This window comes from Trachurus trachurus (assembly GCF_905171665.1).
Source record: "Trachurus trachurus genome assembly, chromosome: 14".
In the NCBI taxonomy this organism is placed as follows: domain Eukaryota; kingdom Metazoa; phylum Chordata; class Actinopteri; order Carangiformes; family Carangidae; genus Trachurus; species Trachurus trachurus.
In genome coordinates, this window is record NC_139903.1 from 9191840 (window position 1) to 9336018 (window position 144179).

Consider the following 144179-nt stretch of genomic DNA (forward strand, 5'->3'; position numbering starts at 1 on the left):
CCTCTTACCAATAGCTAGATTCAGGTTTCCACCTGTTCTAAAGGTGAGGCAGGGGCGGCCAGGCAATAATCGATGTTTTTCACTGTTTATCCACGTGACCACCCCCATAAATACAGGGGAGGGGGAGCCGCCAGGTTTGCATGTCCTCTCCACCACCACAGGCCTCCACCTACGGATTCGTTTCCCCCCTCTGCTCCCTGAAGGCTCTCTCTCTCTCTCTGGCTCCTCCCCGCCCTGGTTAAATGTCCGCTCCGCGCTTCAGTCCGTCGCAGACGACGGCAGTCATGACCGAGGAGCTCTAGGTTGGACCTACATCATCATCCTGACAGCAAGAAAACATCAGAGTCTTTTTTTTCTTTTTCTCCTCCTCTTGCAACATCCACCACCAAGCCACGATGAAGACCATTCTTGCTGCCTACTCTGGCGTCCTGAAAGGTGAGGCACGGTGAGCCTCCTACCTGCACACAGAGAGAAACAGGTGGTTTAACAAACCGAGAGTAGCTCCTAGAAGAGCTCATAGTGGGACTGGAGACGCTCCACACGCTAGTTTGATTGTCACTGCAGGAATATGAGAATAAACCAGCGTGCTTCCAGATTTAGAGGGAAATTTAGACTTAAAAAAACGTGACAAACTTTTGTTTTTCATAAAAATTCTGCAACTTTTTTTTTTTTTTTTTTTTTTTTAAACTAAGTGAACATGAGAAAAGTATTGTATTTGTTGTAGAGGTATAACTAGATGCCACACTGTAGAGTGCTACAGTGTTTGACATCTGGTCTGCTAAGCCTGGCTCTACATGCAGGCAAGTCATAAACTGACATTTCACATTTAGAAAGTTTGCATTTTCATCTACTTTTAATGTTTCATATTTGGGCAAATTCAAGATTTATTTTGTCAATGAAAAATGAGAACAAGTGTTTTTTCTTTTGGGAAACTGTGGCTGTGTAATTGGAAAGACCGTTGTTGTATAATGTAGGTTTGATAGTTGACTCTGTGGGAAATTCTTATATTATATTTATTTCTATTTTTTCTCTCCTGCTGTGTGTGGTGAGACAGATACTTTTAATTTGAAAGTATAGTGACAGCTCAGGAAAGCTGTCACAATGATGTGTTCAAATGCTTTAAACATTTCTCTTGTCACGTGCTTATAGCTGAGCTCTTTTTAAGAACTTTAAACTTTATCTATTTCTTTTTTTTTTTTAATGTTTTGTCTTTATGTAAAGCACATTGAGTTGCCTTGGTATGAAATGAGCTATATAAATAAAGATGCCTTGCCTTGCCTTAATTCAGTACATACATGTCAGACCAACTTGTTCTTGGTTCTCCAGCTGTACATGAGTCTGGTCGTGCAGTTATAGAATCATTTTAAGTTGATTTCACATATTGACAAGCACATGGTTCACCTGATTGCTCCGTCAGCCAGAGCCAATAGTTGCTGTGCACCTCTTTGTTTGACTTGGCTCGGTTGCAGGACTCGGCACACTGGAAGTTGGCAGATTTGTCCTGACCAGCTCTGTCCGACGGTCACTGGCACGGATTCAAGCAGTGTGACAGCCCTAAGGAGCCGTGTAGCTTCATAGTTTACACGGGTATTACCCCCATCGGCTCGGTGCTGCTGGGTTATTTTCAGTGTGCACAGATGGGATTAGACAACGGTGTTTTCCTGGAGGTAGAGATCTTCTTCTTACTGGGCTCTCGGTGGTGTGAGCTTGACTAGCTTTAGTTGCCCTTAATGTGTCGGTTGCTTCATGCTCCCTTTTTGCAACACTGTCTCGGCTTCACTTTCATGGGCTGAAAAGAGCTGGTGAGTAGCGGAGGCTGGAGTGTGTGTGTGTGTGTGTGTGTGTATCGATGCAGGGCGGCTTGGTTGCACAGTTCTCTTGGAAATCATTAATCTCTGTGTTTAGTTTGATGTTCACCTCAAACTAGGAGCAGGAAAAGTTTGCTACAGCAGAGAGTGTTTTAGCTGCAATTGTTCAGTTTGATTTCTCATCCTCTGAAGCTCCTTTAACTGTTCAGCAATCCACTGACGAGCTTTGATCAAACTCCTTTCTTCTTGTCTCTTCTTCTCGTCTCTTCCTCCCCGTCTCGTCTCCAGGCACCGGCTCCACCATCCTCTCTGCCCTGCAGGACCTGCCTCTGGCCTGCAGATCCAAGATGGAGAAACATCTGCAGGTCATCTCTGTGCTGCAGTGGGTCATCAGCTTCTTAGCTCTGGGTAAATAATATTCTAATAATGTTGTTTGTGTTGGTGCCTCTGTGCATTTCACTTAATCTGTAAGAACGCAAAGAAACCTGTAGTTAGTCTCATTAGACTCATGATAAGGAGGTCAAGGCGCTAAGCCTCACACACACTTATTTAGGACTTCTCTGCCTTCATAAGCCTTTGACACAGTATTTTAGCTAGATAATTTAGATACTTTGAGTTGAATCGGGTTTCCTCTCCTCTCCCTCCTCAGGTGTGGCCTGCACTCTGCTGTTGATCTACATGTTCTGCACTGACTGCTGGCTAATCGCTGCCATCTACACTGCATGGCTCATCCTTGACTGGAACACCCCAAAGCAAGGTATTGCATTTTAAAGATGTCACTCAAAAGCTGATTCTCACCTGCAACCTATTAATTCAATATTGACCACATTACCAGAATAATTAGGAAATATTAGAAAAGAATGCAACAGTCCTGAATATTCTCCAGCATTTTGTTGAATGATGTGTCCATAAGTCTGAAAATATGGCCTGGGAATTAATGATTACATTGCAAATAACAGGATTGTATTATCTAAGCACTGGGTAACACATTTTGCAGTGACAAGCACTAACAATGACTGCATTATGTTTAGCAACATTTTAGGTAATTGACCTATGGTTTGAGGAATTCAGGCAAAAAGATAAACATTCACAAGTGAGGATTTGCTTCTTTTGTAGTGCAATTTGAAGACATCAACATGGATATTTTTTATTGTAAGCATGAGGCCAGTAAAGACAACCCAAACTTTAATCTGTTTTAGAGAGCCTGCTGTAAACATGTGGCGATGTGATGTGACAGTTAAATCAATGCAGACTGACATAAATGTGAATCTTTCCTTTAATCGCTGATGAAATTGCGGCTAATCTGTTACGTTCTCTTCAGGGGGGAGGAGGTCCTCTTGGGTGAGGAACTGGACCGTGTGGACGTATTTCAGAGACTACTTCCCAATCAGGGTAGGCTATTCCACCATTTTTACTCCAGTCTTTAAAAATCAAGACACTTTTGATGTGTTTCTGTCTGGTAGAAGAAAGTCAGGGCTCTGTGATGTAAGTTTGTTCAGGGATCTCACAGGTTCGATATGTAGATAACGCTATCGGGGGTGGATCTGTCTGCTCCATGCTGCTCCTCCTTGATGAAGGCATGACGCATGTTAAGACTTTCAGACTTTGTCCGGCCTGATATGCTGAGGAGCTGCGCTAAGCTTGTTTTCTCCTCAAGTATTCACACCCCTGAGCATCTTTTAGATGAGGCTGGATCATTAAAAAAAACAAAAAACACACACATGCACTGTATGCAGGAACAGTGGTGGTACATGATTAACTTCCCCTGCAGAGGCCAGATGTGTGTTTAAAGTGATGCATGATGCAGTCAGTCATAGGTTTGCATTGAATCTCCACTGTTGTACAGACTGGTGCATTAATCAAGTAGTCAATCAACCATAAAAATAGTCGGTTACAATTTTTGTGATAATTCACATTCACATTCTCTGTTTTCAGATTTTCCACTAAAAATAACTGTTTTATGCTTTATATTATTGTACATTCAAGGTTCCTCAAATATATAGCGTAACTTTATGGTATATCATAGAATCCAGACACAATATTTAATCAATCAAAAAAAAAAATCATGTAGGGGGAAAAAAAAGTATTTAGCATTTGGTCTAATCTAATTTGTATTCCTCTCTGTTCGTGGATTAGCTGCACTTTGTTTGTCTGTCCTCAGAATATTAATGAAATGCATCTTGTGTGATTCCATAATTTTTCCTGCGACCGTGTTTAAATGTATAAAAATCTGAATAAAAATCATAAATAAAATCTTGTGATCAGATAACTGGGCTCCTTGTGCTCAGATAGTGATGAGTTTATCTGTCCTGAGAAGTCTGCAGGCTAAATCCTGCTAATAACTAACTTCAGTTAGTTATTAGCAGCAACTAATAGAAGATGAGTTGTGTGGATGAAATTTAATCCGTGAGGCTTTTTTTTTTTTTACTGCCTCTCAAAATAATCAGAATATATCTATTGGGTCATCGGTTGTCTGTAGGGCAACTATTCTCTATCTACCACAAATGACTATTAATTATGTGAGTTGGAAGCCGACTGGTCAAAGTCTGATCCACCCTTAAGTGAGGACAGAGTGTGACTGTTACGTGAACGTGAAGTCTCTAGACACAAAGACTCTCCTGTGATATTAGAACAAACGTTGTCTGGCCTTCAGCTCTGTAGAAAAGCTGTCAAGTGCAACACCTTTCACTGGTTCCTCTGTAATCCTTCACATCTGCCCTGACAGTTGGTCAGGTGGTGTGACCTGTCAGTGGTACTATGGGGATCTTGAATGTGATCTCCTTTTGCTAATGTGGGTTATGCAACTGTTGTGTGTTTGTCTTGCTACCAAGGGAGCTTTATGTACACATTGTGATGGATCTAAGTCTACGCTGCAGAACGGAGCACAGTTAAAGCGAGACGTTTAAGTGTTGCTGAGTGGTTAAGATTGCGCTTACAGCTGCACATCACGCATACTGGGTCATGGTTTTATGACTGTACTTGAGCAGCTGGAGCAGTGTGTCAGGTGTGAGCTGATAAGGATGTTCTTCCACATCTAATAATTATGATACTGTAATCATTTATTATACAGCTCCTAAAACACATGTTATAAAGTGCATTTAAATAAACAATAGAAGCGTGGTTATCTACTCGAGCCTTTTTCAGCCTCTCTCCTGTCAGATGGACTGAATCTGTCTGTGTGCACTGTGTGTCCCCCTCATATTGAAATCGGCCCCTCACTGGTTGTCTTTGTGCTCTCGTCCCTTCCAGCTTATTAAAACCCACAACCTGCTGCCCAGCCGGAACTATATATTTGGCTACCACCCGCACGGCATCTTCTGTTTTGGTGCTTTCTGTAACTTTGGCACAGAGGCCACCGGCTTCTCCAAGAAATTCCCGGGCATCAGGCCCTCCTTGGCGACCCTGGCGGGAAATTTCCGCCTGCCTGTGCTGCGAGACTACCTGATGTCTGGAGGTGAGAGGATTTTTTTTTCTGACATCTCGTCTGTGCTCTTGAAATGCCAGAAAGCACACTGGTGTATCTATCAGAGACCAGACCTTTGCCCTGTTGCACAGCTGATAGAGCTTCTGTTTACATGGATGTACTGATTTTACTGATTTATAGAGCTGAAGCTGTTCTGTCCTGAGGGGCTGTTTACCATAGATGCGTACATACCCCCCCTGAGGTCACTGTAGGTTATTGTACCTGTTGTTTCAGTGGGTAGATAACCCTTATTAGTTTATCTCTGTAACCTTTTGGTGGTAATGAGTAATGCAGCAATCTTCTTAGAAAACCTTGTTGTTTGAAACAATGTTTTGAACATGGTTAGTTCTGTTTTTCTGCTTTTCTGCAGAAATGCCTTAGATACAATAAAGCTCAAAATACTATTGTTGTTATAATTATCATAACTTATAATTATTTGTATTAATGATCTAATTTCCTGCTATTCTAATGATCTTTGATTATTTTTACCCCCCTCGCAGGTATCTGCCCAGTGAACAAGAACTCTATCGACTACCTGCTGTCATGTAACGGGACAGGAAACGCTGTGGTCATTGTTGTCGGAGGAGCAGCCGAGTCTCTGCACTGTGCACCGGGCATGAACGCCGTCACCCTGAAGAATCGCAAAGGCTTCGTGAGGCTGGCGCTGAGGAAAGGGTGAGCTGGCTGTGCAGTGCAACACTCACAAAAAAACACAAGGACACGTGGTGCAGCCTCAACATGGCCTTGACTAAAATCTGTATTTAACATTTAAATGTCATCCTCAGGGCCGTAGTGACTCACTGGAGTTATTAAAACTCTGATTATTATTCTCAAAATGGTTGAAATTACCTCACAGAGCACATTACCAAACTTTTAATCAATGTTTGGAGCTCTTTGTAGCATGCAACACCCTTTTGGACACGTCTGTGTGTGAGCTGGCACTGGGCTGTGTATTAATCACTATAAAGGGAAGTGGACCCAAACAAGCCTGATACCCTCTTAGATATATAGCTGGGGGATTATCACTGGGTGCACCTTGTCCAAAGAAGCTTAGAGCCTGTTAGAAAAGAGATGTAGTTATGCAGAACTTTATTCATAACAGTGAGGTTTACATTCCAGCAGAAATAAGCTTGGTCTGTGAATGTAGGTCATTTTCTGGAACTTTCACAGCTTTGTTTTTAATGGTTATAAAATCAAGATGGATGTATAAACCAGTTATGTAACAAATTACACTAAAACTATTGTATAGGTATTATATAGGCTAGTACTGTACAGTAGTTTCTATGCTAAATAGGCCTACATGTCTTTTTACCTTGTCCCACACACAATGTACTGTACCTTTAAGTCACATTTATGCAAATATAGCTGTGAGGAAAAAATCTAAATCTTATTATAAAATCTTGATATTAAAAATCCAGACATGCAATTGTGAAAACATTTGATTGTTTAAAAAAAAAAACAGCTGTCTACCTCATGACTTCATGCGTGGGCCTCGGCCCCTCTACACTTAATGTACTGCATAAAAGCCTTGAGTCACACAACATCACTTCTATTGATTAAAAGTGAAATATTGGTCAAACTGAAACAAGCAAATAATTCAACAACATCAACCATATAATGATGATGACGACAGAGGACGTTTAAAAAGCCCTGTAGGGGAATTGCTTCAGATTTTGGTCAATAAGCGGCAAAATTGTGGAACTTCGTGATTAAGTTGCTTCATGATTAAGGCTATGTGAGGTCGCTGACAGCCTGAGAAAACATGCACCCAAATGAGCAACGTTGGTTTGCCCTTTTTTTATGGCATAGTGTGCAAAAACTGCTTTTCAAAAGGTGTGAAACCTTTGTGTTTCTTCAACAATTGTCACTTTTGGTCAATTTTGGCAGCACCAATGTAGGACAGTGACTTCAAACTCAACATCCCATGAAGGGGTTGCAAGATGAACAAAACCTTTTTTCTGCTTCTGGGCTGCTCACCATCTGTATTGCTGAATTTTGACCCACATATAAATGAGTAATGTCTGTACTATCCCACCAATAACTGGAACTACCATTGTCTGCCTACGTGACAAGTACAGTACCAAATGATTCATGATGATCAGCACGTTGCCGCATTTTTGAAACCATAACAAAACAATGGCATAACAAGTCTGAACAGTTTGTGTTTCAGCAAGAAGAATGAGTGGTGACTAGGCTTCCTCGAAAAAAAATACATGATGTTATCCTTACTGTAATTTCGGTCATCGTGTTTTTAGATGATGGCAGTAAGCAGTCATTGCTCTATGTTGAGGGGATGTTTGCTGACGCCTCCTGTTCCCCCTCAGGTCCGACCTGGTTCCAGTCTACTCCTTTGGAGAGAACGACGCCTACAAGCAGGTGATCTTTGAGGAGGGGACCTGGTGCAGAGCCATCCAAAAGAGATTACAGAAGATCCTAGGCTTTGCCCCATGCGTTTTCCATGGATGTGGTCTTTTCTTTGGCAACTCCTGGGGCATCGTGCCTTTCTGCAACCCCATCACCACCATAGGTATGTTTATACAATCAGAGTTTTAAAAAAAGGTACAGATTAGAGCTATTCTTATGACAACAATCCTCAAAGACTGTATTGATAAAGTTTATTTACACTGTTTAAAGGGATGGTTCACCCAAAATTGAAATTTCTCATTATCTACTCGCCCTCATGTCGACTAAGGGCTGGGAGTCCTCCGTGGCTTCTCTGAGTTACAGGGGGTCTCGGCGTAGCAGTGCATGTCCATATAAAGGTTGCAAATGGATACCACTTTTCTTCGTAACAAAAAGACACACCAAAAAACATCCAAATACGTCCAAATCTCTCGCTATTTGCGCCGGCATCAGTGCGATTACTGACGCTGGCGCAAATCTCGCGAGATTTGGATGGACCAGGAAGAGGAGCTTCGCTACAAACAAGCTTGAAATATAGACTTATTTAATTTTTTTTTGAACAATTTCGCATTTCGGGGCATCAATACAAGACGGACTTTACATACGAGCAGCATGGAGGCATTTGGATGTTTTTTGGTGTGTCTTTTTGTTACGAAGAAAAGTGGTATCCATTTGCAACCGTTATATGGACATGCACTGCTACGCCGAGAATTTTGGGTGATCTATCCCTTTAGCAAACTTAACAGAACAAAGTCAGTATTTGCTTATTCCAGCCTCAGGGGCATATTAATAGTAACACTTCTTCCTGACAAGACAGTTTGATTGGTTCTTTAATTTAATCCTCTGTTTTTCCTTACAGTTGGGGAGCCAATCACTGTGCCAAAAATCGAGGACCCAACAGATGATATAATAGATATGTATCATGCAATGTACGTCAAGTCTCTCCAGTGCCTTTTTGACAAGTACAAGACCCGCTTCGGCCTGAAAGAGAGCGACGTCCTGTACATCCAGTGAAAGAATGGAGCATGGACAGCCTTGTTGAAGCTCTGAACTGTGGTAGCGCCTTCAGCCCTCTCCACCCCCTTCCCCTCCTCCCTGTTCGATCTCGGTGCCCGGGTTGGATTATCTCTGGACTGCAAACTCCACACACTAGCACGTTCGCTACAGAAACCTTTGCTCACTGCGTTGCCTCTCTCACACACACACACACACATACTGTAAGCATACTCTCTCCTCGGGGAAATGGCAGGTTTGAAGTTTAGCAGTCCTTTCCTGCCGCTGCCACAGCCTTAAACAGTCTTGGTTGGACAAAGCTGTACAAAAAGTGTGCCTTTTTGAAGTTTCCATTTGCATTTTCTCAGTCAAGACCTCAAGTTTGCACCCGTTTATGTGGTGCCGGTAGTTGAAGGAGAAGGGTGGTTCCACTAGATGGAGCTGGAAGGTATCATGCAGGACTTACAATCACACTGAAGTGCCAATGTTTTCTTTCACTCGTGAATTCATGTAATTTTCCTTGAGTTCTTTAAGATCCTGTTCAATGCACAAACAATGCAAATGGAAGGTACCACTTTATTTTGGGATGATAAGCCCAAAGGTTAATTTAGCCAAAGAACTATATGTTTTCCCCACACATGCATGTATTTCTACTGTGCAAGCAAGTGCCTGTGATTGTATAATGCCATAAAGTATTAATTGTATTCTATAGAGTGGAGAAGACTATCTCAGGTGCTTATCCCTCAATGAATATTTCTGATGCACTTTTTTTTTTCTATTGCTGATTTACCTTCGGAGAAGTTTTGTCTCAAGAAAAATGCCTTTTGATATGAGATTCTGCCCAAGATGGTCATTGTGTTTGTTGGCTTGAAAACTACAGGAATGTCTTGCATGTTTAGCCAGACAGCTAAAGTTCTGCAACTGAAGAAGATTAAGTAGTTTTGTGGGTGAAGATGAGTACGAGTCCAGCGTTCAGTGCATCAATTTGTAACCTTTCCATTGGTGATAACTGAACAGGAAGAGATTCCCCAGGTGATCCCTTATTGCTGGGAATAAGTTATTTGAGGGTGTCAAGTACTTTTGTGAAATAAGAGTATGAGAATATATATGGAATCATCAGAATAAGTAAGCTTATGTCATGTTGATGAAGATTGCATGAAGATGGGCAGTAATTTATTGGATTGTCACTTGATGTTCTCATACAGGTGTGTAAAGAGCCGGGCGATCCCTGTGCAATTAATTTGCAAGCAATAAACAGTGAGACCCATCTATGTGTTGAATGGCATCATCTGTTGTCGATATTTAAATTAAACTTTTGTATATTTTCAGGACGTCTGTGTTGTGTCGTGTCTTTTGAGACTTTTCTAATATTATATCTTGTTCACACATTTACTTAGGAGAACATTATGTTATGTGATTGTCACAGTGCCAGTGCATTACAGTAGTTAAAGAAGAAGTAAGCGATCCGGTCGTTTTGGCTAATGCTGCGTTCCAGGCAGGCTTTTGAAACCGTAAATTACAGCTTCAAGTCACGACTTACGACTTTGTAGCGTTCCAGGCAACCCACTCGTGTTTTTCCGACCTGTTTTACCTGTGAAAGTCACTATAACGGCCACTCGTAACTTCCGACCCGTGAACTCGTACCAGATCGAACTGGTAAGACTTCACAGGTCGAAAAAACACGAGTTACGAGTTGCCTTGAACGCACCATAACTTCTTGTCAGCCGACGGAGTTGGCAGCCCCCGCCCTCGTCATGGATCTATTGGTCCTCGTCCCTACGTCACCACATTCACGCACATCTCTTGGCTGCACACACAGCCCTTCATGCCGTTCTCTCTCCTCATTGGATAAAACTTGTAGGATACAAGAAAAGTTTTCACCTCGGCTCAGAGCAGAGCAGAGTGACTGAGAGACCCGTGTTTCGGTCCAAACACTCTATGTAAGTGATTGCTGTCAGAAGATATAACTATTTAAGACTTATATTAACACAAAAATATTGTTTACTTCTGCTTTAAGATGAACACACAAAATAACAGATATTCAAACCGACGACTAGGCCTACATGGTTTAAAGGTCTACACCAATCCATCAAAAATAATTATTCCAGATGTTTCCAGATAATAAATTGCAACAATAAATATCAATATAATTGTGGTATTGTTTGGGTTTGAAAACTGTTTGGCTGCATAGCATGACTTTGTGCTGACTAACTGAGAGTCAGTTTTTTTTCAGTAAGATTTGATCATAAGAATATTAAACCTTGTTGTAGTAGAAGACAGAACCAGATTCTTTGATTAAAAATAAGCAGTGGGTTGAGCAGACGCTCCATATGTAGAGGCTATAGTCCTTGCTGCAGTTGGCCCCTGTTCGAATCCCGCATTGTCTCTCTCAACTACTGTCAAATAAAGGCATAAAAGCCCCCAAAATATGCTTAAAAATAATATCACAAAATAGAGATACAAGTAACTTTTGCTTTTAAATGTCATTCCAAAGTACAGTAGATGAATATTACCAATAAAATGTATTTTAAGTATTAAAAGTAATTGAATAAATTAGATTTTGGAGCAGACCCTCTTGATCTTCTTACACAAGCTTGCAGCAACAGTGTCACTGTGATTTCTTTCTTTCTTTCTTTCTTTCTTTCTTTCTTTCTTTCTTTCTTTCTTTCTTCAAACTGTTAGCATATCATGTTCACAGTGTGTGCACACAGTGTGGCTACTCTCAGTGTTATTTTCAGATTACTGTTAAAAATTCATGTTATAGTTTGTAGTTTTTAGTTGGAGCTTTTTGGTATTGGGTATTATCATCAAATTGAGAAGTCAGACAAGAAAACACCGCCCAATGACCCTGCAGAAACTGATCTCTATGTGGCTGATGCTGCCCCCCGATGGTCGCTTAATATTCTGCAGTCAGGGCAATGAAGACCTCGGTCATCCAGTAGAAGAGCAATTTTAGTGTCCTCCAGTGGCTGGTAGTAGTAGTGCAAGTGCATGTACTTACACATTGTAGCCTACTCATTTACAAATATTAGATTACTGGAGTATTTGCACATTATAGTTTTAAATAGTTTACTATAGTTTTCAAGCATTATAGTGTATAGACTTTTCTATACAAAACATGAGATCAGCATTCACAATGTGATAAAGATAGATTTAATAACCCAACAGAATGTTTTTGTGGTTATAGCCTCATGTCTATACTTTACCTTCGTTACAGTGCAGCTTATAAATTAATGCATCAATAATTAAAATTGATCAGAAAAATAATGTAGCATGGAATGGATATTTTGCATTGTCAGTAGCCTACATTTAACTTTCCCATCACAATCCTGGGTCCCAGAAACTTCCTGAAATCCGATTAAATAAATTCAGTGTTTCTGTGTCCAGCTCACAGACACAAAACTCAATGCAGAAATTATCGATCAGATGTCTCTACCGCCAGTGTAACCGAGGCCATCTCTTTTATTTGCTGTCGGTTCATGGTCTAATGTGTGATGTGTGTGTGTGTACTCAGAGGTCAAAAGGGCTGGCGCGAGCCAACTAAGTGCAATATGAGTTTGAATTAGTTGTCGTCACTTTTCGTACGGGCGGCACACTACTGGAGAGATTTACTTGACCGATAGGCTACAGTTTAACTGTCACCTGCATGTCACGCTGTTCTATGCAACTTCCTCATATTTTGCAGCTTTGACAGATTTCAACGGTCAGCCCCGCCCCCAGTTCCGCAAGACAAACAGACGAACCAACCAATAGCAGCACGGCATTTCAGTAGTAGGCCCCGCCCTTTACGTGATGGACGTTCGATTCAGCCAATCAGAAGCCTGGCTGTCGCGCCGCCCAGCAACCAACCAGGCAGAGACGGATTTCCGAACCAAGTGTAGCAAATACTAGCCTGTACTTTGTTTACGTCCTGTTGGTTGGTTAGCTGACAGCTGTTGTAGCGCTTTCTTCCTCAACACAAACTGCCGTTGTCTGTGGACTCTCCCGAGCTTCGTAAACTTTTAAAAACGACTGTCCCGGATGTCGAGGATGGGATGTTTTAGTTGTTGTTGTTGAATGAGGGAGACGCGTTAAATGCCGACAGGAGGATGAACTCCATCACCGGTCGGGTTCTCGCCATCCCCGCCGCCTCTGTCACCAACTCTGGAGCTTCATCCTCCCGAGCCTTACATGTGGAGCTCACGTCCCAGCAGGTAAAATGCAAAGCAAAGTCCCTGAGGAGTTCACTGCATTCAGGTGAACCAAGGGGAAAAACGGTCGCCTCTCTATGTGTTATGTAGTATTAGTTTGTTACAAGTGCTGCCTTGGTAAAACACGGCAGGCCTAGCTGTCAGGGCTAGCTGGCTAGTTAGCTAACAACTGCTAGCTTTGAGATGAATATCCAAGTCAACTGGACAGACAACACAGACACACTCAAGTCAGTATACAGCCGATGTTGGATATTTATGAACCCGACTTTTTTCTGTGTCTTACTCTAATTTCAGCGTAAATATCATCCTATACCTTCAAAAAATAGAGTTACAAGAAGAAGCTAAGTATGCTGCTGCTAAATGGTAACCACCTAACTTGGCATTATGTCAGTCAGCAGCCAGGTGACAGCCCAGCTCATGGGAAACGGTAGCATATGTCATTACAGTCATAGCTTTTTACCCCCTCGTCGAGCTATTTTATTGTGATTTGAAAAATGTCTACAGTGTGTACTTATGTCAAATATGCCAGGCTAAGTGAAAGGTTTCTTAGGGAACCTGAAGAATTAGTATTTCATTCATTCATTCGTTCATTCATTCATTCTTTTACACATGTAAAAAGTTGACAGTCCACTTGAGGAAACACTGTATCTACTGTACTGTATGTTGCTCCACCTTTATTGTGAAAATGTAGGAAGTAAGTTGACTTTAGCAAACAGTAGCCTAAAACTGTAACTTCAACTTCAACATGAATAAGATTAAACATATCGAAGAGCACAATACATTTTTATCAAGCTGCCCTACTGGTCTTTGCTACCACAACTGCTGAGTTTATCATGTGGGTGTCAGTAACACAGCATGGAAATCTAGTTATCCATATCTTTGGCCTTTTCTGCTTGGTCTGGTCTGGTCCATACGTCACACAAATGGATGGAGAGAAAATTCAAACTTATATTGGGACTGCAGTTTTATATTTCCTTGCATCAGTAAATCTTACTCTTTAAGATATGTACCTTGTTTGTGTGTATAATATTGGGACACTGACAGCTAAACCCAGGAGAGATTACCTATATTAGAAATTTTCTGTTTGGGATTTGTGAATGACTTATGAACTTTCTCAAACGTGGTAGGAAATTGCCTGGTACTTCATTTTCCAAATAAAATATATGTAATATCAGCAAGATGCACTATAAACTCCCACACCAATCACCAATCAAGTGTTTGCTCCGGGCTTGCTTTGATTCACTAGAAAGATATTTTTACTATCTCAAAGAAATTTTAGATTATGTATAGAATTATATTGAGCCACTTCTCTTTTTTTAATTTGAAATGGGGAACTTGAAACTTGCATGTTGGAATTAAGATAATGAAATACATTTACAGTAGAATTTACAGAAGTTTGTATAATATAAATTTGAAGGTAGATCCCTGTTATTTATGTCATTCCCAAGGTTAGTCTTATACAGCAATACATACATTGTGGATTTGAAATCATTTAATTAACTATTGTCACAGTTAGTCAGGAGAATAATAATTGTGAAACCTGGGGATTATCTTGTAATTTAAAGAGATACTTTGATGTGATATCTGCTTAATTCAAGAATAGGTTGAGGCCTTTTTCAACTGTTGCAGAGATTTGTCTGTGAAATAAAGCAATAAAAGTTGTATATAATGACAGTAATATCATACACTTTAAGTTCTTTATATAAGGCAGTAGGATTTATTGCGGGTGTCTTGTATTAGACTGCATTAGATTTACCTAGGTATTATACAACTAGGATAAAGTTAACCTTGGGCACTGCATTATGCACTTAGATTAATTCCTTTTCAAAGTGTAGTTTCATACCATTGTCTAGGTTTAGATTAGATAATCCCACCCATGTGAAATTCAGTGGCGTTTCACAAGCTATTTTAAATCTGAGTTAAGATTTAGTTCACCCTGAAGAGTTACTAAAGAAATGTGATGTGTGTATGTTTCTGAATTACAGACATTCAACAAAAGGCTTGTGACCAGCTCAGTCACAATAAGATGTTTTTAATAATTTGGTCAACTACCGGTAGTACAGACCCTAACTTTGATCTACTATGTCCGAGCTTGAGCTCACAAGCATTTTTCTCTGTCAGTGGTCCATATTAGCACACTCTCAGAAATGTACACTGACATTTTTAAGGGGGGGAGGAGGTTAAAAGTCCCTTGTGGAACAATCAGTGTTTTTGTTTCTGGGGCCCTTAATCTTAAAGGGAATCCCATGACTTAGATTTAGTCTCAGTATGGCTGCAGGAGAGAGTCCATGCCAGTTGGTCAAGAAAAAGAAAGTTGTGCTGCTGTGGTGACATGTTCGCCTGGAGCAGGAACTTGCCAGATGCCAACACATGTGTGTGTCCGCACACTGCTTTTCCAAGCATCATTTATTTCTACATGGTTTCCTTTTAACACTTATATCTCTAGGTCAAAGGTAGAGCCTTATGGTGGAAAGCCTTAATGCAGCGGATCGTCTGAACTGTGCATTACTGATGCTCTATCCTTACAGTAACTGATACACTGACCTCTGCTTTTTCTGTTGCTGTCTTATTGTGATTTGCAGAGTCTTGGAAAAAAATAACTTGAGAGCTGATGTTGATACATTTCTCATGTGACTATCATGACTGACCACGCCTGACAAGTTAACTGGCCCCCTTAGTTTTACCATGAAATTGTCAGGCATCTACAGTATTATGTGAAGGGCCGACTGACATTTAACAGGCTGTCACAGCTGAGATTGACTCTAACGTCTGAGAAATGATTGCTATTTCTGGATAGTTCAACATTAGATAGATGGACAATGTGATACTTCATTATTTCCCGGGAGGCATCTCTTTTCACTTCTGTGTCGTCAGAGCAGCGTTAATAGAATTTGCCCACAACCATCACATGATCAGAATGAAAACAAACTGCTCTGGTTTCTGTTGTTTTGTATTACTGTACAGTACATAGATATTTGCTAATATTTATTCTCCTTTTATCCCCCCCCCCCCCCCCCTCTCTCTCTCTCTCCATCCCTGTCCTTATCTTCACCTGCTAAACAGAGACGATTGCGTCATCTTCGGAGCATTGCAGCCAGAAACATTGTCAACAAGAATGGGTCGCCACTGCTGGACACATACTTCACCCTCCACCTTTGTATAGGAGACCGGATATCACGAGGTCAGTGTGAAGACCCATCCCACACACACCTCTCATCCTCTCACTCTCACACCTGGTCACATTGCTTAGTCATCTATGTTCTTCTCAGATTAATTATATGCTTTTACTATGCATTTAATAAACATTCTGCATGTTGTTCAACATTTTGGCAAATTGGCCCATTGCCATAATCCCTATAGTCATAGCAGTAGGTTCGTTACCTTTAATTGTCGGTGCAAGCTGTTTTTAGAACAGCGGAGCAGAGCTGCGAGCTGCTCAGAGCTACGCTACGGAGGCTAATGGGATTTCTTGGTTTCCCTCATCAAACTCATCAAATACTAGGGCTGCCCCCGACCAAAGATTTTGTTGGTCGACCAGTGGTCGTCACTTATGGCGATTAGTCGACTAATCGACCCCCCACCTTGAGGGGGAAAAAAAAATTAAAAATTAAAAAAAAAAAAAAAAAATTTTTTTTTTTTTTTTTTTGACCGCGGTCAGGTTGAGAATTAATTAATTAATGCTCGTGACTCCGGCCGTGTTGGGTCCGAGATTCAACAACAAGCCGGTCGGGTTTCACCGTTATTACCGGCAGAATGCCCGTTTATCACCAATAAACACAGTAGATGAGGAGGGTAAAAAGTTACTGAGCTCAGGCTGTGTGACGGGGGTGCGGGGGTGGGGGTCCGCGGCGTGGAGCGGTGCGGGCATAGACATATGTCTATGGGTGCGGGTCTCTGACTGCAGCGGGGACTATCATGGATCCGCTCCGTGACACTGACCGCCGGTGAGCGCTGTGGGACGGGACCGGGGCTCAGACAGCACCGCTAATGGTGACAGCGGTGATACGAGAGAGAGAGACTGCCGTGCCGTGTAAAAAAAAAAAAAAAAGAAAAAGTGTCACGTCACGACTTCCTGTATCTGGCCCTTCAAAATAAAAGCCCCATAACCTTTCATATACAGTTCAGTCATTGACGTTGGCTTAATTTTGACAAGACACGGCTCTAAATGTTTTTGTTTTTTTTCCTGCGACCAATCGACCAATGAAATTTTGGTCGGCTAATGATTTTTTGGTCGACCAGTGCTTGGTCGACTATTTGGGGGCAGCCCTATCAAATACAAAATCCAACAACTCTAAAACGCTCTGGTGGACAAGTTGTGACCTGCACATTCACCACACTATGAGATAATAACAGAACGTTACCAGAGTTGTTTTCGAGGCAAATGCAAAGACTGTTTGCCGAAAAACTGCCACCAATGGGAACGTGCATCAGCGGTTTTGCATGAATTTACCTCTAAAACAACTCAGTCTGGTAACGTTCCTTTATTATCTCATAGCGTGGTGAATGTGCAGGTCACAGCTTGTCAACCAGAGCGTTGTGGAGTTGTTGGATTGTGTATTTGATGAGTTTAATGAGGGAAACCAAGAAATCCCATGAGCCTCACCAGCTCTCACTGACAATTAAAGGTAATGAACATATTCCTAAAACTATAGGGATTACGGCAATGGGCCAATTTGCCCAAATGTTGAACTATGCCTTTAGGTATTTTCCACCTTTTATGAGCTACGATATGGCCAAAACAGTTAAGGTAGTCATGTGATTTGTGATGAGTGAGCTCGGCCAGTGTCTCAAGCAAAAGTGTGATCGTCTCCAGCAGGAAAACCACCCTGAAATAGAAATGATATACTACTGCCAATGTTTTGACACAACACAAAATCTGCCCCCTTAAGCTGAAAATGTTATCAGATGACACTTAATGAATTTGGGCCATGGACATAGAGCCAGTGAGTGACTCTGAGCTACGTGGGCGAATGTTATGTAGAGATAATCCATTGAGATACTTAATAAAAAAAAAAAAAAAGTGTGACTCCCCCAGCTGTGAATCAGAAAACACCCATAATCTAATTCAGTCACCATGGGTGCTGCAAAACATCCTTACTGTGTGTGGAATCTCTTTACGACTTCAGTTCAAATTGCATTATCACTCAAGTCTTGTGTATCTGTTTTCCTGCTGAGACTGGTTTCAGTTCACAAATTAAAGCGGTAACACTTTATAATAAGTTCACAGAAATACTGAATTCATTATTTATAACACATGAATACTCATTAGTATGTAGCTTATAAACACAGTTAAAACTGTTTTACTCTTCAATGATAAGCACTAACTGTATTTATAAACTACATACTAATGAGTATTCATGCATTAGAAATGAAGAATTCAGTATTAATGCTTAACTAATGCTTAATAGCGTGAACTGTAGTCAAGGACTACGGATGGAAATAAGCGTTCTTGCTAAATCTGGTGCAGCCATCCTTTTATTTCTTTGAATAATTAATGTCACTGCACGCTGTCCTGCTGTAAACTAAATAAACTAAATGAAACTAAACTAAACTACTTGGTGTTACCATACCATACCATACCAAAGCTTTTTAAAAATATATTTGAGGGGAGATTTACCCCAGTTGCTGGTGCACGTGTATGTTTCCTTCTGTTAACCAGGCGTCTTTCATGTTTTTTTTTTCTTAGGTTTTTACAAGAGTGAAGTCATACGAGACTCACTGGTGAGTAAAGTGACTTAAACCTTCAAACTCTTAATGTCTGGCTCCTGGGATTGGCTCGGGATGTTGTCATTACGTGCACTGCAGTCTGCTGTTGCAGTGTGTGTGTGTGTGTGCACTGGCCGCAGTGCCATAATAATAAAAAACAAGCTTCCTGTAATTTCCTGATGCCAAAGCTGGCATTTATACCTGCTGCCTGTTCGCCAGTCCCACATTTACCCTCTGTTGGACTTGTTGTTTGATTTGAACTTCATTTAAACTTTAAAACAGTAACACACAGTCACAGTGATGTGCTGTGAAACATGCTTTGTTGGATAAAATGTCAGACTTGGCGCTACATGAATTAAATATGACATTTGCTGTTCCCCTGTGCAACTTCCTGTCTGTAGTAGCCTATGTTGCTCCACATTCATGTAAGCACCACTCAGTTGCTGTAAATGCATAATTTACATGACATTGATAAGTCGCCCCGCTCTAGATTACCATGTGCGCTTCGGCCGTTTCCCACGTCTATTTACGTGGCAGATGCGGCTTCACAAGAAGCAGCCAGGGATAGCAAGCCATTAGTGTCAGGCCTGCTGCCTAGTCATGAGCTGACCTAAGCTGCTTTCCAGGCATATTACCGTTTAGTAACCTTGGCAAACAGACTGTAAAATGCACTTCTGTCATCTCTCATTCCAGCTTCCTCCTGTTGAATTTTACATCCTTGTTGCTGACATTCGTTCTCTAGCTTTCTGTCTCCTTCCTGTCATCGTTCATCCAGACAAGCATTTCTGGTCCGTCTTCCTGTTTTCATTGTAGCTGCCATGCACTGTGCTGCTTCCGCTACCGACTCTCACTAGTTCTGCAGCCCCTTGGCCTTTGTGAAATGAATTTCTGCTTTTGGCATTTCTTTTCCAGCCTGCCCTTGAAAGTGACCCAAAGAGCAAGAGATTTACTCTCTGATGGAGGGAAATCATACATAATTGAATGATGTGAATGGCTGCAGCGCTTTGTAGAAGTAGTACTCAGTGCTGCCAGTCTGGAAGTTCAAGGGCAGAGAAAATACTGTAGTAGGGATCAGACTTTAAGGTTAATTAAGAGCAGGATGATTCAATTACTCCATAATGGATAGAGGTCACATTATAGTATTGAATTTGTCAGAGGCACCATGCAGTTCTGCTTTCATACTTAGACCCAAACTCTTCAGAAGAGACATAAAAAAAAGAAGACTCCAGCTTTTATTGTCTTGACATAAAAAAAATCGCTCTTGTTTAAATGTATTTTCTTTGGAACAGGGCTGATTTTCAAAATCATCGTTGGCCAGTTATGAAAGTTTGGTCGTGACCTAAGTTCATAAACAAGCGATCTTGCTGATCAGCTATTATTATGTCAGATGTTAACATACTCTTACTGCTAATCCTCATGTGTGTATGTGTGTGTGTGCTTCAGAATCCAACTTGGCGGAGTTTGGACTTTGGCATGCTGCCAGACCTTCTGGACACCTCAGTGTCTTGCTTCGTGGTGAGGATCTGGGGAGGACAGGAGGAACAGTATCAGCTCCTCATAGAATGGAGGGTCAATCTGGACGGCCTCAGATACACAGGACAGCAGGTCAGCACCCGCACAATAAACTACAGTTTCAGAAGGATTCCCGTGTGTGTGTGCAGGACACGTAGGGAGCTACTGTTAAGGATGTGGAGAAAACAGTTTTATAGTTTTATACACATGGCTCAGTTTTCACTGCAGAGTTTACATTTTTGCAAAAGACTAAACTTGTATTTTACCAAATCTAATGATGCATCACACAATTGTTTATCCAAGCATCAGAACACTGTTTATGTTTATCACTGAATTTAAGAAATATTTCAAAATAAAAGATTTTTTAAGTCATTCGGTACAAGATTATACAAATGGGAATCAGAAAATCCTGCATAATAATTCAAATGTGGTTCTACTTAACTGCATCAGCTCACTTCTTCTGTTCTGAATTAACCACAAAGTTTCTTTTTATCGAAGACACCAAAGCTTGTTTATTTCCATTAGAGTGAGATGATATTCTGTACAACAACACACACAGAACATTTAGACTGTTATCAAAAGGAAGATATACCTTTATTTTCTTTGTCTTTCATATACCTTTTCCTATAAATTTCAAGTAAGTAAGTGATAAGTGATTAGTATGCATCTATACAGGTCCAGCATGTTTTGTTTAGAGGTACAAATATAGTTACTGGTACTGGCACTTAACAGTGTTGCACATTGGATCCCTGTTGTGAAGACTGAGCCAAAGCACTCATAAAATATAGTAAAAGAAGTCCGTGTTATTGCCATTCTTTCACAGTGAGAGTATTTTCAAAGCTCGTAAACAGATAGCACAGTCTCTCATTCACATCCAGATGCCTGCTATCCTTTGTTCTGCTCAAGTCAGTCTGCACAATGAGCCTCTCCCGCTTCGCTTTGTCCACAGATTCGATCCAGGAATCCCAATGAGATCATATTTGGATTGAATGATGGCTACTATGCAGCTGACTTTGATCATAAGGTACAGCCCATTTGACCGTCCTCCAGAGCTCCTGCATAATAATAATAATAATAATAATAATGGAATACCCAAATCCTAAACTCGTTATCTTTATCTTTATTTTGGCCCTCTGCACTCATCTGACAATATGTGGCTGTTGCAGGATCAGTCGGAGCGGAAGAAAAACAGTCTGCTTCAGGTGGACCAGAGTTCAGTCAGGAACTCCTACAGTGTTTTTTCTTTGCTCAGGTAAGGCTCACTCCATCATTTCAACAGTCCTCAGTTTACATCCTTCCCCTTTCATATTTTATCTCATGTGCAGTGGATTTCAATTATTTACAAAGGCAGTTTATTTCAAAGTCTTTCTTCAAATAGCTCTTTTATTTAATTCTTTGCATAATTGCTCATGTGATTCGACTTCCAATGAATTCGGCATTTTTTTTGCACTTGTTGCCCAGCAGATGGTGCCACAGGAAAGCCAACATTTAGACCCACAACCAGGGAAGCTCCGCTGGGCTTTGCTGGTCTTTATTTAAAAGCTGCCAAGCCTGTGATCTGCACTGTGTTTTCTGACACATAGTTTATATGTATATATGAATCATTTCATGGGGTTTGTTCATATTAAGATTCCTAATCAACAGTCTAGTGTCACAATTGGGACTGTCTGTGATTTTCATTCTAATAAAAGTACCTGATGATATTGAGTATGATGGTTGTAATATAGATTTACGCCACAAGAAGGAGACAGAGATGTTCTGAGTGAGTTGACTGTAGGTAGGAGAACGTCAATACAGTAATTAAGAACTTGAAATGACACAGAGCAGAGCTGGCATCTGTTGACAAACATACACTTGCTGTTGTATGTTTATATTTAGCTGTGGTAGAATGTAAACACCGGCTTGGGAGTCACTGCAGGGCTTCCCCCGAGGGAAACCCACTGTTAACCAAAGTCTGATCGCATATAGCAACATAATTACACCCAGTTTAGTCTAAATAAATGTAAATTTGGAAGGTTCAAGTTAGACACTGCCAAAATAAGATAAGGATCCTGTCATTAGGAGCATTATGGCGGCTTCAGCTCACATTTTCCTCTCATAAGAATGAAGTAGGGGGATATAAATGCGTCACAGGCCTTTGCTGCGTCAAGAAGAATGAGTTATATCAAAGGCAGCTGAACTGCCCCTTCGTCTACGTAGAAGTGGTCATGGTGTATGTTTAGAAGAGGAGACTATTACTGTACCTCTCCAGCAGTTTGAATCATAACTTTTATGACCCCTGCTCTTACTTCTTCTATTATTGCAGCCCTCTTCCACATCCTCCTCTTCTGTCCACACCCAGTGGGACTCCGTGGAGTTTAACACACTTACATTGATCCCCTTCTTCCCTCACGCTGCTCAGCCTGCAGCTCCTCACCCCTGTCAGAGTTTTTCCTTGGCTTAGGGAACTCATATGCACATGGTTTATGATAATGTCCTGTAGAATGGTTCATCAGATTGTACGCTCCGACAGAGAAGATCCCCTCACCCCTCATGAGATATATTATTATGGCATTTCTACCCCCAGGTGATAACAGTATGAGGCGCTGCTCATAAAAACCCGATACATGTGGAAATCTCTGCTTTTGTTTTTGTCTCACCTGCTTGGGTTGCACAAATAGGTTTATTTGTGTATGCCACTTGTGTTTGTTTTTTATTTGTTTATCTGTTAGCATGACAACGCAGAAGCACTGAACCGATTTGCACCAGAAGTGGTGGAGGGGTGGGGCATAGACAGGAAGGGGCATGGGAATTTAAGTGTAGACCTCCATGACTATTCTTTTTTTTAAATCCACCTCTAACAAAGTGATTTATGGCATTTCTTTGACATCTTTGTTCATTTCTACAGAAAAATGTCTTGATCTTGAGCTGAAGAAATCAGACATATTTATGATGTTGACCATTGACAGAAACAAACTGTGAGGAGAAATTGCAGAGTCTGCATTACACACAGAATTCTTCCTTTTTTATGAATAGTAAGTGCCAGTGCATGTGGCACCATCAGCATTTAGCAATGCTTACATTAGTATTTCACTATACATGCAACTTGCACAATAACAACAGCAGTTGCAACACAGCACCAAAGCGTGTTGTCCAGCTGTAGAGCTACATATGAAGTGATAATGCTGACGTCATCATTTCACACAACAGGTAATAAAAGTACACAGCTGTCTTGCATAAGGATTAAAGTCGATAAACAAATAAAGCTGTTCTTGAGGACCGGAGGCATGTAGGATTGTTTGGCCTGGGTGGAGGTGTATGTGCTCTGCTGAGTGAGTGCCATTCTGGTTCTTAGTGTGCCTTGTCCAGAGAGTTTAGAGGAAGTGTTTTTTTTTCGTTCCTCCCAGACCAGTAATGCATGTCCACAAGGGACACCCACAGTGTCTCTTCAAACTCGTGCCTCGGCCCGGCGCAAAGCGTCTTTCTCAGCACAGCGTTTTAACAGAAAAGGACGAGAGCTGCTCCACTAAGAACGCACTGATCTTGATTAATGACGGTAATTTGTCAACAGATTCACAGTCTGCTTTTCTGCCTGGCTCTGGGTTGACAACACCCCTCACTTGTGTGAGTAACATGGTGATGTGGGCTAGCAAACACAACATGTCTCAGATGGAGAGATGAAGAGGGAGCGTACAGATCATCAATCAACAAACTCGAGAGAGATAGAGGCTGAGCCACATCTTACAGTGATCTGGGCCCCTGCCTGGCCGGCCCGGGTAAAAGAAAGAGAAAGCCAAGACAGTGACGAAAATGATCCAGCTGTGCAACTGAGCTGCACTTTTAGCTCTTCTGCAGAGAAGATTCACAGGTTCAGAAGTGCATCAACCCCCCACATACAGTAGGCTCCTCTGTCTTACCTGAGAAAGGCTTTCTGTCTTTGCTTTAAGAGAAGAAGGAAGACCTCATAATGGTGGTAGAATTTACTTCCTGTCGTTGTATGAAAAGTAAGAGGCAGAAAGTGGGCCATTCTTCCACTTTATAATGGTTTTCTTCCAGTTTACAATGGTTTTCTTCCAGTTTATAATGGTTTTCTTCCAGTTTACAATGGTTTTCTTCCACTTTATAATGGTTTTCTTCCAGTTTATAATAGTTTTCTTCCATTTTATAATAGTTTTCTTCCAGTTTCTAATGGATTTTTATGGCCTATGTGTTTCTGAATTATCACATTGAATTGGTGGGTAAGTGGACCATCACTACTCTTAGCTTAGTGTTTATAACAATAGCCAAACTGTGGTTGGATGCTGAATGTTGAACTTGGGTCCCATGTGACACATATTAAACATCATTTTTGGGGAACAACTTTAACAGTTTAGCGGTGTGACATTGCAGGTTAAACCTGTCTCAAACTCGTGGAGCCTACAGGGGAAGCTTTCTTTTTCATGATCAGAGCCATATGTTGCCATGTTCCCTGGTTTGCTTGTATATGCGCCCTCTTGGAGCACTTTGTATGTACAGTATGTGTCAACAGAAGCAGTGTGCTGCGATGCTAAAGCTCTGTGGGGGGTCTCTCCTACCCTAGACGCTGTTGAGGTTGTTATGCCTTCCTTTAGGTAGCCCCAGAGGTCTACTTGCCTGCTGGCTGGACGCTGTGGACAGAGCTGTCAGCCGCAGGATGTTGTAGTCTTGTGCCAAACAGGCAGCTAGACCGAGGTACATGGTTGACCCTGGGGTCTCAACCGGCAGTAGCCAGGCTACAGAAATAAACTGACTGCTTAAGCTTTAAATCACCGTGGAGATACGGATGTGAATTTTTCATTTCACACCTCTGAAGTGGACTTATTGAGAATCAAAGTAACACCCATATATATCTAACTTAAGAGGTGGTCTCGGGTTGTTTTTTCGATTTAGGCAGCACTCTATCGAGTATTTGCCTCACAGTCTGGTATTTTTCTTTTTTGCACATTTTTTCAATCTGAGATTACATTCTCTCATGGTTGGGACCGTCGACATGTATTTTTCCAGCTTGTCTGCCTTCCATTCCCACTACCTGCCAGACAATTTCGTATTATCTTTATCCAGCATTGCAGCCTCTTTGCTACTTGCCTAGCTGGACCGTCTCATGTTATCTCAGCTTGTCAATGTTAGGTTAATTTTCTTCTTTCTCTGAAATTATACTTTGTCGTAAAACTAAGTTTTCCACCTCAGCGGCTCCTTGTATTTTATGACTTCTTCAACAAAACACAGTAGTGCTTTTACCAACACTAATATATAATAGGATTTTGTATATCAAACGCTATTTTGTAGATAAGCCATGCCACCGTTTATTGTTTGGCTTACGACCCAAAGCAGTTTAAGCAACTATGACTAACAGCGTTAGATTTTTAGTGTAAGGTGAGGACATCGGGAATCCAAACTGCTATAATTATCTTGAGAGTGTGTGACTCCTTTTTGACCCTTCAGAGACTGTAAAATATCTTTACTCCAAATCTCCCTGGCTTTTCCTGCATCTCTGTTGTAGTCGTCATGTAAACATGGCTTATAGTAACTCAGCAGGTCTTCACAAAAAAACATCTGCCTGGAGGAGCGCATATGCAGGCTCGCCAAAGAGTTCAGCCCAGTAATCTTATCTTCCATTCCATGTATATGGAGACAATGGTGAAGTGAAGTGAATAGCAAGTAGTCAAATGTGTTGACATTCTTTGGCAATGAGATGCAGGCAGAATTTACAAGTGTTGTTTGTGCTGCTTTTCCTGCTGTTGCTGTCTGCTTTGTCCCGTGCAGAGGTGTGATAGAGGCATTATCCTGAATTTGTCATCAGAAAACGTCTGGCCGCTTGTTTTGAATCGGGTAATTGGCCGCTCTGTTCGCCCTGTGTGCTTGTTTGAAAAATGGTTGCTGGAAATGAATTCAGCACAGTCATTAGTCCTTGGGCTTGTTTCCTCTGACCCAGGGTTGTTTGACAAGTGCACTAGGGCACACTTGCATGTGATGAACAGCTGGAAGAGCGGCCAGGTCACACTGTGTTTAAAACATTCAGAATGCTGCTTTGGAAAGACCTTTTGTATATCTGTGCTGAATTTGAACCAGCTGATCAATTTCCTGATTTGATCACTGATTTCTCGTGCGCCAGTCCTGTTTGGCTAAATCCTACATGTTGCCTTCATTTCATTCTTTCCTGTAAAACACACACACACAAAAAAAATGTATCTGAGTACTTGCCTGGGAAAAAATGCTTTTGAGCGAAACTGGATTGTCTGCAAACAAAAACAGAAAGGCTTTTTGTCACTTTCAACTTGTGTTGTGTAATCAACTATCTTGTCCTTCAAACCTGCCCTGTTCATGAGGCAGTGATACACAAGGTATTTAAATGACTTGATGTTTATCTCTTATTTTGTCTCAGAAGAAAAAACAATGTGCTCCCAGGTGTCTTCTTCCTCGGATCCTCGGGTCGTTCTCTTGCTTATCTCTGTAAGCCAGCTGACACATCTGCATTTGTTGGGTCCTTCACAGCGCTGATTGCAAAATTGCAGATGCTGGACCACAACACAACATGTACTGTAGACCTTGACAAATATTTATTCAAAGGTAAATGAACAGAAAACAGACGACCTGTCTGTGTTGGAGAGGCTTGCAAATCTATTGCTGTCCAACTACACTGCAAAAACTCAAAATCTTACCAAGAATATTTGTCTTATTTCTTGTCAAAATGTCTCATTTCTAGTCAAAACTAATCTTTTTCCACTTAAAAGAAGACTCATCACCAGTTTTTCGATAATTTGCACTTGTTTCAAACAAATTTTCACTTGAAATAAGTAGAATAATCTGCCAGTGCCACCTTATTTCAAGTGAAAATATGCATTGAAAGGAGTAAAAAGTGTCTAAAAACAAGTATAATGAGATGTTTTTTTGACTAGAAATGACATTTTGACTAAAAATAAGACAAATATTCTTGGTAAGATTTTGAGTTTTTGCAGTGTAAAAGGAGTTTTGAAAAGACTGGACATTCATTAATTTTTTTTCCCATTAAATTTAAAAAGATCTTGCCTTTCTTTGGATTATACTTTAGGTAAAAGCCCCTATTCAAGATTCTCTTCAAGATGCCTTTCTGTTTATCTAAATATCTTGAAATTTCAAAAGCACAAGTTTCATCCAACACCCCTGCAGGATCTTGTGCCACAGTCAAAGGAACAAATGTTATTGTTTTGCTGATGTTTATCGCCATCGGGGGGTTGAGTGCACAGCCTCAGTCATAACTTCCTGCAAATCCCTTCGTGGTGGAGTTGTTAAGTAGCACTCATGCATTGGAAAAAGGAAAGTTGTCATGGCTTGTGAGCGCTGGGCAATCTCTGTACAGTTGCCCAATGATTAAACTGTTGTCCCATTTGCACCCACCACCACCCCGCCCCACTCCACTGGTCCATAGGTTGTGACAGAGCCTGATGGGCAGGCGTTAGGCCAAGTCTCAAGGAATGATAAGGGGGCAGACATGCGTGAAAAGGGAAGAGGAGATAACTATTCTCACCTGGGGGAAAAGGCCATATCAGGTTCTCCCACTGCAATCACCTAAACAGATGAAGCTGTCAAAACAGATTTGCCCTGATGTTCCAAAAAACTATCTTCAGCTGCTATCACTGTCACCTCAGACAGATTAAAAACGAGGGCAAAAAACACAAAATGATCTTCCTGTCAGACTCCTCCCAAAAGATCTATTTACGTCGTCTTAGAAGTTTTTTTTTTTTTTTAGTTTTTTTTATATGGGTTGGCTGCCAGAGAGAGGCAATAATATCCAAAGATGACTGTGTGAGTTTCATAACAAAAAAGCCTCCCTAGGATTTGTAAAATGACCCCACCAAACTGGGAGAGTGTTTAAAAGAGCCTCTTACACTAAATCCACTCAGGAGGCAATTTCTTGAAGACTCAAAGCAGCACATATGTAAGGAAAACCCTATTCACATCACCCTCATGACCCAAACCACAATCTCCTCTCTCTCTTTCTGCTATAATCATGCTCTCCAATTTCACTCTTATGAACTCAAAGTGGTTCAGTTGTTGTATCACAGACTAGCGGGTCAGCATTTATAAACTGTTCTGCAGAAAGAAACAAAGCAACAGCTGTATCTCTTAACACTTGGTAAAACTGAACGTGAGCTTCCTGTGTCTGGTTTGCAAATAGCAGTGTCTCAGTTTAAATTAAAGAGAGACTGTCAACATGCAGTATCAGCATGTTTGGGGTTTGAAATATGTTTGTTCATCACTAGAGCAGGAAACCACTAATTTAACAGGTGTTGTTGTAACAACTTGTCAGAACTAAACACTCGTTAACCACATCTGATGGTTTTTGAAATTATCAGGCTGATGTGGTTCACCAATCCTGTGGTGGTATAATGCACATTTAAAAACTGTCAGAGGTACAAAAAACATAAACCAAGGGCCCAGACAGCTGAGCCATTCTGTACCTATTACTGTGCACAACGACTATCATGACATATGGATGCCATTGAGACATAAAAGGTGAATGATCTAACGCAGATCTGACAGTGTGAATGCTAATTCCCAGTTCCGCCTTTTTGTTCGTCCTCTGCAGTTCATTCCCACCGCCATACCATGTGGGATTGTTGTTTTGTTGACGAGTTGTTGGTGTCCCATGGGTTATATAGGAAGGGTTTTTGTCTCTCTGTGCGATGGAAATCGTGTGAGCTAATGGAAGAGTTATTGGGGGACCCAGATGTCTCAGGCTGAACCTTATTGGCCAAGGGGAATAGAGATGAGCAAATACTGTACAACTTTACACAAGTTGCCACCCAATTCTGAAGGATTTCTTCTTGGGGAAACCACCACATTTACTGTAAGTCGTTACTCCATATTTACGACATGTCAAAATGTTGATCCATATGTGAACATCGTGTGGACACCTTGAAAGAGTTGTTGCATGTGAAAACGTCGCCCTTTACCATGTGGCTGCAACAAATTAGACAGTAGATGGATGTCAAAGCCTTGTGAACACTATCTGGTGATGAAATTTTTACATCATGCGGAAAGTGTAGGATGAGTCCGACTGTTTGTCATAGCGATTAGTTGTTACACCGGAGCCTCTGTCTGTCCTATCTCTGTTGCTCTGCTTCATGACCTTGGTTGCTCTTGCAACTGCCAGTGGGGATCAGGCAGCTGCGTCTTAACAGTCACGCCAGAGATAAACTATGATCTCTTGCATATAGAGAGTGACCAGAGTATGACCTGTGTGGAAACGTGATCTAAATAATATAAGTACTTAAAGAAAGACACATTCCTTCACACTCTGCACTCTGAAACTCACTTAAAAGTTAATTGCTCTTGTGATTGATGGCGTGGATAATGCGCTGCCTTGTCCTTTGTGTACTCATGTAGCTGTTCCTTATTTCAGTAGACACAGAATTTGGGAATAGGCCCCCGTCTTTGTGGCTTCATTTAATTGATTGTAGGTCTGAGAGTTGTATTTGTCCCTTTGAGACGGCTTTTGATCTCATGTTGTGGTTAGATTATTAGAAAATAATCATGATTAAACTTTTAAACTTCAGTGGTGTTTGTTTGTGATGTGGTTTGTGGTTATTCATAACTCGATCTGTCTCTTCTAATTAACTGTAAGCTTTTTATTATTAGGAATGTTCTCAAAATTGTTTTTGTCATATTTTGTTTGATGTCAAAACTCCTCATTGAGTGTAACAGTTTTGAAGGCTCAGTTGTCAGGCGACAACAATAAAGATCAACCTCAGTAAATCAGAAAAAGAAACATGCGTGAGCAACACACTGCACAATGACTTCTCCTCCACATGAGGACAATCACAGTCCTTCCAAACAGTTTCTGTAAACATCCAAACAAAAAGAAATGAATTGCTGGTGTTGTCTTAACACTGACACTCGGTTTTCATTCAACAAGTGTCAGTTTAGTGACCCCACAGTGACACTGTATCAACATGGGATTGTTCTTGTGGTCCACCGTGTGGTTATACAGACAATAATGGCTTCGTTCTCTCTTCGTCCTCCTTGCAGGCTTCACACAGCGCAGAGAGCCATCAAGCAGACCCAAGTCACGGTGCAGAAGATCGGAAAGGAGATCGAGGAAAAGCTGAGGACGACAGCGACCTGCACGGAACGGGTGAGCGCCGAAAAAAACGCCAGTAACAGATTTGAAAGCGTCAGCAACTTACCTTTAAGTCATCGCCAATATTTAGGCAGCTTTGCTCTTAATTAGCAGCAGTGGTCGTCGGTGTTGTTTCACCAGCTTATGATATAGAGAAAATATGTACAGTAAAGTGCAGTGAATTTCATGTTTTTGAAAAATATACAAAGAGAAAGTGCAAATGATGTGATGTGATGTTTTCAAGGAACATTCATTAACACAAGAGAGCGGTAATTGCTGCGATCAGCGATAAGAGGCCTCGCACTTCAACTCCAATAATAAGCATCAGCAGACTTGTGTTGTGGCAAATACTTAACAGGATTTATAAACTTGTATCGCCCAAATCCCCAGGTGTAATTGTAATGTAAAGTTATGTGACATATGATTTCACCCTTGGAGCAGCCATTGTATCTTTTTTTGTTTTGATGGGCTCAACTGAAAAGTGAAGAAAGAGAAACATCCCACCTCCGATTTGATAACATTTGGAGCAAAACCCAGTGTTTATGTTTCCACCTCTTGTCATATCCTCGTCTGCGATACAAAGAAAAAAAGCAAAGGAAGCATATTTAACATTTTTGGAATTGGCAGCCACACAGCTGTGAAAACGGAGCCCTGATCCCAGGTTAGAAATTGTGTTTATTGTAAACATTCGCTTCAAAAGCATCCTCTCTCTTCTGCTGTTATACAGTAAAAGCCCCGAGGCGGTGACACTTTGGTGTTTTTATCCTCCAGGTAGACTTGTCTCAGTAAAAGCCATTTTTTCTTGTCACATGAGAACATACCTTCCATGGCCAAATTCATTTTGTGCTTGGTGGGATGATTTTGTGCTTTTTACTGTATGTGTTTTTGCACAGATACCAAATCTAAAGGTTTTGAGTGCCTCTTTAGACAGCTGTTACAGCTGTTGCTTTCCATCATGCTCTCAACCAGCTTTTCATATGGCTCATTTTTTTTCTGTTCCTTTCCCCAGACTTCACCCCACCTATTAAAGCAGCTCCTCTATAGCCTTCTTTAGCCTTCCCACAAAAACATTGAGGCTCCATTCTTTTGCCACAAAGGATCTCTTTCAAAAACTTGTCTCTGATATTTTCCCCTCAGTGAAACATTCATTAAAACCCCTTTCAGAGCTCACATCAGCTAATAAATCACATAATCCTCGTCCTCTACCTTTCTGTAAAAACCCAGCAAGTTGAAGTGAGTGGAGCATTGTGTGACTCTTCTAAGGGTTTCCCTCCTTGCCTTTGGAGAGCTCTGTACAATCCTTCTGTGCGCGTCATAGTGAGCGCGGATCAAAGGAGGACAGAGTGGAGGCCACCAGCCCCAGCGCCTGGCCTTTCACCCTCTCACCCACACTCTGCCATTAATGTGCTGGGTTATAACGCGCTCCCCCCTACGCCTGCTGCTTATTTACTCAGCTGACCCACCGCTGTTTGATGTTCAGTCGGAGTCAGACGGGCCCTGATGGTGGGTTAGAGTCTCTCCCTCTCTCTCTCACACAGACTCACAACATGGCTGTGACCCACTTGTCAACTATGCCGCTCAGCGAAAGTGTAGGAGGCTCGTGGTTCGTGCCAAAGCCGGTGGTGGTTTAACATGCAAGCATCAGGGTACGACACATTGCAGAGATGGAGGCTCTATCAGTCCTCGCTCTGCGACTGATACCCCTCTCTGTTTTCGCCACAAAACCCTCAGAAGTCTTCAAGAAGAAGCATATCTGTGTTTCCTCAGATCCCGGCCATGATCACTATCAAAGTGTATGCGTGTGAGAGATGCCACAGTCTCTGCAGGATGAATAACAAGGCTGAATCTCCCCCCCGCCCCCTCCATCTCTCCATTATACATGTCGTTTGCTATTGCATCGCTGTGTTTTACTCTCCCAACTGTTCAAACACACTCAAGTGTTTGTCATCATCCACACAGTTCTTAAATGTCAGCTCTTAAATCACTCTTTAGATGTTTTGGAGTCGCCCTATCTGTTCATCCTAACTTATCATTTTTCATTGTATGGTTCTGTTAACGTCCGATCTATCCCCTTCATCTACTGTATACCACATTCACGTCCATCAGTCTGTGAATCCCTTGTGCTGTTCCTCATTAGATGGTGGGCCAACTGCAGGCTCTCCCCCTCTCTCTACCAGATAGAGACATGAAGCCTGATGAAGGGACGCCCTGCAGAGAGAGGCAGGGATGTTGACTAATGACCTGCACTCTGATGCTGCTGCTGCTGGTCAGGGAGCATGTGGTGCGAGAGACGCCTGTTGAAAGTTGTGGATATATAGATGGATAAAAACAGATACTCATCTGGAGTTGATGGACTTTATTGTGGTCTCGCACCAGTGTTTGAGTTTGAGAGTGTGTGTGTGTCCACATGTCTGCATGTTGTTATAACCCCTTAAACTGGGGAGGGCCATTTGGAGCAAGCTCTCTTGTACGACTACATCCTGATTACAGAACATATAAAACGATAAAAACACACAATGTTAGCATATACTTAAGCAAATTATACAACAAACAGGTCAAGGACATCAACACAACGGACAACATCAATTAAAATGAAGCATACTTAGGCATTCACACTGCTCTTTGTGTGTCTAAAAGTAATGGAATTGATTAAAAGGGAATCGTTTCTCTAATTAGAATCTAGAATACAATGGACTAAATCGATAGCTACTTCAGAAGTATAGCAAATTTGGTTTTGCAGCCTCTGATCACAATTTGAAATTGATACAGAATTAATGCACAAGGTCATCATGAGGTTTGCCTAGAAGTGCTTTATGAATAAAAAAGAATGCAGTGTTTTTCTCTTCTCACTCGCAATGATTGCCACAACTTTCTCCTACAGTAAACAATGATGATGATTTCCAAAGCCGTCATGATTTTTTAACTTAAGGGAGGAATGCCTGACTGCCTTGATTTAAAAGTAGAACCAGAAGAGTGAAGCACAGCTTGTCATAAAGCCAGAAACCCAGGTATTTATAACAGGTGTCCTTTCACTTGATGTCCCATCAGTGAATTTCATGGTCAGTTTTTTAGAGAAAAAGAAGGCAGTATTTTTTAACTGACTTTGACCAATTTGCGGTACAGCAGCACAGATATAAACATGTGGTAGAGGGCCCTGTTGTTTATAAAATATCATCAACTTTGTCCAAATAAATTGTTCTTATTTTAACTTTTGCACTGTTATTGTGAATAATAATGTTCCTATAATAGAAGCCTGTGGCACACCCTTGCTACCAGTCATAAAGTTGGACTGATAATCATCAGTGACAACAGCTTCAGTTCTTCGAGAATTGCAAAATCAATTTTTGCACTAAATCCAATAGATTCTTAGCATTTCAATAAAAGTCTTGTTAATCAACGATACAAGAGCCTTTGATTAATCAATAGAACAGTTGACACAGTCCTGCTTGTTAATCAATGAACAGGCAACATTCAAGATTTTTGATGCTGCTGTCTCAGTAGTACTATGCGTGCCCCAAATGAAAACTTGATTGGATATGATTTTAAAATGGGATGTTGAGGTTAAAATGTTCTTACCCGACCATTCACCAGTTCCTCTAAATAAAACTTAAGCTAGAAGTGATAGATTGGAAACAGGTCGATAGTTAATTTAGTACGAACACTGCCTGCTATATGCAAGGTAGGACACTGGCTGTCCTCTAAAAGTAAGGGATGCTTTCTGTAACCAGAGTCTGATTTAAAAGTATAAGTAGAGCATTCATCTAAAAGTGGAGTCTCTAATAATAATAGTCTTGGCTTTGGCTGTAAGTCATCAGCCCCAGTCGCCTTTTTTGGATCAATAGAACAAAGAGACTTAAACTCTTCAAGATTTTCAAAAGATGCTTCAATGAAAAGATCTGAATTTCAGATTTGTTTGCCCAGCAAGGCTTACTATGATCAGAGACAGTTGGAGGAAATATACATGAGAGCTGATGAAATAACGTGCTCATTGAATGCGTCATTTATGTTTGTGCGGTAGAAATGTGAAAACATTTCTTGGACAAGTACGATTGCCAATCTGTGAATGATTCACTTATTTGTGCTCTTCACCTGGCAGCATCACATGCCATGAGGTCCTAGTTTTTTCTAGTAAAAGGTGACACTTGCTCTCTGCCAGCTCCACTCCTCACCCTACTGTTATCACATTTATTGTTGCTTATTTACATTCTCCAGCCACCATGTGTTAACACCTTCCCAATTCGATGTCTTCTCAACACATCATCAGCTGCAACACCTGAATGGAACGCAGCTCTCTGACTTAGATGAAAATTACAATCAAAATGCCACAATAAGATTATTAAAGGGATAGTTCACCCAAAATTCAAATTTCACTCATTATCTACTCACCCTCATGTCGACTAAGGGCTGGGAGAATTTTCATCGTCTGTAATGTACCTCTTTATTGAAGCCCCGACATGAGAAATTGTTCCGCCGGTCTGACACAGGAAGAGCAGTGAACTGAGACACTGGGAGCTTCCGCTACAAACAAGCTTAAAATATAGACTTATTTAATTTTATTCTGAACAATTTCTCATGTTGGGGCTTCAATACAAGAGGGACATTACAGATGAGCACTATGGAGGTATTTGGATGTTTTTTGGTGTGTCTTTTTGGACGAAGAAAAGTGGTATCCATTAACAACCATTATATGGACAAATACTGCTGCGCGGACCCCCCCGTAACTCAGAGAAGCCACGGAGGACTCTGAAAATTCTCCCAGCCCTTAGTCGACATAGGGGTGAGTAGATAATGAGTGAAATTTAAATTTTGGGTGAACTATCCCTTTAATACACACCTGTGTGCAATGTCGGTGTGTATGAAACCTTCTAGTCTTGCTGCCCCTGACCAAATCTTTGTATTTGGTGTCACCGCTAGACCGGGTTTGACACTCGGCCTCTTCTCCTCACATCTTCTTTCAGTATCTGCTTGCATGCTGCTTACAGCCAGAAATCCACACTAGGCAACTCACGGCCAGCCATTCCCATGACTTTCGGCTCATTACTGAGCCTTTTCACCAGCAACGCTGATCTCGGGGCTCAGTGAGATGTTTTGGATAGTTAAATCATCCTCCATCTTTCTGGTCATTAGTTGTTGACAGTAGATTCTGGATTAGTGAGGGTGAGTATTGGCTCAGTAGATCCGTATTAAATCAAAGCAACACGGGATCAGCCTTCAAAAACATGGCCTGTTTTTGGGGGACCTAGTAGGAATTTGGGGATCTTATTAAACTGCAATAAACACCAAAATAGCTGTTACCAGATACTAAATATTTTCCTTCATCCTCTTTGTCTGTTTTCTCTCAATATCTGTGTTGTCCTGTGTTTGCTCTGAGCAGAAGAAGGAGCGGGAGTGCATGCAGCTGCGTATCGCCGTGCTGCGCAGCGAGCTGCAGCGGCAGAGGAAGGCGCTTGGCAGGGAGATAGACCTGCGGCAGAAGGAGAGGGCACAGCTTCAGAAGAAAGGTAAAACAAATGAGAGCCCATTACGACAAATGAACACCCAAATTAAACTTCCATTGTTCTCTGTGCACCACACAACATGACACTTTTAATAGTTGTAGTTTGGAAGATGCCATGTGAAGATGGAAGAATCTGTAGATGAGTTTTAAAGCAAAATATTCAGCTTTTTCAGCCTTAACAAGATAATATCATAATAATACACAATTCCATTTTGCTGCATCAGCAAACAAGTGCAACTGAGCCAACAATATCAATGCAACACAGACAGACAGGTGCACTGAATCAGTGTTTTTACCCTCCAAAGTATTGCAAGACTTAAATCGGTCACACTCTGATGCCAATAGCAATAAAAAGCTCTCAACATGTCGTGTTGCAAAATAATCACACGACATGATCAGTGAGTCCTTCTGTAGCTCGTTTTCTCGTCCTTTATCTTACTGTCATGATGTTGTCAGCAGCGAGTTTCACCAAGTCACCACCTCCTTTCTAGCCTGACTCTCGCCAGACCCTTGTAGTTCCGCAAAGCTACGCTGAGCTCCACACAAGGGTCTGGGACTGCTCCATAGGCGATTCATTTCAGAAGGCGGGGCCTTGTAAAAAAATCTTGTATGTGATTGGATAAACCACTTGTCCGTTATCTTGAATGACGTGCTACTTCAGCCACTCACTGCGAGCCGCCATTGTTGTTTGACTCAAACAGTCGCTTCAGCGCTACGTCACACCTCAGAAAGTCCCGCCCGGCGATCCTGATTGGTTCATTATTTTTTGCTCCGGGGAAGAAGTTTGCATTGGCCTCGAGTCCAGACCCTTGTGTGAAGCTGAGCGTAGCGCCTCTGGTGGAGCTTTGCGGAACTACAAGGGTCTGGCGAGAGTCAGGCTACCTCCTTTCTTGATCAGCCACAAAAGGCTGCTTCAGCTGCTAATTGTGAAGTGAACAGAGGATGTTGTTTTGACATAGTTGGACCATCATTTTGTCTACATAACAGAAAGCACGGGACTAAGCAGGATATTTTTCATTTTGAGTTAGAATAATACGCTACATTCCTCTGGTTATGACTTATTGAATTAAGCGGATTACCTAAATTCCTTCATTTTGCCTTATAATATTGCTCACCATCTTACATCTTTCTACAGTATAATTAAGAATCCTTCCCAACATCCTCGATAGTTTTTTTTTGTCAATTTCCACATTTTCCACATTACTGTGTCACCACTCGCCAGATGGAGAAGACAAGTTAAAGAGACGTTCAGTAGAAAGTTGGTGGACTAGACATGTAGTTTTTGAAATAGTGTTCGTGCTTTTTCTTATAATTAAAAAGACTGGGGAACCAGGTCAGTATGTGGTTTTGTTATTCTGGAAAGTTTAAAAAACACCTCCGTTAAGATTTCAGCGCTGCCAGACAGCAGCAGGTAGACTGTGCCCCTTGTACTAACTGTTCACTGTGAAGTACAGTAGAGCCGGTCACATACAGGAAACATCAGTCACACTCACAGTCAAGTGGATTGGAGTCACTCAACACACACACACACATGCACACACATGTACAGTATATAGAGCCATTCCTGTGGATTTTGCAGCCTGTGTCAGGCCTCTAAAAGGCCGGTGTTTGTTCAGTGATGTCATCCAGTTTAACCCTGTGAAGTCTGCAGCTCTTGACTGATGTCTGAGAGGCCGAGGAGTGTTTTACTGCTCCCTGCTCGTGGGGAAGTAAAAGACACATAAAAACCCAAACACACCATACGCATAGGCTACGTGTATCTGTCTGGCTTTTATGATTGTAAGTGCACACAAGTGGTTACATTGTGGTTTCAGAGTGTTTTGGGGGAGCTGGGACACAATTTCTCAGTTGTTTATGCCTCGGAGCTGGCGACAGCTGTGACCAGAGGCATTACTGTATGTTTGCAGGTTGTCTGTCTGTCTGTCACATTCAGGTGAATGTGTGAACTCAGGAGCACAGTCAGGCAATTCCCTCAAATACGACACAAATGTTTGCTTGGACTGAAAGAGGAACTGATTAGAGATAGATGGTCAAGGGCCAAGGTCACTGTATCCCAGGAATGAATGCACTAGTTATGATAAAATATATTATTTATAATTACATTTATTACAATACATTGAGGTAGGAATTATATATTTCCCCCTTAAGTTTCCTCTTTTTCCAACAGCTTTTTGTGTTTTACATCCTGTTGTTTTAATATGGTAGTCAGAAAAACTCACAATGAGCTGAGCAGAGTTTACTGTCTTGTACAGTTAACCTATTCCTGTGCAGCTTTCCAAAATGTATTAGACAAACATTTGGTGTTTGTCTTAAAGAGGAACTACGCAGGATTTGTAGCTTAACTATGCTACATTTTTACCTCAATTAAACAGCTTTGGAGTAATTCTGATGGTTTAATAAATGACTTAACTTGTTACGAGGGAGAATGGAGGCTCTCTTCCTTCCACCTAGTGTGTCACTTATTGCATCTCTTGGCTGAAAAACAACCTTGCAAGATCAGCGCTGCCGCCCCGGTGTCCCAGCTCGCCTCTCTGCGCACCGCGACACAAACACGTAATCTCTTGTTTATGACAGATGAAACTACACAAATATACACGTTGTAACATCATATATGATATGAAACGTTATGCACCGCTCTATTGATTGATTTCTCGCTGGCTTCGTTGTAAGCAAATGCACATGGCCGGGATGAGGGTTAGCAAAACAGCGAAAAAGCGACCGGACCGTCATAGTTCCTCCTCTTTAAAGCAGCTCAGATGATTTGTACATATCTGTAAGGTCAACTTGCTGTTTGTCCGGCGGGCAGGGCACCTCACTGAGCCACCAACCTGAGGTGGGGATTGTCAATAATTAGTACGAAGTCTGCACATGAATGCAGACAGCCACACTCACTCATAAATGCAGCACTAAGTGGGTTGTAGGGATGAATTTCTTTTGTGCTGCATTTCTAAAAAAAAAAAAAAAAAAGCCGTTAATCCTCTGCCTCTTTTCCTGTCAGCGCTCCGTCTGCAGCCAAACAAAAGAATTTGCTGCTCTGCCTCTCTGCAGCTTTTTCACAGCTTTTTCCCCCCGACTGGACAGGTGCTTATTAAGAAACAGAAGAAAAATTCCTTCAGTTGGTTAAAGAGGGGAAAAAAGCCATTTTGGGATAAATTGAAATGATGTGGCGTTGCTGAACAGGGCAATGCTGAAATCTTGTCATTTTTTTTCTCTCCCTCAGACTCATAACTCAAAAGCCAAAAACCATATGCTGCGGAGCTTTACTGTACTTCCAGCTTGTTGTTTAACTTTTCTAATCAGCCTGCTCACATTCATTTGTTACACAATCGGAAAAAACCCTGCATTCATTACAGACAGGATACTCTTGAGGACAGGTGTTTACAGTATTTCATACAGCAGCTGATTTTTTTGTCTGATTATATTTAGGTTGGCAGCGCAGTGTGTTTGTTTCATCTGATCTCATCTTTCATTTTCGAGACACATATGATTTTATCAGATCTTGGTTAAATTTCATTTTGAACGTTGCCTCTCCCTCACAGGCTTGGAAGGAGCTAAATTAGTCCCATGTATTCAATACAGATGGTTTTACAGACTAACTAACAGGGTCTAAGGACTGATGATTTATACACCAATTTAATGTCAATGTTGATTCAATTAGAAGCAAGTGTTTAATTTGTTGGCTTTTCACACATTGCAGCTCTTATTAGACACAGGTTTCAAAGTAAGTTTTATTGACAGTTTAACAGTATGTGTAAGTGCATCGCTATGCAATACATCCCCAGAGGGCATCTCGTCTCGTATGGACTTAATCTCCTTTCTTAGTCACGCTCTTTCGGATGTCATCTGTACCTGGCTGTGTGGTCCTCTCATCTCTCACACAGCCATGGGGCCCATTAGCAAATAGCTCTTATCAGCCCCGTTATTCCCAGAAAACGGGCCTCTCTCAAAACAAAACGCCAGACATACTACAGTACAGTAGAGATCCACAGGTGTGTGCGTCTATGTAGTAAAAGATAAAGATGAGATGAAAGTTTGGTATCTGTTTTTGTGTTATTTTTTAAGTAACTATTAGACGGTTGCTGCAGTGCAGTGCAGACTTGCTGATGCCTGTTTTGTGTTCATCTTTGTTCATGTGTTTCATGTGTTTCATCTTCACCACCCTGGACAGCGTTCGCATAATAAGCGCTGAAAAATCTCAGCGGTCGATATCATCCTGATGACAGGTTAACGACGGGCTGTTCAGTGCCCGCTGATTTACAGTAATGGCAGCGAAATCATAGCAGGGGTGTAGAAATACTGTTGTTTTTCTCCACTGCAAAAGAACACATACTTTCACACAAACCGTAACAGAGGGCATATGAGCATGACCACCATTTTTTTTTTTTTTTTTTTTTTTTACAGCTGTGAATTTAAAACTAAAAAATCTGTCTTTTTCCTGGCCCCGGGGTGTAATGGGTTTGCTTTTGGTGGGGGTCACACTCTTGTCACAATTTCCTCCCGTCTAATTTCCCCTCCCTCCACCTTGAGCAGATGACATAAATCAAGTCTGTGAACGGCGTTTATTGTACTTAGTAACGGTAGTTATTCTCACGCTCTGTAACACCGCCAGGGCTCCCGAGCAATAAATGTCAGTGGTTGGGTTTCTCAAGTGTAAGGAACACAGTTTAGCGAAGGTGTGGTGTGTGGAGGTATTTGTCACCTTAGAGAAAAGGTCTCATATTGAAGCTATCATCATTAGGGCTCCTTTACCAGCAGCTGATCGCCATCTTTACTCATGGTTAAGTGTTGACAGGTACTACAGTCCGACACTCCGCCTAATAATGACTCGCTATGATGTCTTTCTACATATTGCCTGTCTTTTTTTGTTAACTCTCCGTCTCCGCCATCCCATTCAGTCTTTATGTTACAGTGCATATAAAGCGTGTAGAGCCGTGGCTGGAAAACAAGGTGGTAATAATGTTTTAGTTGGAAACAAATATATGTTCTTTACAGTCGTTTTCCAGCATGAAGCGTTTTTTAAGGCCTCCTAAACATTTTTATACATCCATGATTCCATGATGCATTTTCTCCTCCAGACACCAGTGTGATGTATTTTGTTGAAATGAATTAAGTTCATTTAATTGCTGGTGATGATATTGCTTTGAATTGATAAAATTCACTATGTCATAGCAAACTTTATTTTACAGAGCAACATTGAGATATCCACAAGTTGGCCACCTAAAACACCCCATAGGGAAAATAAAAATAAAACGGGCAGCTTAATAGCTTTTGCTCTTTAAAACTTTTAAAGGGATAGTTCAACATTTTGGCAAATTGGCCCATAGCAGTAGGTTTGCTACCTTTAATTGTCAGTGCAAGCTATTTTTAGAATGGTGAAGCAGAGCTGTGAGCTGCTCAGAGATACGCTACGGAGGCTCATGGGATTTCTTGGTTTCCCTCATCAAACTCATCAAATACACAATCCAACAACTCCAAAACGCTCTGGTGGACAAGTTGTGACCTGCACATTCACCACGCTATGAGATAATAACAGAACGTTACCAGACAGAGTTGTTTTAGAGGTAAATTTGTGCAAAACCGCTGATGCACGTTGCCTTCAGGGACAGTTTTTCAGCAAGCAGTCTCTGTATTTACCTCGAAAACAACTCTGTCTCGTAACGTTCTGTTATGCAATGGGCCAATTTGCCAAAATGTTGAACTAAATCTTTAATGTTCTCTGGCATTGTGGTTGTAGACTTTGCAGCTGGATCTGCGAAAGTGAGGGAAGTTACTGTACACTGTCTTTTTCCTGAAATTAGAAAACTAAAACGAGCTCAGTGCATGATTTATTATTTATTGATTTACTGTTTTTTTTTTTGCATTTTATAGCCTTGTCACATTAGGAATCGTTTCCAGATTTAATATCCTAAATGCACCGTTCATGTTTACCATGGACGTCAACACACACATCAAACAACCACATGTCGTGTCCACCACGCTGCCGTGTTATTGGCTGCAGTTTGTCTTTGATGATGTTGATATGGCGATGCAAAATGGAACAGGTCAGAGGGATGAGAGGATGATGAAAAAAAAATGGATGGATAGAAAACAGATAGGACATAGCTGGGCATTACATGAAAGCAAGACTGCAATACAGGCCCACGTAGTCAGTGTTAAAATATTTTCATGTCATCACTCACAGCGTGAGGCGATCTCAGTCTGACACTATCTGTCTTCTACGTTAATCTGATGGAGATGCTTCTGAGTACCTCTATTTTTTTCCTTCCCTTTATCTTCAGAACTGTCTGTTCACCTTTATGATGTCAGTTTCAGCAGCACAGTATGGACGTCAGTGGAAGTATGTGATAAGAAGCAGGTCCTTTCGTCCATCTCATCTGATCACAACTGTAATTCGATGATCTTACTTATATGCCACCTGTTATCATCCCACTTGAGTGTGTGTGTGTGTGTGTGTGGATGGATCTCAGTCTTGCTTAGAACTTCAATCACTGAATTGGTCTACTCCCAGCACCCTGACACACCATAGATATTGAAATGGTTTTCATTTTTACTTTAAATAGGGGAATGCAGGTAAACAAAAAGATTGATTTGTGAGAGGTGATCTGGAATTTGAAAAAAAAAAAAAAAAGAATCATCTGAAAATGAGCTGGTTGGTTCTGTCATTGGTTCCTGAGTTTAGTTTTGTAGCTTGTTGCTTAACACTGAATGTGTTTAGTTTTCCTGACAATGGATATCTCTGCTTCTTCTTGTTATTGCTGGCTTTTGCAATGGTGTTTGATCGGAAATGGACAATAGGAGGCACTGAAACACTTCAATATCATGGGAAATCTTGTCATTTACAGTATTTATTTCATTCCACATCTGCAAACATAAAGTTGTTCTTTAATTTCAGCATATTTTAAGTCCTTTTGATAATATACCCATACCAGGAATCAGTATGAAGCAAACATCTGTATCGAAATGAAAGAAAAAACTCAGATTTTTCCCACTTTTTAAATGGAGGCACTTTAAAAATAACTTTATCATCATTTGGCTGTGGAGCAGCAGTGACTTGACTCCTAACGTCCTAACCTCCTGCATGGCCGTGTTGTTCCCCGTGTCACACAGAGTGAAGCCGGCAGCCTTGGGGATAAACCTCATTACCAGTGTTTATATTCATAATATGGACATAAAGCATATGTGATTTTTGGCTCTGTCTTCATCACCACCACAATTTGATTGTACAGCAACAGTCCTTTAGCCGTTGCACCTGATGGTCAGCTCCATGTTCCCTCAGAATTTTATTTCCAAATACAAATTTTTAAGTAATTATGACAAGTCAAATACAATAGTTTCATTTACTTCTCACTTCTTTAATCAATAATGATAACGAACAAACACTTTCTTCTGTTCATTCTTCAGTGTGTGGAAAAATACAGCAGAGTAATATAAGCATGTGGTTTAAGTTTGATTTGTCTACTTACTCTCTTTACTTATAATGGGGATCATTTGTAATATTTGTTGGACAAAAAGAAGAAACTTAAACTAGAAACTGAAAACATAATTCTTACATTATATTACACATGTGTTTGTAGTATGTTAATATGCATTAAATAGTGAAATGTTACTCATATGGAACCATTAGGCATATTTCCGTTGCGTTCGCCTGCCATCCCACCACATGTGACGCTGTATGAGAAGACAGATTAGAGAAATATTCTCTTACAGTCCTAAAATCTATTTTGTTTCTTTCTCGCAATAACACTGCGTTATTGTGAGCTTGCCAGCATTGCGGTTGCATAATGTCTACAAGCTGTATCATCACTGTCTCTTATCTGTCTGATTTTATTTATTTGCCCATCTCTGTATTTAGAGTCTGACAAATCCTGTAATTTGCATACATATGTTGTTTAGTTTTATGTGGTGTCAGAAGGAAATGGTTTTGGCCTCATCAAAGGAACTGTTTGATCTCCCTCAAATTTTAAACCGTGGATGACAGCCAACAAAACACAAGCCCACCTGGCTGTTCAGACATCGTAGATCAGAACTCACACCCGATAATTTCCCTTTTTTTTCTTTCTATCTGTCAGAGGAAGCGTTCTCCGCTCAGCATGAGTGTCTGAAGGAGGAGAAAGAATCCTTAACCAAGCTGCAGAAGGAATGTACAGCCAAGAGGTATGTGTGAACCTGTCATTAGCTGTTGCTGTATTTCTGCACAGAAAACACATTTTTAAATGTATTTATCTTCGCCGAGGGCTCGCTGCATGATGTGACCCAGTGTGTTGCGCTGTTGTTGTGTTCGACTCTCAACGATGAGATTACACCCTGCACCCTGCCTCCCACCTTGCTCTTTCAAAACAAGGGGATGTTTTTGCGGCTGGCGCTGCCTATATTTATGTGTTCTCCGAATTTGCACATCGTGCTAAAAAACCTATTGGCCTGTGTTTGCCTTGGCCCGTGGGGAGACGTGTGTGGAGGTTGCCGACCCTGGACACGGCTCTGTTTATCTGAGAAGTACCTGGCAGTGAGAGAGGGTAAACCGGAGCCCCAGGAAGGCCAGCGGGGGCAAAGATACCCCGCAAACAGGAAATTAATACAGACAGCTGTGCATCTGCCTAACATCAATTCCTTGGAAAACGTCTGAGTCGTTGGTGTTTTTCATGGAAGAATTTCTTTGTTTTAATTAAACTTCATTTGGAGGAAGTTAGGAAAGGTTGTTCAAGCTCAAACTGAACCTTTTCTCCTAAATCTCATTTGATATTCACACACTCAGAAAATGAGTGTGAAATCGAATCAAATCAAACCATTATCATAAGTAGTACATCTATTTTTGTTTTCAGTACACTTTTTGGCATATTGGCTGAACAGGACTCGGTACTGTACTGTATGTGTAACTTGAAATTCACAGGCAAGAATTGTAGAGTTTAGTTACTTTTTTCCCATAAAAGAAAATGATAAACTTATATATGTTGTTAAAATATTATGAATTGTTAAAAATTAAAATACAAACTTGGGCTCCTTGTCACATGAGTATAATATATGAATACACATGCGCTGTTAGGGGTTGTACATGTTTTCTTCTAATCTTCTCAGACTGCTGCAGGTCAGATCAAATTCCAAAAATAGTTTTTTTCTTCTTTTGTCCCAGTTAATATCACCCCCCCCTCAGATTGTGTTGATTTTTGAGGTGAAAGGCCTTTTCATGAAACCAATATTAAAGAAAAATCATGCAGGGTCACTTTTATTGAGAATTGGGTAAGTAAAGATACAGTAAATGTATCCAGGGCAAAAGTTTTGGCACCACACTACATCAGTTTAGCACTTTGAATGATTAGGAAACAACTTCTCTTTACCATTTCACTACACTACTTGAATGGTAGTTAAATAAACTCCATCTCAACCAGCTATAAGATTAAAATGCTGCTTCATTTATCATAAACAAAAGACATGAACCTAACAACATTATTACATTTTCTAAGAGAGGTTGAGAAGATGGATAGCATAGCACTGTCATATCTGTTTCTGATTCATAGATTGACTTAATTCAGCACTTTGAGATAAATAATCTATATATTTTTCTTTCATATGCCAGCTAATATGTAGAATAACACAAAGCTATAGAAGCATTAAGAACGGTAGAAACATTTATTAGCACGTATCCATCTACATATGTATAGACAGGTCACGCTGTCACACCAATCTTTCTCCCCTCTGACCCATACAAAGCACAGCCACACACAAGGAAAGGCTAATGATAAGAGACTGCTAACCACAGACAAGGCCACATAGGAAATTCCTGTCAAAGGCAAAGAGCATAGAGGGGAGGATACATCACATTCAATAACCATTTTCCCTTGAAAACTCTTTTCATCCGCATGAAATGATGGACTATTACCCACAAGTCATGGCGTAAGTACTGTACAGGACACCCAGAGAGGTGGAGAGGGAGATGCACTCACACACTCTCTCTCTCAAATGCACACCCACACATACATGCACACAAAGAGCAGCCAACCACAGCAGTTAGTCATGCTTGTTTTCAACTTTTCAAACCAGGGGATGTTGCTGTGTTACTCAAACACTCGTACTCCATACTACATAAACAGTCAGTAACGTTGTAATGAATATATCGAGCTGTCTCTACCACAGAGCCATCCATTTACATCCATTTACATGAGCAGGCAAAATGATTTTAATACAGCACAGAGAGTTTCTACATGGAATAGATTTTTGTGCAGGGGAAATTAGTAAAATGTATTATTTTCTCCTTAAAGCAGATATCAGTGGAATGTTTTTGTTAATATAAGTCCTAAATAGTCCTATTTTCCGTCAGCAATCACTTACATGAAGTATTTCAGCCTAAACACGAGTCTCTCCGTCACTCTGCTCTGCTGTAACCCGAGGAGAAAATTTTCCTTGTGGGATACAAGTGTTATCCAATGAGGAGAGAGAACGGCATGAAGGGCTGTGTGTGCAGCCAAGGGATGCGCGTGAATGTGGTGACGTAGCACGAGGACCAATTGATGCCTGACAAGGGCGGGGGCTGCTAACTCATGGTGCGTTCAAAGAAACTCGTACTTTGTGTTTTTCCTTCCTGTGAAGTCATACCAGTTCGATCTGCTACGAGTTCACGGGTCGGAAGTTACGAGTGGCCGTTATAGGGAACTTTCACAGACAACAGGATGGTAAAAACACGAGCTACGGGTTACCTGGAACGCTACCAAGTCGTAGTTGTGACTTGAAGCTGTAACTTACGGTTTCAAAAGCCTGCCTTGAACGCAGCATTAGCCGAAACGGCCGTGAAGCTGATATCTGCTTTAACAGTCTTCTAAAAGTTCTTTTTTTCCCCCCAGACTGTTTATGCTGGTATTTTGCAACGTGTTGTTCTGGTTTTTAATTTTGGCAGCAATAAGAAATGTCAATGTTATTTATTTTGCTTTTTTTTTGTTTCGTCTTTGCTGTCTTGTTCAAATAAATATTTTATTCTGGCAAAGGCAACATACATATTCACCTCAGATCTTCAACAATTCAAGTAATTCCCAACTTTTCATACAGCCTCCTTCTTACATGTTTTACTTTTACTCTTCAGATATTGTTTCATCTTTTCAAGATTGCTTCAGCGGTTTCTTCACTTAATTCAGCATTGTTTCAACAATTTATTCAACTTATTCCAGCTTTCAGCATTCACTCGTATTTCCTTCAGGAAATGCATTATCTAGTTTTGCTGTTTTTTTTTGCCGTTTTTTTGCTGTCTTGTTCAAAGAAATATTTTATTCTGGCAAAGGCAACATGTATTCACCTTCACCCACTGTTCCCTGGCTCAGGTCGAACCACAGTTGACAGTGAAAAGCACAAGGACAAACACAGAGACTTCCCCACTCCCAGGTCATAATTGCTGAATGTCTCCAGCCTGTTTTGATAATGTGATAAGCCGGGGCTCAGTGAAGCTAACTGGGACTGTCCTGCTAAAGATACAAAATAGCATGTAATTTGGTAGTTGTGTGTGTTTTTTTAACAGTTAAACTCGATACCATTCACTGCTGCTGAGACAATTAGCTCTCATGCAGGAGTGCCCTGGACAAAAAGCAGACCAGCCTTAGCTTAGACCGACATTAACCTGCTATCACACAAAATTATACAGCGTACATGAACTATCAGCTCTGGTCGTCATTAATCTGTCATATTTCCTGTATGTTTAATTACCTTGGAGCCTTACAGATGGTCCCGGTGGAGCTGTAACTAGCCTGGATGAGTTCTACTGCTTTCCAGCTACGCTCCTTCCTCTACGATCTCATCCCTGCACTTTCTCTCCTTTCTCCTTTGCCCTACCACTCCCTATGTCCAGCGCTCCGAAATTGCAGCTTTTTTTTGTCTCATTGTGTCCTCCTTGTGTCTGGTTTTGTCTTCCTCCAGAGAGCAGTTTCTCAAGTCCAACGCCCAGCTTACCTTCCGCTGTCGGCAGCTCCTCTCTGAGCTTTCCTACATCTACCCCATTGATGTGGTGAGTTGGACGTGATGGTACCCTGCTGCACAACACATTGTTGACAGGGCAACTGCATCAAATTATCTGGTTACACAACCCGGGCTTTGATAAAGCAGACATGGTGCTGCAGATACTCATGTGTGTAACAGCACTCGTTTTTATTCCATAGTAATGTCTAATTCTGAATGTCAGTGTCACCGCAGAAGATCAACTGAAATCTTCATGTCTCCATTTAACATGCTTCTCTGACAGTTACAGTTGGTCAGTTTTCTCAAACCGTTGGCACACAAAGCTAAATATTTTAAATTCTGACACCACTCGGCACTCACTGAATGATGATTTAAAGTGAGTTCCTTTGTCAGCAGCAAAGCTGACGCTCTGTCCCATGCAGTGTTTCATCTTGTCTCCATCTGTTTCTGCTGTCTGATCATCTTTAATATGAAACCTTGTATTTAAATCCACAGGCTAATCAGTCAGATTATGTCATCTGTGGAGTGAAGCTGCCAAACTCCGAAGACTTTCAAGGTAATTCATCATTTGCAAAGCTGTGTGTGTGTTTCAGGGTTACGCGAGGATAAGCAGCGGTAAGGCATGCAGAACAACTGTTTCGTCTTAGATTTAATGCAATTAAACATTTTACCATTTGATGGCAAATGATCTCATAGTTACAGTATCTATGATTGTATCTATGATCTCATCATTTTGGCTACTGTAGATGGCAATTATAGTATTGCATGTGTATATAATTACTGGTGTGTCATTTTAATAAATAAAATACATAATGACATAATTGTATCTTTAATAGCGAGTCAGTTTTAGTTTTACTAGCTGGGACAGGTTGACAATGACAACCTTCTTTATTCTGGCTAATTCTATACATCCAAATTCACTGTTTACCTAGACGTGACATTTTTCCTCAAATATGTGAAATGAGTCCGTGACACACAATGTTTGCTTGGTGCATTTTATTTATTTTTCTCCTTTGACATTAACTCGAATCCAACTTTTTTCATCGGTGCAGTAAAAAGAAACGACTGATACTTTAACGCAAGGTGCTGACAGTGATGAGGATGGTTGCACACTGATCGAACTTGTAAAAAAAAACAAATCAAATAAATAAAAAAGGAGGATAAAAAAGAATATGGGAAAAGTCTGGCGTTTAGAGCCCTGTGTGGAGGCTTGGTTGCATTCTTCTGTTTTTTGGAACACTTGGCCTTTCTGATCTCTTGTTGGCCGCTGATGGAGGATTTGCTCAGCACCACCACAGTCTTAGAGAGTCTTGTCAGAACTCTCTGGTTCCACCACCCCAGCGAGACAGCCACAAAAACCACATGCTTGGATATCAAAGACACAGTATTTGGGAACAGAACATTTAAGAAAAAAAAAAAAAAGGTTTTGTCAGCAGGCTGTTACAGCACAAAGCCCTTGTTATCGTTTTCTAGGGGGGGAGTAGGTTAGAGCAAAGGTCACGCTGTATGTGTCGTGATGGATGGGATTTGCTGTCATAGCAAGGAAAACTTGATGACTTAATGACTTCTCAGTTGCCCAGATGAATTGAGGGGGGGGGGGGGGGGGGGGACTGACTGAATGGGTAATGAATGATTAGCTTTGGTCGGCAGCACTTGTCTTATACCGAGAACACAACACACCCCTCACTGTCCACCCGACTTTCTCAAGCTCCCCTTCTATTCCTTCCCCACAGCTGGTGAGACAGAGCAGAGCCTCTGAACACCATAATTCAAAAATACCAGTCCCGATCTCCTCCGCTCCCCGCTGTCACACTCCACCTGTTAACGTCTTTTATAAGAGCACAGAAGCTGCTCAGTAGAAGTGACAGCCAGCCCCGTTTGTGTTTGCAGCGATCACTTGTTCCCATAAGGTGGAGACCTGTGTCTGCTTCTGCCTGCCAGTCCTGCATAGGTGGACACGTAGCAGTGAGTAAATGACTTAGCATGTGCTGTGGCAGCAGCTAACAGGGCTAACAGAGACCATCCGAATGCATTTACTGCTAACTCCCTTCTCCCCATATAATGCCCCTCCACCCTTTTTTTGGGGTGGCTTGTGGTTTTTGTGTATTGCAATTCCAAATTAATATTCACTCTTCTAACAGCTGTGACCATCAGACATCATGCAAAGGCCTGTATATGTAGAGATGAAAGGAAGAAAGCATGGAGACGCATGCGTTTTTTTTTACACCCCTCCATTTTACCCCATCGCTGACCCCCTGCTCTCATTTGTGTGAGGTCTCCCTCAGAGAGGAGCCTGTTCAAGTCCAGAACTGTCTGCATGGGTGTCAAAGTCAGTTTAAGAAAGGCCTGAAGGAGAGGATGTTCCACATTAGAGACCAGGGTCAGAGTTAGTTGGAGTTTTAATCCCACTGCAGGTCAAAGTGGAGCAGGGTGGCACTGACGCCCATCTATGTTTTACATTTAAACTAAGCCTACCTTGTCAGCTCCGGCTGAACCAGGTATCAACAGTCTCCAGTTGCACCCTAAGGTGTCCTTCATTGTGGCCTGTCCTTTAGTTGACCTAATATCCCCGTTAGTGTGACACATCATCCTAAAGCACTAGAGGTCAGGAAGCCGTTCACCTCAGGTACTTCAGCTGCTACGGAGGGAAAATCAGGAAGAATCCAATCCAACTTTATTTGTTGAGCACTTTAAAACATCCATATTGGACCAAAGTGCTGTACAGATGAATGAATAAATAAAAGCATCAGAAATAAAGACACAACATCTTTCATAAGACATAAAATGACATAAAAACAAATAAAATCATCTAAAAGGCATACTGTATAACATGGGTGAAATAATAGCCGTGCAATAAAAAAAACAACAAGAAGATTGATAGAAAGCAGGCTTTTTGTGTAACGCACTATGATGCAAGGAGTCCAGCGCTCACCACTGCCATGGTTTATTTTTTCAAAGCATTAAGATAGAAACCACGGTGATACTAAGTCTTTGCCTGGAGCAGTGTCCTGCTGCTGTTTGAGAATGTGAAACCACTTAGCGCGTTGTCTTGAAACCATTTCTAGTGCTTAAAGTGAGATGGTTTGCCGTTTCTTTCCCTGTCAGAAAATGTTCACAGAGCAGGCATCCAGTTTTCCACCCTTCAAGTTATTTGGGCTCCGAGGGGATACTTATACGTGATGCTTTTGCTTCTCAAGCACATATCAAGAAAAGAAATTGGGTATCCAACTGCAGCCAATGTTTCCGCCTCTATATATGCTTTGCCACATTTTATATCACATTCAAAACACTGAATGTAACGGCTTTTCCTCCTGTGAGTACTTTGATACCGAGCTATTTCTGGTTGGATGTTTACACATTTTTGTTTGGATTCACAAGATGGGAACATGGTGTATATAAACACCATTTATTTTGTAATGAAAGTACGCTCCAAACAAAAAGCTTTGAAGGTTTTGATATGATAAAATACTGGGTCAGGGTAATTAAAAATTCCATTGCCAATTTGAATTTAATTTACATTCGATTACAAGCTGGCAGACTTTTGTGTTAAGCGTGTTCGTCGCCATTCACATTGTTTCTGGTGAACAAAACTCTATCAAATGTGTGACTGACTGGAGCTGCTTTTTTTTTTTTTGGCTTTGTTTCCTGCAGCAAAGGATGATGGGAGCGTGGCAGTCGCCCTGGGTTACACATCGCACCTGGTTCTGATGATCTCGTGCTTCCTTCAGATCCCTCTGAGATATCCAGTGATCCACAAAGGTTCACGCTCCTCCATCAAGGACACCATCACTGACAGGCTTACCGAGAAGGAGAGAGAGTAAGTGAGCTTAAAACATGACACAGAAAACACCAAGACATCTCATTTCCAACTATCCACATCCATCTCTCTTCCAGCGAAAAAATGCTCACATATGAGTTTTGCAAAGTCCATCTACCTTGCTGTACAAATAGCACATTGTAATACTTAGTGTAGATGTGTTCCTTTTTAATTAATGACTCTCTTGTGGCTGATATTAAGCTCTGCTAGAGCTCTCACTCAGCCTTGTGTGGACTCTCTGATTAGTTCCACTTCCCCAAAATATTTGGATCACATGTACTGATGTTCAGATTAGGGGCTCTGTTTTCACGGCTGTGTGCAGACTGTGGCATGGAGCGTTGTGAACATGAAACAAGCTGTGCAAGTCATTTAGTGTTAGGACCACATTAGTTCTCAACAAAGCACTATCCTCTTTTTTTTTTATATATATAAAGCTCTGGTTCATCCAAGGGACACAAACTAAATGCATGAGGGAAATCAATGTGAATAAGAGCTTTTAAACAAACTTAAAATGAATATTTGATTGCAGTGAAGATATTCCTCAGCTTACCTCAAGGAATGTTAACACATCTTTATCACCTTACCAATATCTGTAAATGATTATATTTTTGAATTAAACAACATGTCAGAGTGTGGACTGCAACTGCAACTGAAAAACATCAATTTGAGCCTGGCATGTTTCTCAGTTAAAACCTTTTAAAGGTGTGATCCTGTATTGCACAATGGTAGTCCCTCTGTGAACAGTTCAATCATCACATTTCAGCACTAGGTTGATAAATAACTGTTCACATTCAGACTTACATTGTGCAACACCAGATTGCTCCCTTAAAAAGCATTTTGAATATAATACATAAAAAAAAAAAAAAAAACTGCAACATTTTGAGCTCAAAATACAAATTTCAGTTAGAAAACTATTAATCTTTGCAGACTAATTGCTAGGAACCCATTTCTTGTTTTTTCTTCCAACTTTTCCCTCATTGCCAGCCAAGTGTTGGTAATGTGCTCTGTCTCTTTTCATTATGTGGGTTTTGGACAACACCAAATTAAATATAAAAACATGCAATATATAAACTCGTATTTGTTTTGTGTCAAAACATTTACCGTCGTTCTTCTTCCTTGATTTCTCCCAGAGCCCGTTCTGCTCTTTCGAACCTGTCTCTGCGTACTTTCAAGCCTTTTCTTGAAGATTGAGGAACACTAAAAATGTGTTTTATATTTATTCAATAGTTAGTTTTTTTGTGTGAAAGAATTTCTGTAGTCGGATGCCATATGATCTTTTTGATTTCGTAGCAAATCCCTGTGACTGTGCTCATGTCACCTGATCCCGTCTGTCTCGTTGGCTGGGTGTGTGCGAGGCTGAAGCGTTTCTCACTCCAGCTATTTTCAATTTTGCGAACAGCTGCCTACTATCTGACAGTTTGGAAAATTTGCATTGTTGCATCTGTTGAAAAGAATGTGGTGTCCTCTAAAACCTTGACCCTAATTTGAATACTCGCTGGAAAAAGATGGGCCATAAGATGAAAGCCGCATTAAAAGGTGGAGTAAATGATTCTAATTCGCTACACATTTCGTCAGATTCGGTGAATATCTCCGAATGGTCCACTAGATGTCCATTATGTAAGTGTGCTGGAAACAAAACTGGCTCTGACTGTGAATAAACTGGAAAGTGACGAAGTGACCCGAACCGAGTAACGCAGCAACACTTCAGCAAGAACGGGCAAATGAAGCTGTATTCAAAACATCCATGCCGTTATTTCTTCATATGGATAGAAGTAGTGGCAGAGCGTCTTCCTGCTGCGCTCCAGCAGAAACTATGACTTGTAGTAATTTGTCAAAACCACATCAAGTAACTCTGCTGCCAGATTTTGAAGATGAGGAATATTGTAGTCAATGAACTGCCAGCCTTGTTATACTTTTATTCTCTTTGAGGTCCTATATTTTCAACAGATCATAAATCCAGTGATATAATTGCACCATGCATGTGTGAGACAGAACTGCAGAGTGGCGTAAACCACTTAGTGTTTTAGGTAATCCACTTGGAAATGGCCAAAGTAGCTCCAAAGTCAAAGCTTTCCAAGAATAAATGTGAGATAAATCTGTAAATAGGGTGTTTCAGTCGAGTTGGCATTGATTCTTTCTTTTGATAATAATAATACTAACTGTCACTTGAGATTTTACCAAGTGTATATCTTTAACACTCATTAATGTGAATTTATTTATGCAGAGTAACTTCTTGAAAAAAGATCTCCATTGTTTTCTCAGCAGAGACGGTATCAATGAAGTGTCGTCTGATGGACCTGTCCAATATTTTTCAGCTACCTGTTGAGGTCAGGGTGACAGTGGTCTTAGGTTACAGTGACTGCAGTAAGTAACAGTAGTTTGGTTTTTTCCACAGTGCGGAGGGATTATATTTATCTTGGTCTCACCCCTCTGCTGCAGTATCCTGTCTTCCATCAGCTGGTGGTGGCTGCAGCTTTTTTGTCCATAAGCAAAAACAGATCATTTCCACGGGGACTCAGACTGGACTGGATAAAATATCAAAACATGGGCATCTCATGTGCTCATTTCTTTAAAATCCTACAGGGCATTATTTATTTGGAAACTGTTTTGTCACCCAACACCATCTAAATTCACTTTTCCCCAAACCGTTGCCCAGAACCATAATCAATGTACATGCTCTGCCCTATTCTTCTTTGTTTCTATATAGTTTAACTCTGAGCACATGGTCTGAAGTGTGTGGTGCAAGCACATTTAAGATGTGTCCATCCATGTCTTTTATGCATTTTACTGGTGGAAAAAAACTGTCACTACACCCCTCCCCTTCAAAAGGCGTTCTCTTGCTTATTCATGGCAGCTTTTTGGGTGCAACCTCCATTAAACCAATCACAGAGCCATCACCATTCTCACTTTGATGTGTGAAATATGTAATGTGATAGTTTAATATGTTTATTTGTATCAGGAATAATGTACAAAATAACATTAGTCTCGAAATGAGAGAAGATGCTTTGTACCAGATTTAGCAGCTACTTTCCATCCGTAGTCCCTGATATGATGATGAGAGGTTTTGGTTTGGTTTATTAAGATCCTCATTAGCTTTTGCAAGGCAGCAGCTATTCTTCCTGGGGTCTTTTCATTTTCATAAGTGACAATACAAACCAACTGCAAAACGACACATACTTATTACATAGAAAACAAAGAACAAAGGTGTGAATACGTTTTCAGTTTGTCAGGAAACTGTGGAATTTAGGTGATTCATTAAATCACTGTAAGAGCAGTAAGGCAGTAGTAAGAAAAAAAAGCTTCTCTGTAGAGATTTATACTTAAGACACACCAGGTGCCTGAAATGCACAGATTTACTATTTACTGTTTAATATTTACTTTTTATTAATGTGGGGGCTGGGAAAATGACAACTATTGCACACAGCTACACTCCAAATTAACTATTTTTGAACCTGACATTCAGTAGTGTTAACACACGGTATTTTGTACAGTTTTAGATTTTCATTCGTCTCATTTATTGCTTTGATGTTTGGTCTTGTACTGTAGTTTTAGCTGTGTTAAACTGGACAGTGTTATGTTTTTATGACATTATGTGATGTTGAGACCTCCGACTTCTCTAACCTAATAGTCATGTGATGGACTTCAGCCTTTAATATTAAATTCCTCACCAAAGTAATTATTCCTCTTTAGATTGTATTAGCCTATTGTTGAGAATTCATTTTTATTTGAATGCAGTGCTGTCTGGTAGCTGACATTTTGATCTTCACAGCTGCATCAATGCTGTCTGGGGTTTGGCCTCTGAGTCTGAGACACATCTAAACATGAAATGTTCAGATTGGGTACACCACCACCCACGTCACTGATGAACCTCAGTATAGATGCTTGGACAGGAGGTGCTGTCTTCTGGAGCTGTTTTGTTTGAGCCATGGTAACAGCTTCTTAAAATCCCCCTTTTTTCAATTTACTCTGGTATTCAGAGAGTGTATAATAAAGCTCTGTTGAAACTGTAAATCACTCAGCCCATTATGCGTCCGTCCGTGTCTCTATCACACCCTCAGGCTCTAAACACTTTACTTCCTATCTTCACATCGTGATATCTCTTTTGTTGAATCAAGCATTATTAACTACAAATATAACAAAAAAAAAAGTCCTATGTCGAGATAGAGAGCAGCAAATGATAAACTGACAGTTTAATCTCCCCTGGGGATTTGTCATGGTCGTTTGTATAAGTGCTGAACTGTACAACCACTGTAATTACAACCCAAGACAATGTAATGAAATTATTATTTGTACATGTTATGGTCTTGTAACTATGTATCAAGTCAGAATTAAAAAGCCTGCTGCAATATAATTGCACGCTCGGGGCACACGTAGTACTCAGGTATGCACCTTACATACAGTACACATCAGCATTCCACACGTGCAAGACCCCTTTCAATAAGTGAGAGAGAGTTGAGAAGATTATGTTATAATCATCAGTGTTGCTTTGCTAATAGCCATGGTGGAATATGATTGCCCCCTTAGTGCAAGTGAATACTATACTAAGTTCAAAGGCATTGAAAGAGGAGAATAAAGATTAAAGTCAAGCTTGCACTTGCCAGCTCTTCACAGCATGTCCTTGTTGATATCAGCAGAGTATTTCACGCTTTTTTTTTTCTTTATCTATTTTTTTTTTCACTCCGGTTTTATACTTGTTTAAAGTATTTTGACACATTTTTATGGAGTGACTATTGGTTGGAAACTGAACAAAGGTGTCCTCTCTCTGGAAGCACTTGTGGGCCCTTTTTTGTGCCTTTTATTTTGAGTGCCAAGCTTGTCTGCCATGAAGTTGTGGATCGTTTGGAGCCTGATGTCGGCTCAGGGTAGTGAATTATTTAAATTGGGAAGAGAGGAGATGCAGGCCACATGTTGGTGTCAAATCAGGTTGTTGTAACAGGTCTGCAGGCCAGAAGCCCTCATCATCATCATCGTCCTCTTTGTGTCGGTTCCCCACCTGTGCCCAGTGGTGCAGCCAACCATGAGTGTAACCGTAGTATCAGGGTCGACAACAAGTCCTCGTGTTTACCCATTCAACTGTTTTCCAAAAGAAGTCACTGCTTCTCCTCAGTCCGGGCGGGCACATGGGAATCATGTGCAAATAAGTCCTGACACTTTCACATCCTCATCTGTCATACTAAAGAAGAAAAACAGCTGGGAGAAAGTGTGTGAGAAAAGAGACATTATCGGACAACACAGTGAGTGAGTGGCCATCTCTTCTCTATGGGTGATTATATTATGACAACAGCTGGAGCGGCTCACTGGGAGCCACTTTATCCATCTCCAGTCCTATACCATGCAGGATATTTATCCCAGCGTCCAGCAACGAAAAAATAAACCTGTAGACTGTGTGACTGCACAACAATCAGCAGCGCCCTGGTGTGTTACCCCGAGTCAAACACTCCAGCAAACTTTTAACCGCCCCCCCCCCTCCACATGTTTATGACCCCTGAGGTCCCAGCGGGCCGCATGCAAGACACACACTGCAAAATGATGTGTGGGGAGACGGAAAGCAACTAGCTGTGCTCTAAATGTGTACAAAAAAAGGGGGTGATTAAAGTGTCGGAAAGAGGCAGCCGGCGGTGATAAGTGAGGTGGCTCGGGATCAGTTCCTCAAAGTGTGGTAGGATTAGCAAGCAGTCGGTCAATTATAATGGCATGCACAGGAACCTGATGGTTGGTTTAGTTGTGTGTTGCACCGTAGGCCCCCGTTGAATGGTAATTGTCCTGACCTCACTTTTGGAACCCGATGAAACCTTTTGCTCTCTTTTTTTTTTAGATCTCCAGTCCCTTTTAAGTCGAGTCCTGTGGCTTTCGCTGCAGTAGCTAGTGTATATCCAGATTTCAGTAGCAGTTCCTAACTACAGTATTTGCTCCAGTTACTATCAAATTTAGAATCTGTTAAATACAAATTACAGCGTAACAAACAAAGACGTTCTGTCTGTAGTGGAAAAAACTATGAATGTGAAATATGAAAATAATAAAATATTTCACCTTTTGACTTTGGTTAATATCACTTTGTTCTTTTCCACCTGGTGTTAGGAGGTGGGGGTTAGAATAAAGCCTGCATTATTTCATATTGTATGATATTTTGCCATATGTTGGTCTGAACTGTGTCACCCTCCGGCACTTGGGCACAGACCAGGTTTTGAAACCGGTCCCGGAATAATGTTTGAAAGTAAAGTGTGAGAGATGACTGGTCTGTTTGGCCCTCATTATAGTTTTTTTTTTTCTCACTTTTTGGCATCTCCACATCATCATCCTCCTTTTCAGAGATGTTCTCTGAAATCAGTGGACTCTAACGACATGTTGCTCCCACATTTTGTCCCGTGGAGAGCACAGTTCCAGTGTTTCTGATTGCATGGGGTGGGGGGGCGAGGTAGGGAGATACGATCCAGATGTCCAGCGTTTGATTGAGACCAGAACCCAGCCATTAAAAAGCGAGCGCTGCCTCATATAGTCTTTTGCCCAAAGTATTGAAGCAAATCAGTTTTTCTTTTCTCTTTTTTTTCATTTTATTTCTCTTCTCTGTCATTGGTTAAAGTAAAAAAAAAAAAAAAACGGATGTAAGTGGGATTTACACATCACTGCTTGGTTCAGTCACAAAAGAAAATGTTGGTGGAGGCACTGAACTTGAATGCCAGGGGAGAGAGGCCAGCTTAAGATGAGAGGAACCTGTGAGCTCCAAGAAAAGAGGTTATTGTTCCGGGGCTTCAGCGGTTTCATGTCTCTTAACATGGACCATGTGCATAGGAGGAGAGGGGGAATTACACCCCAACTTACCCCGTCCTGCCTATATGGTTGCATGGCAGTGAAGGGGAAAAGCCGTGTGAGGCTGCAGGGCAGGTTACACATCCTGTTCAATCTGTATTATGGAAAAATACACAAAAGCAGAGTTTGCTTTTTTAGTCTCCCAGCATGAGTAGTTAAAGAGTTAATTTAACCAAATACAAGTGGGAATACTCTCCATCACCTCTGTGGTCCAGCCATTCAGATTCACAAGGGCTTTGTGACATGTTAAATTTCTTTTTAGCGATATTGTGCAATGTGTATTGTGCCCAATAGACTTTTCCTTCTTTAAATGTGCTTTATGTTATAATATTATCTATATCGCTTCCTCGCAGTGAACGGAAACTAAAGATGGTTATGGTTGTGGACACAATAATAATATCCTTTGTTGTTTTCTCCATAAAATATTAGACTTTTAATGACACCCCAGTGGTTTCTATAAGAGACTTCTCATTGTCCAGCATTGCAGAAAGGATATTGTTATCTAAGCAGTATTATATGCACATATTAGGTAGTGGTTCAGTTACATAGTTATTGTATTTTTCATAGAGAAGATGACAGAGGCAGTCAGTATGAAAGCCAGACAGCTTTAATCAAATTTGAACAAATGGCTCATTATTTAGGTCTGTATGTCAACTACAAAGACACCCCGGGACTGGACAGAATGTTTACTTGTCTTTTTGAGGTTTTCTGCAAAAAAAAAAACCCAACAAAAAAACTCAAGGACAATGGCAGTAATGGTATGTTTATAATAGCTCTGGAGAAGTCAAGGAGTCTCTTCTACGTTGACAGGTTAGTTCCATGAGCAGCCCTTCATCTCGGAGCCCCGCTGTTGTGCAGTCTTTGACCATACTTCATTAAAAAGATAACAAGAAGCATCTGGGCTCAATAGCTTTCTTGAGGGTGCTGTAGGTTGTGAGCAATGGCCCTGCCAGCGGAGAACATTCAATACTATTGTTTACTTGTTCAAATATTGATAAATGGATTTTACAGTCGTCACTCTTAAGGCGGCATCGCGCCTGTTGGTCTGTCTGTTGGTCAGTGGACCGTTTTTAAAACATCTCAACAATGTTTTGAGGGATTGGCACAAACACTCCTGATTCCCCGTGGGTGAATGCTCCTTGGTGTTCCCAAGCTGTCATAAAGGACGCGTTGTAGAACCTCGGTGCCATTGTCAGGTCTCATTTTTGAGAATTTAATGATCAAATACCTGATAAACGGATCATTCAACCTCAGTTGAACTTTGTATTTTGTAGTAATTACCACATTTTAGATTGCTGAAATTGCTAAACATGGGAAAGTTCAGGCCTATTCAGCATCTGAATGTTAGAATTGTCAATATGAGCATGACTACATTAAACTCGCTGCACACTCTTAGCCTTGTCTTCAAAACAGAGACTGCTGCGTGAATAATTATGCTAAATAGGTGTTTCTACTGGCACCGGGTTAAAGAGCTTTGACTAAGTTGGATTTCTGAATATTGTGTGGAGTCGCCGGTCTGATTGAGCCACTCATCTCCAACTCTGTTTGAGATTAAAACAATGGAACAAAACAAAAGAGAAACAAAAAAGAGAAAAAATTAGCGTGTGGGGGCTGGGAACCGGGGTCAGTGCATCGCTGGATATTCTTAAGAGCTGTGATGAAAACCCAGTGTGACAGAGCGAGCAACCGCCACATCACTCAGGAGACACTTTAACGGCAGAGACCAAGATGGCGAAACGGTTATACTGGGGTCTTAAGTGCAGCAGCGGTCATTAAAATAGCATTCACTGACAGATGCTCAGTGTAATCATTTCTCAGATATTGAAAATTACAGCTCGCCGTGATTTATATAGTAACCTCTGCCATTAGAGTCTTGACAGTTGCAAGGCAGGTGTTGTTTTAAAAAGCAGGTCCGGGTGATTTATGGTGCCGTGCCGTTTGAAATTGCACATTAAAGACGTTGTGAAACTCACCGTCCCGGCCCCCCCATACCACCACCACCACCACCACCACCATTAAAGCAGGGGTGTAAGCACTAAGCGCTGGCCAAGCCTCATCTGCGCCATGTGCACAACTGTTGTTTTGCACATTTGGAGTATTAATTAGGATGTCTAAACAGGGAAGCCAACACATGTGGAGCCTTCAGCCTGTGTGTACATTACAGCAGGTCAGCCAGTCACTAGAAGTCTTCCCACCATATTCTCATGAAGCTCAGTAACGCCGTGTGCGACCACCCACTTGCAGGTCTGCGTCCTCCATTTAATACAGTACAATGGGCCCGAGAGGAGGCTAATATACTGGAGCACGCTTAAACATACAGGCTGTCTAGTTTGCACAAGAAGCACCCATTGACCTTGTGGCCTTGTTGCTCTACTAGTTGGCTTTTATCAGGGCTGCAACAGAGCTGAGGTAAACTCATATCCTTCTGTCAGTGTTGTAACTTCAGAAAGAAATAGTGTTTTCAAACAGGCTGTGTGTGTACTGTACAAAGCCAAATGCATGTGTGAAGCTTTAACTGGAGTGTTTTGGCCATAGTAACGCCTACCTTTTCTCTTTGCACAAAATAGCTCACAAATATGGCCATTTTAACCAGAGGCAATAAAAGACATCGCCCCTGAGGAGGCCCCCCGAGCTTCAGCCCAAGGAGACGGTATAGATACATGTAGACAGTGGTGCTGGTGGAGAGGAAAGAAACATAACTCATCCTGCCATTACAAGATCCCTCAACAGGGCAGAAGACAGGGCCGGGAGCAATTTTTTTTAAAAGATTGGACAGGAAGAAAGTTTGATGAACTGTTTCTTGATCTCATTATTGTAGCTGTATGTGTGTTTAATGGTTGTTTCCTCCTTTTAACAAGAGTCCCTCCTCTATATTTGAAGGTTGTCTGTGTGGAGAATGGGTGTCTAGACCCTGCAGTTAAAGAGCAGAGCTGGCAGGCTGGGGGTGTACATATTCTCTCTCATAAAGACAGGGGACTTTCCTGTCAGATGTTGTCAGCTTTTGTTTTTTTTTTTATAGTTTCATGGCTCCGCGCTTATTAATTACATATTTTACTCGCACGTCAACTCTCCTGTGCTGAGAAAACAGAAGGGTGATTTACTTTTTTTGTGACAGATTTACTTCTGCTCTTAACTCACTGTCATTTCTTCGTCATCTTTTTGTCCAGTGCATGAGAGAGTTAAATATTAGCTAAATGAAAGCAGCCTTCATGTTTCAGTAATCAGTCTTCTAAATGGATGCTAAAGTGAGTGGGTGTGTTGATTATGGGGCCTGTCATATTGCGTTTGCTGTGTTAGTTTCGCAGACATGACCCTTCAACAGAGCTGCCACTGAGCGGAGCAGGACAGGGATGTGCTGATGGAGGAAACGTCGTGATTAAGGCGGAGTGAGGAAATACAAGGAGCGCTGCCGAGATAGAAATTATTTGATTTTGATTTAAATGTACAACAAAATTAAATACAAGACCCAACAATATCGTGCACGAGGTAAAAGAGGTGAAGAAGTTACCATGACCTCATTTTGCAAACAACACAAAAAACAAATTGTTGCAATCCGGTGAGAAAGCACAATTGGTGCCACAAACAAAACGTCTCCAAGCTGTGTGTGATTCTCTCTTGTTTGTTTCTGTTTACTCTGGACCCTCCATCCTGATGGACTGACCGGTTACTGATTTAGGCATGCATATTCCTTCAGGACTGTAATTTATTTCATCCTGTTTAGCGTAGAGGGCTGCTTCAGTTTATGCCGCCGCCGCTGGCTGAGTGATTAAAGATGGCGTTCTGTCTCATCTTACTCTGCTTCCTTATGTCTCTTCCTAGCACAAACTGTACCACCAGCATTTATACACTCAAAGCAAAAAAAGTGATAGCAATGGCTATTTGTCCCCAAGCCCCCCCAGAGCTTTATGCTTCATTCTGACTTGTTGCATTTGCTGTATGACAGTTTATCTTCTCTGTAAAGTCTCATTTGAAAGGTTCTTAAAGGGATAGTTCAACATTTTGGCAAATTGGCCCCCTGCTATAATCGCTATAGTCATAGCAGTAGGTTTGTTTACCTTTAATTTGTAATGGGAAACTTGGTTTCTGTCCTGATGAGTTATGAGATGTAATAAATCTAGCAACTTACCCTTTAACCAGACTGTCCTTGTTGAACAAACAAGTATGAACCTCTCTGAACCTACCTACAGTAATGTTTAGCGTTCTGTGAGTTCGAGACATACTGTGTACTTGCACCGGTTGAACTGTCTGGACAAACATGTGTACGTGACCATCAGTGTATAAAAGTCTGACGCTATCGTTGCTCTGGGTCCAGTGTCTCGAGACCCCTAGTTGACAGACACTGCACCCTATTCGGCCGAATAGCGAGACTTGGGCCCAATCGCATTTCTCTTTTTTACCCCTACCCCTTCCCCTACCCCTTGCCCCTCGCCCCTTGAAACGGAGCTACAAGGGGTAGGGGTAGAAAGTCAACCGAATTGGGACACCCCTTCAACAAAACTGTCCCTGAACGCAACGCGCATCAGCGGTTTTGCATGAATTTACCTCTAAAACAACTCTGTCTCGTAACGTTCTATTATTATCTCAAAGCGTGGTGATTGTGCAGCTCACAACTTGTCCACGAAAGCGTTTTGGAGTTTTGGGATTTTGTATTTGATGAGTTTGATGAGGGAAACCAAGAAATTCCATTAGCCTCCATAGTGTAGCTCTGAACAGCCTGCCGCTCCGCTCCTCCGTTCTAAAAATAGCTTACACCGACAAATAAAGGTAACGAACCTACTGCTATGACTATAGGGATTATGGCAATGGGCCAATTTGCCAAAATGTTGAACTATCCCTTTAAATGCTGAAAAGAATTTAACATGCTGGTGGTAAACCTCTAAAAACCCGCGGATAAGTTAATTAACGACCGCCTTCTCTCCCGGCGGGACCGGGACGAGGACGTAATTTGGCCGGTGGAGCAGCGCTGCAGACCGGCTGCTGTCTCTGTGAGGAGCCGCTCCTCCTGGAGCTTCACTTCTCCGAAAAATCGTCGGAGCAAACTTCTAACCCGCCGCCATTTGGATAAACTAACCGCACATTTGGGACCTAAATAGTTACTTTCTCGCAAGAAAAAATATTAAAACTTAATAAAGTGACGTAATAACCGCGCTACAGTGAGAAATAAAACAGCTTTTCGTTTTACAGCCACCGCTGCCGGCTGCCGCAAGATGCATTCTGGGAAACTTTTCATACCCCTCCGTTTGGAGGGCTATGTAGCCCTACCACTTCCCCCTACCCCTCTGTCCTAACGGGGATTGGGACACCCCTACCCCTACACGTGAACGCGCAAAACGGAGGGGTAGGGGTAAGTGGTAGGGCCAAGGGGTGAAATGGGATTGGGCCTTGGTCTCAGAATCTCCTTGATGTTCATTGATGACTATTGCTGGTTGTTCATAATAATCTGATCTGATATTTTGTAATAAATTCTATAAATCTCAGTAAGACTTATTGCTGTCTTTACTTCCTCACCATGGAAGCAAACTTTTGCCTCCACATAATTGTGCAAGCTATTTTTAGAACGGTGGAGCAGAGCCGCGAGCTGCTCAGAGCTACGCTACGGAGGCTCATGGGATTTCTTGGTTTCCTTCATCAAACTTATCAAATACACAATCAAACAACTCCAAAACGCTCTGGTGGACAAGTTGTGACCTGCACATTCACCACGCTATGAGATAATAACAGAACGTTACCAGACAGAGTTGTTTTAGAGGGAAATTCATGCAAAACCACTGATGTGCGTTGCCTTCAGGGACAGTTTTTCATCAAGCAGTCTCTGTATTTACCTCTAAAACAACTCTGTCTGGTAACGTTCCGTTATTATCTCATAGTGTGGTGAATGTGCAGGTCACAACTTGTCCACCAGAGCGTTTTGGAGTTGTTGGATTGTGTATTTGATGAGTTTGATGAGGGAAACCAAGAAATCCCATTAGCCTCCGTAGCGCAGCTCTGAGCAGCTCACGGCTCTGCTCCGCCGTTCTAAAAATAGCTTGCACCGACAGTTAAAGGTAATGAACCTAGTGCTAAAACTATAGGGATTATGGCAATGGGCCAATTTGCCAAAATGTTGAACTATCCCTTTAATCTCAGTGGGGTAATCCTGTGCAGATAACTTAATATAGAATAATAAAATGTCTCTAGGTGATTCTCATACTCATTTGGTACCGTCTCCCTCTCCTCCATCATCAGACGTCCTCCCTCCTCCTCCTCCTCCTCCTCCTCCTCTTCCTCCTCCTCCTCCTCCTCCTTCTCTACTGCTGTGAAATAATATGTTTGACTTTGCTGGACATCGCCGGGAGGAATTCCTGGTGTTTGGTGAACCAGAGTCTCTCCAGTGTGATTTCAGACACAGTGGACAGCGGCCATTAATCACTTGACTGTGACGGAGCCCGTAGTGTGTTTTCGTGTGTGTGTGTGTGTGTGTGTGTGTTGGAAGTGGCTCTGTTTTGCTTTTCGAGCGTGTTCATCAGTAGACAAATCCTATCTGTGCGTGGGGAAGTGATATTGGGAATGCTTGTTGTGTTGTTCTTCCTCTCTGTGTTAGTTATTTCCTAGTGCTGAGATATGACCTCTGGCATGTCGCTTTTCTCCATGGGGCCCCGGCTGCATGTCGGGGATATGGAGGACCAACAAGAGGCTGGCTGTGTGGCCCTCAGGGCACAGCGTCTCACTTTTTTTTTTACTTACTTACTAGTGTTTGCAGCAGCATCCTGTTAGAATTCATTCGAAGCCTAGAATGATCTCCATCTGTGAAGAGTTTACGCGCAGTGCAATGTGTGACTGAGGAGGTGTTTACAGTGAGCGCAGGTCAGACAAACCGGCCTCGCAAGAAATAGATGAAAGCCAAATTAAAGACACAGTTAAAATAAGTTAAGATGTGTTACTATTGAGTTTCAAATTTTTAAAGGCAAATGCTGTCATTAAAGTTTCGTTTTCTAAGAGCATCGGGATCTGAGTCAAATGTGGCCTTCAACGTGTCACAAGCACATCTAAGTCGGCACATTAACCTTCAGGGTTGCGGAGCTGTTAACATGATCCCAGTTGACAGTAGCATCCAGCGCAGCGAAGGCACCGAGGATATGTAATTTCTGCTGTATCCTCTCGTGGCCTCAGGCACCTACAGGTCAGAGTAAGAGGGGTTGAAGAGCCCCATACAGGATTAAGACCATGACCCAGCCCAAGGGGGCACACAGACAGGAAGGAAGGAAGGAAGCACGCCGGATGCACATACTCAACAGTACAGCCACGTACACACACACACACACACATGTGTAAAGCGTTTGACATGTGTCTGCACATACTGTACTGTACACACATCTGACCACCTCTTCTGCTCCTTCCAACACGGCCTTATAATAACAGAGGCACCTGTCTCACTGAACGGGTCATATACTGTAGCGTACGGGCTCCATTCAGGGTGAAAAGACCATTAGAATTATACACCATAAGGATTAATTTACCTTGCACCAACCAATCCGCTCTTCATCAGTACCAATACATTGAAATTTGAAGACCTGGTCAATTTAAACACTGTTGTAATAACTTATAAAGCATTAAACAACCTACTTCCACCCTGCATACAGGATCTGTTCTCAACTAGAGAGTCCCAGTATCATCTCATTTTAAACAAACCAAAAGAAAGGACAAATACTAAAGGCAAATGCATATCTGTTATTGGAGTAAATTTATGGAATAGCCTTGATAATGAATTCAAATCATGTACAACTAGAACTCAATTTAAAAGGATGTTTAAAATCAATGTATTGAATAAATATTTAACACTAGGATACAGTAAGTTAATTATTATTATTAAAACGATGGTTCTGCTTATTTTGTTTTGATATTACTTACTTTACTTACTCTACTTTTTGGTTGTAATCTTCTCACATCTTGTTTTGTTTTTGTAATCTTTCTTCAGTGCAAAAACTCAAAATCTTTCCAAGAATATTTGTCCTTTTTCTTGTCAAAATGTCTAATTTCTAGTCTAAACTAAGATTCATCACCTAAAAATGTACTTGTTTTTTTAGATAATTTTCACTTGTTTCAAACAAATATTCACTTGAAATACAGTAAGTAGAACAATCTGCCAATGAAAGAAAGTTTTTTGTGCTTGTAAGAAAGAAAAACGTGCTCCACGATCAGATTTTTCTACTTGTCTCAAGTGAAAAATGCTTGAAAGAAGTAAAAACAAGCAACTTTTTAATGCAGTGTTTCTTATTTTAAGTATAATGAGATTAGTTTTGACTAGAAATGACATTTTGACTAGAAATAAGACAAATATTCTTGGTAAGATATTTGAGTTTTTGCAGTGTTCCTGTTAATAGGGTAAAAATTCAGGGTGAAAAAGGTTTTTGAGCTTGTAAATGTAGTGTTTGTAGCTGTAAATCAACCTGAAAAGATTCAATCTGACACTCAAGCGAGTGTCTCACGCATTTTAGAATCAGTTTTCCCAACCGTCTCTTCATGATAAAGTAGCTGAACAAAACAGCCCTTTTTCACAGACCTGACTGTAGTGACAAATGAAAGTGGTGTCACATGAAAGACTTAGCAGCTCATTGAAAAGAGATGGCACTTTATGATGAATGGAGGTTGCTGTAAAACAGATGCATCAAGGTGTCGCTCCAAACACAATTGTGTGCTGTTGTTTTGACGTCAACGGTGACACACGCTTTATTAATCAGTTTTCAGATGGAAAGGCTTATCTTTACAATAACATTTCTTCGCCCTTTGTTTCCATTCGACGTAAACAACTGTTGCAACAAAAAAGTAACAGCTGTTTATTTGACCGACTGCGTGGACGCTGTGTCTACGGTGTGTTGTGTGTTACCTTGGTAACATCTCACATGTTTGATATCGGGATTTTTGCTCTTACAAAAACCAGATGTGAACTTCATGTATAAGCAGTGAAACGCCTCTAAAAAAGAAGACATTTTCCCAGCCACCTTTTCTTTCTTTTTTTTTTGAAAGCACTATTTCACTTTTTGATTGGCAGGTTAAGAGTGGTATTATGTTTAGGTCACACTGAAGGTTAAGGTGAAGCACTTAGAGATGGAGTCTGGACAGGGAGCGAAGATATGAATGTAGATAACCAGTTGACACAAACAGGTGTGTGTTTGTGTGCGCACGCGTGTGTGTGTGTGTGTGTGTGTGTTTTGTCTGACCAAAGCCCCCTGCTCAAGTCTGTGGAGCTGCTTTCCCAATATACTGTATCCTCCTCAGTGGGAGATCAGCAGACATAAGCACATAATGACAGGAAGGGATGAGTCCAGCCTTAAGTTCCTGGTAGCGAGAGAGAATTTTCCCACTCTGGATGTCGGCATACCCTTCCCCAGCATCACCCAGGGCTATCCCCCCCCCCACCCATCCTCCCTGTGCAGTCCTAACTAGGACATCTGACTGGCACCGGAGGGACTTTCCCACCACGCTGAAAGGAAAAGTTCTCTTTGTTCCTGCTGAGAGGCGGATGGACAGGCTGGTTGGACGCCTCTGCCCCCTGTTTGATATTTCAGTTTAACAAGCTACAGAGGGTGGCATCTGTGGGCCGGGATCAGAGACTCAGACCCCGGCAGCTTCTTCTTCAACCATCTGCAAGTGTTACCCACTGTACTGTAAACGCCACTGGCTACATGAAGGAGCACTTTCAATAACAGGAAGAGTTATCAAAGCCATTGAGTTACAGTTGTTTAAATCCTTCAAAGTAAAAAGTAACAAACAAATTCCACACTGCATTATTGAGTTTTTCACATGCCTGCACCTATGGTTTATTATGATATGCAGTATGCGTATAATACTGTTGTTGAATTGACTGTGTTTAGTTGGCTTGGGAGTGTTTGTTTTAAGGCTCTTAACAGTTTTGTTTTCAGATTTTTTTTTTCCATGAAGGATTACATGAAGTAAAGTACCTGTTCCTGTTCAGTTCAAAATGTTCCTTGTCCTCCCTTCTCTCACAGATTCCCCTTGTATCCGAGAGGAGAGCGGTTTCATTTCGAATACGGGGTCTACTTACTCAACAAGAACATTGCCCAGGTAAAAATATGAACACACACATCCAGTGCACAGATTATAGCATTTGTTATTCTCAGGTTAAATGATGGATTGTCATTAAAATTAGTTTCAGACATTTTTTTAATACTTTATTGCAGGATTGCACAAGTCGTTGATTCTTGTTCCATTACACATGTTCCTTTTTAGCCATTGGAGCAATCCCACAAAATGTATGTACTTTGTAGTGAAAAAACATTTAAAAAAAAAAAAGAAAAAGTTAATGGTAACAGAAAAAACTAAATAAATAAAAAGGTGGGACAAAGACAGTAAAATAAAGAAATAAACATAAAATAAACTAAAATATATGTACATGCACATACCCATACATGTAGTTTCAGACATGTCACTGATGTCTCCTTCAGCAGGACTTGTAATCGTGCTGATGCAAAACTAATGACATTAGCTGCAGCCTCAGCTTTACTTTGACTTTAGCGGGGATTAGCAAATGTTTGATTGCTAATTGTCAAGATTATACAACCTTATTTTGTAATACACAATACTTTTTCAGCAAAGTAAGGATTCACTGACAGTGAGGTATTATATTTAATATATTTTTGGGGCTTTCTATTGCCTTTAATTGATAGTATAGTGGAGAGAGAGACAGGAAATGGGGAGGCAGAGAGGGGGAATGACATGCAGGAAAGGGCTGCCTGATGCGGGATTCGAACCGGGGACGCCTGCAGTGAGGACTGTAGCCTCAACATGGGGCAGCAGCTCTACCAAGTGAGCTAAATGGCCCCCCCCTCCCCAGCACATTACACTATTTCTGTCACATTAAAGGTATAGTACAGTAGGTAGGAATTCCCCCCATCTAGCGGTGCGGTTGCATTATCTGAACATATTCTTGATGTTGCATTCATGTGAAATCAGGCAGACAGACGCTGCATGTAACAGGATAAACAAGCGTCTATGTAAACAAGTGGTCCGCCAGCACGAGGCAAAACAATACAGGCGTGACAATATGTTGTCATGGTGATGTCGTATTGTTTACCTGACCCACGTTTTACCGTCTTTCTCTCGCCGAGTGAAATGACATCCGGTTGGCTTGCCGACGGCCGTCGGCCTGATTGCACCTGAATGCAACATCAGTGCATCCGTCCTTCCTCACACTACACAGTGGTGACAGTTTAAAAAAATGTTTTTTTGGCTTTTTTTGCCTTTATTTGATAGTACATACATACGTGAGATAGACAGGAAAGGGGGAGTTGCCCACTTACGTATTTTTAACTACTTGTAACAACTCATTCTAAGGAACCAGAAAGCTTTCATTTGTATGCAGGTGTGATTCCACTTCAGTAAAATACGTATTTATGAAAGCAATATTTGATTTTTGCTAATAAAAAGCCAAATAAGTTAGGGCTTTGAAATGTTTTCAACTGCACTGTGAATGCTTTACATGAGGGAACAAAAATGTGACCCATTGCCCCTGCTTTTAAATCATATTACAACAGGTTATTAACACCTTTATTTTCTGATGTACGTAGCAGGGCGCTACGGCCATGGCCTTAAGTTGCTTTTGAAATTGCACATAGTTTTAACATGAAATCTAACTACTGTACCATCTGTGTGGGTCACTTTTGGCCAACCAGATGAAGACGTAATGCCTCTAAACTGCTTTCTCTCCCACTCCTCTCACAAACACATACACGTCACACAGTCAGGAGGGGCTGAGCTCTTGAACTACTCATGCTTATTAAAGTTCACCTAATGTGTTGACCTGGGTGACTCCTTCCATTCATCCCCCGGACATTTAACACTGACTTTTCAACAATTTGCATTCCATTCCCTGTTTTCTTCCTCGTCCACCTGGGAATGAAGGGCCTCTCTCACTGAATGAGACTGTGGGCCAATTAGCGCTAGCAGGTGGCTGACTTCAAACCACTGCACTTTGCGTGGTTTTAGCTCTAATACCAGACCACAAGCTGTTAGCCAGTATCCGAGCCTGCCATCTTCTCAGCCAGAGTCCAAAAAAATAAGAAAATAACAGGAAGCAAATGAAAATAAGCGCTGTCTCACGGCACCAAAGAAAACAACAAATGATCTTGTTGAATCAATCTCAAAGAATACATTTTGTCGTATTTCTGTAAAAAGGATTTTTGTGTAATTAATCAAAAAGGAATCCATTATTCACAGCTGTTACTCTATAGTGCCGCTCTGGCTCAGTGGATGTCGTTGCATAACTCATCTGAGAGTCTGACACTCATTCCATCTCTGTTCGTCAGTCCAAGTGCTCTCAACTCTGAGGTGAAATATTATCTGGACTGAACTACTGAGGTCAAAATCATTTGATTCATTTTACTCTACGATAACTGTCAAGACTGAGTGCGCGCACACATACACACACTAGATTTCTCACATGTGCACACGGGCATGCATTTGCACCTCTGCGATATATCTAAAATCTTTCAAAAAAAATTTGCAGTGTAGCTGAAAGGGAAATATTTTTAATGCTCTTTAGTATGTAGACTAACTTTGCCTTTAAAGCCATTAAAAATAGCTAAGTACAGTGGCTGAGAGAGGTCACACACATGCAAATAGACAAACACAAGAAAATTAAGAAAACAGTTTGTGAACACATGTGCTGCACATACACACACACACAATGCTAAGTAGACAAACACACTCCACAGATAACAATGCAGTTGTTTCCAGGGGACACACAATAGTAATGAACCCAGCTGGGATGCGCATGTTGCAGTCTTATTGAAGTCAGCTACTCACATCTCTGTGAATATTCCTCCTTATCAGGTCACGTAAACTCCACTCTAATCCTTTTATTTTTATTTTTTAATCAAAACCACACATCATGATGTAAGCTTTTGAGATTACTCAGACTCATGGATCTTAAAGGGATAGTTCAGGTTATTCGCTGTGGGCTCGTTTGAGGTGCACTAGAAATTGGTCGGTTCACCACCAGTTTGGTTGGCTGACCGATGCACTGCTGTGGACGGAGACCTCATGGTGTATTTTAGCCTCCTACAAAATACCCACTATATTTTAACTTTAATATTCTTACACCTAAGCTGGATGATACCACAGATCAGCTGTTTGAGTCCAAGTAAAGGGCTGCTGGACAGCAAAATAAATTCAAATATAAATCCAATTCAAAATCTGCTTGAACAGATATTGATTAGATGTGGTTGAAATGTATTTTACCTTAATGCAAACTTGCATCAACTATCATTATCACGTAGAGCCATTTAATGTTGAACTGTATGGTCACTGTGTGATTTGACTACTGATAGAAGTGACCTACAAGTGGCTTCAAGCCTCTGTACCTAAATTAGCTTCCTAATAAATCTATTAAAACATTTAATAAATAAAAAAGATAATCTGAATGAATACTGTTGAATTTAATTGTTCTGCATTAGTACTGTACATCTTTTATGGTCTCACTGGCTACGTCTAAAAACACAGTATGTATAAGGTGCTTCAAAGGAATCTGGTGCAGATGAAATATATATAGATGAAAAATTTGATCCAGACAACAGGAGGTTTTCACCTGTGTCCATGAAACCAATGCAGAAAGATTCAAATTTAAGGTTTTGAAACCAGATGTAAACCATCAGCTGTGACTCAGCTGAGCATATGTGCATGATAACTGTATAACAGCAGTCTTTGAAATGATGAATTAATAAACTGTGAGCATATTTCTTTATTTGTCAGTACATAAGTGGGGGCTTGTTTCTGCAAATCTCAGTGACTGACAGTGTGCATGGCAAACTGAATGTAACACCGTGCTGCAGGCGGCCTTCAGTCTAAGGTCACCAAGAGGAAAACAGTTTCTTTTTTCTTATTTTCCCGTAAGCTACAGTAACACGTCCCGCTTTTTAAACTGCATAGTGGAGCGTCAGTATTTTTACAGGATGAAATTTCAGCTTTTATTCAAAGCGCCGTCTTATGTATTCCATGTGTGCCTGACTATGTCCATGTTAAGGATGAGTTATCAGGTTGACTCCGAAACAGTATAACACGGCCGCCACATGAGTAGTCCGGCTCCACATGATAGTGATAATAGACCATTGTTTCAGAAGTGAAGAAGCGGTAAACATGTCACAGTCAATAAAACACAACGCACCAAATTCTAAAATTTCCCATCCTAGTTTGGCTGATTTCTTTCCCCCTGCATTAAACCGTTCTCCCGTGAGTTTGATCTTGCACTTTTCCTGGATCTCACTTCACACGTGCAACATTTTGAGAGTTAAGGCAGGGAAAGGAATCAGTCAACACAGCTCTTTCATGCTGCATGTAAGTCTAAATCCAATCGGGATTCCTTAACCTTGTCATTCTCAACTACTTTATCAACTTTGTTTCACTCCTGTCCTGTTCTACTGTGTGTATTTATTGGGGCCTTTATTAGGTAATGCCTGCTTTACTGGCTGTATGAATCCAACTACTGCTGATATGATTCACCAACTTTTTATGTCTCTTATTAATTTTTCTTTAATAGCCCCGATGGTTGAATCATGCGAGCTATGCAGCCATGGCACAGCTTGTTTGGTGTCTGGCGCCGTGATACAAAGCAGAGGTTTTGATTTCACAGCAGACCTGGCTGGCTGGTTGATTGGCTACTTTGCGGACTGACTGGAGCATGGGTGGGAGACATTAGCTGTCCCATCTCTTATTAAATTTCCCCATGTGGCTGTGTTTGAAAGTGATACAGGGAAGCTGGCGAAGGAACAACGGCCACAGCAGGTCGGCTCTGCTTTGATGTGGCAGAGGGAGAAGTTTTGCCTTCATTAGCCCACATGTCAGGCGGCCAGCAGCAGCGGCGAGGATGGGGAAGGCCGCTCTCGCAGCACCCTGAATGTCAGGTGCTAATGCAGTCCCAGGTCGCCACTTCAGGTTGATTTGCTTGACAAAGAGAAGTTAAGAAAGGCTTTAAAGGAATGTCTGGGCTTCGGTCCAGACATTGTTCAACTCCTTATTTCTTGTGCAATCACAAAATTGCAAAATCCGCTACGCCTGAGTGAGTCAGTCATGTCTGTGTGGAGATGTTGCCATATTCGTTAACATGCATACTTTCTCTTCGGTCCCAGTTGAACCGATACCAAAACGCAAATTTACATAAAATGTAATTTGAATTTCTCAGCTTAGTTATTAAGTGAATGGCATCTGCCTTGTTACTGTTCCTCGAAGTAGTTGACCACAGGTATGTTAGGCCTGAATTGCACATTGTGTGAGGTTTGTACATGTTAAATGTTGTTACCATTTCTCCATCCACTGAGACAGATTATCTAAGTCTGTGGAGCTGACTCCAAAGGAAAACCAGCAGCCTTTTGGTCTGGAGTCAGGCCATGCGCTGCATTTACCTAGCCCCAGTGTTATCCACTGGGCTACAGTACATTGTTGTGAAACAGGCATGTGGAAAGGGGGTAGGCATAACAATTAGTTCTCAGTCACTAAGCTCAGTGTATCATATTCTGTGGTCCTCAGGAACAGGAAACCAAGTATTGGGGAATTAAAAGTCAGTAAATCTGTTGTGGCTCAATCAGGTCACTTCTGGGTTCACCTTTAGTTCTTTCTACTGGGGAAAAGCTGCTCGCCGTCTCTCACCTCCCAAGTCTCTGGGCAATTTCACACCATGATCTGCGGGCACGGTGCCATACTGGTGGTCTGGAGCATACGTCAGAGTGCCTAATGCCATTAAAAGCGGCAATTGTGGCTCCATAAAACATGGCTATGACTCATGGGGGAGCCTACTGTGTTTAGTGGTTAGTGTGTTCATATAGGGAAGCTGCTTGGAAAGGTTGTAGGTACTCTACCAAGAATAACCTTTGCTTAAAAGTGACAATAATAGCAAACAGGGTGATGATTTACTCGTGGAAGTGGTCAAAGTAGTGTAGCGTTTCACAGATGCTTTGTACATTACTCAGTCTTGACATGTTTTTGGCCGGTTATGGTGTGTTTAACATCTCAAAATAATAATTAAAAAACCCAAAGGTTAAACAACAAAACGTCCCCGTGTCACATTTTGACTTGGTTGTTGTGGTAAAATGTCATCTGATCCTCAGGCCTCTTGACCCAAATTGTAAAAATGTTGCCTTCGCTAATCTCAAACTTACAAGCAGACCTTGTTGGTTTGGACAAAATACAACAAGACAAATATTTTTTTCCACCACTGTTAAACAAAAACTCTGACTGATCTGCACATAAAAAGTGAGCTGGCTGCTGGAGAACAGTCTGTGTTTGCAACCTTAGAAAAAAAGAAAGAAAAATGAATATGGAAATACACAGTAATGTCATCAGGTTTTGGTGAGTGAGTGAGACAGCAAGCAAACTCACTCACCATGATTCACCTCCTTTTCTCCTTTCTCATTCATGTAGTTCACATTACTGCCTTACAAACTTCTAGGCCCTTCCTTCTGTTCTTCGCTTCTCTCTGACCAAGTCTAAAGAGATGCATAGTCTTCTTGGCTTAGCCCTTTGCAGCCATTAGCTCATGTGATTGTGTTTTCGATAAAAACCATATGACCCAAGCAAAAGTCATACAAAAAGTGAACATTACACAGGTCCCTTCCACCTCATAACTCCCCTCCACCTCAGACTAAGTTGTCAAGACTGTTAAAATTCCCCACTGAAAGCTATCTCCAGCTATTTCCTTACTTCCTTTTACACGGATGTTGGAGATGGTACAGGGCCTACAACTGGGTTTTGTGAAAAGAGTCCCTATAGTGAAACAAAGGGCGTACCATATTTGCACATGGACTCAGTTTTTCCACAGTTGACATTCCTGTAAGCAGTTGTGTGTTTATTCTCTGTCAGTCCACAAAGCCTGTGAATCAGACGACGTCGCTGCGAACAATGAGTGATTGTGCAACGTAGGTGATCAAAATGTGTACTTCCTTCTTATCCTGTCATGACAGACGCTGGATCCCGTGAATGCAAACATAACTTTCTACGGTCAATTTGTTAAATTCCCTTTCCCGTTATATTTCTTTTTTACAGTACTGTATAAAACCTGATTCAGTGAGACAAGAGTGATAGCTACATTGTGTCTAAACCAAAATCCCAAAGCTACTTAACAGTCTTTTATGAGTGGAAACAAAGAGCAGACAAGGATTCATCATTTGAACTCCAAGGCATCGTTCCCATGAGAAAACGCTCTGCTCTACCAGGACATATCTGCAGTATGTTTCACTTCCCCATCACTTGAATCGCCTTGAATGAGAGCAGAAACTGTATCATCGGGCCCGTGTCTCAGCAGGATCTTTCTGAGAATTGGAACATTTTTAGACAGAACTATTCCAGGTTTCCCTCAGAAGCCTGTTGGTCTTTCTCTCCTTGTCCAGCTGAGGGTTGTGGTTCGTGACTCAATTCTCGGTGCGTTCCAGAGAACATTCCTGAAAACAAAAAGGAAGAAAAACAGGCGATTACATCTCCAATATCCCCCCTGAACAACTGCAGTCATTCTTCTGTCCAGCCGCCTCTGCTGCAACAAAAAAAAAAAAACCTCATCCCTCATCTCAACAAACAGACTCTTCAGTGTTCAGTGGGAATCAAACTGCAGCCCGACGTACGATGTTTGTTTACCTGAACTCTGCCACCATCTTCTTTACCCTAAAGACAGACCGGGGCCTGGAAGCAATCAAGCCATTTCAACCGCCTGCTGCCACTCATTGTCTTCATCCTTCCATAACAGCCACATCCGTTTTCTATTTTACAGGGATTGATATGATAAAACGCATAACGGGCACGACAGGCACCAGAATATGCAGCAACCAAGCCAACGTAATATACCTCACTTTCACCCTTAACAGGAAAGAGGGATGAAGAAATGAGGTACCAAGTGAAGTTCTCTCTTTCGGCCAAGCCATAAACGTGTCTGTTTTTGCTTTAGCCTGGTGAAGAATAGCCTGAATCTGTACGCTCCGAGCGTCATTCCCCACATGGCCACATGCTGTACAAATGTTGAATAATCATCCCTTACATCTAACAGGGGATAACTTTTGTCTGAAAATGTTTTGCATTTAAATGCCATTAAGGTGCCACTTCTAACAAGATCTCTCTGCTCCGCTGACAGTAAAAAGCACTCCATTAGTGGCCTTTATTTATCACATTTACAGCAAGAAATTATTTTTGGCAGCTTGTAAGAGGGTTAAACCGAGAGCGGCGCGGGTTGTATTGTGAGATTGTTAACAGACAGACATGAGCGGAGACAGTAGGCCGATGGCCGTCTGTGATGATTGATGCAAAGAGGAAGGAGAGAAGATGGAAGCTGCTGTTCTCATGGAGCTGGACTTGTGATTAGATCTGTCAAAATGTTGTAGTTTGAAGTCTACAGTGCTGTTTTCCAATTTGGATTCTACGTTGTGTGTATTGGACGGACACTGTCTCTGTTATTATGATATTAGGTGTGTATGTAGTATTACGTAATGCAGATTATTGGTGAGTTATCCTGTTTTTTTTCCACATTAATCCTCGAATTTGAGTTTTTGTATGTTTTCATAATAAGCAAGAATTAGTGGCAATTACTGCTGCCATGTTGTAACCTAACTGATCCGATAAATGTTTTTCGACATGACAAGGGAGTAACCTATGGTCTGTGTGTCTTGGCTGATATGAGCAGGAGATTTGGCAGCAGAGTCTTGACCACCTTTGCTGCACTATTTCAATAGAGGGAGAACGGATGTGGAGGAACTGCATCTAGGTAAGATTTGTGTCTGCTCTGAAAGGAGACGGCTTGTAGGAAAAAATAAAGCTCCCGGTGGTTTAGTCGTCCTGTGGTGCACCGAAAGTTCTTGTTCAAGCTACAGTATCTATTAACCCAACCCAGGCCCTAACGTACACCTCTGTACGCTTATGGGTTTCCATAGCCGTACTGTGTGGTCCCTGTTTTCCATCACAGTGTTGTGTTGTTAGCTACAACATGCATCCAGTGCCACTTATTGGCCAGGGAAAGTTGTTGGTGGAACCCTTTTTTTTTTTTTACTATACCAGAAATAGGAGCTCTTTTTCCACAAACAGATATTTACCATATACTGTTTGTGTGTGGAAAACAGTGCATCTGAACCTCAAACACCCCGGCCTCAGGTTCAGTGTTGGGTAATAAGAGAGAGAAGAGTGAAATTGGTGCAGGAGACGAGAGCAGCACAATGAGGAGGAGAGTGGTGTTTGTAGTCTGTCAGCTCTCTCTACTTTGCCGTTGGCCAGAAGTTGCGATCTATACGCAGGTCTCAGACCGCAGTTGTAAGTGTATGTCACTGCTGTGTGGTTTCCAGTTTTGGGTGTGTGTGTATGTGTGTGTATGTGTGTGCAGTGAGGCCATCAGTGTGCTGCGATTATGCCTGAGCGCCAGGGTTTTATGGGAATTCCTCTGGACAACCACCTATGACTTTATGAAACACTTAAATTCGTCTAATTGAATTTCCACATTTTGTGGTTGGTAGTTCCAGGTTTGTCCATCACCACAAAGAGGTACCAGAGGAGCTAGTTCCACTAAATATAAGGGTAAAAGTAAATGTTAATCCTGCGTCTGTGTGTTTGTGTGTGTGTCTGTGTCGACAGGAGCGAGAATGACTGAGTGATATGGAGAAAAATTTGGTGTCTGCAAAACTATTCCTTTTTTTTTTGTTGGTCATTTAAATCTTGACCAATGTTGTGTCTAAAGGGAATCAAGTGCAGACAAAATGTTATGTTATTTGCTGAGATTGATGATGCCGCAGACGTCATTGGACAGAGTGGGGGTGGGGGGAGGGGGGTCAATACTGTTGGTATAGTTTATCTCATAACATCGGAATGAACAGCTTAAGATCCAGAGATGATAGATTAAGTGACACGTGTTATTTGCTTTTATGTTTCCTCTTTTATAATCAATCAAGGTAATCATGGTGTGATCATATCCTTAGAATATCTCGTTCCCACAGGTCAGACTGTGGATTTTTACTGGCAAACGAGAGGTTTTGCTGTGATTCTGGGTGTTTGGAAAGTGTTGGCTGCTCTGCTCCATCATTTACTTAATAGTGCGTCTGCAGTTTCCAGCTGGGTGGAATTTGTAACCTAGGCCTGTTTGTTTGGAGTCTGTTTCTCCTGTTGTCTTACTACATGAAACAGTATACCACTGCTTCAGTACCGAGGCTTTCCTCCTTCCCAGTCCTTTTCAGTTATAGATGACTCCTCTTTCTCACCTCCAGTTGAACAGTCATGTCTACGTGGCAATACCTAATAATAGATATTAACTGCTCAGTAGATAAGAGCAAAGAGAAAACCACAGCAGACAGTACCGTACATTGCAACATTTTCTTCACTGTACTTCCCCCACTGATCGTTGTTATGTCATAGTATACTGAAATTACAGGGCTAAAATCAAAAGTTTTGAAGGTCCATTGTGTTTTTGACTTGGTAAAGTCACAGTAAACTGGCCCAGGACTGAAACAATAATGTCTCTCTCTGCTTGTGGGCTTTTTTTGGCTGGCCGAGCTTAGCTCCTTGGGCCCCCACCAACCTGTCAGAAGAACGGAGAGGGCAGAGACCTAGTATATTTTATGTGAGCAAGTTTAGAAAAACTTGTTTTTCTTGTTAATTCATCAAACCCTGTGTGCTGTCATATGGGTGTTTGGGAGTGGAGGTATTCCATCATGAGCTCAGGGCTTATTGCAGCTCAATGACATTAAACAGCTCTTAGGATAAAACAATGCTGGCCCCATCTGGTCAGTATTTGAAAAAATATCAGCCATGCTGGCTCTGTTAGTCCCCCTCTCCACTGCCGTTCCTGCTTCCATGTGGATTCGATTACAGCCCTTTGGCTCTGGCCAATCGGCAGCTTTTTATCTGAATTAACACAGCGGCTGCGGACCACAGAGTCCTTTCAGTGGCACTCATCATCAAGTTAGGAGAGCTAAAGTCTCTTTCTCCTAATTTTGTTTTGTCAAGAAAATCTCTGCATTAGTCTTTTCTCTCTGAACATCAAACACTCCAACACTTCTCTCCATCAAAACAAGTCTCACCTCATTAGGCTGTTGTCTGCGTATCATCCCCTGATGTCATCTTCCATTACCCCGCCAGGAGGAGACGATCTGGGCGGGGTGTCCTCGCTGTCGTGTCATCAGCTCTGCCATCCAGACGCAGCTTTCTTATTATTAATGAGGCATCTGTGATGAGCCCCGGCCTGTTGCCCCAGAGGACACGTAATCGTTTTATGGTTATTGGAGAAAAGGGGCTAAGAGGCTAATGAAAGCAGCTGTTAAATAAACACCGGCTCAAGTTAAAAAGGAGAGGTTAGGTTTTTTTTTTTTTTTTTCTTTAAAAATAATGAGTGTAAGCTGCTTCTTTAAATACAAATAACTTTTAAATTTCCACAATATTAAATTGCATAAAAATGTTACTTTCATCGTGTGGTCTTGGGGCAAATGCATCCTTACTAAAACACACTTAATGATATGGAGTATCAATATAACCATAATGCCCTGGGAATTTTGCCAATTTATGAAATATGATAAATAAATAAATATCTAGTTTAATTTTAGTGAGATAGTTGTTAGATTTCTATGTGTTCAAAGTTTATTTCCAGTCATAATTAAGCTTGTTTCATATATTTAGATTGTGTGATTGCATCTCAACAGTTTTATTTGTTGCTACACCCCAGGTTGTTACTTGCCCAATATGACGCCAAGCGGCCATCTCTTAAGTTTTAGTGGACAAATTATTGCCAATAGTCTCGCTGTCCCCATGGAAACTGACCCATTTTAAAACATGTCTCAGCCAAGTTGTTGGGCTTGTGCTTTTCAGAGCAATTATGATGCTGTCCACAGAGACTGCACCCTGCATAAGTATGCATCCAACTACAAATATAAACACAAATGCACATGCCGTAATTAAATTATGTCAGCACATGTGTTTGGCTTTATGTGTTTGGAGCCTGAGACTCGCAAAACCATTACAACAGTCAGTGAAACAGTTGGGAGCACAAGGCTTATTCCTGAGAAAAAGGAGAGTATTGCTCCATCCCGTGGCTCTGAAAACCAGGCAGCCAGAGAAGTTCACCTGCCAGCAGCAATATCATAAATCTCCTCCTCCATCCCTGTTGACAAGGCTCTCTCCACCTGACAACCCCGGCCAGTCTGCAGCTATTGGAAGTCTGTAGCCTTTAGAGTTATGATCAATAAATCCAACTGATGAGATGTGCAGTGTGAACAGTTGTTTGGTTTTTTGGCTATGTGTAATTTCACATGACTTTAGTTTTATTTAGTAATATTTCACTAATGCAGTTGATAGATTTTTTTTTTTTTTTTTTTTGCAGTCTTACTTTTTAACAGTTTTGTTGAGTGGACGGATTATACACCACTGCAAATTCTTTTTGTAAGTGGTTGCTTTTATGAATTGGCTGTTGCACCAGAGCCAGATTGACCCCGTATTTTCACTTAAACCTTCACTTCAATTCAGCGGTGGCCTGCATCCAGCTCATTAGAAAGTTTGAAACCACACATTAAACCTCACACTCTTTTCCCCCACGCTGAGATTAATGGAACAGTTTACATACTTGGCCTCCAAAAGTGTGGTGGGAAAAAAAAAAAGAAAAAAACTTGACCACACAATAGCCATTTGTCTCTTTTTCATCACTCTGTCTCTGTCTTTCTGTTCAAGTCCAAGTCCCATTTTTTTTTCAAATCCAAGCAGCTATTGATGTTTTTATTTATTTTATTTTATTTTATTTTTTATAGCTGTGCCTGTTTTGGGGTAAGAGTGAGGAACATTGGTGGATCTTCATAAATACACCTAACATGTGTTTTGGGGATTTTGAACTCTGAACAGTCGCTCAGTCTGACGACGTTATGAACTTCAATCATTCCGCCAAATCACAGATTAAACCTCATTTACTCATTTTAAATACATAATACAGGGAACACATCACATGGGGTTTTTTGGCCTCAATTTTATTTTTGTTATATTGCTTCAGAGGCAGAATTAAATATTGTATACAGATGATTGTGTCTCTGAAATCCACCATTTTTGGATTGCAAAAACCAGTCCCTGATTTTAATCAACCCTTCATTATGAGAAAATCCTTCTGTATTTGTGTATGACTGTTAAAATTCCAAGCACAGCCGCCCATTGGCAGTGCAAAAAAAGTTTTAACATCCTTAACACTGTGCAGGGTCATAGTTGAACAAACCCAGATGACCAGAGAATGCTCCAGGCTCTCCAAAGTAAACCGGACACGGCCTATACTCTTTGCATACCGTGGCAGGTTTTAATTTGATACTGGGAGCCAATGAAAAGGAGAGCCACGGCTTTTAAAAAAAAAATGTCTTCTGTTTATCGTACCATTATGCTGCTTTTGAATTTTCATCCCTATAAAAAAATCTTTTTCGTGCACCACTGTATCTGCTGAACACACGTGAGGTATTTTACTGATTTTTTATTTCCGAGCAAACTGATAAAAGTCTATGACTGGATGTGGGGAGTGTATTGTATTGAGTGTGTCTTTCAAGTGAGTCATTGCTTTTATTATTAATATTATTTCCCCTTTTTTTGCTTTTAGAGCAAATCTCAACAGTTTTACACTGCATAGTGACTTTCCTCAGCACTAATCTCTCAGTTCAGGTTTACACAGTTTGGCCTGTACTGCTTTTAAGTGCGTCTATAAGATCAACTATCAGTTATACCATATTTCATAAACATTGTACTTTTTCTTTCTAACATTCTCATGTAAGCCTTGTTTTTGAAACATGATATGGACTTTGTCTTTGCCAGTGGCTCTTGAAAAGCTGACCGCAATCTCAGATCTATTCTGCCAGAGCTCAGGAATAGTTGATCTGTTGGCTTACGACTGGAATCCCTGCTAATACTTAATATGTTCGTAACCCTCTCCTGATGGCCCTATCTGGCTCACTCGCAAACAAGCATTTACGCTGACACACACAAAATCAAAAAACCTTTTACAAATCTGCCATACTGTACACACAGCCTGTGCAGTCAATGAAACACATATCTTCCATGTGATACGCGTAGCTAAGTCCTCCATGTGGCTATATGAAAGACCTCACTCTCTCCCGTTTTCACCGTCATCCTCACCAGCCTGAATTCCTCCACGCAGCAGTTTGATGCTACATATTTTGCCCTGGTAGAATAGCAGCGGGATCTGACCGAAAATCCCTTTGAACTCTGTGAAATATTGGAAGTCTGAGCTTTAATCTGAGGCTCTTTGGTTACTGTTTTGATAGGCCATGTAGTTGGCCAGTGAGTTGTACTGTAGGCGAGACGTGGTCATTTTACTGTCATCAAGGCTGTATTCATATTTGACAAACTGTTTCTGTGAAGCACTGTAAGCTGGGAGAGGTTCATAATGTTATTTGCCTCTTGCAAATGTTTTCTATTTCTGTGTCGTGAGCAATAAGCGAGCAACAACCAGACTGAGTCCCACGTCAGTTATTATCCATTCTTCATTTCTTCTTATTGTTCACTCTCTCACACTTCTAGCTTGTTAAAACAGACATTTAAAATAAGCAGGCATTTTGGATAAGTAGCTCTCAGCAACCATGGCTTTCAGAGAAATACATCTGAAAGCTGGTAACTCAGACAGATGAGGAAGAATGTACATAGGTTTGCCAGCCCAGGCTCTCCCTGTCACTTCCAATCCAGTGGTAATACTAATAGAAAATCTCAGTCGTAAAGCCATCCGCAAAGTGGAGAGGAAAGAAAATAATATGCCCATTCACAAGCAGTGGAACTAGAGAGGAATTGTGGGCAACACGAGGCCAGGATAGACACCTGCCCACAAACCATATATTCATCCGCTCCTCTCTTGCCCACTATTTTCCTAGGGGCCTTGTGGAAACACAACAAACATATAAAAAAAAAGGTTTCCCTTGTAAAATACCACAACACTTTTATTCCAAATAATAAAATGAGTGCGATCAGACTCTGGTTGAAATTGAAATTATGTTTTAAGGACTATATTTGGCAGTGCTGTTTAGAAGGTATGCTGCCTACAACTAGGGCAAAGTTTGTTGTGTTTGTTCAGGAACACTTTCCCCATTAGTTTATCTTTCCATGGTTAAAAAAAAAAGACGACACTAGACCAGTGCCGAGCCAAACCTCGCCTCCGTTTCCCTCCATTCACCCGCACCCACACATCTTGTGCCCGTCACTGTTTGGCATCATTTGCTGTTCAGACCACAAACGTATGCTTTGAATTTGGAACTACAAAGTAGTGAATTAGCATATTCTCCGAATATGCCTCATCAAGAAACCCCGAGTTCTTGTGAGAGCTGCCATTGATGACGGTCCTGCATGTCAATATACTGCCAACAGGAAGTTGACCTCACAAACAGGGTCAGCCTGTGTGGGGGGTTAGGTTACTGAGCTTGGCTCCAGTGTTACAGTGGCGAGCGTCATTAGCCCCCGAGGAGCAGAGCGATATCCACGCTGGTGGCTCTTCCAATAGATGTCAGTGTAGCACACAACGCTCACAGCTCGCCTCCTGGTTGACCAGCACATCCACAGACTAAATAACCACATCATGAAGGGATCTCATTAAAGGGATAGTTCACCCAAAATTCAAATTTCACTCATTATCTACTCACCCTCATGTTGACTAAGAGCTGTGAGAATCTTCAGAGTCCTCCGTTCCTTCTCTGAGTTACGGGGGGGGGTCCGTGCAGCAGTATTTATCCATATAATGGTTGTCAATGGATACCAACTTTCTTCGTCCAAAAAGACACACCAAAAAACATCCAAATACCTCCATAGTGCTCGTCTCTAATGTCCCTCTTGTATTGAAGCCCCGACATGAGAAATTGTTTCCGACGCAGGAAGAGCAGTGAACCGAGACACTGGGAGCTTCTGCTACAAACAAGCTTAAAATATAGACTTATTTAATTTTTTTCAGAACAATTTCTCATGTCGGGGCTTCAATACAAGAGGGACATTACAGACGAGCAGTATGGAGGTATTTGGATGTTTTTTGGTGTGTCTTTTTGGACGAAGAAAGTTGGTATCCATTGACAACCATTATATGGACAAATACTGCTGCACGGACCCCCGTGTAACTCAGAGAAGGCACGGAGGACTCTGAAAATTCTCACAGCTCTTAGTCGACATGAGGGTGAGTAGATAATGAGTGAAATTTGAATTTTGGGTGAACTATCCCTTTAAGACTGTGGGCATGGCAGTACCCACCTCCAACCCTCCCCGCTGTGATTGGGGTCAAAGGAGACTAACATTGGTCTCTGGTCACCGGTGGTCTCCCTATAACTGAATTTCCTATTCATCTCACACAGCCTTTCCCGTAATTATGTAAATCTGTTGACTGAATTTGGCGGCAATATGATACTCAGCAAAGTGTAACAACAAGTAATGCGACAGAGGAATCTGGTTTGAATTAGGGCTGCTTTAGAATTGGACTTGGGAGCAGTGAGTACACCACACCTGTATTACATTACCACAGCGTGGAAGAGACACAGAGAGAGAGAGAGGGGAGAGAGCAGGGAGAGCGAGAGGAGAAAGCGAGCCGAGTTAAAGGATGTTAAATGAAGTGGAAGAACTTTGAGTGTGCAATAATAAAAACTGTTTTATTACACGCTTTTTTGAAATGGCAACAGAGACAGGAAGTAGAAAGAATATTACGTTTCACCTGTTGAGGAAGTTCTTGAACATAGTAGGACCGTATGAGCTGCGCAGTCGGGCAGTTCCCATGGACACTTGAGCATCAGGTTTGCTTTGGTTCTTAAACATCTTTCTGTGATAAGGTCGCTGCTAAAGTCAATAAGTTAGTCAAACACATTAATCTTAAACATACTTCTCTTCTATATATTATCTAATCTTCCAGAGGTGTGGATGTGTTTATGAAAGTGAAAGGTTTTAGGTGTTGCACATCTTGAGTGGACTCTTTAAGACGACCCAAAGGTTGCTCCACTGATTTTACCATTGTGCTCCTACAACAACAATAACTCACAATTTGTATTCCTTTAAAAGGGATAAAAAGTCATTTTTATTCATTTAAAAGAAATAATAAGTCATTTGTATTCCTTTTAAAATGGATAAAAAGTCATTTTTATTCCTTTAAATGGGATAAAAAGTCATTTTTACTAATTTAAAATAAATAAAAAGTCATTTTTATTCATTTAAAGGGGATAAAAAGTAATTTTTATTCCATGAAGTATTACTTCTTGTCAAAACATGGTGCCTACATTTCCCATAATGTATCTTGACCATTTGAGTTTCAGGTGTGTGATACTAGCAGGCCAATCAGAGATCAGGAGCAGGGTACCTAGTTTACTGCTCCCTAACCCTCATTTTATTTTTTATACATCTTTTATTTTATGGTCCAACCTACACTGACTCAACAGACATGACTTGAGGATATTTATCAGACTTCACACAGCTCATTCACTATACATCCCCAACATCTGTAGACAGATTTTGTTGTTTAAAATTGACTGAGCTCTCCTTCAATGTCAAAGTTGCAAAGTTTTTTTATTATTGTTTTGTTTTCTGGCCTGTAGCACAAAATGACCGACCAGCATTCAATCCTCATTTCAGACTTTTAGACCTTTCTCTCCAGCTTGGAAGAAAAAAAGCAAATGACACCTTTTCAAAAAGACATTTTCATTTTATCTTGCCCACATTCTTGTGTTTGCGGGTGATGAATTTAATGTGCGGTAGATCAGTTATAAAGTTAAGGCCTTAAGATGGCAGCGGCTGATAAGTCATAAATTATTAACCCATGACTTTCATTCAACACAGAAACAGTCCCTGTTACATCAAATAGCTGTTAACAGTTCGCTGTATTTCAGTTGTCTTAAGGGGCCAGTATACCCTGAAGTGCTTGTTGGATGTTTGAATACCTTCGGAAACATTCACAGCTGCTTCACGCTGTGATTGGCCAGCTGTATGGAGGTGAGAAAGGAACCAGGGATTGCACTTCTCTCTCCAGCCCTGTTTTTTCATTCTTGGTCCAACTACAATAAACCAAGAGTGACCTCCCGCCCCCTCAGTTCAGATCAGGTATAAACACGTTTGATCTCCGATGTGGCCGGCCAACACATCATCATATGAAACATTTCTTTTCCCGTATAAGCCTAATATTCTGACTGTTGCTCATGCACTTCCTTGTTTACATTGCTCAGTAGAAGAATGAGGTTTGATTGCAACAACCGGAGAGTGTTATTTTTTACTGAAGGCTCATGTCTGGAAAAAAAAAAAATCTCTCTCTGTTTGAATTTAAAATCCATCATAAACAAACTATAGGGCAGGTTTTTGTTGTGTTATCATTATCGATTTAATTAGTGAGTTTAACTGTCATTTATTATTTCAAAACCATAGATAGCTGACATCAGTTTTTCTTATTTATCTCCCATGTTGATTAATTTCTGGAATGAACAGGAACATTTTATCGACTGGTCAACATTTGATATTGACATAAAATCTGATAATGACTTATCCAACATCTCTACAATCACAATCGGTGGAAAAAGGAGATGTTGTGTGGCAGCGGAAAGCTCGTGTAACTACAGCACACTTCAGCTCTCCTCTTTTAGTTTCTCCGAATATTTGATCTTAGGGAGTTTCTATGTAGCTGCTTCTGTGAGTCTCACTTCCTTGGAACATTTTTATGAAAATAAACTCCAGACATAGAAGCAGTAATAATGTGATACTTTGTTGATCCTTCTCTCTTTTTGTTTGCCCTTTGGAAAGCTTGAGGCCAGGCCATTTGGATGAGCAATAATTTCTCTAACCATTACAACATTGCTCTGCCCATTACGCCGAAGTATCAGCATTTCATTGTGGCATTTTCTACCCATTCATAGGATCTAAATCTAATGTAACTAAGCAGAATCGCATAAGTAATTGTAATTTTAACTCAAAATTTAGCATGGAAAATGGAAAATCATCCGTAGAGGACAAGTATGAGACAGCAGAAATTCTTCACGCTAAATATGTGGGAAGATATTTTCTGTGGTAAGCAAGCGGCTGTGGTGTTTATGAATCCTGATTCCCAGCTTGGTTTGAAGCCTGGATGATGATGATGATGACCGTGGCACACAGTCAAGGCCAGAAAACTGTTCGCGTTGAAGGGAAGTGAGTTTCTGCTGTGAATGAATTATATGACTCCAGCCAGACTCAAACAACTGTTGAGCCCTGCTCTGTATATTTATTGAGACACATGAAAGGCTGCGGTGATTAATCAAGTTGGATTTCATATTCCACGCTGTACCACATGATTGTTGAGGTTTTGAATATCCTTTGCACCATGTGAGGTTTTACCCAATCACCATGTGAGGTTTTACCCACCACCGTCCAATACAGAGCGGCAAATGTAAAGCCTAAAAACAGCAGGTCCGCAGATAAAGGCAAAGGACAAATGTACAGCAAATACACATCAAATATAAAGTTTAAAAAAAAACTAAAATGTATATATTGCTCTCATATATTCAAGTTCCCATCTGTAGCCATTTTGTGTGCATCCTGCTCAACATTTCAGTGTAATTTATTTAGCGGATGAGTGAAGGCTGCACAGAGCGAGTTTCATTATGTGCCCAGGATAAACCAGATGGGCAGAATCATGGAAGCGCCACACTGTAACAAATATAATCAACCATTTCAAATCCACCAGTGAGCTAGACAGAGCTTCTCAGTGGGGGGAATATGTTTGATATAAATCAAATGAAGTTCTTGAAGAAGAAAAAAAAAAGAAGAAGAAGGAGATGCTGAGACAAGAAAGTACAATATTACACCATGTTTCTATGCTGTTTACACCATTGATGGTTCCAGGAAGAAGTTTCATATTTATTTCTTACTCTCAAATTCTCACCCTTCAAATTACTGTTTTTCTTTCATGCGCCTTGGTAGATGATTCAGTAAATATCTAAATTGGCAGCCTTTGACTTTAAGGGTTTTTAAAATTGTTTATTTGTATCTCCTGTTGCTGCCAGAGGTTAGTAGACAAACTTAGCCAAATTATAAATCATCATTATCATGCCCCTGAGGTGTATTTTTTCGCTGGTTTAGCACCAATCGGGAAATTTTGTAGCAAAAACATTTTCTTTTATTTTTCTTTTACCATCGATCAATGTGGCAAACACTTCAACAGAGAAAGTTTTCTGGTTCAACCATGAGGTGAGAAATCCCCCCCAAAAAAGAAGAAAAAAAAATATTGTTTCCAACCCCCGGGTTTAATGTGATGGTCAAGTATAGTTTAGATATATTCCATTGTAGGTTCTGAGTTAAAATAAATGTACTGTATAACACAAAAAGTTATGAGGTCTGGCTTAGCAGCTCGGCCACAAAAGACAACGCCAATGTCGTAATTCTACTGGACGAGTCGAACTGTTTATTGAAACGTCAAAACAAGAGATTACATGGAGATCTCTGAGTATGTAAATATAGTGTTCTGACATTTTGCACCATATCAGCCCAATGAGGTGAACGGGTGTTTATTTTCTCAAAGCTTGACTAGTCTTGGAGTAGTTGGCAGTACGAGCTTTGTTGGCGAACGGGGAAAAAACAAAAAAAAAAAAGATTTTGATCAAAAGCTCCTGAGCCGTTTGTGTGACTCACAGAGCCGTAAACAAAAAACAAAAAAATAATTAGATCGATGTGCCACTGTGTGAGCTGCTTATACGAAAGCAAAGAGGCATAACGAGAGGAATAAAGAAGGACATAGACACACAAATTTAATGACAACCACAACAAGCAAGAGTAAAACTGCACCTGCAGCAGGGTAGTGTGAGGGAATCTCATAAATGCAAAGACTTGGCAATGAGTTAATATCTTCTTAGGCTTAATCATGAACAAAACTGCGTGTGGGGCCTATAGTCTACATGCTCCAGCCAAACGACTCCAGAGGACACTAAAGACGCCCACAAGCCAAGAAACGCATGGTTATTGACCATTTTATTGTTTTTCTCCCTTGGAATTACATGTTTTAACACCATTGAGTAATGGTCTGTATATAGAACCACCCACATCAGTCCACATAGATGTGAATGAAACATTTACTGCATTTACAGCTCATTAGCGTCTTAACACAGTTTGGGGCTATTTCATAGGAATACAATATAACCTGCCAGATTTTAATAGTTAACAAGCAACGGTTTTGTTGTAACTACCATGTGCTGTAGTGTGTGTGTGTGTGCTTTGATTTTCAAAAACTGGTGATGACCACTTGTTATGCAAACAGGTCACTGAAACACTGTTTGTTTTTGCCTTAATAATTAACAGCATGTTTGCGTCATAGCGTTTACTGGCAGGATCAGCTGAAAGGATGACAGAAGTGAACTGCTTCATTACACTGTAAGAAATTGATACACACAGTCCAATCCACTTTATTTATATAGCACGTTTTAAAAACAATAAAGTGCTGCACAACAAAGTTAAAGTTAAAATACAGTAAATTAAAAGCATATAAAAGCACTAAGAAAAACATAATATCAGATAAAACACTAAGAAATATAAAAATATAATAAAAGACAAACAGAGACCACACAATTCTCATGCTGTAAAAATGAGTTTACTATCATTCAACTCTTATATTATGTAGCCTACTCTGTATGTAAGTTTTTACATTCTGCATTAACTAGTATATGTAAGATCTTCATGAATAAGTCATCAGAGCCCTGAATTATTGCCACTGGCAGGTAATCTGCCACAGCTCCACTCCTCTACTTTTGAATTGTATGTATGGAGACAAACGTCTGTATTAACCTCATGGTCTCTGCTGAACTATCCGGTCCACAGTCTGACCAGAGGGACGTTGGAGGGAGGAACACCTGGTCAGCTGTCATATGACCTAATGAGCTCCCTGATTATCTTCCCCGGGGAATATGTAAAACCTACGTAGCCTACTATGTAAAAAAAAAAATCTATTTTTACCTCGGTGGACAACAGCTTGCTGATTATAAATCACTGGGTAATTGTCCGTGATGCAGTTTGATTTGGAGACTTTTAACCTCTTGACACATGAAGAGCATCGCTCTTGATGAAAATATCCGGTCTCCCAAATTTCCTCCGGTCTCCACTGACAATGGAAAAAAAAAAAAAAAACTCCTGTCAAGTGATGCTAATAATGTGCAAAGCGTTGAACTGTTGAGATGTAGCACTGACAAGCACCTTCTACAGTGATCTCATAAAAGATGTGGAAGAGGGGAGGGATGGTGGGGGGTGTCTTATATGCTTTGTTACCTGGGCCACCCGCCGACACCACATCATCAGCAATCAACCTCAAAATTCTCCGTAGCCCGCCGCCCACACTCGAGGTCCGATCTGAAGGTGATTAGTACTGACAAACTCAGGGAAACAGTAATATGTGGCATAAGCCGGGCCGTGTTTGTTTAGCCGCTGCACAGAGCTCAGGGCAAACAAGCAGGTTCTGTCAAACGATGGGTGGCGTGTACTGTAAACGGACTGGATCCCGCCAGCTCTCGTCAGTCCCGAGTGTGTTTACGTGTGGTCGCGGCTCCAGTGGATTGGCAGGCCGGGCCGGCGGTTGTATACACATGCTGCATTCCTTGGGTTGTTACTTTATCTTTTGTGATGGATAAGGAAGAGCCCCAGGAACCTCTGATGTGATGGGTCAGTTACCCTCATCCTTCAAACTCTCACACTCACACATATACTATACGCTCATACCAAACCCTACAGTCATACCACTACTACACACGCTGCAGAGTCTCTCTAAACTGCCCTACAAAGGCAAAGTGCAGTATCTGCATTTTTTCTTTTTTTTGACCAATCAAAAGTGTGGCATATTCTCTTCAATCTGGTAGAATTTGATATTGGTACTGCTAAGATTTCCCGAGTTATTGGGCTTTTTATTTTGCTGTCCATCCATAAAAGCACTGTGAAACCAAGGCAAAGTGCAGTATCTGTAGCTAATACCAAGGCAAAGTGCAGTATCTGCAAAGAGTACTGTACTCCCTACGTTCTATGATTTACTCTATAATTCCATTGGAGTAAAACCGATGTTTCATCTCTTCAAGATTGGTTCAGCAATTTCTTCACTTAATTCAGCATTGTTTCAACAATTTATTCAGCTCATTCAGCTTCCAGCTTTCAGCATTCACCCGTAATTCCTTCAGGAAATGCATTCTCTAGTTTACTCTATAATTCCATTGGAGTAAAACCAAGGCAAAGTGCAGCATCTGCACCAAAACCAGGGCAAAGGTGCAGTATCTGCCATAAAACTGTCAAAATTGGTCACAAAATATGCCATAAAATGGGCAAAGTTGGTCAGAAAGACAAACTACAAAATACATTTAATTCAGTCCACCTTTATCTAATCAATTATAGACTTAGGTAGGTAGTTATTCATAATTTGATGCTTAAACCTGACAATGAAAAACACAAAAAGCTGTTTTTTCTCAGTTTGGCATTTTTACAGATTGCCTTTGTAGGGCCGTAAAGTCCTGAGCGGTGTGTGTGTGTGTGTGTGTGTGTGTGTGTGTGTGTTGACAAGGTGAACAGCGAAGGGAGTGTCCAGACACAAAGGTGTGAGCGATGATGAGGAGACCTGGCCAGATCTGTTTCACTATGTCATCATGTGAAAGAGCCACAGTGGGGGCCCCCAGTCGCCCCCCCGGCCCCCCTCCCCTTCCCCACATAGGTGCTCTCGCCTTACAGCCGTCTTCAATGGATCCTGGGAATTTCTCACCACGGTCTGGTTAGTCCCATTACAAAGAACCCCGTGGCCAGCTAGCTCCAGAGCGCTCTGCCATACACATATACGCAGAAGCAGCACGCAACGAAGTCCACCAGCATTCATTCACCACCAGGACGTGTGAAAGGGAAACTGGGAATGACAAGCTGTCTCAAGTGAACTGATTCTGAGCAATCGGTATGATCTGGTTCTGGAGCTGTTGACATAGAAACACTCAGAGTCTGTTTTTCTTTTGGTTTTTTTGGACCAAAATTTTCCAAGATGCTCATTTTATTGGTTTTGGGTTAGAAACAATGCAGTATTTTTTTTATTTCTGTGATATGCAACAGTTTGGGTTCACAGACTAGGATATAAAACCTTCACTCTCAGCTGTTTGTTTCTATCAGCCAGAGCTTTCGTGGTGCAACGATTGGAAATGACACCCAGCTTCGTGTCATTAAGCTGCCTCCTGCGTTTCTGTCTCTTTTTACAAGATTCCCTGTTTTCTTTTCCCCCCAGATGACACGGCCGCCGGGTCACTAATGTTTTTCTGTTTGTCTCTGGCGAGCGGCAAAGAAGGGAGGGAGGGAAGGAAGGGGGGGGCGATGTTTGCGCACTCGACACCCAGCATTGAAAATACTATATGCCTTTCCCAGGACTAAGTTCATGAGGAACTCGCATACATATATACACATTCAGTGCACTCTGAGGAGAAACTTAATGCGGTTTCCACCAGGGAGGGCCAGACCAGTTTATGAATATAGATAGAGTCTGAGTCTGGCTGGCTGAGCGCTGGGTCAGCCGTGGGGTTGCAGTATTCCGTCTCCCGACCTGTCTGAACGCGTTAAGCCGCACCTCATCATTACAAAGACAGTGTGAAGCTGCAGTCGCCCGGCCGGCCGGCGCTGGTGGCTGCCAACCTGACACTTAGCTCAAGTGTTGTTGGTGCCCACTCTGGCAGACACTGCATGGACAAAAGCCCTGAGTGAACGAACGTGTCTGCAGCTGGAATTGGATTCCTGTGTGTTGGCTTGTTGCAGGCATACATTATGAAGAAGAAGCCTTGGACTCTCAGAAATATAAAGCATCGCCATCTACACATGTGCTTCTAGTAACATCCTCCTATTTTTTAATCCCCCACACACAACGAGCTTCATGGTAATGAAGTTCGCTCGGAGCAAGCCGGTGACGTCAGCCATCACTCTCATGTCTGCACCCATATCCACTTTCTTTATCCTGCATGCTTGGCAAGAAAAAACAATAGGAGACACATAGTAATGCATACTCATGCTTTCTATATCGCTCCCACACACATTGAGATATATGGGCATGTAATTTGACATAGGACTCCTAACAGACACACACTTGTTTGTTACACACACTGCAGGGCTCAGTAATGGGATTTAAGATATACCACTTTGTCATGCCTCCTGAGTAACAAAGAAAAGTGCACTGCACACTACACCCAACGAATACCGTGCACCTCCGCTCCGGCTATAGTGTTTATTCTTCCCTGATATCTGATTCATGGTCTCTAACTCGTATTTTCTAGACCGTGACTCTCTAAGATATCCATGAGATTGGGATTTTCCTTTTTTTAGCGTCTGGCCGCAGAACAAGCAAGCCCTCCTGCCCGGTGTTGCTATGCTCTCTCTGTTTCTAAACTGGTGGTGTTATTGATCTTGGCCTACTGTTTCAAACCCAATTCCGTTCAGCCGGCCCTTGTGGACAGCGTAGTGCCGTCATTTGGTCAGACCCTGAGGTCTGCTCTGAGCCATGAATGGATCTCTGTGTTGTTCTCGTAGGTTTTGGACCACTCCATCACCAGCTGGGTTTCAAGGCGACACCCTTCCCCTTGTCCGACTCCCCCAGTCTGAGCTGCTTTTGATAAAAAAAAAAAAAAAAAAAAAAACCCTCCTCTGATATTGTCAGAACTGTTGTTTCTTTAACTCCCCGAACAGACACGGACCATTTGAGGCCGGATCACAAACAACAGACTGGAACACTGAACACATTGGTACATGTTCCACACATACCGAACCATTCATACCATACAGTTTATACATGGTTCTGGCAGCTGTTCAGACGAAGAGGGATTTAGCCATTTTTATGTTGAGTAGAAATTTGACACACATGCACATGTGGCCTGTGTGTACTCTGTCAGCATGACCTTTCGTGTTAATGCTTATATGCCACTCCTCTGGCCATTAATCAAACCTTACAAGAGCCACTATGTGCTGCAGCTACAGTATGCCTTGACTGAATATTACAACATCTGTCACAAGAAAAGTGGTATGGATGTGATTGTAGTGCTGCTGATACCCTGAAAACAATTTGTCTCCGAAAGTGTAAAACCAAACTCAACTCTAGACTAAAAAAAAAAAAAAAAAAAAAGGACATGTGACCTTTGACCTTCCAGGCTAAACCATTTATTTCTCTGTAATTCCTTTATTACCGTACCGCTCATCCATTATGTGGTCATATATGAATGAGCAACAAGTTACTCACGGTGAGTGGTGTGTCAGAGTCATGTGCAGTACCTCATCCTTTTACCACAACTGTGTGTGTGTGTGTAAAAAGTAGTGTGGTTGTCTTGGCACCCAAGTGGAAACAAAACAGATGTCAGCTGGAGCAGGCAGTGTGTGTGACAGAGCGGCCTGGGAGATATAACGCTGGACGTGCGGCCTGATGCTCCTCTGCTGTTCAGTAATATAGGTTAAATAAACTCTTCAGGACAAGAGGCGGCTCGCTGTGACATCGCTCAACTGTTGGAGGAGATGTGTCTGGCACCAGAGCTGGAGTTTCAAGGTGGCCGTCCGACGTGTATTTTTTTTTTTTTTTTTTTTTTTCCTCCACAGGATTTGATTCTATCTTGAAATAAAGCGTTGTGGCACAGGAGGAACATTCAAGGCCAAATTTAGAAGTGGCTCTGCTGAAGACAGAAGACAGATCGAGGGAGAGATTACAGGAGAATTAAATAAGGGTTCTAATGTGCGCTCCGTGCCCCTCATTCAGGTGTTTTAACAGCAAGTTTTGTTTTACTTGTCAACCATATCTCACCCCCTGTCTTTCAGCACACTTTATGTGTTAGTGCACATGCCTGCCTGGTATCAGGGAGGGATGAAACTGTGTCCAGATGAGTAATAGTCAGATGGTGAGAATAGAAATGTGTCATGCTGAAACTATGCAGACTTCATACCTCTTCTTTAGGTTCTATTTCTTTCTTCTCTACGCTACATGTTAACATAAAGAATGTACATTTGTGTCTTAACAGCATGTGCAGAAGCGCTGGTTCGCCACACACTGGATCGGACATACAGCTCGTTATGATGTTGTGTGTTGTTTGAGAGTTAATGAGTGCCTCTATTTTTTCTTGCAGCTGAGATATCAACATGGCTTGACCACCCCGGACCTGCAGCAGACACTACCCAACCTGAAGAACTTCCTGGAGCACGGGCTGCTGGTCCGCTGGTAAGAGCCACAAACACACAACACCACCACCACCAACATTATTAGATATCACACACCTCATTTCAAGTCACTGAAGCCTAAGAGATACGTGAAATTACAGAGTTTTTTTATTTTCAACAGAACAAATCGCTTGTCAGTAAAATAAAACCTACAGTACAATTTAGCATTATGTCTGTGTAGACGTATATAATTTAGACTGGGAGAGAGCTGGCTCAGGAGAGATTGGTAACACTTTGTAATAAGTACACACTATTAAGCATTAGTTAAAGCAGAAGTGAGTGATCCGGTCGTTTTCGCTAATGCTGCGTTCCAGGCAGGCTTTTGAAATCGTAAATTACAGCTTCAAGTCACAACTTACGACTTTGTAGCGTTCCAGGCAACCCACTCGTGTTTTTCCGACCTGTTTTACCGGTGAAAGTCACTATAACGGCCACTCGTAACTTCCGACCGGTGAACTCGTACCAGATCGAACTGGTACCACTTCACGGTCGGAAAAATACGAGTTTCCTTGAACGCACCATAACAGTCCTCGTCGCTACGTCACCACATTCACGGCGTTCCTTGGCTGCACACACAGCCCTGCATGCCGTTCTCTCTCCTCATTGGATAAAAACTGTAGGATACGATAAATGTTTTCTCTTCGGCTCAGAGCAGAGCAGAGGGACTGAGAGACCCGTGTTTCAGACCAAACACTCTATGTAAGTGATTGCTGTCGGAAGATATAACTATTTAAGACTTATATTAACACAAATATATCACTCACTTCTGCTTTAAGCATTACATACTGAATTCATAATTTATAACACATGAATATTACTATAAACACAGTAAAAATGTTTTACTAATTGATAAGCACTAACTGTGTTTATAAACTACATACAAATGAGTATTCATGCGTTATAAATGAAGAATTCAGTATTTATTAATGCTTAACTAATGCGTAATGTGTGTACTTATTATAATGTGTTACCGATTAGTCAAAGTTTTTAGCTCACATTTTTATTTTGTACTTTTACTAAGTCAGTCTTAATGATCAACAGATATTGGTGACATAAATCTGAGCGGGGGAAAAAAGGGCAAAATAATGCATGTTTTACAGTACATGTATAGTAATATGTATAGAGCACATGGACAACTTTATTTATTGTGTTGCAATCTCTTTCTGATTGTTCACATAGATTATTAGCAATTTTTTCACAATCCACTTGACAAATGCAGCAAACTGAAACATACATTACAACACATACAATTATCATTGAAGTTATAAACCAATTAGGTCTATAAAATAAAGGTACAACAGAGGTATTTTAAAAGATGTAAAAACAGTTCAAAGGAAGGTCAAACGACAGGAAATCCAGGAAAAGCTGTCTGATAAAAGTATGTTTTAAGAAAAGACTTAAAGGAAGTCACAGACTCAGCTGACCTGATTTCCTCAGGCAGATTGTTCCAGCTTCTCCAAGTCCTGACTGCAACCTCTGTATAACGGAATAAGGATAGTATTGTATATGGATACAGATAATAATATGGGACGTCGGTCTGTCACAGAATAGTAAAACAGAATATTGTCTGAGATCGTGTGATTCTCTCAGGTAAAAGTTGAAAGACCTTTGTAATGATGCACCACCTCTGAGCATCATCCTCCACATTTGGAAAGAGGAGCCGTTGTTAATGAGATTTGCAGCAGTCACTTTGTCCCAGTTTGAAGGAATGCTCAGATCTCTGCCTCGCTCCTTCTACAGTCTTGTGCCCTGTGAGTAACCCTCCACTAAAACCTGAGAGTTGGTCGACATCAGGCCTCAGCTCCACTGTCCTAAAAAAGAGAGAGAGGGCTGTCTTTGATCTCCACTCCCCTCCCAGGGTCAGCAAAGGGGAAAATGTGTATTACACACATTAATTGAATAATCTTTTGTTTTGAAAGGAAAGAAGCCATGAAAAGGCTGAGCTCCCAAATCAGCCCTCCATCGCCCCCCTCCTCCTTAATGGGAAGTGGAAGGGCCCAAAGATAGATGAGATGAAAGCATGGGCCCGCTAAACCCTGAAGCTGTGTGTGTCTATGCACATGTGTACACAAGCATGGACATTTTTAAGAAGTGGGGGTGGAAGTGTAACCGTTCCACAGTGGCTTGCCCACAAACACACTCCTGTGTGACAATGAGACCACAGGGACGGGTACAAAAGTGCTCTGTGCTGCTGATACAGACCTCAGATCAGCGGGCTGAAACAACACTCAGCAGAAAACACACACTTACATCAGTCATTCATATTGTCATGTGATATACGGCTTTACTGCTGAGGCAGTGCAGTTAGCAATAACTTAGATGTATAATTCAACATTTAGAAATGAAGGTTAGTTAGGAGTTTGACTGACATCACTCTAAATTATTTATGATATGACGCAGCCATTTGGCTTTTCTTAGCAGAAAGGCTGGAAACTGTTTCAAAAGTAAAATGTATAGTGATGTACAGTAATGGGGACAATGTTAGTTATCTATTTGTAAAATGGTTTCATTTAGACAATGCAGAGTGTAATTGAAAAGTGTCAAATGATCAACACCAACAATCACAAGGTTAGGTTTAGATCATTTTAGGTAGGCTACAAAAACCGAGAAAACTAAACCACTGCATGGTTACAATAATAAACACAGTTAAAAAAACAAAATTTGATACAATGTGATAACGCTTAAGATGAGTCACAGTTGTAATACCTTCCATCATAACACCATTCACACTGCAGCGTCAGCCTAAATTAAAGTCTCCAGTGAGGATGAGGAGGGGGCTATTTCACATTCCCTTCCAATATAGAGGACACGCACTAAATTTTCTTCACACACTGTTGGGCCATACTCTTCCCATATCAGTTCCAGTCTTTCATTCCCTGTTTGAAAAAGACTAAACTCAGATACAGTTTCCAGCACTGGGACCCAGCTTTATGAAATATGAATATATAAGAGGGCAGCGTTGCATCTGCAGGTAATTATCTTATAGACTGTGTGAGAGAGGCTAATCTGCTTCCTCTATCCCTCCTTGCCACCTCTTTCTTTCTTCCATGTATCCAAAGAGGGATGATGAAGGATAGGGACCAAGGGAACTGTTTCCAGAACAGATTTGGAAGCGGTTCCTCCCGCCATAAAGAACTAATTCAGCTTTCATCCAGTCTGCAGGGAGACCCTTTTCCCAAAGGGCCGAGACCCACACAGCAGGAGTATCGCAGAATCGCTTTATACAGGATACAAATGGAAAATTGAGGAAAAGCAGTTTGTGCGTAAAGGAGACAAAGGAGTTTATTATAAAGTCTGTCCATTTTGCACAGTGGACTATAGATGCTTGTCAAGCTGCTGATCATATCTTAATACATTTCCAAACAGTACCATCTCAGAAACACATCATAACATTTCATAATGTATACAGTCAAGCTCTGGTGAAAAATGGGCAGTATAGGTTTTTTTTGTTTTTTTTTAAATCTTGCTGAAGGATAAGAAACAGCGGAAAAATGGTGAATCTATTACCCAGAGCGAGACAGAGACAGTACCAGAAACCAATTCTTTGTAAACTGCACAGTCTGCTGAGATCAAAGCAAACGCATTCAACATGCTCCCATTTGCCGCTCCACATCCACTGAGGGCTTGGCAGAGGTTCACAGGGCCCTAATCCCACTCCGGTGCCTGGAAGCAGGGCTACGTACAAGGTGTGGCAGAGCGCCTGGCCAGGCAGATTCAACACCGCAGCTGGAGGATGTGATGTGAACTTCCCCAAAGACCCCATAGTGAGTCAGAAGTTAGCAAAACCGCCCCTTGTTGTTACATGATGTATACAAAGGGTTGTGACATCTCGACAGTTGCAGTCTCAACCGTGACAGATAAAAGGATATAATGTACAAAAATGTATATACCAACACTAACCCTAAAATTTGCAAGGTAAATTAAACCTGACAAGTGCCCTATATGAATTCACTACATTTGTAATAATAAATGCTTTGGAAGGATAAACCCTCTCTGATGGTTCATGTGATATTCTGCAAAGGTAGAGTACAGTAGTTTCTCAAACATCGTTTCCTCCTCATCCTTCAGGAATAATACTGCCATTGCCAATTCGTTTTTTTCTCCCTCTGTCACGTAAAACCATTATTTGAACCAACCACATGTTTATGTTTCTCTCTTTGAAAGAAATCACTATAACATGATCCAATAAAAATCATGATCCAAAATCCAATAAAACTTGTTCCTGGAGATTAGAGCTCAAACTACAGATCAGTACCGACAGTACAACTTCAACCCAGTAATGTTTTACAGCTCATGATCTAGTCATGAACAAGAATGAAGAACATGGTAGGATATCACACATTCACATGGTATCAGATGTCTAGTCAACCTCACCTAAGATAGTTAAATAAGTGCTCTGCTCTTTGTCGATAGTTTGTTAAACTGAATAATCTTAATTCAACGGTTAGGTTAGTTTAATATAAAGACAAGGCAACAAACAAGACTGAATATAATATTTTAAGCACTTTAAGCACTAATTATTATTATTAATCTTTATTGCAGACACAAAACAGATTTAAGGAGAGAGAGAAAAAGACAGACACACAGATAGAGAATCAACTCTCCACATACAGGTAATTCATAAGCAGGCTATCCCACCAGTGTTTTCTAAGCCTGGATGAATACCTATAGCAGCTCCTATCAGGGCTAGTCAAAGCCCCAGTAATGCTGTTCCCAGAGTCATCCAGGCGGCACATAAAACGATACATTAAATTTCTTAAAAGTGCTTCACAATTGCAAAGAGTTGGCTCGCACTGTGCCACCTGGGCACCTGAAGCAACAACCTCAGTCCATCATTGTAGGCCACTACGAGCCGCCGCATACTGCTTTTCTTATAGCTACACCAGAGGTGAGCTGTATACATACTAGGTGTACAGAAAGATCTAAACAGGGAACATTTAACATCAACTGAGCACATAACTAAACCTACGAAGGAGCATATTAGCTTGAGCATATTGCTTAGAACACTGCCTGTAAATATCTCTATCATTGTGCCAATCAACAGTGAGAAAATGCCCAAGATACTTTGTCACTAAGTTTTAAATGTGCCTTTTTGACGGAGCTGGGCTAATAGATTCCCTATTTCCAATCTTTATTCCAAGCTATACTTACCATAGGGTTATTTACCCATCGTCTCCTCAGATCAAAAATGAATAGGCATATTTTCCAAAACTAATCATTTGAGTTATTATTTAGTTTATCTTGCTGTCAATATGGCCGTATGGGATTAGTATGAAAACTGTCAAAACTGTACTGGTTTACATTTATTTTATTCAGTTCCCTTTTGGCTTGTGGACAATATTTTGCCAAAATAAATGTCACTGAACGGCAGCAATATCAAAGTAATATTTTAAAAACAGTGTAGTTGTTGGACAAGATGTGATACATCATTAACGTACTGAGCTTGTTGATCATGTCGCTCATGCTTTTCTGTGGTGATTCCCTCTCCTCCAAAGCCAGCCAGTAGATAAGTCCTGCCCTGTCAAAACAAAAAGAAAACTTTGCTTCCACCATAACACATTATAAGTTTCACAGGGATTTCCCTAAACCACATCAAACAACCAAAATCTTATCTGCCATTGCTTGTTTTGGCCCAAAATCATGGCTCCGTAGCCGGATTTTGGATATGAACAGGGACATGTTGTAAAGCCTGTGGGGGGACTGGACAGTGGAAAAGGTCTGGCTTACCGAATTCCTGAGTCGGCCTGAAATATGCCAGGTTTGACATCAGCAGTGGAAAGGAAGAGAGCAGGCAAAAAGCTCAGGAGGAATGAGGGCTATTTCTGGCTCAGCACGTCAAGTTTTCTGCGTGATGATTTAGGCAAAGGCCTTTTAGCAGCGTTTACAGTGTGCAGTCAAGTTGTTGTTGGAGTAATGTAGCAGAGAGAGAGAGAGAGAGAGGCCCGGTGAAACGTAAAGACTTACTGTTGCCTGTGCTGCCAGTGGAGGGAACCTATCACTGCACAGCTTCGTATTATACATTAGAGATGAGCAACAGACCTTTTTCCCATCAGTATTGTGTGTGTCGAGCTGCTATCATGAATTCACTTTACTTGTCATGAATGCCTCAGACGAAGCCCAAGCTGTACAGTCTGAAATCTGAGCCCGGTATAGTTTAGCTACATTTTCATATATGGATGGGTGGGATTTTTCATTTCGCACAATATATTAATTTTAGCTATTATTATTATTATTATTATTATTGACACAGTTGTTATATTGTGTTACTGGCATCAGAAAATAAGAATAAAAACTTTGTTCTCAGGAAAGTGACAATGGATGCTTATGAAGGATCAGGAGGACTGTCCTTTACCACACAAACTGTGTCCTTCGTTGACTCTTGTTGCTCACCTGTATGTATAAATTGTTGCATAAATGGGAAAAGGACTATGGTAAATACTAATTTTGTATTTTTGTACTGTGGATTCTGTTGGAAAATACCTTTTCCAAACAAAATAAAAAATAAAAAAATAAAGAAATAAAGAAAATAAGAATAAAAACTTAAGTCTAAAAAGAGACTCGAGACACACGAGTGCTCGAAGTAGAAAAAAGAGAAGTAAACTCCAGGTGCTCTTAAAGCTTAAAATAAAGTTTGACTATTGTTTTATAATTATTATTGCCCTGATTCATTAAATGCTTTTTACTTCAGCCTCAATCATCCTTGGCTCTAGCGAGTGAGTGCCTGAAGCAAGCCTAGTGTTTTTTTTTTGTCCGTCTAAAAGTCTATTTGTAGAGAGAAGTTAAAACATTAAACATACTTATGAGATGAGGAATGCCAAAAATGCGTAATGAGTAACACCAGTAGCATATCTGTCTTGAGGAGGAGCTACCTGGCAACAAATCAGAGGTGATAACCCTCTCAACAAAACTCTGATAAAGTATTGCAATATTCAAAACCAAAACTAAAAAGTTTCCCCTGGCCGCCAGGAGCTCTGTCACATAGCCACGGGGATAATGCCTACCTTGGCGTGCTTTTATTTTGAAAGAATATGGAAATTAACCAACCAACTTTTGATGAAAAATTCCGACGGATCGCCAAAGTCATAACACTTCCTCACAAATGTCAACTTCATGGTGGTTCGAGAGGAAAATCGGATCACCGGAGTCGTGAGGACCATGAATGTGACCACTCAGCGGTTTATTAGGTACATCTAGCTGAAACTGACGTTCTCTAATACAAAAGGCCTGCAATAAATCTTCTGTCATGACTTTTATATTTAGTATTTGATTCCAATGCGTGATCACAAAGGACAGGATGTGATTTGCTGCAGAATGGTTGTATTACACTGCATTAGTTTTGACTGAGGGTTCCTAACAAAGTCAGAACTTGGTGTATGCCCTAAATATAATCACAGTGTATCCAATAACAGGTTAGATATTTCAGCGTCCGGGCCAAAGTGGTGGGCCAACCCAGCGACCATCCTTCGAATTACATTCAAAAGCAGTTTAAGGACTGTTTGTCTGAATAGTTTATACAAGGCGAAGGAAATTTCTGAGAGGGGAACAGAGTAAATGTTTATGAAGAATATGAAAAATCTCATTCAGTGCACGGAGAATGTCAACGAGAGACACAGTTAGCTCATGCCATGGGAGTATATTTGGCCTTATTCTGTAATGGCGCTGCTGTATGAGTTCCAGCTTTTCCAAACAACTTTAGGAAATGTTTTTCAGCAGTTCTGTCTTCCCAGCACCCTTATTTGGCACATATGGTCACAGTGGCTATACATGTGTAGACTAATTGCTGGCATTAAAAAACATGTCATCAGAGTTAAAATGTTTCAAGAAAAAATGTTATGACTGCCCAGAGGGTTGCTTGGCTCGAGTACTCGCTCGCACACCCATTCTCTCTCTGTTATTCATACGCTGCAGCTCAGTTTGACACAAATAATAGAACTAATGCAGGCCCAACCGAGGCGCCCAGTGGAACAAAATAACATGGTCCACATACAAGATTCCTCATTATACTAAAGAGTTGGTGTGATGACCATGTGATTTTTTGCCAGTATCAATAATACATTTGTTAATTGGCCATTTAAAACCTGAGCAAATGGATTATAGGAGAGAGTTTGCTGGGGGGGGTAGAGAAGAAAATAGCTGATGATGATTAAAATCAAAGCCATCTAATCAGCCGTTGCCGTAAGGAGTCGGACATCGCTCTGTCAAGCTCAAACGACGTATAGTCACTTCCTAGCTTGTTATAAATGATGCATTGAAACCTTAGACTTCCCCGCCGTACCAGCTGTCTCCGGTTCCCCAAAGCTGTATTGTGTTTCAAAGAGTCTGAACCAGATTTTCCACTTATTTAAATGATAATTGACTTCTCATGACATCTGTCTTTATTCCTGCCCTTCAAATCACATTTTTGAATTTTTGGACCGTTTCCAAAAGAGCCCATGATGGTTTCATTTGGAATCACAGTCACAGATAAGTGTTTAAGATGGCGAATCATTCAACTCATATATTTTCTTTTTATTCCATTTGTCTCCCCAGAAAATTAGGTGTTAAGGAGCATATTGTTTCCATTTTTTCCCCCTCAAAAAAATTGCTTTGCTGCAGAATTAACCATGTGTTTGTTAAGAGGGGGGGGCACGTTGAAGCCAGTTATATTAAACGATGTGTTTTCATGGATATGCGCTGCCAAGTAAAGCACAGCCCATCTCCCATTCTGCCCACTTAAGACGAAGGCTCTCACAGGATCAGGTCATTACCCGATCCCTTTGTTTGCCTAACCCTGACCTCAGATGACTATCCATATCCAACATTTTACATCCGTGCGCCTTCAATTAACAGAAATGGTAGTGGTGTAGTATTTACAGGTTGTTAGCCTAACTGGTTTCATACTGTACCTTTCAGACGAAGGATGGTTCTCGTTTACTGTACCGCCGGCGCTTTGAAGTTTGACAAGTTTCTCTAAAAAACTAGACAGCCTCTCTGCTCTCGTCTCAGCGGCGTCCTGCCTGTGAACCCTGTCAGGACCACCTCGGCTGGGTGCCTGCGTGGGTCAAGGTCGGGGCCCTTTTTTACAAGCCTTTCACATGTTTGGTGGTGAAACTGTCCATTAGACGGCAAAGCTAGTACACTAGTAAACGCATCTGTCAACCGCCGCTCCCATCAGCAACCACTGTTTTTAGGCAAAGACTTCCTTTCGCATGTGCCAAGTGACAGGAGAAAATTTACAGGGATAGATATATAGAAAATGTACATATCTATCTATCTATCTATCTATCTATCTATCTATCTATCTATCTATCTATCTATCTATCTATCTATCTATCTATCTATCTATCTTGCTCAAAAAAATAAAGGGAACACTTAAACAACACATCTTAGATCTCAATTAATGAAATATTGCAGTTTAAAATCGTTATTCAATATATAGTAGAGTGTGTTGAGAACAAAATAACATAAAAATTATGAATGTAAATCAAAATTATCATCCTAGGTTGATTTCACACGGGTGTGATATACTTGGAGTTACAATGTGTTGTTTAAGTGTTCCCTTTATTTTTTTTGAGCAGTCTATCTATCTGTCTATCTATCTGTCTATCTATCTATCTATCTATCTATCTATCTATCTATCTATCTATCTATCTATCTATCTATCTATCTATCTATCTATCTATCTATCTATCTATCTATCTATCTATCTATCTATCTAGTAAACGCATCTGTCAACCGCTGCTCCCATCAGCGCCACTGTTTTTAGGCAAGGCTTCCCTTTCGCTTGTGCCAAGTGACAGGAGAAAATTTACAGGGACTACTACTACTACACGTCCAACTGAACAAGCAGAGATTTGTCCTTAACTCTTTAACCAACACATGTGAATCACCAGAGAACAGAGAGGCCCTGCTTTGACCTCTGACCCCGGCAGCACCGTGCCCGAGCTCCTGAGATAGCAGACTGGTCCTGTTAAGCAGACCACTAAGTAGTCCGGTGAATTATACATGGCCTTGGCTATCGGAAGAGGTGGTGAGGCCCCCATTTAAGTAAATTTATGGCTCCAGCACTTGGGCAGGGTGGGGTGTCCCAGAGCCCTAGTCTGTTATCTGTTATGGAGGAGAATGTCTGACATACTTGGATGGCTACGTGAGGCCTGGTCTCAGAGGCTGCACAAATGTTTTCAGAGTGTTGTAAGGTGGAGTGATTTACAAAGAACTGCAGCTGTCTCTCCTGGATCAGAGGAAAGGAGCTGGGCGCTTTGGGGCGGAGAGGAGAGCGGTCGGTTGCCGATGAGATCAATGGAGAACCAGGTCCAAATACGTAGAAACCTGGGTGTCACATTCAGCGCTTTTGGACATGTCAGCCATGTTGGCTGGAGAGATAAAGGCTCACTATAGCAAAAGGGAAATAGCCTAAATGTTTTATCTAAATTTTAGAATATTATTATTATTATTTTAGATTGGGGAGAGCAGACATTGTGCACATGTAAATTGAATTTCCGTCATTCAGGCAGGTTGTTGTAATACTAAAAAAAAAAGACACATGAGAAATACATAGAAGAACCATAGAAAACCAATACAAGGTCTTAGCCTCTTAGGAGTAGGTTCGTTACCTTTAATTGTCGGTGCAAGCTATTTTTAGAACGGCGGAGCAGAGCTGCGAGCTGCTCAGAGCTACACTACGGAGGCTAATGGGATTTCTTGGTTTCCCTCATCAAACTCATCAAATACACAATCCAACAACTCCAAAACGCTCTGGTGGACAAGTTGTGACCTGCACATTCACCACACTATGAGATAATAACGGAGCATCACAAGACAGAGTTGTTTTCGAGGCAAGTTGCCATAAAACTGCCCCCGACGGGAACGCGCATCAGCTGTTTTGCATGAATTTACCTCGAAAACAACTCAGTGTGTATTTGATGGGTTTGATGAGGGAAACCAAGAAATCCCTTTAGCCTCTGTAGCGTAGCTCTGAGCAGCTCACGGCTCTGCTCCGCCGTTCTAAAAATAGCCTGCACCGACAATTAAAGGTTACGAACCTACTGCTATGACTATAGGGATTATGGCAATGGGCCAATTTGCCAAAATGTTGAACTATCCCTTTAACGAAGAATGTGCACACAAGTACAGTAACACAAAACAAAAACAAAAGTAGTACATGTCAGAATCAGCAGTGACCATAACAAAAAAAAAGAAAGAAAAAGAAAGTTTAGAGCCTCACACAGTTGCACTAGATTCTACAGCCTTTAACCTTGTTGCACACTAAACTAAAGTGGTTCTGTTGTCATTGCTGTTGTTCATGTTCCTGCTTTTCTTCCTTCCTCACAGCGACAGACACAACGTCTCCAGCTCCATCCCGGTGCCATCCAAGTCCCAGCTCGGTGTGTCTGCCGCCTCGGAGATCGGCTACCCCTACCACACCAGCTCCCCCGACCGAGGGCTGAGGAAAAGGGCGAGCTCCGAGGCCGACAAGTACAAGCCGACGCCTCCGCCCAGCTACAACACGGCCATGGACGAGGGGGGGCAACAGCAGCCTCCTCCTCCCCCCGCCGTCGGTGGTCTGGCCCCCGATGCCTTACCTTCACCCAAACACCTGTCCTCCTCCCTCGACGCCAGCATGACCTCACTGAGCCTCAACGAGACCACAACAACAACAGAGGCCAACAACGAGGAGGAGAAGGAGAAGAAGCAGGACGCTGATACTAGAGAGATTGATTTAGATAAAGAAGAGAAGACTGAAGAAGAAGAAAAGCCATCCAATAGCAGCACAGTGCAGGAAACTGGGGAGGAAAAAGAAGCCAGCAGCGGTGTCGTCGTCCAGCAGCACACGGGCGCCATGAACGGCTCCGTGGTGCCCGGACCGGCGCCCGTCAGCCTGGCCCCGGAGCTGCGCTGCTCTGTGGAGCAAGCCGAGGAGATCATGGGCACGGAGGCGACCGGCTTAGGCCTCGGCATGGGCATGGGCATGGGCATGGGGGCGGTGGTGGTGGGATTAGGGCTGGCGGCGGACGAGGCCCGGCTGGACGACGACGACGACTACCGCCGCATCCCCGTGGACCACGCCGTGGCCGTGGAGTGCGACGAACAGGTGCTGGGCGAGCTGGACGTGGCCGGCTTCGAGGAGTTCTCCAGGCGCATCTATGCACTAAACGAGAACATGTCCAGCTTCCGAAGGCCGCGCAAGAACTCTGAGAAGTGAAGACGGAGAAGTCCTACAGCACGTAAAAGGAGACAGGACGGGGAGGCATGGAAAAAAAAAAAAAAAAACTTGCACAGGGAGTTTGGACAAATAAAGGCAGGGAGACGAGACGAGACGGACTGAGACGACAAAGGTGGCGCCTCCACCTCCTAATCACAGCATCAAAAATCATAGGAGCTGATCTGGAATAACGACCAATTTGCACTTATTGTAAACATTTCCGAAGTAATCTTTTCAATGGAATGCAGTTAAAAAGTGGAAGTACTGGAACAGTTGGCTTAACTTTTTATTTTTGATGCCAGACTCAATACAATAATTCAGGCAGTCTTTATTCATGAAACGATTTAGCCCCACGCACCAGGGTTTGTTGTCAGTTACTGTTGTCTGTTGCTCCACACCAACCAGGGGCCATTCATATATGCCACTCACTTTCTATTTTTTAAAGGGATAGTTCAACATTTGGGCAAATTGGCCCATTGCCATAATTGCTGTAGTCATAGCAGTAGGTTTGTTACCTTTAATTGTCGGTGCAAGCTACTTTTAGAACAGCGGAGCAGAGCCAACGCTACGGAGGCTAATGGGATTTCTTGGTTTACCTCATCAAACTCATCAAATACACAATCCAACAACTCCAAAACGCTCTGGTAGACAAGTTGTGACCTGCACATTCACCACGCTATGAGACAGAGTTGTTTTAGAGGCAAATTCATGCAAAACCGCTGATGTGCGTTGCCTTCAGGGACAGATTTTCATCAAGCAGTCTCTGTATTTACCTCTAAAACAACTCTGTCTGGTAACGTTCTGTTATTATCTCATAGCGTGGTGAATGTGCAGGTCACAACTTGTCCACCAGAGCGTTTTGGAGTTGTTGGATTGTGTATTTGATGAGTTTGATGAGGGAAACCAAGAAATCCCATGAGCCTCCGTAGCGTAGCTCTGAGCAGCTCGTGGCTCTGCTCCGCCGTTCTAAAAATAGCTTGCACCGGCAATTAAAGGTAACGAACCTACTGCTATGACTATAGGGATTATGGCAATGGGCCAATTTGCCCAAATGTTGAACTATCCCTTTAAACCTACCTGCGCAAACCATCATCATCTCTAAACTGCATCTCAAGACTCAACATGCAGAGTCAGAATATCAGGGTTCAAAAATGTTTTAACGCAGCAGCTCCAAGTAATACGCTGCTGTTTTTTTGTTTGTTTGTTTGTTTAGCTTTTTTCATTTATCAAGAGTAGAATCAGTAACACAGACATCCGACGTTCACGCTGACAGTGGCTGCGACAGGAAGTTTTATCACAGCGGAAACATCTCCTATCAAGAGAGCCTGCTGTCCCAGTACTTGCACCTTTTCGACTGTACAAACAAACATGTAGATGCTTCCCAGGCCTTCATTCAGAGCGCATGGTAGTGGGTGGGTGGGTGGGTGTGCTGCTGTTTATATGTGCGCCGCGTGTGACAGAGCTTCACATTAGCATGCATTAGCAACCACAGTCACATGGTCACAGGTAGGTTTCAGGTGAACCCACCAATGACCTTTGAGCAGGATTTTATTACCACAAAGTGAGGTGGGAGCTGGAACCAGGCTGCATCCCCCTCTTCCTCCTCTTCCTCCTCACAGCTCATCCTCCACACGCGGTCGAGTTTTCTCCTTCAGGTTCAAAGACGAGGAGTGGCAGGTTGGAGCTCACGGCACATGGCAGGGATATGGTGCAATTGTTTTTCTGTCTTATCTCCACATCCTCTTTTTTTTTTTTTTTTTTTTTTCAATTTTAATGTAACCCATTGATATTAACTTCAATGTTAATGTTGCGTCCACTGATTCGCATCTGTGTCCATTGTTCTGTTGGGATTCCTCACTCAGGCTCTACTTGTATGTGTTAATAGCAAGTGTCTCAATCCCATTGTCTGTGATTGATTTTTTTGTCCCTCTTTTGTCTCCCTGTTGCTTTTCTTGCACTGGTATTCAATTATTGCGTTATTTATGTCTGTCAACCAACATGTTGTGTGTGCTAAATCGATATTTAGTTTTTATTTCCCCCCAGTCACTCATCCATACTGACAAACGTTAGACTGATATATCATAACTGGTTTGTGTGGGTCCCGGTGTGTTGACAGCTGCTTCACATCACCTGCCGTGATAACAGAAATGGACTCTCCACTGACAGCCCACTTGTTGTGTTTCAGATCCAGTACTGTGTGGTTGCTGACTGTTGAGTATTGTATTTAAAAACTAAAAAGATGAACCATTTTAGATCATTTCCATAAACTGCTATACAGTTCAGTAAGTGACCATGTACATATACTTTTGTATGGAGGTTTTTTTTTGTTTTGTTTTGTTTTTGGTTTTCCTCTTTTTCTTCTTTTTTTTTTGTTATTAAAGACTTGCAGTCCAATGGCATGGATGTACGTAGCCCCCTTTAAAAGAGTGGTCTGCCTGCATTTGTATCAGCGTGGGTTTTGCTTAAGGTTGAAATGAGATGGTTATTATAGCAGTGAAATGATAAAATGTGAAACATGATTTTAAAACAATACCAAAATGGACAATATTCCTAACGCTCCTGAAAACAGTTCAATGAAAGCATGAGTACGCTGCAGCTGTGCTACAAGGAGACAGTGCTTTCATCTATATGTCAATGTCAGTATCATCGAGATATCTTATTCAAAATCCAAGTTATTCGTCAAATATCATAGACATCCTTCCAACAGATGTCTCCAGTTATTCTCATGAGACCGGAGTTCAGGGTTGAGGATGGGTGGAGGTGTATTAGAAAACTGCACAAGGTAACCAGACTCCAAATTACAGCTGCAACAGTTATTTTCACTATAAATGAATTGTTATGTTTTTCAATAAACTGAAACAACTACTTCATAAATGTTTGAAAATGGTGAAAAACGACTAAAGCGTGTTACTATCATATTAGATTAAGAGCAGCAGCAGAAGTGAAACGCTGTAACTATGAAATCTTTGGTATTTTCATGAAAAATTGAATTCCGTTTCTCAATCGGCTACAAATTCTTTCACCGCAGACGTTGTTGATGACTTTACAGGAGAAGGACAAGTCTTAAATTTGTTGCATTAACAAAAGCCCAGTTGCATGTCTCAACTCAACACAAAGACCTTCGAAGTAGCACAAGTGGTCCTTGTGTTACCTTTAATTAGTTGACCATTTATTAAACATCTGCTTCCCCTACTCTGACGAGTCAAACGGGAAAAGAAAAAATCCTACAAAGCAGAATTTTCCTTTGTTATATAATATCAAGATGTCTGATCAGAAGAAATTAATGGAAACCCCCGCGACGTTGGACTCACAGTTTCTAACGATGCGGTTTATATGATATCATATTGAAACTTTGCTGTACGACTCTTCAAACAATTTTCACAATCCAGGTGCATCTTCATGACCTGCAACAGGCTGACCTGGTATGTACACACTCTTCCTTTCATTTCATTTCATTTATTTATTGAACAGGGACAGTGCACATTAATTAACATGTCAGTTTTAACATCAATGTAAATGTAACAGAGTTAACCCATGCGGCAAATTTTCATCTGTTGTCCTTGGGGCAGGTTGATAAAAGTTAACATCATACAACAGTTAATACTATAAAATGCAGTACAATAGTCTATATAAGTACAATACGGGAATAATATGTATATAAAAACAAACATGTGTGTACTGTATGTGTGTGGCCGTGTGCGTGCATGGAGGCAGCGCCAAAGATGACTATTAGGCTACATACAAGATGATGATTACATGTAGCTCAATTTATCTGTCACATAGAGCCAATTTATTATTGACTGTTTTATTTTATTTTTATTTTTTTTAAATCTTCAAGATTTGCTGCACCTTGCATCCCTGCTTTTTACTGTGGGCTAAAAAAAAAAAAAGCAAAACATTATGTATTTGTTAATTTTTTATACCAAATCTGATTTTAGACTTGATGAAACTCCAGTGATCCTCTCAGTGAAACAGCTTTATTTTCCCAGAGCAGCTTCAGGCGGGTTTTACTGAACAAATTACAGCTTTTTGCTTTCAGTCACATTGACACTATGAGCCCCACAACCCTGACACACACACACACACATATGCACATGTGGCTGTACAGTTCAGTCAGTGCTTGAAGTAATCTCTTTTCTAATGAAATAAGCCCTCCTGCATTCCTTTACCTCATTACGCACTTAGGCTAACTGGGTAAAACCCAACCTTTCTGGTGGTATTACTGTGTCACGCTGTTGTCAGGGCTTCAGGTAATGTATCAATTTGTTCGCATTAAGTACCGGAAAACAGTAACTCACAAAGCATTTGAAGTAAACTGGCTTGCTAGATAGAGCCCCCTTGGTTGTTTCAGGCAGCTTGTAGTTGGCTGCTATCAAGGCATTTTTACCCATTACTCATAACAATAAAGTTCCCTCTTATCAGAATCACCTGCTTTTCATAGTGTTTCTCATTAGGAATTTCAATAACGCAGATGAATTGTCCTCTCTGTTTCCTGTCCGCTCCTCCTGTTCCTCTGCTCTCTGTCAGCTCTCACCGCTAAGCCCCTACAGGTGTCTGGAGACCTCAACGCTCGGCCCTCTGGGAGCCACATTTCATCCAGCCGGCCAAGAGATGGGACATTTGTGCCATCATGGTGGGACAAAATCTCTTCTCCAAGCCTCTTTGAACAGGTGCACACAGCTTAAAACATTTAAGATTTTTGCATCTTATTATTGTAGATTTAAATTTAATGAAAGCAAGAGCTAATAAGGCCCAGAGAGTGAAAGTAAGCAGGTTTTATTTCCTCACTCACAAAGCCATCTTAATATTGTTGAGCTGAGTGCTCAGTTTAAAGAGTTCAACACTGCTGCAGTGTATAGTCTGCTGTGCTGTTCATCATCACAGGCACCTCGCAAAATACACACCAGCCAGCCAGCGCAGCACTGCCTGCTGTCTAAGCCCCGGCCTCTGGGCTTTACACCGCTATGTCTGTGTATGTGTGTGTGTGTGTGTGTGTGTGTGTGAGAGTAATCCCTGTAGCTGTGTCTTCATTAACCATGATTATTGATTTAAATAGTCACCGGCCGTGGTGTGGTGTGCGATCCATCTAATTCTTAAGACCCCGGTGTTATGGAGCGGAATCCACCTCGGACTCAGCGTAAACAGTGAGCACAGGCAGGAGAATAGCTGCAGTCCATCATCACCTCATTTATACAGCAGCCGTATCATCTGACACGCCGTCAGTCCCAGCTCAAAGTCATTCACCGTATCCTTGTCATTCTTAGGTCTCAGTGATACTCTACACCCCCTTGTCATTACCTGCTCTCCACACACAGCCATTATTACTGCGAGTATCACTCATGCACTGTGATCCTGTCACGGCTACATGTCGGCCATAACGGCGTTGCTTTTATTTTTGGAAACCTGTGTGTGAGCAGAGGGGAGTCATAGAAAGTCAAGAATATTTGATAGTTGCGTTGCATAACATCTCGTAGATGAATGACTGCTATGCTTCTCTTGGGAGTGACAGCGGAGCAGGAAGAGGAGCTGCATCCTCTTTGTTTTAGGCAGATGAAATGTAAGATAAAGATAAATATGTTTTCCTTGTTTTTTTAAATAGATAACACACGATTCCTCGTCTTAGACCGGAAGCTGTGATGCATGAGACTGAAAACGTGGTCTGCTGTGACCAGGGCCGTTGCATAGGGGAGAAAGGCGATGACAACAGCAACCCCCCAGTAGCCAAATCTTTATACGACTAAATTATTCTGCATATAACTCTGACTAATGCTCATAGGCTACTAATGTTGCATCAGCATCAAAACAAAGCCACAAAATGTGCAATATTCATAAAATACGTTTTATTTTCCAAGCAATAACCCCCTGCCTGATTTAGTCCATGGTGGAGCAACAGTAGACCCCGCAAACTAAGAATAATAATCAAATACGGTCAAGAACATAGAGTAAAAGAAAAATAAATCATAATAAATGATATGATAATACACAGTCTAAGAAAAAAGTGGCGGTGAAAAGTCGGGGGGCAGAGGCCCACTAGACTACACATTCCTAGCAACGGCCCTGGCTGTGACCTTTGGATGGTCAGGCCAGCTGTTTGCCTCTGTGTACAGTATCTAAGTTAAGCTTCAGTAAGTTAACCACGTCCTCTCTGTCCTGCAGAGAAAACCCAACGTTCATGTCTCATCACAGGATAACACATTCCTCATCTTAGACTGGAAGCTGTGATGCATGAGACTGAAAACATGGTCTGCTGTGACCAGGGCTGTTGCATAGGAGAGAAAGGTGATGACAACAGCAACCTCCAGTAGCCGAATCTTTATATATATTCGACTAAATTATTCTGCATATAACCCTGACTAATACTCATAGGCTACTAATGTTGCATCGGCATCAAAACAAAGCGTTAAAATGTGCGATATTCATTTTTATTTTCCAAGCAATAACCCGCTGCCTGGTTTAGTCCATGGTGGAGCAACAGTAGACTAATAATTGGGTGTGTTGCGTCAGGTACTGTCAAGAACATAGAGTATAAGAAAAATAAATCATAATAAATAAAGTCAGGGGCCCACTAGACTACACATTCCTAGCAGCGGCCCTGGTTGTGACCTTTGCATGGTCAGGCTGTTTGCCTCTGTGTACAGTATGCTAAGCTAAGCTACGTTAATCACGTCCTCTCTGTGTCCTCCAGTGAAAGCCCAACGTTCATGTCTCATCACAGGATTCAGGTATCAACCTTGTTCGGAGTTCATTGCGGTGGTACAAAGTCAACACAGAGACACAAAGTACTTTCTCCTTCATTAGTGTGTTGAGACCTCATACTGCCACTATAACTCTTTATTGGTGGGTTATGGTCACAATACAGGGAGCAGGGGACTGAGTTACAAGCACCGAGGGACGACTCAGCAGCTCCGGTGTCCTGTCTGAGAGCCCAGACTGTATCCGCTCACCTCGACCTGTCCTGGTCCTGGTCCTCGGTCTGCATGGTCGAGGTTCTGCATAGCGACCTGGCTCAGCTGTTTAAACCATCTCCGTAACAAGACAGAATCTGCTTGGATGAAATCCCGCTCACCCCTCCGTGTTTCAGCAGTAAAACCTCGCTCCTCTCTATCACTTACAGTGTTTTCTTCTTTTTTAAAACACGATCGAGGCCGATCCTTTCCCAGCCATTCACCAAACTCTAGACTTTTATTGGGCTGACTTATTCTCTCCACATGCTCCATTTGCACGCCATAATGAAACGCAGTGGTGTCCAGCTGATTTCATTGCCGCAATATCAATATTGGGATTGTGTGAGTGCTGCGAGTGCAGAATTCTGGATAAATAAAAAAAATAATATCACAATGACCATGACGGTTTTATTACGGACCTTGTGAAAATAAACCCGATTGCTGAAGACTGATGTCATGGTGCTCATATAATGATTTTTGCGGTGAATTTGTGCTGGAGGACATTGTGGCTTTCTATAATTACCTTTAGAAAGTTTGAATGACGTAATTGACACCTGACATACAGAGGAAAAGGGAACACTCCCCAAACACACAATGGGCCTAAAGAACAGCTAACAATGGGAAACAATAACAAAAGGAATATATCACAGCACCAAAGGAAAGATTAGATTTTTGCCGGATGATCATTTTTGCTTTAGTACAGCAGCCCTTGTTCTGTCGATGCTATATATGATCTGAAGAAAATTTGTTTTCATGCATAACATCAGGTTTTCTCCTCTCTTATTGCTGGGAATGGTTCCCTCTGTGTGTGTGTGTGTGTGTGTGTGTGTGTGTGTGTGTGTGTGTGTGTGTGTGTGTGTGTGTGTGTGTGTAAGTGTGTGAGAGATAGAGTGTGTGTATTTGAGGTACAACCATGCATTGATTCATGAGCCCGATCTCGTGACTTTAACACCGGCTGAGCATCAGCCTTCCCAAACAGCTACGGTGTCCTGCTGTGAGCTGCTGCCAAGAATTACATACCGCTGCATGACATCTGATGAGAAGAAACTGCAAGGAGTAAAAGAAAGAAATATAGATGCTTGTTGTTAGCACATATTTAACCGTTATTAATATTGTTTCTTTCAGCATGATTTCAGTCTTCCTCTGGTTCCACCAAACCCACTTACACACTGTCTAATAATAGATGTTCCATTCAGAAAAAAACAGGTGTTTAATTGGAGAAATTAAAGACCAATTCAGCAGTATTCACATTTTATTCATGTGTAAGTGCATGTATCAAATCATTCATCAAATTCAGTAAGTATACACTAAGAGCAAGTGCTGAATAGGTTAAAGGGATAGTTCAACATTTGGCCCATTGCCATAATCCCTATAGTCATTGCAGTAGGTTTGTTACCTTTAATTGTCAGTGCAACCTATTTTTAGATCGGCGGAGCAGAGCAGCGAGCTGCTCAGAGCTACGCTACGGAAGCTCATGGGATTTCTTGGTTTCCCTCATCAAACTCATCACTCATCAAATACACAATTCAACAACTCCAAAACACTCTGGTGGACAAGTTGTGACCTGCACATTCACCACACTATGAGATAATAACAGAACGTTACCAGACAGACATTATTTGATGAGTTGAAAGGGAAACCAAGAAATCCCACGAGCCTCCGTAGCGTAGCTTTGAGCAGCTCACGGCTCTGCTCCACCGTTCTAAAAATAGCTTGCACCAACAATTAATGGTAATGAACCTACTGCTATGACTATAGGGATTATGGCAATGGGCCAATTTGCCAAAATGTTGAACTATCCCTTTAACACTCATATTGTAATACAAAGAGGTCCCAGTTTTGACATCAATGTGAATGAGATTTTGTGCTTTGTGCTCTATAGAGAGTAAATCATCATGATATTTCCTCCAGAACCACTGTATGGGTGGTGGCTGTGATTTTGAGTGATATCTCTGTAACTATCTAATGGATTACCATGAAATTTTGTACATACATTCATGTTCCCCCAAGCTAAACATCATCACGCTAATGTAAACATGTAGCTTAAAGCGCTGCTGTGTCCAGTGCAGCTTCATAGAGCTGCTATTCTATAGTAGGGGCTGTTGGAGACTGACGTGTAAATTGAAATGCTTAAGAGTTTTACGGCTCTATCAGCTGAAATGAAAGAGCACGAGAACATAACTCTTTCCTGAGCTGCTCACAACTCATCCTCTGGCTCAGGGGTTGTGAGATGACATCACATCAGCTCAGTTCACAAAGGTCGCTCACAAGGCAAGAAAGTTTGGGAGCCACAGCCACAAGGAGTGCAGTGTTTACCTTTACCTATAGACGGCAACACTTTTGTACTTTTTTTTTTTAATGGAGGTTGGTTTAATGTCAAACGCAAAGCGGGCACCTCAGGGTCAGGCAGCTTTACAGTCTTTATTCCCACAGCAACTATTACAAACATATGTCACTCACAGGTCATACACAGGGCCATGTGTTGTCTCTTCCAAATATCTCCCGGTCTGTATGTGAAGATTTTACTGTTATACACAATGAAGCACATCATTAAATTTAATCAAACAAGTCAGAATCTCAGATTGTAAAAGATGAGAAGAGTCTGTGGGATGAATAGCATGTGTGTTTGTATCGAGCGTCATGCAACAGCTCCTGTATAACTATTCATTATTAACGAGTTAATGTAATTCCCCTTTTGTTACTTTATGAGTTCATCCCATCCCAAGTGTGTTATTAAAGTCAGGATGTCCAGCCTGGGAAAAAAAAAGAAAGAAAGAAGAAGATGCTGTTTTGAGTCAAACCAACACCCAAACCACTTCTGAGCTGCGCAATCGCAGTCGTCCGATAATGGGACACACATGGCCACTGTCACATATCCGTGTTTTATGAGGAAATCTTAAAGGTTGTTAAATCGACTTGATGTCCTTCTCGCTAATTACCTTGTCATGTGTGTAATTCTCTCATCCCATACATCACAGGTGCATCCAGGCCCTTTTATCCCAGCAGCAATTACACACATCTGATCTTCATTTTCTACCAGTGAGAGCAGTTTGCACAAAGGAGGGAGAGAGGAAGTTATAAGGAAGGGGGAGAGGAATGAAATGTGCATGTGAGGAGGTGAGATTCCCAGGGAGGAGTTTTTTACTTTTGTAAAAAATTCCACTGAACAGGTATAGGACCCTCCTACCTGAAGATTTACTAAAGCCCGGTGCGCTGCATCGGGGAATAAAAGCCTCCCTCAGTGAACATGGAAGAATGTCCTGCTGGCCGCACCGACAGCTTTGATTCACCTGGAAACAGTGACTGATTCACCCAGAGAGCAACAGTCTCTGAGATCTCTTTCTTCCTGCCTCCTCTACACTAAATTGCACACACAGTCTAAGCTGTCAAATCTTAAATCCGCGTTCATACACAGTGTTATCCGACCACCACCGCTTTCCAAAGAGCATGGGTTTGAGATATGTATCTGGCAGGCCATCAAACCGTTCATCAACTTGTCAAGGTAATTTCTGACAAATTGTCTCTGGTCTTCCTCTCCAACTTGCCAAAGCTCTATGTGTGTGGAAACACAGTTGAGTGTCTTAAGTCATTCTGGGAGAGCTCCCAGTATTTCACCTTGGCCTCAAAACTCCTCCAATAGCTCAGGAGCCAGTGAGCGGAGAACATTAAAACCTACTGGTGATGAAAGTTTATCAACAGGGCAGAACACTTAACACCCCATCCGACATTTTTCACAATGTTAAAACAATCAAAAACATTTTAGATCTGTTCATTAAGAGCTTCACTGTTTATTGCCTCATAATAGCTCCAATGGCTAATGCTCAAGTATCTGTGCTGCTTAAGGCCAGTGCTGGACACCGTGACGAGCTGAGGGTATGTGAACTTTTCATGCCTGAAGCAAACTGAGCACAGACTTTATTCCTTGTTGTACCCCGAGGAAATGTGTTATTCATTCTACACAGATATACTTCACATGATGTTATTAAGCACAATCACCAACGTGAGGTGCGGAGGACCAACAGCCTTAACTCCTGTAACTAGAAAGCAGAAAAGAGATTTGCTTTATGTCTTTCTTTTGTATACAGTTTATCACATACATTATCACATACATACAGAAAAAAAGATTAAATAATTTTGCCTGTCAAGCAGCAGACACTTCTCATTGGTCGTGGTCAGACTTCCCATATTATGTTTTAAATGACTTAAAGAGATAGTTCACCCAAAATTCAAATTTTTCATTATCCTGGTCCGTCCAGATCTCGCGCGATTTGCACCGGTGTCAATGCAAATCACGCAAGATTTGGACGGACCAGGAAGAGCAGTGCTGGGAGCTTCCGCTACAAACAAGCTTAAAACATAGACTTATTTAATTTTTTTCGGAACAATTTCTCATGTCGGGGCTTCAATACAAGAGGGACATTACAGACGAGCACTATGGAGGTATTTGGATGTTTTTTGGTGTGTCTTTTTGGACAAAGAAAATAGGTATCCATTGACAACCATTACTGTATATGGACAAATACTGCTGCGCGGACCCCCCCCGTAACTCAGAGAAGGGACGGAAGACTCTGAAAATTCTCAAAGCTCTTAGTCGACATGAGGGTGAGTAGATAATGAGTGAAATTTGAATTTTGGGTGAACTATCCCTTTAAATTCATGAAACAGCTCCTCTCTGGGTTGTAACAGCTTTTTGTGTAGTCTGTAACCGTACTGCACCCTGACTGACCTGCACTTTAACCGAGGTAAAAGCTTTACAAACTGATCCTTTAGTGTGAGTGGTGGGCATAGTGTGGAACGGTCTATTTATAGGTCCGACATCTAGAGACAAACAACTATTGATGCTCACAGTCGGACCTCAAACAGTGAAGCCTCTCTCATATGAGTGTTTCCTGAAATACCCCAGCAAACATGCCACTGTGGGTAATTGTGGGCAGGGTAAAACCCCGTCTACCCACCGGGGGCTCATATACCCTTTGCCAAGTGGGGGCCCCTTGTCCACAGAAAGCCCACATGGGCCCCATATGGGTTAGTCCGTGTAGGGCCCACAGCAGTCTGTCCCTCCTGGGGCCCATTGAACATTTTCTGTGGCCAACCCAGCATGGTGTTGGGGGCCACATTGAGAAAAAAGAAAAAAAAAAGTGTTGGTTTTCAATGTGATAATAAAAAAAGAGAGGGTATGCTCGCCAATCTGGTAGTATCACAGTGACTTTAATGCACACAAATGTTTGGTTTTCTTCAGGTGCTATCAGAACAACACTCACATCTATCCATCTTTTTCCGAACATCAAAAACGTAAGCCGTTTTATTTTTTTCAATGAAAATCTGTAAAACACATGGATCATCACAGCAGCTTTTAACAATGGATATCACACAAATTGACAAAAGCCAGCGTTAATAGAGCCATGCGTTTACCGCAACTATGACAACGACTGAAAACCATGGAAACGTCAAACGTAAAATTCCACCGGAAATGCAAAACCAACTTCCGGTTTTGACCATATAGATGACGTTCGGAAACTTGTGGATATAGAGAAACATGGACCACATGGGTCACAGCCGTGTTGATGTGCAGTCCAATTGAGTGAAAGGGGGCAAGCCTGAAGGTGAGGGGCAAATCCTTCAGCTAGAAGTTGGCTCACTGTGTGTTTGAACAGCAGAAATGTTTAGCCTAACGATTTTTAAATGTGGAAAAAATTTAAATATAGAAAATAACATCATACACTATTATTCGACAACCAAAATTGGGCTAAGATAAACACACAATCACATACATATATGTATATAGTCAGTGGGAACCCATTCGTAATCAAAAATTCATCATCATGAGGAAAAAGAATAAAAGCCGTGTATATAGTCCAAAATAGACACAAATGCATAAACAACATCCAACATCCCATACTAACATATTTTTAAAAAATCATTGAAGTTACAGAACAAACATTAAAAAATCCTGTTTAAAATATGATAATGAAATAATTGAGGACTGACAGATCTGCAACATACCCATACCCACATACACACGCAAAAGCCAGTTGGTTACTCGCATTCACACACACATGCACAATCAGAAAAAAAGGAAAAAAATCTATATAAATATACTACATATAGTGCCATTCATTAGTTCAGCTATGCACTGATTTCTGCACACACACTGTAAAGGTAATGTTACCACAGTTTCTGCAATGCCCTCACGGATCAGTCCACTACTAATCTGACTTTATAAAGAGTTTGATCATGTTGATAACATGACACATCAGACAAACATCCAGATCAGTGATATTAGATCAGACCATGGACGAAGCAGCTTGTGATTCAGTGTAGCATTAAAGCTGGGGTAGGCAGGATTTGTTTTAAAAACAAAATATTAACTTTACTAAATAAAATTGTGTTTTCCCATTCAGCTATCCATAAGGAAAGGTCTGTGTGTTTGGGGTGATCCCAGTGTTTCTCTACAGTATGTCTCAGCAGCCTGAAGAGCCTACAGCTCCCAGTATTAAATCTGTTGAGGGACTTGCCCTACTTTGTCCTCCTGATTTGTTAGGAGAGACTAGGGTCGGCCCTTCAACCAATAAGAAACCCCAGAACAGAATAGATTTGATTGGTCAAAGACACCGGGAGCTGTAGGCTCATTTTCAAAACAAATCCTTTCTACCCCAGCTTTAAGCAGCAAGCCAATGCACACAAGGAACCTACTTTGTGTTTTATATTATTTACTCACTCGGGTCAAGTATGTGAAGCCACATTATAACAACCACACAATACGGGCGAGGGACCAGCAGCTGTGTCTGTGGCGGCCGCGCACACACACTCACTGCAACAGATTGTTTTTGTCATGTGTTTGTGTAAACACAGATATCAGAGATGATAGAAAAATAAACTGTTAGAGGACTGGATGATAAATAAAAGGATGTTTTAATCTATACTAATTAACGATTTAATTCACTGTGCAGCTGGCAGCTTCTTTTTTTTTTATCACTTTTACGGTGGAATGACTCCTTTACATGTGATGAGATTACCAAGATCTTAAATATGCATATGAGTCTCAACAGAATTCTGTGAACTTTAGATATTTGTATTTAATCGCTTGGAGAAATAAAAGTGGTGGAGCATCAATGCAAGGAGCTCCAGCAGCAGCAGCAGCAGCAGCACTACACTTATCATGTATTGGACCACACAGATGGAGGAAGTTTCTTTGTGATGAGGCAGTGTTGCAGTGTTTCCAGACTTTAAAATTCATCTTTTGAGCACAAGTCTTATTATCACAAACAGGGATGATGTCCAAAACTACAGCCTGTGAAGTCCCGTATAAAATCTCCGGCATTGATTTAGATCCATCTGGGCCATATGGTGGTGTGCAGAAAAATGTCCTATTTTATTGGTTTAAGGAGAGACCGGTTCATACAGTGGCGAGGCAATAATATAAATCCCAACATGCTGCAGTCTATTTTCACTGTCCCAGAGAAACATGCTGCTGCTGCTGCTGCTGCTAATTGATGCCACTGGCCAACGCCTGTCGCGCTCAGCCTCTTCTTGGCCTGCTCTACATCCATCTTGGCATTTCCCCCTCTCTCCCCATTTGTCATATTAGAGGTGGATTCAGTCTGCTTGTTTTCTCCCTCTAAAAATTTAGCTTCGGTTTTAATGAACACATAAAAATCTTGGAACCAATTTGGATTCTATAAAGACATCACTAAACTTGCCACAGACTATTCATTTTACATACATTTCGAGGGAGGGAAACACATTACACATAGCATTCCAGATGAATCACTTAGCCTCGAATGAAATTCATAACAATAAATCACGAGGTGGATTTGCAGACAATAAAACTGAACATTGTGTTTCATGACTGTACAAGTTTGTCTACTCTGGTGTGGAGTGGAATAAGTCTTTACTTTCACATCAGTTTATCCAACACAGAAATCACTCTACTTAACGTCTCACACACTATAGGGCTACTACACATTTTTTTTCATCAGCTCCAATTAATCAAAAATGTTCAGTGTCTGCTGCTGCCACTTTAATGCTCAGTTACTTGGTTGAGCCCTTTGCTTCATCTGCTGGTGTGGAAAACAATACGTGATGTGAGAACGAGCCAACGGATGCACTTAATATTCTTTTTAATACCACAGTTATGTCAAACCTTTTTCATATGTCTGTGACCACCAGCTCTGTCCCAGTGGTCATTTACAATACTGACACATGTTACATATTACTACAGAAGGTTAAAATGAAACTGGGCCGTGCTCCGTCCTCACTAAACTCTTTCTCAGACTTTCGCAGACTGATAAAGTCCGTTCAGAGGAGTCAGAGAGAGACCGATTCAAACTGTGATCGTTAAATGTCAAGTAGGCTAAATCATCGCAGCATCGAATGTTAATGTTTATTGACTGATGAGCGCTTATCCCAGACTCTGCTTCACAGACAGTGGCCAGAAGCCCATTGAACATCCACAGGGGCTCTGGGTGGGGACTGTCTCCATGTCACCAGAACATATTTTGGGGATATATATTAAGAACATTCATATATGGGTGGACTTTCAATAAAATGATACAAAAATAATCTAATAATGAAACATTTTCAATGGCTGTTTTATCATTTACACTTTTACTTCTTGGTCATGTGGATTATACGCGCTTTGTATGTCCATCCTATACAACATAATGCTGCCATCATGGCTTATTTATCTGGGAAGTTTTGTCCATAATTACTAATAAGGATGAGATAGACAAGTTTCCACTCATTTTTTTTAATCAACGTCATCAGTGAGGGAGACACATTCATAGTTTTAGGCGATCTGCCTTTCAGCGGTTTGGGTGATCATTACAACTACAGAGAAGCGCTTTATAAATGCAGTCCATTTATCATTAGAGTTTACACCATGGGCTCCCGCTCAGCTTTTTTTAACGTTTTGCATTCAAATTCAACTTCAGTGTGTCCTTCTTTTAAAGATTAGCCAACCACTGGAGCTGTGTTGCTGAACAGGAGATTTGGCTGCCATTGTTTGGCTGGGTGTTATTGAGGCAGTTGGCCATGAGACCACCTACCGACTCGTTCTGTGTCTTCATCGTTTGGCTGTGAGTTGTTCCATCTTTTCTTATTTTCTTAACGCTTCCCACCCTCAGGTCTTTCACTGTTGCCAAAAACCCTGTATGGAAATCACAGATCCATTGAGTGAACAGGCCTAATGAGGGATTGTTTGATTGCTTATTTATAGTTTATATGGCCAAGTATCTCATGAGAACATTGATACCACTCATGTCTGTCAGGTAAAAATGTACTAGCCACAGCCAATCAACTTATTCCACCAAATAACTTAATATACAAACTGTAGCATCTTGTTTTTACTGTTTGATTTCCCTATCTTTAAAGGGGTAGTTCAACATTTTTGGAAAATTGGCCCATTGCCATAATCCCTATAGTCATAGCGGCAGGTTGTTACCTTTAATTGTCGGTGCAAGCTATTTTTAGAACGGCGGAGCAGAGTCGCAAGCTGCTCAGAACTACGCTACGGAGGCTAATGGGATTTCTTGGTTTCCCTCATCTATCTCATCATTCATTCATTCATTCATTTCTTTATTTCAGACCCAAGGGGATCCATATCGCCATAAAAGCACAACATCAAATACACAATCCAACAACTCCAAAACGCTCACAGGCCACAACTTGTCCACCAGAGCGTTTTGGAGTTGTTGGATTGTGTATTTGATGAGTTTGATGAGGGAAACCAAGAAATCCCATGAGCCTCCGTAGCGTAGCTCTGAGCAGCTCACGACTCTGCTCCACTGTTCTAAAAATAGCTTGCACCAACAATTAAAGCGAACCTACTCCTAAGACTATAGGAAATATGGCAATGAGCCACTTTGCCAAAAATGTTGAACTATCCCTTTAAAGTCTTACAGTATATGCTAAATTAAGCTAAATGCCTCGTCCCTTTTTCCTTCATATTTACAGGTCCTATAACCCATATTATATCAAGTCACCTTACTGTGTTTCTTTTTATTTCATTTGAAAGCACGTTTAAATATCAAATCCTCATAGAGTAGTGGACACAGCCTTATTCAGAAATTGATCCTTTACTTTGTGATATCATAACCAAGCCCCGTCCACCTGGACCCACCATCCAACCTAGCAGGATTTGGTTGCTTTTGCCTGAAATCTCTTTTATTGGATCTCTCAGCCATTCAAAAGAGAGGCTCAGAGCTTCTTTTATTCCATTTGGTTCACCAACGTGTTGTTAGATCTCCCGAGAGAAGCCAGAGAAAGGAGATGTAAAACTACACTGAGATGGTTTTTATTTTCTTATGGATCAGAACTTCAAATAAAAGACAGTAGAAATGTAGAATATGAGACTGGTATCTTTATCAACATCATATAACTGTCAGCAAAAAAAAGTGAATAAATATATTTCTGAAAACTACTGAACGTTAGATCTTCATCATCTTCATCATCTTCTGCTCATTTAATCCAAGAATTATGATTATGATCAAAGAAAAAAAAATCAAAATAGCTGAAATTATTATCACACAATTATCAGCCACCATGCAGCACAACGTGTCCACTGTGTCTGGTTGGTTGGTGCACATAATTACCACTCAGAAGAGCGAGTATGGTTTCAGTTACCTCCTCACATGTGTGATGAATGCAGCGAAAGCCATGACTGCCAGGAAGTCAGATGGATAGCTCAGTAAAAAACCTGTAGCCTTGTTTTTTATGATAAAGAGGGCAGTGTTCTTATCAATCTGCACATTTTTCAGAGCTGCGCTGGAGACAAAATCCACATACTCCCCTATTGTGTGATATGGGGAGGATTATTTTTGCTCCAGGCATTCCCTGTTATTCTAGAGGGCCTCATGGTCTAGTTTTTCAACGGGGGGAAAGAAATGGCAGCTAGGCCTCTGTTTTGAAGACCCTTCCAGAAATGTGTTCCAGGTCTCTGCAGCCACACTGACAAACAGCCGTAACCACCCTGACCTTCCCCACCAACTTCCCCTGGAGAGGAACCCAAACAAATGTTGTTATTCAAATCCTAATAATATTCTGGTATAAACAAGGAAAAGCAAGTTTGCGTCAGGAGAATGACAGGAGGCCAGAGAGAGAGATGCGCGCTGGCACTGCATAGTAAAGGCTTCAGGTTGTTTTTTCCATTGGGTGAAATAAGTGTCAGGACTCTGGAAATACTAAGGTCAACCCACTGACACCAGACAGAAAGTTTCTGGAATTTCTTTTTTAAAGATGATTTGCATCTTTTATATTTAACTCGAGTTTTACTGAAATGAAGCAGCTCATTCAGGGAGGTCCCTCTGGAAATCAAATGTTTAGAAAGTCTACTAGCTAAACTGAAGCTGTCCCAGATCTTTGTAGTTCCCCCATAAGGAACTATATTAAAGTAATATTATACGTTCAGATTTTTCTACTACAGTCTACCCAGTATTAGTACATTTTCAACTTAATGGTTTCAAACTCACAGGAAAAATATCTCACTGTCCTCAAATAGTTCTGGCCCTGGCTTTAATGATCACTTAGACTTGATTTTTATAATGATCCGGAAAATAATAATAAAAAAAGAAAGACCTCCCAAATTGCTGGCAGTCTGTGCAACATGTAGACGACTCGACTCTCCTGCTGCATATACTTTGTGCATTTTGTTGTAAAAATAAGCAACAATGTGTGATTAATGAACAAAGTTAGTGCAGACTAGAGTGTTTTTAGCTGCCAGAGCCTCTCCACAGACAGGCCACAGACAGAATAAAGAGCTTCATACAGTATTATGCTCTCAAATTATTATCACTTTCACGTGCGTGTGCTCTCTTTTTACTGTGAACTAGACATATTTTTTTATGTTTTATCAACCATAAAGACCGCTGCTGTCGGTGTATCTACAGTATTGTTCGGTGGCTGCATACAGTACTTCTGTGTTGTGTTTGTAAAACGAGGAATGGCACATTCCATGGCTTCTTCTTCTGTCGCACCAGTAGTCCATTACTGGCCCCTTGAAATGGATATCCAGCCTCTCTGTCATGAAACGGCCGCATTACGCTATTAACATTACTGTAGTTACCGGTTTAACGCTGAAATCAGACACACGATGAAAGGCTTTTGTAACGTGAAGAATGACATATTAGACAATATCATCCCGACTAAGCTTAAGAAAGCACATAACAAGTCCTTTTTAGGCGTTATTATGTTATTGTAGTTTTCGTTAAACGTGTCTGATAGTGTTACTTTAATCTGTGTAATCATCCAGCCCTCATGGGGGAAAATGACTGTATTTTTTGGAGGCCGCTGTGCTCTGGAAATGTTTTGCATTCGCCCTTTGGTGTTCATTTATGTTGGCTCTGTCCATGCGAAAAATCACTTTGACAACATAAAATATGCCAAACATCCAAACCTTTGATTTAGTGTATTCAAAGGAGTTTGGTTTCCAGTACCTGACCGGATGGGCAACATAATCCTCTCATCCATTTGAGCCATAGCAGTACGCAACGCAGCGAGGTGATGGCAATGGTGGTCAGTTAGTCAGTCACTATTGTCCAGACTGGAATATCTCAACATCTATGAGGATGAATACTGACTCAGGTCTTTTCTTTAGTCGCCAGCATCGTGAGGCTCCCATCTATGGTTTAGACTGAAATGTGTCAGAGAGACGATGTTTTACATATTCACTTCCCTCTCAGAGTAAATTCTCATAACTTTCTCTTGGATTTTAATTTGTGCTACACTTTGGTTTACTGTATGACCAAGTCTGCAAAACTGATTGTATCCCTGGTAGAGAATCACCCTACTGATGGCTTTTAAAGGGATAGTTCAGAATTTTAGCAAATATGCCTATTGTGATAAATAATCCCTGTAGTCATAGCAGTAGGTAGGTTCAATACCTTTTTTTTATTATTTTATTTTTTTTATTGATGTTTATGACAGACAAATACAAACAAATACTTGTTACCTTATTGCAGTTACATGGATAAGATACACATCTTGTATGCATTTATCAGTATCTATCTGCCCAGTCTTTTTTTTTTTTCTCTCTTACAAACAGCAACAAAAACAGCAACAAAAAAAAATGCAGTCCAGCAATAATGTACAGAACAGGCCAGACCTACAACACAAAACATAGATCCACAAAACAAAACAAAACAAAACAAAACAAAACAAAACACCCTAGGAAGTCTACATATTATACCAATCCTGTACCTGCCTCTAATAAAATATGGAGAGATGGCGACATTCTTACATATCCAGCAAATGAGCTAGGAATGGGCCCCACACCTCGTTAAATAAATCTTCCCTCCCAGCCACTCTATAGGTGATCCGCTCGTAGCTGGCCATTGAGCTTAAAACCTGTATCCACTCCTTAAAAGTGGACTGAGTGGGAGATTTCCAGTGGCGTAAAGGTTCAATACCTTTAATTTTCGGTGCATGTTGTGAGTGCTCAGCGAACACAATGGAGGTGAATGGTACAGGTCCCCTGTCCCTCATCAAACTTATCAAATACACAATCCAACAACTCCACAACGCTCTGGTGGACAAGTTGTAACCTGCACATTCACCACGCTATGAGTTAACAAGATTTCGAGTTGTCTGATTGTGAATTTGATGAGTTTTTGAGGGACAGGGTTTGCTGAGCAGCTCACGTCTCTGCCCCGCGGATCCCAAAACAACATGCACCAATAATTAAAGGTAATGAACCTATTCCTTTGACTATAGGGATTATGGCAATAGGCATTTTTGCCAAAATGTTGAACTATCCCTTTAACGCTGATTAGCACTTTGATCATTAGCATCAAACACATACTGTACATAACGCACTAAACTAAAGTGTTGAACATCTATAGGCTAACTCATCTGAAAAACACCAGCCTGTTTTCACTGTTATCACGTTAACTAGCTGATGTGACCATTCAGCTCAGATCAACAGACCTATTACAGTAGCATGACTCTTTAATCTTTTCGGTGACAGCTGGTAGACAGTTTGGCTTTTAGTAAACCGTGGAAACTGCAGCTGTGAAGCAGGATGGCTGAGTCAATACTGACACATTTCCCACAGATACAGAATGATACAGAGCAGAAAAGGCTGGTAAGTCGCCTACAGTATCACCAGCAGCAGCAGGGAGGGGAAGGATGAGATAAGCCGTGCGAGGCAGCGTCAACAGGCGGTATTGTACTTTTTGTGTAACAATGGTTGGGCTGAATTCTGTATCAGGGATTTCCTACGCAATACCAGACTTAGCCCAAGAAAAGCAGAATGGATGAGTCTACGCTTAAATCAGCACCACATGGACAGACAGCATGTGTCAGCGAGAGGTACATATCACAGACAGCATGCAACGTCAGAAAGTGCACTGAGAAAACACGCGTTGCCTGTGGCTAACCCGAAGGTATACTTTTCAGTTATAAACGGCCGAATCAGAAATAGTGCACAGCGTGCCATGCAGCTGTTACAAAGCTCTTATTCAGGGGCTGATAAACCAGAGTTCATGTAACACATACTGCACAAGCTGGCAGAGGAATAACATTTTTCAAAGCTTGAAATTCACTCATATTCCCCATAAATATGCCGAGAATCTTATTTCAGAGACATGAAGGTCTGTCCCAATTATGAGTTGTATAAACGTCACTTTAATTTGTACCAGCAGTGCACCAGGTTTCATCATCTAACCTTCGCTCCACACATGACCCCCCCCCCCCCCCCTAATAGAGATTGATGCATTTAATCAAATGTTCCCTCAGCCTTTGCCATTTCAAGGATTTTGTCCTGGTTATCATAACAATAATGTCTAATGACACTGAAATGGCAGGCAGTGGAGCAAGGGGCAAAATCGTTCAATCTATCAAGAGTACATTAAAGTAAGTGTACACTGATTAACTGACTAGTCACACATAAGTCACACATGCACTGTAAAACAACACTGAGCCATATTAAAGGCTGATTAGAGTCTAATGAGGAGAACGATTCAAGTGGTTGGAGTGCAGACTGCCTGTGCATTAGTCTCTGTACAGTACGCTGTAGTGTTCGTGCTTTGGTAGCTGCATGACAAATGCACTGTAGGCACTGGCAGCAGAAACATCAGCAAAAGTGCTTATTTTTATGCTGCAGAAGGTAACTCATTTTAGATTAAAGGAATACTTTGCTCATTTTCAACTTTATTTCCACATGTCATGGTTACTGTACTGAGGGATCGTGTTCTAGTGGAGCTCTCTGGCCCTCTGTAGCCAGCTGTTCCTAGTTCACGTCCATCAACATCCGCTGACCTCAGAGGATGGCAGAGTCATTACAGTAAAAGTACCTGTATGAGCGAGGAGGAAGGCTGTTGTTTTATATTGCAGATGTTTATTACAGTAACTTTGCTGAATGCTGATTGTGTTGGAAACTCAGCAATGATCTTAGAAGTTCCTGCTAATCCAAAAATGAGCAAAGGGGATTGGCTTACCCACCTGTCACTCAAAGCAAACATGTCTTCAGATATGCATAACTTTATTGGTAACACTTTATAATAAGTACACTCTATTAAGCATTAGTTAAGCATTAATAAATACTGAATTCTTCATTTATAACGCATGAATAGTCATTAGTATGTAGTTTATAGATACAGTTAGTGCTTATCATTGAAGATTAAAACATTTTTAACTGTGTTTATACTACATACGAATGAGTATTCATGTGTTATAAATGACGAATTCAGTATTTCATCCTTAAAGCCCATGTACAGACTTTTCATGTAACGTTGATTTTGGTGGCCCCTGTGGACAAAAGCGGCGGAATGAAGACTGCATTTCCCACCGTCATGAAGACGTTTGTCTGGCCGGCGCGTGTAGATTTGTTTTGGAAACGTCGGAAAGAAGACGGGACTTGCTTCTTCTTCTTTTTAGCAGCGTAATGTATCTATTCGTATCGTTTCGTCAGTGGTCCGACCCGACCATGCCTTCCAGAGGTATAGAATTAGACTACTTAGAAATAGCGTATCTTCACACTGATGGGTTCATTTGCTGTTGTAGGTAACAGAGACACATCAGCAGAAACCAGAGACTTTTGCATATCCAGTTAAAAGCTCCGTACATGGGAATTAACTAATGCTTAATAGTGTTATTATAAAGTGTTACCCTTTAATTATACCTCCATAGAATTTACACCGATGAGAAAATATAGTCAACATGAAGGGAAACCAAGACCAAAACACATGCTTATTTCTGTTTATGTCTATGGGGACTGACTCATCGTTGGGAGCTGCACTCAAGAGATCATTTGAGGATCTGCAGTTTTTCCTCCTTCCTTCTCTGTTGGCTTCATTTTTCAGCTCTGGAAGTTGGTGCTTGGTGTTTGATAAAGTGGTTGTGATCAGTTTGGGGAGCGATATCTCAAAGCAAAAAATCTTATCGATTGGTTGCGAGGGAAACCACAGAGGATGAAAAAAGACTACACTGACGGTTTTGGAAGTGAGAAGAGGGAAAATATTTTTGATTGCATTGGGAGTAATTCATGTGATGTGTTGGGAGGACGCTCCTGTGAACTGATGTGCTAAAAGTCCATGAATTATAAGTTTCTGGTAGGAGTGCTGACACCGGCTAATAGGCAGATCTAATACGGACTTACGAGCACCGTCAGCACTTTAAACTACAAAAGATGGATCTGAGATCTGAGTACAGGTGCATTCTTTGTTATCAGTCACTCTGCTTTCGCATGGATACTTTCTACGGCGAAAATGTGAAACATGAGCCAGAGCTGCTCCTGAATCTGTGAACGTAGTTCTCAAAGAGGAATTTGAAGTTTTGGACGCGACTTTAAAAAGCATAAAACCATCAAAACTTTGGGCCCTTTCGGAGCTTGGAGCGCTGAGCTTAGGACTAATAAATAAAAGAAAAATATTTTCAGACTTCAAAGAGGCTTTACAGTAGAAGAGTATATTTTGAAATCGGCTATCAATTTTAACTCTATAGCAGACTTGGAGAAGAGCCTGCTCCTATATCCAGTACCCTAAGCAAGATCTAGTGTACATGTGTGTGCATTGCATTGAGATTTGTGTTTTGTCTTTGACCTACCTGTTGTTAGTCCTGTCCCTGTGTGTATTATGTATATATATATATGTGTGTCTTCTAGATGGATGTGGTCTGATTCCTTCTTCTGGCAGTTCACCTGCACACCTGAGACTCATCTCACCAACCCACTACTCATCATCAGCTGCTGTGTGGAAACCCCAGATCTTCTTCTCTCGGGTCTCTGCCAGGTCAACCGGTCTGGTATGTAACGCCACAGCCAAACTATTTCTGGGCGTCACGTCTTGCCAGCCAGTGTACCTGTTGTTTGCTCTGGAGTAACTATTGTTTGCCTGTGTTTCAGGTTCACCACCACCTAACCCTTTCCAGTTGCCAGCCCCTCGTTCGTTTGGCCTCGCTGCCTGTGATCGCTGCCTGCGCTCTCAAACATATCTGGTGCCAGGAACCTCCGTCCGAAACTGCCAGTTCTGCTTCGTGTTTGGAAACGCCAGCTCAGGCCAGCTCTAAGACTTTTTTTTTTTTTTTTGCAAGTTTTACCATAAATACTTTGAAACTTCGCCTGCCTTAAAAGTCAACGTCCTGCAGTATTTAACAGAATTAATGAAAAAAACATGCAGTGTCAGCCTTTATCTGCAGGCACAGGATAAATACCAGTATTTTCCTCCACCAACTGCGCCAATTTTTTTTTTTTTTTTACATCATGATCTAAACTTTGTTGTGCCTCCATTGACATTAAACTGTCAGGAACAGTGCAGACAAGATGAAAGCTTCCATCTTAGGTTTCACAGTGAGTCATCCATCAGCTGAGGTAGGATATTTGTTGTTTGTGGACTGAATGGGTCTTGGCAGGGCTGGGTTGGGTTGGGGTTGAGGTGGGGGGAGCGCAGAGAATAGGTGGTATGTGGATTCCTGAGCAGACAGCTGGGCGAGCGGGAGCAGCAGCCTCACAGCACTGGTGCAGATGAGATGGATGAGATAGAGGCTGGAGTGCAGGCACAGTTAAAGAGAGGAGGGATGAAAGCCCCAAGGGCCATTGCATTGATCTAGAGATGTCTTCTTCAAAGTCCTCATATCTCCTATCTGACTAATATTGACTTTGCCAGATTTATATCTCTGTCTTCTGATGTTTTGTCGGCCTTAGCAATGTCAACTTTGACCCCCATTTCCCGCCACTTCTTATTGGATACATATGTGGATACATTATCAGAATTGGTAGTCCTTCCTCATAGGAAACAATGCAGCTGTTTCGGTTGTTTTGTTTGCCGGTTCGAGGATAACTCAATTAGCAGTGAAGTCGCAGGACTGGGCCTGAGTGGGCTTCAAATGGGCTGAACTTTTACCTGTCTGTCTTTAGTGTAGCCACAACATGAATTACATCTAAGAAAACATCAGATATTGTTGAAGTCTCATTAGTTACACAGAGATGGATGGATAAAACGTCACATACAATAGATAACACTGTCAGCTCACATCTGTAAAGGGAAAAATATCACTTCCTTGTGTTTTGAATTGTTCATACGTCATGACATCCTGCAAAAATACATTGTAAAATAATGTTTTCTCTCAAGGAAGTGGAAGACAGTGCCAAGATTGCAAATAAATCCATCACGTTTAACCTCTATGCTTTTAACACATCATAAATATATAAAGTAATGACTAAAGACCAGCAGTTAAGACTTCTGCATGCAGGAAAAAATCCTTAATCTGTCACTGTATAATTAAAGGGATAGTTCACCCAAAATTCAAATTGCACTCATTGTCTAGTAGACTAAGGGCTGGGAGAAGTTTCAGAGTCCTTCGTGTCTTCTCTGAGTTACAGGGAGGCTCCGTGCAGCACTGCATGTCCATATGACGGTTGCAAACGGGATTCACTTTTCTTCATCCAAAAAGACGCTGGCGTCAGTGCAAATCGCGTGAGATTTGGACGGACCAGGAAGGGCAACACTGGGAGCTTCCGCTACAAACAAGCTTAACTCTTTCGCGACCATTGACGAGTAAACTCGTCAAAACCGTTTTTTTTACAGATTACGATAATAGACACTCTGAGGTACCCTGTGTGTGAATATGGTAGTCCTCTGATATGTAAAACTGTTTTAAACTAAAATCAAAACATAATGTTTTTTATAAACTGTGTGATTTTGGTTTTGTTTGAGTAATCGTTCTCCTTGAATGCTGCTGTGGGGACAGCGTGCAGCGCTGTGCGGCTGTCGGCTACAGTGTTGCCACTTTCTCGCTGAATCTGGCGACTTCCCAAACCCTCTTTTGACAAAAGCGACCGACGACAAATCTGGCGAGTTTTTCCGGTGCTGTTACAAACGTTTCTGGTTTGGAGACTCGGATCTGAAAGCCCGTTATCACGGCTGTTTTCACGGCGCTGAGCAGCTGGGGCTGAGCAGCGGGGGCTGTGACCGGCCGCCCCCGCCCCAGAGCACTCATCGCCGGCCAGTCACACAGCAGTGTCCCGGAGCTGCTGCGCTGCGGCCAGAGACCCACACCGCTGCTCCGCTGCTCTCCAAGCTGCCACACCCCCCAGATTTACCTACAAATATATTTATTTAGCCGTAGAAATGATTTGGGAGACATGCCACACTGCAGAGTAGCGGTAAAATTAGCAGATTGCCACTTGACACAAAAGTGCGTTTTTCTCTGAAACTAGAGCGGGAGCTCCGTTTTTGGAGAAACCCAGCTCTCTTCTCCTCCTTCGTACTCACGAACGAAACGGCGGAAAAACTCGCCGTTTTTTCGTGGAGCACGTTGTAAAGTCACTCTTCAACCAAGTGAAGACCGTTTGTTTCTAGGTGATGTACAGAGTTCGGCTCGACGTGAGATAAAAGGTAAACAAATAGCCAAAAACATGTGGTCCTGAGCGGATGTGCTGAGGAATTAGTGTGGTCGCGAAAGAGTTAAAATATATACTTATTTAATTTTTTTCGGAAAAAATTCTCATGTTGGGGCTTCAATACAAGACGGACATTACATACGAGCAGCATGGAGGTATTTGGATGTTTTTTGGCGTGTCTTTTTGGACGAAGAAAAGTGGTATCCATTCACAACCATTATATGGACAAATACTGCTGCGCGGACCCCCCCCCCCCGTAACTCAGAGAAGCCACGGAGGACTCTGAAACTTCTCACAGCCCTTAGTCGACATTGAGTAGACAATGAGTGTAATTTGAATTTTGGGTGAACTATCCCTTTAAGTCTGATGAATTAAACTTTGTGCACTTTGTTGTTTGGTACTAAAGAGTGTAATTCTGACTTATTGCACAGTCAAGGATCTTTAACTAAAACAGGAAACTGATGTCTCAGTTGTTTGTATGATGGGCGGATTATATTACAGGTGAACAAATACACAGACAGTCCAGATGCTGTGCAGCATAGGGAACAAAGGGTCAACCGGCTCTGCAGTATGAAAATATCCCACCTGATCACTGCGGAGAGGCAACGCTGCTGTGATTGACAGACTAGCCCGACTCTGGCCCCCTGATGTGTTTTGAGCTGTGGGGGGAACTAAGTTTCCTTTTTTTTTTTTTAAAGACAAGTGTATCACACGTTCAGCAGCGTTCAGCCTGCAGTTTTCTCCTCATCTGTTCTGTATACGTCTCCCTGCCATGTGTGGTATACAGTGTGTGGGTGAGGGGCTCCTTTGTGACAGCTGTCATAAAGATCCAGCTCTGAGGGATTCTGGAGGTCACAAAGTCGCCCAGTCTCACACTCAATTTACCAGATCACCTTCATACCAGCAGCAGCGCCACTGGAAATATTTCCTCAAAAAACATAAAACAAGATAAATAGTCTTCTTTGGGCTTTTATGTATTATAGCTTACAGCTACACATAGCAATTTGCCATGTAGTTTTTGTGCTTTGTGACACTCCTCCATAACGGTGATATACTGAGGTGGTGTATTAGCTTCACTGAAACTTAATCTAAGCGTCATACATCATATTTCATGCTCATTAACCTCTGAGCAGGAGGAAAACCTTTTCCATTTCTATCCCAGAGGTCCCAACACCCTGTCGCTAACACTGAGTATTTCCCTCTATTTTCAGGATTAACTCTTTAACCAGCAGCTGCATGTTGAATCCTCAGTAAAAACCCAGAGGACAGAGTGGTGTTTCTTTTAACAACAACCTGGTTGGTTTTTAAATCAGTTTTCTGATGACAAATGACCTGATCATAGTCCAGATTGTTGCCGTAAAATTAAAAGCATCTCATAACTAAAGGGTTGTAGTTTCTTCCTATGTAGGCTACTGTAAATGGACTTGCAGTTATAGCCCTTTTCTCTCGGACCACTCAAAGTGCTTAAACGTAGATAGTTTGATATAATTCCCTGAAATAGATAAGAAATATATACTATATAAGAAAAAATATTATTGTCATATCAGAACATTAAGTTGTTGATTAGCTTATCTTAGCATTTCACTGACTTAAAAAATGAAGTCTGCTTAGCAACACATGTTAAAGCAGAAGTAAGCGATCCGGTGGTTTTGGCTAACTTCCTGTCAGCCGATGGAGTTAGCAGTCCCCGCCCTCGTCCCTACGTCACCACATTCACGCGCATCCCTTGGCTGCACACACAGAGAGGACCGCCCCTTTATGCCGTTCTCTCTCCTCATTGGATAAAGGTTGTAGGATACAAGGAAAGTTTTCTCCTCGGCTTACAGCAGAGCAGAGAGACTGACAGACCCGTGTTTCAGACCAAACACTCTATATAAGTGATTGCTGTCAGAAGATATAACTATTTAAGGCTTATATTAACACAAACATTCCGCTTACTTCTGCTTTAAATGTTAAGTATTGTTGAATTAGACTGACTTCATGCAATTGGGCTGTATTTTGTTTATCGAAACCACTCTTGAAATTTTTTTTATTCAATATTATACCTTAAAGCAGTGGTTCTCAAACTTTTTACACCGAGTACCACCCCAGAAAATACTTGCCCCTCCAAGTACCACCAAGTCGGGGGGGGGGGGGGGGGGGGGGGGGCAGTGGTGTGTATCCTAACATTAGAAAGCTGTCTTAAAGATCATATTCATATATTCATATGTAAGAAATGACTCATATTTCACCCAAAAACCTGCTCTTTCATCTTATACAAGTTACTTAATTTAAACTTAAACGGTATCAATACTAGTCAAAATTTAGGCTTGAAAAAAATATATTAGTTTCTGACCTAAAAAAAAATGTTTTTGAGCTGTAAAACCTACACACTGACACAGCCATGTAAATTCACATGCAATGTCAGGGAGGGAGTGGGTATTGAGCACATTTACACACTGTTATCCCTTATTGGTGAAAGTGATGCTGTTACAACCATCCCCAGTCTTCCCTAATAATAATAATAATTAGCCTACTAATTACTAATTATAATGGCGGTATACAATGATACGTCGTTTCATTTTTCAGCTCATACACGTTTGTTTTCACTCGGGTCCAAAAGCCACAGCACTGACAGAGCGTCATGTTTCCATGACGACTGGCCGGAAAAGATTAGCAGTGCCTCATGTTTATATGACCCCCGATCGTAAAAATAAAACTCTGAGAAGTAACACTAAACTTTAACATCAAAGACACACGTACGCAGTACACAAGTACGCAGGTTATTTGAAGCGCTGCTCAACGAGCCGCTCCAGTTGGACTGTAGCCGAGCTAACGGAGCTAGCGGAGCTAACGGAGCTAACAGAGCTAACGGAGCTACGGAGCTAACAGGTAAACAGATACACGTGAGGTCGGAGCGGTGCCTGGACTTGTTTGCTGATAATGATGTCGGCATTTTCGGCAGGTTTTTGCTTGTATTTATACAGTCTCTATCACAACATCCTGCAAATGCATTTTTGGTCATTTTCGGCCGAAAATATGCGGTTGCCTGATTTTTTGATGCATCTGAAATTTATTTCATTTTATTTATGTTTAATTCGGTGAGTCTTTTGCGTACCACCTACAGGGAGCCCACGTACCACTAGTGGTACGCGTACCACAGTTTGAGAATCACTGCCTTAAAGAATCCTTTTATAGCTCTTTCTGAAATAGTTAATGATTAACTAAACTTACTCTCTGTTATTTAAATGTGTCTTCTTCTTAGGTTGTGCTGTAAAATTTCCCCCCAAACACTATCCACCTTTTGTGAGCAGGCGTCTTCAAAACCACGTCACCTTATCCTCATGCAAAGTGTGTAACGACACCCGTAACTTGTACTGGCTGACCTGTGGCTGTCCTGGCAACAGATGCTGTAGCTGCCGTAAGAGTCTCAATAGACAACATGTCACCGTAATCCCAGCTACAATAGAGCTAAGAATAGAAGCCAAGTGGATACAGGAGACGGGGATGAACAATGGTGAAGGAGGGTGAAAATGCCCCTTCAATAGGGACAATGGTGTATTTTAAGCCTCGACAAGGCTTTGACATCCTGATTGCTAACCTTTGCTGTTCACCTTAATGGCTCTTACAGATTTGTAGCCGCCGGTGACTTCCAGGTTCTCTTGTGATTCGGTAACAGAGATCTGATGCCTGTACAATGGCGGGCTGCTCCCTGTTCTCAGTGTTAAGTTAACAGTTTGTACCTGCCGTGCAAAGGTGTCGTTTACACTGAGGAAGTTGCATGCGGGGATATGTCTGCACCGCTTTTTGAAATGGCCGATTTATATTTTGAAATACAACTTGCACCATGGAAATGTAGCAAATGAGAAAGCTTTGAGAATGGTTTATTTGCAGAATAAGAAAATATACAGTGCAAAGCAAATGAGAACCAAATGCTCATTGTCCATAAAAAGTAACATACTGTACATCCCTCCTATATAAACTGACCCATAAACATGTATGCATACAGTAGAGGCGTAGGAAGCAAATCCCCCTTTAGTGCAGTGCACCTGCATCTTATCAGTAAAATACAGTACATGTAACAGGTAGAGAGTTATATGTATAAGTTATGTTTGTAGAGTAGAGAAACGTTCCTGTTAATGATGCCACCACAACATCTCTCTGCCATCCTTCATCCTTCAACAGAGTGATCCAAAGAGACCAGTGCACTCCAAACTATCAAACTATGGTTCAGAGCCAAAAAGCTGGAAAAGGTAACAATCAATATCGATGTTTACACTTGATGCTCTGAATGAGTCATGATTTGTTGAGGTTGACTCATGTTTTTCTAATGTAAAAAATATGCAGCAGCAAAACAACAAGACAGTTTACTGTATCCTCTAAAGGTGAGGTTGATTTATTATCTCCAGCTTAGCTAACGTGGTTCAGATGTTACTATTTTGTCATATGTTAGGGTAGTTATATTGGATATTGAATGTGTTACTTGTGTTTTATGCAGAGTATTTTTGGAGTCGTCCATTATTTTCCCTAAAATCACGGCTTTGCAGATTGTTTAAGTTGTATTTTCTCATGTGATCCATTACGTCCCCACCACTTTTTGACAGAAAGCGACGCCCCTGTTGGTACATATATTCGTCTGGGATGGCTGTTAGCTTGTCAGCTTGCCAGCTGTTGGCACTTGAGTTGAACCCTCCTGCTTGTTAAGCAACACAAAGAACCTTTAAGTTTCAATATGTACAACAACTGATAGTTAGGCCCCGGCCAGCAGACTTGGCTGATTGTAGGGTCAAAAATTCTTTCTGACCCCTTTGGACCCTTAACAAATGACTCCCAAGGCATCAGGGGCAGCAGTCATATCCGATGTGCTGCTCTGTCCATGCGAGACACATGTGCTACAACTTAAGTCGGAGGAATAAATCATCCTGTATGAGGGGAATAAGGAGGATTTCGCATTAACCCCTGAATGCCTTGTATTCACATGGGATCTCCCTCTGGCTACAGGGATAAATAACATCCAGGGAGCCCTATAAACTCTTACACAGTCGAGGATTTATTCTTCTTGAATTCCGCCTGCTGAATGGTAACGAGATCAGCCGGTTTGCAGGGTATGAGGTAGGTATGAATGTCAAATGACGTCAGTTGCAGCGGGACAACAATGCAAAGTTTAAGGGCATGTGGTGTAACACCATGCTACCTGCCACCCCCCCTCCGGTGCCGCACATCCTTCAAGGTGGGACAGCCCTTTGCACCTAATGGACATAAATCATCTGTCACGGTGGCAGCTCGGAGGTGTCGAATACTGGGTTGAGAAAGAAAAACAAGGCAAACGAAGAAGAAAAAGACAAATGAAGAAGGAAGGAGAAGTGTGGCGGGTTCAAACTTCATCCAGCTGCAATGTGGGAAAGCCATGAGCCTTCCTTTCCTGCTTACCCAGGATGTGTTGGAGTAGAAGATGTATGTGACCCTGTGCTTTTTATACCTTGCAATATATATGCTGCTGTTGCACAAAGGCAGGGGGGCATGTGAAGTAGCTTTCTGGAAATATGCTGCTGTAACTTTAACTGTGTCCCATCAACCACAGCACTCAGCAGCCTGTCACTACAGAGACAGCAGCATTTAATAGCTGTCACAACCTACACGTAGAGCTGGATGTGTAAACCATAGCTCTGTCCTCTCAGCGTCCGCCTGTCAATGGATCAGACAGGTACAAGGACACGGGGTGAAAGGGAAGGAAGGAAGAGAGGAAAGGAGGAAGAGAGAGGGAAAGGGGGTAGGAGAGGGGGGTGAAGATGGGGGAGAATAAAGGCAAAAGGAGGAGGGAAGGAGAGTTTGGAAGAGCAGAGGAACGAGAGTAGACTCCAAGAGAAAATACAGCGTGAAGGGAAAAAGAAGGAAAAGGGAAGAAAGATGGTACAAAAGGACAAAGGTGATGAGAGAGAGATGAACAGAAAGAAAAGAAAAAGAATTAGGAATAAGAGAAGAGATGAAGAAACAAGTGAAACGAGAAGAAAATAATAGAACAGGAGAGGGAGAAGAGAAGAGAAGAAGTAATGGACATCAGTTGAAGCGTGTACAGAGAAAGAGGGAAGATAAATGGGAAAATAAGTGGAAAGGAAGTAGAGGATTAAATGTTTGATTATAAAGGGAAACCAGGTGAAAGAGGGGGGGGGGGGAAATGGAGGGAAGATGTAGGCTAGAGAAGGGAGAGAAAAAAGTGTGAGAAGAATTAATGAATAGGAAGAGAAAGGGAAACAAACCTGACTGCACAGGTATGGCCGCATCACTAACTCAAACTCATGTTACCTTTATTGATTTAATCCCCTTGTTGAATTAGAAGCCTGCTGCAGACATGTCTGCCTCTCCGCTGTTTGCTGGCCCCGGCTGCTGCACTTCCTTGTATAGAAGAACCCTCGTCTTCCCTCCCTCTGGTTCGACTGGAGCAGCGGGGCTGAGCGAGTCAAACTCCGCTGCTCAGACTAACAGCTTCTGGCATCTCCAGACAGGAATTCATTCTTGCCCCTGTGATCGCAGCAGGCTGGGATTTCGACACGGAGGGAGCAGCAAAGAAGCATGTTATTATTATTTTTGTAGACGCAGAGTCCTGGGCCTCCCTCATCATCCCTCATCCCTCATCCCTGTATGTGTGCAGCCGGTTTAGGGTTGTAGCTACGCAGTTGAAATTTTTTGGCCTCCATGCAGGACCTCGGTGTCAAATCGTAACAGCGAATGAGTGAAACACACACACACAGGATCAGATCATACATCAGTATCAGCGTGCAGGAGGATCTGAGCTCTTTAGCCCTCCCAGGTGGCGCCGCACAGACCAATATCTGACCGCTAACACTATATCCCGACCAGAGCGTTCCTGTAATCCATAGCTATACAGCCCGAGGAGGATGATGAAGCCACCGTGGGACATAAACATTTGAAGCCACGTTATGAGGTGTGTGTGGCCGGGCTCACTTTCACCCCACCCAGCCAGCCCAGCCGTCACATGGCGGCTGCTAAGCCGGGAAGAAGGTGACCATGAACTAATAACAGCATCCACCCTCATCTCATACAAACACACATGCACACACACACACACACACACTCATCCCAGGTGGGTCACAGCTGTTGAAGGAACTGCTCCACGTTAGCTCTAAAAATACCGGCGTTGACACAGGGAGGAGGAAAAAAAAAAAAAAAGCAAATTAATGAAGCCCCTTCTGTCTTGATTTAGTGCTTCCAGGCTCGGCTGGAGTTTTCACATCCTGTGAGATTTCATTCAGAAAATATCTCTCTCTTAAAAAAAAAAAAAAAAAAAAAAATCTTAAAGGGATAGTTCACCCAAAATTGAAATTTCACTCATTATCTACTCACGCTCATGTCGACTAAGGGCTGGGAGAAGTTTCAGAGTCCTCCGTGGCTTCTCTGAGTTACAGGGGCTCTCGGCGTAGCAGTGCATGTCAATATAACGGTTGCAAATGGATACCAACTGTCTTCGTAACAAAAAGACACACCAAAAAACATCCAAATACCTCCATGCTGCTCGTATGTAATGTCCGTCTTGTATTGAAGCCCCGAAATGTGAAATTGTCCCGAAAAAAATTAAATAAGTCTATTTTTCAAGCTTGTCTGTAGCGGAAGCTCCTCTTCACGGTTCGTCACATTTGGACGAACCAGGGTCTGTCCTCTTCCCAGTTCGTCCAAATTTGACGAACTGGGAAGAGGAGCTTCGAGAAGCTTCCGCTACAAAACAAGCTTGAAATATAGACTTATTTAATTTTTTTCGGGACAATTTCGCATTTCGGGGCTTCAATACAAGACGAACATTACATACGAGCAGCATGGAGGTATTTGGATGTTTTTTGGTGTGTCTTTTTGTTACGAAGACAGTTGGTATCCATTTGCAACCGTTATATGGACATGCACTGCTACGCCGAGACCCCCTGTAACTCAGAGAAGCCACGGATAACTCTGAAACTTCTCCCAGCCCTTAGTCCACATGAGGGTGAGTAGATAATGAGTGAAATTTCAATTTTGGGTGAACTATCCCTTTAAACTATTTCTCAACATTATGAGCTGAGCCGCTCCCGCTGTGAACAATGAGATAAGGCCCCTCCAGGCCGGTGGGCAGCCCTGCTTCATTGCTCATATAGCGGTGGAACGCCATCATCCACACAGCTGGTATCTCACACTGGTTTTATGAACATCAGGAATGGGAGATTGTATATGAGCATAAGATGAAGGGTGGGGGGTGGGTTGGTGGAATTAATGGTTTTTCTTCCATACCTTGAGAACAGCAGGATTTTTTTTCCACAGTGGGAGGAACACATGGTGGGCTTAGCTTTAATACAGTGTAATGAGATCTGAGAAAGACCCTTGAGTGTGAAGGGGCTGTCCACACTGCAGGCTCCCTTTATGGGCTGCTAGAAAGACGAGATCAGGCTGGCACCGCAGGTCAGCAAGTGGAGGACGTGTGTGTGTGTGTGTGTGTGTGTGTCCGCCTACTACAGCCAGTGTGTGGGAGGGCGAAACATCCCATTCTCAATTAAAACGGCCTTTTCTTCTGTTTAGCTACAGGTGGGAAAATGTTGCACCTCTTTTAACTTTCCGCTCTGTTGTAAACACCAATAAAGCCGCCTGTAGCTTTTATGTGCCACACACACACACACACACACACAAACACACACAAATACACACACAATCAGGCACAAAGGTATGCAAATAACGTATACACATATGCATGCCCACACACACACACACAAACACACAAACACAGCCAAAAGCAGCAGCGTTCCTTGATCAAGGATGGATCAGGCTGCTACTTGCTGGAGGGTATTTACTTGGTATTGGAGAGAGTTGGAACACACACATAAACACACACCCACTCACATGGACATTAAAGCCCGGAGCTCAGTGATAATTAGAGGTCATTGCAGTGACAGCTGGCACAGGGCATACCACAGGGGAAAGGGGGGATCAAACATGAAGCGGCCATCCCATCCATCGCTGTCTTGAATGTGGAGAATGCTGAGAAACGGCCGCATAGTAGAAGTATTAAGCACCTCGGCCATAACGAATGGCTTTCTAAACAAGGATCTTTAGTGTAACAAGTGTGGTATGCTGTAAAACCTCCTGTCAATATGCAACTTCATTTGCTCTCTGGCATGGGATGGCGGGGATGAAAATGCCTTGATGGCTATCTGCTCGTCTGTTTGAGCTATATTGTCTGGAGGTATTTGAACACGGGGACATGCAAAGACTTTGGTCTTGTGGGGATGTTCAAGTCCAAACACTGCGGATGCTTCGTAGAAATCACCTCAAACAGATAAGTCCACCTGGTTCCAGTGTATAAACATTAATCACATCTGTTCAGTGTGCAGGAGCAAGGTTTTTTTTCACCTCATTATGTGGAGGATAAATTTCTCTCACAGACAAACAACGGCCTTCTAAGTGTCAAAGCCTATAAAATGTGAATGCCTTTTCAACAGGTCATCCATTGGCACTAAGTTTTATAGGCTTCTTCCTGTTTCAGATTTTTACAGCCAATTCCTGTCTACTTCATTACACCCAATTGTTTCTCCCTTGTACTTAGTCCTTACAGTGAGAAAAGGGATTGACACATCGGAGGCCTGCTCAGGATTTGTGGTGGATGCTAAATGAAGAAAATGTTACACTGATGTGCAACAATTGTTCTAAAGAGAATATCAAGTCTTTCGACCATCTGTTTGAAACTGGACTCCATGATTTGCTACCGGCTGCAAATTAAGTCGTCAAAATATAATATGAACAACATGACTTGACAAATTGTAAAAGAGAAAACTTAATTTTTTCTTCTTTCTCTCCACTTCGGGGCAGTAGAAACAAACTGTGATGCAACACTGACATATTTTTTGTCCTGTAAAGTTATG

The 144179-nt window shown here is 41.5% G+C and overlaps 2 protein-coding genes across 3 annotated transcripts; both read left to right on the forward strand.

Annotated features, from left to right (window-relative positions):
- The first annotated feature begins 250 nt into the window (after positions 1-250).
- On the forward strand, positions 251-9998 carry dgat2 (diacylglycerol O-acyltransferase 2). 2 transcript variants are annotated; one of them, XM_083986839.1, is made up of 8 exons: positions 251-435; positions 2097-2216; positions 2458-2565; positions 3130-3200; positions 5058-5262; positions 5772-5946; positions 7596-7798; positions 8534-9998. In XM_083986839.1, exons 1-8 carry the CDS (start codon positions 396-398, stop codon positions 8686-8688), a joined length of 1077 nt encoding a protein of 358 aa, XP_083842965.1. In that variant the 5' UTR covers positions 251-395; the 3' UTR covers positions 8689-9998. The 2 variants fall into 2 exon arrangements, with proteins under 2 accessions (XP_083842965.1, XP_083842966.1); XM_083986840.1 differs by having other exon boundaries at positions 267-445.
- Positions 9999-12593: 2595 nt separating this feature from the next.
- Positions 12594-107970, forward strand: uvrag (UV radiation resistance associated gene). Its single transcript, XM_083985925.1, has 15 exons — positions 12594-12860; positions 15921-16038; positions 18544-18578; positions 20007-20168; positions 21025-21099; positions 21242-21327; positions 30081-30186; positions 35546-35672; positions 43738-43822; positions 47561-47648; positions 48095-48155; positions 51251-51416; positions 68210-68285; positions 95258-95349; positions 106659-107970. Exons 1-15 carry the CDS (start codon positions 12756-12758, stop codon positions 107527-107529), a joined length of 2253 nt encoding a protein of 750 aa, XP_083842051.1. The 5' UTR covers positions 12594-12755; the 3' UTR covers positions 107530-107970.
- Positions 107971-144179: the final 36209 nt, after the last annotated feature.

What these genes read in the sequence shown, in the direction of transcription:
- dgat2 (XM_083986839.1), top strand. Translation starts at nt 396, where the DNA reads ATGAAGACCATTCTTGCTGCCTACTCTGGCGTCCTGAAAG. An exon ending in CTACTCTGGCGTCCTGAAAG is followed by an intron (nt 436 to 2,096) that starts GTGAGGCACGGT and finishes TCTCGTCTCCAG; the next exon opens with GCACCGGCTCCACCATCCTC. An exon ending in CATCAGCTTCTTAGCTCTGG is followed by an intron (nt 2,217 to 2,457) that starts GTAAATAATATT and finishes CTCCCTCCTCAG; the next exon opens with GTGTGGCCTGCACTCTGCTG.
- uvrag (XM_083985925.1), top strand. Translation starts at nt 12,756, where the DNA reads ATGAACTCCATCACCGGTCGGGTTCTCGCCATCCCCGCCGCCTCTGTC. An exon ending in AGGAGACCGGATATCACGAG is followed by an intron (nt 16,039 to 18,543) that starts GTCAGTGTGAAG and finishes TTTTTTTCTTAG; the next exon opens with GTTTTTACAAGAGTGAAGTC. An exon ending in AAGTCATACGAGACTCACTG is followed by an intron (nt 18,579 to 20,006) that starts GTGAGTAAAGTG and finishes TGTGTGCTTCAG; the next exon opens with AATCCAACTTGGCGGAGTTT.